This window comes from Cyanistes caeruleus, chromosome 5, assembly GCF_971803275.1.
Source record: "Cyanistes caeruleus chromosome 5, bCyaCae1.hap1.1, whole genome shotgun sequence".
In the NCBI taxonomy this organism is placed as follows: domain Eukaryota; kingdom Metazoa; phylum Chordata; class Aves; order Passeriformes; family Paridae; genus Cyanistes; species Cyanistes caeruleus.
In genome coordinates, this window is record NC_141705.1 from 21,710,571 (window position 1) to 21,832,466 (window position 121,896).

The following is a 121,896-nucleotide window of genomic DNA, read 5'->3' on the forward strand; positions in this document are numbered from 1 at the left end:
CAGGACCTTGCAGGGGGCCTTGTTGAACCTCATAGCATTGGCCTTGGCCCACCAGTCCTGTCCTGTTCAGGTCCTTCTGCAGAGACTTCATGTCCTCCAGAAGACCAGCACTCCAACTCAGTGTCATCTGTGAATTTACTGAGGGTGCACCCAATCCCCTTGTCCAGATCATTTATAAAGATATTAAACAGGACCCAGTACTGAGCCTTGGGATATTACTGAATTTATGGGTCCAATAACTGCATTACTGAATGCTTCCTATATATAAACTATATAATTAGATAGAAGAAATTTTTTAAAAGGCAATTCCAACTTTTTTTTTGTAATTCTTGTCAATAAAACAAGAAGGATTAGATTCCTTAAAATTATCTTCAATTCAAAATGAAGCCGCTTTTGTTTACCAGTTGGGTTAACAATGCACATTTCACAGAGGGAAGAGGAAAAGAAGAGATAGTTTTCAACCTTTCAAAAAGATTTAACATTAGGGAAACACTAAATATAGGGAAAAGTGACATGGCAAAATTGTAAAGTAATACATAATAATTTTTAGTCTGCACAATGAGAAATTCCAACCAGTGGTTATAAGAATAGGTAACTGGAGAATGAGGTGACAGATTTAATTTAATGTAGACAACAGCATTGCAAAACACACTTGGAAGATTTTGCCCTTCAAAACATATCTTTCTGAAGTTGTGCCATTCAGGACAAAAAATCCCTATAGAAACTGTTGACAAAAACTTTAAAAAATACACTGAAAATACATTAGTATTTTTTATATATATATATATATTATACATATATATATTTTATATATATATAATATATATATTATATAATAGCAGTCTACATAAAGACAAATAATTGAAAACTAAATATTGAAAATATTAAGCTAAACATGAAAAATATTATGTTCTTTAGTTTTTTGTTTATCTTTGTTAAATTCACATTTATCTGTGTGCTGATAGCTACCAAATGAAGAAACCAAAATAATAAACCACAGAAATACGTAATTTCGGGGGACAAGCAAGAAGATTCTTACAAGCATGGAATACTAGAAGCTCTAGAACACAGCGCAGAAACAAAAATGGCACTTGTTAAATTTGTATTATTAGGAGGCAATAAATTCGTATTAATAAATAACTAATATATTTTTTGAGGAGTTTTAACATATAATCCTGTTTACTTTTTTCCTCTAATGAATATAGGCAGAAAATTTTACAAGATACCAATTACAACTTATGAAAATAAGTAATCTTTTACACAAAGCCATGTTGTGAACACTGTTGCCACAAGGGATCAGGAAGATGAGCTGCTCATTATGATTGTCAGAAAGGAAGCTCTTCTGCACAGCTAATAGAGAGGACTGACACTTTTTACAAGGGCATATAATGACAGGACAAAGGGGAATGACTTTAATCTGGAAGAGTAGGTTTAGATTAGATGCTAGGAAAAAATTCTTTACTTTCAGGGTGAAGTGAAGGCTGCCCAGAAGTGTTGCATATGCCCCATCCCTCAAAGTGTGCAGGCCAGGTTGGATGGAGCTATGAGCAACCTGGTTTAGTTAAAAGTATCCCTGTCCAGGGGAGGGACATTGGGATTGGATAATCTTTAATGCCCCTTCCAACCCGGACCATTCTGTGGTTCTTTGACTGTGGAAAGGCTGCATTACTTCATAGTGAAAGTTAAGAAAGTGAAAAGCGAAAGTAGTAAAAGCATTAGGACACAATTATAATAATACAGTGAATCAATGATTCCATCTATGTAATCACCAAATATATGAAGCTCAAAAAGAGAAAGTGCTGGATTCTGCACCTGGGACAGAGCAACCCTGGTTATGGTACAAACTGGGGAATGAGAAGCTGGAAAGCAGCACCATGGAAAAGGACCAGGTGGTCGGTCCGAGAAGATGGCAAGTTGAACACGAGTCATTGTGCCTTGGCAGCCAGGAGGGCCAAGAGTGTCCTGGGGGGCATCAGGCCCAGCATGGCCAGCCAGGCAAGGGAGGGGATTGTCCTGCTCTGCCCTGAGCTGGGGCAGCCTCACCTCGAGTGCTGGGGACAGTTTTGGTCATGACAGTATAAGAAGGAAATCAAGATATTAGAAAGGCTCCAAAGAAGGGCAACAAAGATGGTGAAGGGCCTTGAGAGGAAGCCATGTGCTGAGTGGCTGAGGTCACTTGGCCTCTTCAGCCTGAAGGAGACTGAGGGGAGACCTCATTGCAGTCTGCAGCTTCCTTGTGAGGAGGACAGGCAGATACTGATGTCTTCTCTGTGGTGCCTAGACACAGAGCCTGAGGGTATGGCCTGAAGTTGTGTCAGGGGAGGTTTGGGTTGAATATTGAAAAAAGTTTCATCCATCTGAGGGTGGTTGGCCACTGGAACAGGCTCCCAGAGAAATGGTCACAGCACCAAGACTGACAGAGTTCAAGAAGCATTTGGGCAATGCTCTCGAGCACATGGTGATCCTTGGGGATGATACTGTGCAGACTGAAAGAGGGGTGGGGAGAAACAAAATTGATGGTGCCTTTGCTCCACTTAGCCTTGGCACTAAACGGCACATTCAGACATTAATTATCCAGTATTAAACTAATGAACAGAACTAATGTTCTCTCTGAGACAGAACTGTTTTAAACCCCTAACTGAGGAGTTCAAATAGCAAAACTGATGAAGTAATACAATATATAGCACAAATTCTGAGTAAAATGAGCTGCACTTGCAGCTTTTCTTGCCTATCTGCTGAAGGGAGACAAAAAAACCAAACTAAACAAAAACACCACTTACTTTCTAGCTGCCTGTGAAATCATATGACCATCAGATCATCTCTCATTTCTTTCTGACTGTTTCAGACTATATCTTTCCTCACCACTCCTCTCTGTCACCTGTTTTCCTTAATGAAAGATTTGGGATTCCTCACTCTGTAGTAAAAGAACATAAAACAACTTAGTTAAGGGTACCTCCCAAGATGCACCCAGAGACAAAAACAGAAGCTATTTCATCTCTCATCTCTACTAAGATACATCTAAGCCTTGTCTAATGGCTTGTTGAAAAATAATGTCTCTTTCAAAATATTCCTGTGCACAAACAAAATTCTGATGAAGAAGATATTAATTAATTTTGGATAAAAAACATACATAGGTTTTTCTTAGTACTACATGAAAAATAAACACAGATTTTTAAGTGAAACTAGGATTTCCAGTAGATTCCTTCTAGATTCTGTAAGATTTATTGCAATATTCTGCCTGTACAGATATTTTGTGTGCTTTATTCAATACTATTCCATTTAACAAGAGACAATTTCATCTGGTTATTTTTTGCAGAGCTCTGAAAAATTTGAGACATTATCCCAAGCCTTATGAACTCAGTTTAAGGTAGTAATATACACTTAAACACCTATGATAGCATGCATATTTTTAACCAACCTGTGCCAAAACAGTGGGAAGTATATATTAAAAAATATTTAAGTGCTATAGAACTATTGCATTTTATATAATTCAGCCTTTTTCTACTGTAATCCAGGTAAATCTTTCTTCGCATACTTCTATTCTAGTAATAACATTATGATATCTCATAATCCATTGGTCATACTTGCAAAATCAGAAAAGTGGTTTTAATCTTTTTTTAATGAATTATTTTGCTATTCCAATTTGGCAGTTAATTTCTCCATGCTCAAAAATCATCTATATATAGATCGAGTTTAACCAAGTCTTTTTTTTCACTCTCTTATCAAGCTCTACTTTCATTTAAATCATTATTTATTATCCAGTAGTCAAAACCATTTTCATAATTGATTCACATGACAAAACCCAGGGTTTTTTTGTGATACCTCCTCTTACCTGCCTTCCTGATAACTGGGAACAGGGAGTATCATCATATTTTACAAACTATAAACAATTAATAAATAATTTTCATACATCTGGAATAATAAAATTAAACATTTGGGAACTGACTCTAGCTGCATTTTAAGATGACCATAGGAAGTCTATTAAGTTGTGGGAAGTCCAGGACCTACAACAGAATTTCACCATGTTTTGTGCATATGTTTCAGAACTGGTAAAAAAAACCCCAAACTAACAACATTTCAGAGCTTCAAACTTGTTCAATATTTACATCAGGGGAAAAAAATTCCAACTCTTCAGTCTAATTTTTAATTTCCTTCAGACTCCATAAAATAAAGAGTATATTTTGTTACTTTAGGTAATCTAATAACTATTCGTTGATGCTTCCATTTTTATAATTTCAACTCTAATTTTGCAATAAAGAACAAAATTTTCACCTAGTTAAAAGAACATCAAAATGTCCTAATGGTACGCTAGAGAGATACTGAAGACAGACTCATTAAATGCTGGGTCTTAATATTTCCCCTTCAGCTGGTGAGCTAGTAGCTAAATGTCTCTGTCAGCTTCTCTTGTGAGGAAGAATAAAACATACAGTAAATCTGCAGAGGGAATATTATGATAGCCAGCTTATGCTATTTTGCCCTTGCTGCTTTTTTCATTGTCATCACTGCTGCATCTAGGTGTCTAAACACTCTGCACACCTTCTACATCATACTTTTGTCAAAGGCAAGGATCAAGTGTTACTCAATACAGTTTTCTGCTTTGACAGCAACCCCCAGTAACTAGACAATGACTGTTGGCATCCAATCAGCTTTACATTCTCTTAACAGTTACCATGTTTCTCTGGATTGCTAATGAGGATAGAACTGTGATTGTGACAAAGCCTTAGTTAATTCATGATATGTGCCATCTCGTTCTTTCCCTCTATCATAAAAGATTTAATAAGCCATTAAACACATGCAAAGTCAGCATCTGACATATGCCTTACACAGTTCTACTGATGCAAAGGTAGGACCCAGTGAGGGTTTAGTTAAATTCATTCTGTGAAAATATCCATGTGCTTAGATAGCCACTGTGCCAATTCTGCAAACATCAGTACTGTACATATCTGCAACCCACTGCTCTCTCTCTGAATCCTCTACATTCTTCTGACAGGTACCATTTTAGAGCTCTTTTGATCTTTCAAAAGAACTTTTCTGTGATTCACACTATTGGCAAAATACCTTTTCTTTCACCAATCACACATGCTTTACACTGTGTATGATCATTTTGCCTTTCATATCAGCATCCTGGTTAGGATACCCAGAAGGTTTGATAGAGACAGATATTGTTCACCATTTCTTCCTCACACATCTTCACTCCTTTAGAGTAAGGCTTCTAGAGACCAACCCCTATAAAGCTGGTCTGACAATCTTACCAGCAAACAACAGATAAAATCCAGGCTCCACCTCTTGCTGAATCCATTTGTGTGACTAGTAACACATGTCAGATGTGGTCATTGTCCTCAGCTGAGTTAAGGAGCAGGGGCAGGCAAGATCAAGGGCAAATGGCTTAGAAGGAAGACCTGTAGGTAATATTAACTGTGAGCAGGAAGGGCTGCTTCAGAAGCAGTAATTCTAACAAAAGGGTACTCTTGTGGTTGTATATGAAGAACTCAGAAACTAGGCAAAAAAGAAGATGAAGTCATAAGAGAAAGACAAAGAAATTAAAGTGAAGAAGTATGGTTTACCGCAAAATTGGCATGGAGTAATTGCAGTGGTGGGAGTTTTTATAGTATTTTTGTCCATTTGTCTTTACAGTCACAGAAATTAGCTCAGTAGTTTATTGTTAATTTCTTTGGCTTGAAGCTTTTGTTTTATGGTATCTGCAAATTACTGGTTCACAGACATATTAAAATTTAGTTGTTCAATAATCCTACCAAATAAAATGTTTCAGTCTCCTATTTCAGTATCTCCATACCTGTACAATAGGGTTTTCCCATTTTTTATTAGTATTTTTTCCCTAGGTATATTTTTATCTAGTTATATAAACTGGCTCACTCCCCTCAAAAAAATCCCTTTCTATAGTAGGCAATTGGTTATTATAAAATATATGTATATTATTCCCTTTTTTCTAACCAATTTTTTACTGGTCTCTCCATGAATCTCTGGTGAAGGGTGTTAATTTCACATAGCTTGATTTATCACTTATTACATGTTTTTCTTGGAGTATAAGTAAAATTATATAATCCATAAAAGCTTAAGTTCTGTTATAATTGATGCCTCATTGACCATTCCCATGTTTTAGCTTTCCATTCTCTCCAATTCTTTGATTAAAATAAAAATGTCAAATTTGTCCTAGTAAAAATTCTGGTGTTCACCTGTTTATCAAGTGATAGCATGAAACTTTGCACTATATTTTAAAGAATAAGTTTTTGTGAGTGTTTTGTCAGTGCAGCGAGATAGTGTCATCTTATCTGTACTACTGGATAAATGTTTGCAATTACTGTAAATTTGCCTTTGAAAACTTTAATCATGGCTGATGAAAGAAAGACACGCAGGAGAAAATTGAACTCAGAAGTGAAAAATATGAAATTCAGTAGAAGAAAACTTGTCAGCATAATCTCTCCAGCCCTTTGAGACTGTAACTACTATAAATTTTCATTATTAGAAATATTTATATCTATTGATACTATTTCTTCCTTGGTAATCTCTTTCAATATAAGATACTATCTGAACAAATAAAATTATGAAGATATGCTTCTTTTATTTTTCTTTCACTCATTTTTGTTGCTTCTGTCCTCAGCTGAAGTTGAGATCATCTCTATGTATCACTTTTTCCAATCCAATCCAGTACTTTTAAAAAAATCTTTGTCATGCAGAAACAGAAGCAGCCTATTCATTATGGATAGCCAGTATTTTCCAAACATTCTAACCATTCTTGTTTCTTCATCCCTCCTCTTTCCATGCAATGGCAGCTACCTGTGATCAGGTAGATTTTAAATAGGTTATGAATAGCCTTTCCCTACAGGGAACAATAATGAAGAAGAAAAATTGGATGGAAAAATCCTGGATTATGAATTCTAACTGACATGAGGTATCTGCCAAAATTACCTCAGATCTCAATAGAAATGTGAGAAAAAAATGTGTGCCTAAGAAAGCTAATGAGTCATTTTTCCTCTAATAATAATGAACACAGAATGTTTTGTTCTGGGTTTTCCCTTCTGTTTATTTCTGTGTTGGCCCTAAGCATCTACCAGGACACCAAGTTATTTCACCATTCCTAAGGGAAAAATGATTCAGGAGGTGATTGATGGAGTTAATGGAATCTCACTTCTCAGATGCCTTAAAACAAGTTATCCTCAAAATTTATTTGCTGTTTCTTGTAGCCATAGATCACACACTGAAAGTATCACTGAAACAGTATTACATAAATTCTTAAACTAGTCAAAATCTGAAACAGTAAATCCAGCCAGATGCATGCAGAGGTTGCCATCACAGTTTAAACTCAGTCTAATCTTGTAAGTGAAATGAAAGGTATTTAAGTCTGTCTAAAAACAACCTAGAAAGACAAATTATGTCTTATGGTACGCTGAAAAATTGCTGTATGCCATTTACTTAGGTCTTGGCTAGCCCAATTATCTCTGTGCCATACACTATTACCGACTAGAGGTGCATCCAGTGTGAGCAGCAGCTGCAGGAAAAATAAAATCTTGCTTGTTAGGGACAAAATTCTCAGGATGTCTGTAGAGGAAGGGAGGAAGGGAGGAAGGGAGGAAGGGAGGAAGGGAGGAAGGGAGGAAGGGAGGAAGGGAGGAAGGGAGGAAGGGAGGAAGGGAGGAAGGGAGGAAGGGAGGAAGGGAGGAAGGGAGGAAGGGAGGAAGGGAGGAAGGGAGGAAGGGAGGAAGGGAGGGAGGAAGGGAGGAAGGAAGGAAGGAAGGAAGGAAGGAAGGAAGGAAGGAAGGAAGGAAGGAAGGAAGGAAGGAAGGAAGGAAGGAAGGAAGGAAGGAAGGAAGGAAGGAAGGAAGGAAGGAAGGAAGGAAGGAAGGAAGGAAGGAAGGAAGGAAGGAAGGAAGGAAGGAAGGAAGGAAGGAAGGAAGGAAGGAAGGAAGGAAGGAAGGAAGGAAGGAAGGAAGGAAGGAAGGAAGGAAGGAAGGAAGGAAGGAAGACTAGGGTGGGAAACTGCTTGAAGAAGAAGAGCTGTAACTATTTTTGGAATATCTGATGATCCAGGGTTTTACTGAGCTCATAAAACAGCTGTAGAGCCTTCATTATTTTAAGTCAGGTGAAAACATTCTATTAATATTTCCTGTTAAACTACTCTTCTGTGTTCATACTGTTTGTTATCTTTTGGAAGCTTGTTCTATAGCTATTGCCTGGTACCTTTCCACTGCTTTAGGATTTCTGCCTCTAAACTTCCTGCAGGGAACAAAAAGCATTCTGTTGTTCCTCTTCCTCAAAGAGAAGATGACCAAAAAGAAAAAGAAGTAGCACATGGTCATAATGAAGTGATGTCTAACGTGTTTGTCTTGCTGGCATTGAAAATCTGAGTTAGAAGTTTTCACATTATAATATCTATTTAAAAATAAATAAATTTATTAAACCTATTATCCGCATTATATCTGACAGTAATATCCTGTAATTAAATATTACATTTCAAAGATTTTCTGAAGCAATATTATGAATTTACATCATGTTCTTCTTCCCTTAGTTTGTATCCTTTCTCTTTGTGAAGACGAGAGATATTCATGAAGTCTTTTAGCTTGTATCTAGCCCACCCAGTTCACAAAAGAGGGGAGGAAATTTGAGTAATCTAAAAATTTGAATAAAGAGATAATCTGAGACTGACTCATAATCATAGAATTATTATTCAGTAGGTTTCTATCACTTTCTATCTATCTCTTCTATCACTGAATAGATAATGATATCACACACGACAGTGACTTATCACATACTCTCATATTAGGTTCATGGAGTTATTAAAAGAAATCACAGTTTTTCTGACACATAAGCAAAAAAAAGAAATGGCATTACATATGCAGAATAAACTGTCTCATTAACTAACTAATGAGGAATGAATTCTGCATACCCCATGACAACTGCTCCTTTATGCTTTCCTTTTCCTACACTCTTTACTAGCCATTTTGATGAAGACTGCTTTCTGACTTTGAGTTTTCTTCCCAACAAGAGAGCTACTCACCAAGATTTCTCCCTCTAAAACAAAGTATTTTCTGTGGTTGTATGCACATTCTGCTTAGCAAACCTTTTTAAATGTGCTCCATGCCTACTCGTTCTCTAATAAATGTAGTCATTTTGCTTTGCACCAGTATCAAAGTTTTGTCTAGTAGCACAATCTTCTGCATCAAGCTGTTTCTCAGAAAATATTCAAACAAATGGAAGAACATAAAACTAAGTTGTATAAGAAAAACTGCTAAACAAGAAGAGAAAACTAAGATTTATTGGCTGATGAATCCAAGGGGGAAAAAAAAGAAAAAAATATAGTAGTTTGAGCATGGCCAAGTTTCTTTGACGTGTTTATGTCTGGGGAAAGAGATGGGGAAGAATGAGTCAGAAATCTGATATTGGGGTTTTTTTGTTTGTTGGTTTTTGTGGTTTTTTTTAATGTGATGTCTCTGTATGAATTCAGTTATTTACCACATGTGTCACACCAAGAATGTTGTTCAAACAAAATACCTCAACTGACTTAGACAAACATGTGAATTCTAAGGGATTGACTTCTTCAAAGTATTCATAAAGCAGAATTACCAAAGCAGGGATAGTTAGTCACTCATTGGAGAAAAAAAAAAAGCTTGAATAAGAGCCAGTTGGGACATAAATATCAAAGCTACTGAATCCTCTGTGGAAAACTGTGTGTGAAATCGTTATGAATGCTATATCATAGCAGCAGGCATTTATCAATGATACTGCTTTTCATTTGGGAGTATGAAACTAGATGCTAGTCTTACCTCTAAATCCCAACATGGAAAATTTATCCTTAATTAGCACAACCTACCAATTGAAAGAAATCCTGCATAAAATTCTGAGAATTCTTTTCATAACCTCCCCTATGACTTTATTGTGCATTTTTTTCTTTTCTTTTGTTTTTTGGTTTTGTGTTTTTTGTTTTTTTTTTTCCGCTAGCAGTTCCCCTTTCAGCTACCAGCAGCCACAGTAGCAGCACAGCTTGAAATGAAATCAACAGCCAGAGGACCTCAGGATCAGAACAATAGATATCACTGACATGTCAGTGCTTCCATATATAAAACAAACTGTGCCTATTCCCATTTACATTCACAGGCTAAAAATGTGCACATTTTGTTTCATTTTCAAGGAGGGGGTTGCTCAAGCAAGGACAGCAATACAGGGACAGAAACCTTTCACCAGCTTTCTTATTCTTCTTGTGTATAAAGTGGTGTCATTCTTAGTAAAAAGATTCTTGAATTTTAATTCTTTCCATTCATTAGACAGAAGTACTGTCTCCTGTACCCTACAGGGAAACCAATTCATTAGTAGAAACACAAGTTTGCCCTCTTTAACTGCACCTCCAGGCACCTTGCAAATAATTTATGAAGTAGAGAGAAGTTTGACAATCAAAAAAGAATGGAAATTCACAAGGCAGACTCCTAGGAAAAGAAATCTTAGTAAATGTATTTCCATTCTATTAGGGTGTAAAAATTATGTCCAAATTCCTCACTCAGCAATGAAGCAGCATGTTTTCAGTGATGTTTGATAATATTTTGTAATATGAAAATTTTTGGCTTCACTAAGCCAAATTAATCTTTATCTTACCACTTGATATCACAGCTAGACAAGTATGATGGTCCACAGATAACTTGGAAATATTATTTTTTCTTTTTTTGTATTCTGCATTAGAAATCCAGAAGCATTTCTTTAGACTTTGGTGAACAGAAACTTTAAATCCCTGAGAGAACCACAATACTCAATTTCCAAAATTCTGAAATACCAAAAAAGCCTGAGTGGAATACACAAAACCCTTTTAAAATTAAAATAAAATGTCCAGCATACAAACCAGAAGTCTTTCTTTTAGTACCCTAACTGTTTAGAAAATCATTTTCTGTAGTACCTGGGAAAAAGGATTTAATATACACGTATGAGTCAGTTGTTCAGGAAATACCTTTCCATCAATTCAGATTGAAGAGACAGTTCATCAGAAAAAGCTCAATTCCAGCTGAATAGTTGAAGATTTTTTTCACCCTGTGGATCTTGCTCTACATAACATCTCCAGAAAGACCATCTCTTTCACAGGCACAATTATAGTAGTATTCCCCTGTGGGAAAAGACACCTCTATGTTGCCCTACCCAGAGGGCAACAGCAAAATTGTCAAAGCGTAGCTCCAAGTGAAATAATGACAATGAGGTGACAATGGAAGGAAGGAAAATGATTCTTGTTCAGACTTTTCTACATGTTCTCACAAATTATTAGGAAATTAAACTTTAGAACAAACCTAAACATAGGTTATCAAGAAGACAGTGTTATCTCTCATGAATTTAATAAAACATCTAAAGAAGATAGAGAACCTTTACCTTCCTATAATTCTTATCAAGCCTTCAAAGAATATTAAATTCTTTTTCAAAGTGCTGTTTATATGTCATTGCACCAAGCAAAACTTATTGTTTACAATCAGGAAGCTTTTCTGATTGGACAACATCCACCTTACTTTTCCAGTTAAAAATCCCTAGCCTCTTATTTAAAAAGTACAGCTGCATGTATCAATCAAATCAAAGAACTCACAGATGTTATACATGGATATAAAAATGACAGACTTTTCATTCTGGCGAGTCTGAACCATGTTGGGAGAGAAAAATTTCACAAAAATTTCTTCAGAAAAAAAGAACTATAATCTGCTACATCTGCTACATCCCTGTCACATCTTCAACCTTAAAACAGAAAGAAGTTCTGACACAATGACTTAGTGGTTCCCTGAGTCCAGTTGACCGTCAGGATGTGCAGAGATAATTGTCACTTACAGTAAAATTTTTCAAAGTTTGTTGAAGGAAATGTAGCTGAATCAACTTTCAGGTACACTGAAAGTTAACTTTCATTCTTCCTTCCTTCCTTCCTGTATCTCCTATTCCAATGTTTTCTTTGACTTTATAAAATAAAAAAAAGTTAAATCAAAATATCAATTATAATAATTTTCCTGTTTTCAGTCAGGGGACAGAAATATATTTTACTGGCCATTGAGTACATCCATAAAGGAAATATCTAAGTGTAGCAATCTCTGCAGGTCCATTTGCCAGATTGAATAGATCAGGATGTTTCTTACCATACTTAATTTGGATGTTTCTGATTAGGAACAGGAACACCTACATTATAATATTCATTGAGACAAATGAATATCTTTCTATTTAGTGATTACTCATAAATATATGTGTGCTTTAATTAATGATAAAATTTGTAAGCATATATCTAGATAAAAAGAATCTCATATCTCTCTGCTTTGTTCTCTTTTTTTTTCTGGTTAGTTTTTCATACTCTGTTTTACTAAATATGCATCACCTTTAAAAGTAATCAAGTATTTAGAAGCTGTTCGGCTTAGATCAGCCCTGGGGTTCCTGCAGATATCAGGAGATTGGAAGCACCATATCTTTTTTCTACTTTATATTACCCACTTAAAAAAAAAATCATATTTCTTGAACATAATGGGTAGACTGCAATGATTTACAAGGAAATAATTTCACTGAGGGACTTTGGGTTGGTAGTATCATATAACACAAGAACAAAAGTCTGATTGGTTTATGATTTCACTGGGAAACTGAAAGGAAATTAATTCTATTTAACTCACTACTTGTCAACTCCTTTGTTGTTGTTGTTGTTTGTAATATATGTACCTAACACCGTGTTTTATGTCTGGAGATATTTCAAGCTGCTAAAACATTTATTAGTTTAATAATAATGTTAGAAATGATTGAAATGCTATAAATGTTTAAAATGGAATATAGAAACTTCTGGGTTTGGTGTTCAAACTAAAAGCATTTTGACTACAGTTTCTAAAAGAGACAGGTAACCTCAAGCATGTTAACTGGGATAAACTGCTATGCTAAAGCTTTGTTGATAGGTCTGGATTTTCTGAAACCAGAAGGATAGGTTAAAATACAGTATTAAACAAGGATTATAATAAGATTGATGTGCAACCCCTGCCCAGCTATTACTCTTCCTCTTCACATTTGCACAAACCAGAAATCTGATAACAAGTGGGAAATGGCTTTGGGAAACTTAGGACAAGAAAACAGTGAAAGCTCTGTGGCTCACCCAAGTAATTGCCTACTTTATCTATACATCATATAATCATGGTCAAGTATTTTTGATTAGTTTCTTAACCTAATGAATGCCCTCTTGACTTGAGAGGGAATAGATTTAATGGCTTACACAAGCATGCCTTGTTGCCTGATCAGCATCACCATTCCCAGGGGAGTAGCTACTCCTTCTCTAGCCTCGCTTACACTAAAAGCTGACCTACACTCCATGTGGCTCAGTTTAGCTAGCACTTGCACTTCCCAGGAAGACAGTTTCCTTAGATCAAAACATTAGGTTATAATCAGATTCCAAGGCCTTTGGCGTCAAAAGAAAGAAGTAGACTCCTGTGGCCCAAGTTGAAATGCAACCTTTGGATAAGGATGTGCATCCCAACAGCTTAACTGGAGCCTTTGAGAAGACATTAACCATAGTACATGCAATTATCTAGTGGCTGATAAACCCACAGGTTACAGTAAATCTATGAATGACCACAACACTCTTGTCACATCATCATTTTTTGTTTTCTGGAAAACTGACCTTCCAACAAATGCCACCATCTTCCACTGCTTTTTCACAAGACTTTTTTTTTTTTTTTTTTTGGTTGATGGTCTTGTATTTCTGACTTGTCTGTGACACACCAGCAATTTCCCTTCTGACTGTAAGCATATGAATACAGTGGACACTGTAGCAGAAATTATTTTAACCTTTGTGAGAACACATCCCTGTTTCATGATAAATATGATTGGGACTTATTGCTGCCACTGATTAAAAGCAGTAAAATTTTGGTTACTCTTTTGGCTTACAAGCAGGTCTGCTTAACCACTTCTTGACTAAATCTAGAACAATTTGGTTCTCCAGTATTAGATTCCTCTCTGGTGCCTGTGCAGGGAAGGGGGTGTTGGTGTCTGGACAGGAGGCAGAGTGGCAATTACCATGCCCAGCCAGTAACCTCCCTAAGTGCAGTACGACCTCCTCCAGCTCAGACATTCAACAAAGTCATGGTTACAAACACGGGGGAGGCAACAGATGGGGATGGGGAAAGGGAAAGGGAAAGGGAAAGAGAAAGGGAAAGGGAAAGGGAAAGGGAAAGGGAAAGGGAAAGGGAAAGGGAAAGGGAAAGGGAAAGGGAAAGGGAAAGGGAAAGGGAAAGGGAAAGGGAAAGGGAAAGGGAAAGGGAAAGGGAAAGGGAAAGGGAAAGGGAAAGGGAAAGGGGAAAGGGGAAAGGGGAAAGGGAAAGAACATCTCACTGGTTGGATTAGTAATTGTATTTTTGGTGTCACTGCCTGATTCTGGTGTATGAGAGAAGGGAAAATTCTTAGGTATTAGCTGAAGTAAACTAAAAAGAGGCATATTTTCCTTGTATTTGAACTAGGTGAAAAAAAGAGGAAAAACCAAAAAGACAATCTTAAATACTTTTAATTTAATGCTCTCCAGTTCATCCTTCTCACATTTCTTATTGTTTTTGCACATTAAACAAATATGCCACAGAACGGGAGGAAAAGTGTAAATAAAACATACTTTTGCCTCTATCAGATGAAAGTATTTTTAAAATTCTGAAGATTATGAAATTGTTATTTCATTCAATGTTTCTCACCACCTGATGTATTTTTTAAACTTCTACCCAGCTGAAACTAAAGGATATTTTTATATAATATGGAAATTTTGTGGTGATATTTTAATAACACTTGGTAGCAATAAAGAAAACAAGTACAAATAACTTCACATGTAGCAAAGTTACACAAATATTTTATGGCTCACTTTTCCTCTAGTCACTGCAGAAATGACCATCTATCCTTTTGAGATTGTTTTTTAAATGTTTTACATGAAAAAAACCCTGCGTTTTTTTTTTCTTCCCGCTTTGGGAGAATGATCACCTTCTCACAACAGTAAAAGCCTGTTTTACCCAACATACATTTAAATCTTATCCCTTTAAATATTTAAAATACCATTACTGCAAAGCCATCTAGTGGGAGCTCTGCAAGCTTTATCATCTTAAAATTGTTGCTTCAAAATAGTAGTGAAATGAAATAATATTGTAGTCTAGATTGTGTATTCCTTGAAAGATCTAAATGTTTCTTCAGTTATTCAACAGAAAATCAGATTAAAAAAAAATTTTCAGTGCTGAGTTTGTATTTTGAAGTATTCATTTGTACTATTTCAGTTTGAGCCAGATGGAGATTCTGCCAGCTCTTCACCCAGTGATAGTTATCAATAAACTAGGCAGAGATGGAAGAGAGCACTGCTCTGAACTGGGAAAAACTGCCATCCAGAGTGATTTATCATATTCATAAAAGTCATAAAAAGACTGAATGATCTTTCTAAATGGCATAATACATTATACCACTATTGAATAACAGAGAAGCTGAGATAAGAACCTTGTGATACAGCAAAACATAATGGAAGAGACTTAGATACAAAGAATGCTCACTGCAAAAGCCCACAAACTTCTATAGTGAAGTAAAAAAAAAAAAGTTAAATTATAAATTAACTTAAAAGACAGAAGTAATGGCCTCAGAAGCAGGGAAAAAAAATCATGTTTATGAAGTGAAAAGCCATTCCATGGTTAAATATGTCTGATTGTCAGTTTTGAGTGATGCAGCTATGCCCGTGTATTTCAGGGGTGAGAATGGTGAACAGAAAAATTTTCTATTGTTACTAAATTCCAGCAGTGGTATATGGCTGGTTTTGTATCTGGGATATATTTTTCTTCTTAGAAAATATTCTGTCTTTATTTTAAAATTATTTTTTAATTATTGTTGATAGGAAATTAGTAAAAATACTTCTGGAGTAATATCTTTTTTGCCTTAAAAGATGACATAGGGAGAAACATTTTCAGAGACTATATAGCTGAAATGTTTCATGCACTAGGATGGGCAATATTGGAAGGAATTTTTATTTCTGTACTGACTATATCCCTGTTCCCTCTTCTTGCATTGCCAGCGTTTTTTCTGACCATTATGACTGTCCCTAAGCAGATGATCATGAATGGAATTGCAGACTGGGTTAGTAGTGACTTTAAGAGGGGCATTCATCAAGCTCAACATACCAGATGTTGCATTGAAGATTTCCAGTCAAAGTACTCTTAGTTTCTAGATGAAGGTGGATAGAAGGAGGAGAATGCTGTGAACGTGATTCAATTATTAGCTGAATGATTAAGTTATTGCTGCATACTCCAGTCTAAGAAAGAAAAAAATGCATGATGTGTACCTATATTTAACAACTCCAGTGAAACTGCCTTGCAAATGACAATTGCATATTATTCAAAGGATAACATTCTGGTATGCAGTTGAAATAATTCCCAAAAATGTTGTTTGAAAGACATAGAAAAGCACAATTTCAAATAAATTCTAGGCAGGATTTCTTCTTCAGGTCTTGGGACCTACCTTTCCAGTGACATTGCTGAGCATCACATTTTTACCCTCCACAAGTAATCAAATTCCATCAATTCATTGTTTTACCTGGGAAAACTAATTTCAACACCAGCATCATGTTAAAGTAGCCCTGCCACTCAAAGGTAATTGAATCCTTTTGGGATGTTGTAAAAAAACTGTAATTGGACCTTTGAGATGTCAGCAGAAACTTTAATCTGGACTTAAATATGCAGATATAATATGTCTGGGACAACTTTATACTTTTTTGTCTCTCTGGTATCCTCTCTCTGAAGATTCCTATTTTCTAAGTGATTTACATTCCACAATATTGGATTTTTTTTTTCCTTAGAATCTTAGCTTTGCAGAACACTTTTTAAAATCACAGATCCCCTTTGCAAATATTTGCAGTTTGAATCCAACTCTAGCCAAGAATATCTAGATAGGCTTAGACCAATTGATATTTGTATTAATCTGTATTTATTTTTCCTTGAAATTGGAAAATAATTTTTTCATTGAAATTGAAAAATAATAGTATCAAAATATTTCTTTATATCTGTTTTGTTCTGACACTGCAAATATGTTCAAACTAAATGTAACTGAAGGTGGCTGAAGGACAGTCACTCTCATGAAAGCCACAGAACTGTCCCCACAAACTCTTATGGAATGAACTGTTCAAATTTTTCAGTGCTTTGTGCTGTAACAGCAAAATAAAATGCCCAGAAATGAGCAGTACAGGATAAGAACTGAGTAAAGTTGATATGGAAAAATGCTTGCCTAAAGATAAATAGCAGAAGGAAAGCTATTTTTTTCACTGGCTGGGCAAAACCTTAGGGAAGTCAACTGGTTGCATAGAATGAAAAAAAGCAGAGAGGGCAAAGCAGAGCTGATAAACTGCCGCTTTCAACAGAAGATAAATGACCATGATGGCCTGGCTTCCACATTTATGAGAGGAGAGTCTTTTTTATCTTAACAAGGAATGCAGACCTTACATTTCTGTTTTCAGCTTTATTTTTATGGAATCCGATTTTCCCTTTGAACAATTTAGATTTAGATGAAACGATTCTTTTCCAGAAGTCTCTTTTTTTTTTTTTTACAGTGATCCACAGCACATCATATTTAATTAGAACAGTTTTATTCAGTAAAAAGTTCCAAATTCCATAAAATAAAAGTTTTTAATGTATTTTTTATTTGTAGCCACCTATAATCTTGATTTGCAGGACAACTTTTGGAAAAGATGGTCAAAAAAATACCAAAAGTATACAATGGATCCAAAGTATACAATGGACATAAAGTATACAATGTTCCCCAGCAAGGAATAAATGACAAGAAAGAAGATTAGAATGAATGAGAAGAGTTAAGTACTAGTTCACATCTCAAGGCTGACATTGCATAACAGCCACTTCCATCTCTGTAGTAGCTGCCACTTCAACACATTATCAAGAGAGTTTCTGTTACCCCAGGCTCCATTTCACACTCATTAACACCTCCCTCCAGCCATCCTTAGGATTCATTACAGAAGGGTTTAAACCTATTCAGAAATTTTCTGTGCTGAAATGATCCATGCTGACTTTGTGGCTTCTTTCCAGAAGGGACTCACAATCTGTCTGGACAGCCCCAACATAAATCCAGAAGATATTATAAGAAAGTGAAAGGATTTATCTGAATTTGCTCTACATTGTCTTTTTTGACCATGGGCAGATTCCCTTCCCATTTTCAAACCAGATTTCTTTTACCGTCTACGCTAAAACCCCTTCTCAGCTGCTGCCAAATGCACAATATACTTTGGTTTTGATTTCTTGGGTTTTGCCCAGGTAAGCCTGGCTCCTCAGTCAAATAAGCACTTTGAGATGTGCACTTGAGTTCTGTCTTCTCAAAGTGATCAATGTTTTTCCGGCCACAAATCCTGTCTCCCAGAAGTGCTGTGTCTGAATTACAAGCTTTCCCCAGAGTATCCTTTTCTTTTCTTATTTTTTATTATTTTTTCCCCTGTGCCCTGAACTCACACATGTTGCAGTCCTTTTTCTCTTACCTGATTTACCAAAAGGTCTATGAGCTTAAAATAGATTAGACTGTAGTGCAAATTTGTCTCAACAGACCAAGACCAGGTTCATGGATGACTGTGTTCCTAGTTTGAGAAATGCATAAAAGATGATTGCTCTTGTTTAGTTTCAAATAGAAATCCAGTCCCCTATATTACTTTCATGTACTGACCATTTCTACAATTCTTAAATCAGTTAAATATATAAGGTTAAATATTTACTGAGTTAACAGAAGGGTAATATGGAATTTTCAATTTTGTAAGTAGATTAAGAAAGTAATTTTTATATTTATTACTCCTAGTTAACTGAATATACTGGGTTTGAGGGAAATAATTGTTCATATAATTCCTATAGTTTGGACCACTTTATTGTAGCAATGTCAAGGTCTCCTCAGGGCAGAGCAGCCCTTGCATCACAAAATTCTCTGTTGTCAAAATACTTCAAAAATAAAAAGATAATCCTATGTATGGATTGTGATTACTTTGCCACCTCTCTGCCTTTCAGAGATAAGTGTTTGAATATCTGTAGCCATCAAAAGAGGGGAAAAAATAATGGGAGAAATTAAGTCAAAAAGTACCTGAATGCCTGCTCCACTGGACTAACAAACTGAATCCTGAGTAGAAATAGAAACAATTGTCTTTACAAAGTCAAGGGATACTTTGCTGCTACAGTTGTACTATAGCTACAATATGTACTGCAGTTCAAGGATTAGCATACTGCAGTAAAATTTCCAGTAGATTATAGTAGATAGCTACAACGTTTGCAAGCACCATGGTTACAAAATGTTACAATACTTTCTACCCTTCATACTCTGCCATGCATTGCTTTAGGTAATACATACTGGCAGAAAAAATAGTGAAGGGAAACATTGCACATGAGGAACATGCATCTCTGATAGAAAATTTTTGCTAAGATGGAAGTAGCAGAGAAATTTTTTTCAGTTTAGTACATCTAGATTTCCTGCCTCCTTAAAAAAAAACACAAAAGAATAGATAAAAGTTTGTTTCTCCCGGAAAGAAGAATAAACTTTTGCTTAGAAAGATTATGTTTGTGTGTATAAGCAAGGTTGTTTGCAAATTAAACTTTGTTCTTCAGGCTGGATTCCAGATTTTCATGTTTCTCTCTTTAGCTGGTATGGCGTAAGAGTATCCAATACTCTTTGTGGCATCTTTAAGCTCAAAAAGTTTCATGTTCTTTATGACAGAATAGTTAATCTTCTCACTTTTAGGTCTTCTGTAATTGAATGCAGATATCACCCAATTCACTTCCATCTAGGTGGACTAGATAGTGAATTGTTCTCTGCTCTGTTCTTCTTCCATAAAAATGGCTTGAAATAAGGTTGTGATTTATCTACAGTAGATACCTATAGGCATCTTCCAAGTACTTGCCTTCACACAGAAGATGTCTTTATATCAATCATGGTGACATTACCATTATGCAGCAGCCCCCTTCAGTTAGCACACTGAAGGGGATACCCACGACCTGACATCTGCTGATGTACTGCCTTCAGGGTAAGGATGCCTGTCAAGATAGTAAGCAATACATATACTGTCTAAAAAGCAGAATGAATAGGGAAGAAGTACTTGACTTACCCACAGGCTTCTGTACATTACCTTGTTTGGGAAATCTTTCTTTGTCAGGAGCATAGTGTCCCTAAGCAACTTGTCACAGTGAAAAAAAAAAAAAAAAGGAAACAGATAGGTATGATCCATCTAGCACAGAATGCTTTTAATGAAAGTATTGTGCCTCTAAATGGGTGTTATCCATTATCTAGTCTTTAAAAAGGATGAAAGATCATGTTGCTCTCACCCAATATGTGCCAAACAAAGGCACAATAAAAATGGCATTGAAATATATGAGCTCTTTGACAATAATATTAGTCACATCTTATAACCTGACCTTTCTGCTGGCAGGGACATTCACTAGGGTGTTCTAAGAGGGCAAGCATTTTCACTAGTATGAAAATTCATTATAAGAGTCATGCAATAAAGAAACATCATTCTTTCCTTTCTGACAATTTTTCTTCTCCACACATTATCTTCAGTGTTCATGTCTGCTCCCAGATGTTAAAAAATATCCCATAAAGTTTCTGCAGTACTGAAGGAATTTCTGGGATAAACACAAACTGGTAAGTAACCCACCATGACTACTGCTGGTCTTGCAACCATGGGTCAATACTTACAGAGAGTGCTTATCAGCATCCCTAATCAAGATGAAATTCAAAAGTTCTATCACTCATGGTCATAGTTTTAAGAGACGATGGATTTAAGAAATATGCTTCAGGAAAAACACTGTCATGGAAAAGGATCTGGGGATCTGGATCAATGGAAAGTTGAATATAAGTCAACAGTGTGCCTTGACAGCCAGTCAAAGGAGGGGAGTATCCCTCTCTTCTCTGTACTGGCATGGACCCACCTTGAGGTGAATATTATGTGCAGTTTCAGATACCACTGTAAATCTGTTAGAGAGCATCCAAAGCAGGGCAACAAAGATGGTGAAGGGTCATGAGGGACAGCCATATGAGAAGCAGGTGAGATCACTTGGTTTCTTCAGCCTGGAGGAGACTGAGGGGAGACCTCTTACAGTCTACAACTTCATCATGAAGAGAAGAGGAGGGGCAGACTCTGGTAACCAGTAACAGGATGCAAGGGAAAGGCCTGAAATTGTCAGGAAAGGTTTAGGTTGGACATTAGAAAAAGACTCTTCATCTGAGGGTGGTTGCATGCTGGAATTGGCTCTCTAGAAAAGTGGTCACATCACCAAGTCTGACAGAGTTCTGGAAATGTTTGGACAATGCCCTCAGGCATATGGTGCTTCTTCAGGATGGTGCTGTGCAGGGTCAGGAGCTGGACTCCTTGCGGGTCCCTTCCAGCTTAGCATATTCTGTGATTTTGTGATTCTGTGAATATAAACTAGTGTGATACAAATTCAAAAAAAATTGAATAGGGCAGTGATTGCTGCCCCAGACTCAGCATTGGCCTTATTTACTTACTTGAGGCCTTACCTCAAGTACTGTGTCAAGTTCTGGGCCCCTCAAATCAGGAAAGACGTTGACATGATGGAATGAGTCCAGAGAAGAACAGAGGTGGGGAAGGGTCTAGAAAGTCATACGAGGAGTGGTTGTGGGAGCTGGGGTTGTTGTAGAATAAAGGAGTCTGAGGGGGGACCCTATAAGTCTCTTCAAACTTCCTGAAAGGAGATTGTAGCCAGATGGGGATTGGCCTCCTGTCTTAGGCAACCAGTGAGAGAACAAGAGGAAATGGCCTCAAGCTGTGCCAGGGGAGGTTCAGGATGGATATCAGGAAGAATTTCATCACTGAAAGAGTTGTCAAACTTTGGAATGAGCTGCTCAGAGAGGCAGTGGAGTCACCATTTCTGGAAGAGTTCAAGGAACAACTGGAACTGGCAATTAGTGCTCTGTTTTTGTTGACATGCTAGAGATCAAAGTTTGGACTTGATGACCCTGCAGATCTTTTCCAACTTTAATGATTCTATGATTTTAACAACCTTTTTCTCTTGTTGAGATAATTGCAATTTTTCTTTACCTGTATTACTTCTAGGTAACATTGCCTAAATTAGCTTAATGGATTTTGTTTCAAAAATTCCAGCCAATCAGGCCAAGCCATGGTGATCCATAAAAGATGAAAAAGAGTGGCATTTTCCACCTCTGCTTGCTTCATTAATAGGACATTAATATGTCTTCTGTAAACTCTCATGCCAGGTACTGAGGTCCACATTGCATATGCATATGTGTACATGTGAGTTTGTAAATAGAAAGGGAAAACAAGCATGGGGAGCATGTTCTGCTATATATAATATAGAAAAAGTATCATCAGTGGTCAGGGGTAGTGATTGAAAACAATGTTCCAGGCTGTGTTTTCTGTCATCAGAATCACTATGGTCAGGACAATGTTTTCCCACAGTGTACAAAAAACTCTGAATGGTTCAGGGATTAGATTCTTTTTACCTGATTCTCCAAATGTATCTTAAAATGTCTTTGACTTTATGACTCCAGATTAGTTGATAAGGGACTCTAATCAATTAATCACATTTCCCTATTTAGTTTTCTTTTGGCCTATTAACCACGTAATATAGTGGTCTCTCTTTAAGGAATAAAGTAGAAGAGAGATTTGCCCAAGAATCAAAAATCCTCTCCTTATTTCATTAAGTGTGCATAAAGAGAAGATGGTCCCACTCAGTGCTGTTATTTCAAAAAGATTTTTGGAGAATAAAGAAAATCACTAATGAATTTGTTGGAAAGTAAATATGAATGTGAATAGATGTGGTAGTCTTAATGTTTTTATTACAAAAAAAAAGAAAACTGTAAGTAAAAGCTCAGTCTGAAGAATAAATTAAATTGTAGCAACAATAACTATTTTTAACAGACAAGAAAGGACGTGGGTAGTACCAAACAAAAAATGGAAGTTCCTAAGTATGAAACTTTTGGGGAAGGAAAAGATAAATTTGGAAATAATAAAAAAAAAAAAGTCTGGCAGCATTAGAACTCCTCAAAGGAGTTTATGCATATGAAAAAAAATCTAAATATAGCTCTTAAAAAACAGATATTAAAATTATTCATACTAATAGAAGAAAAGGTTTACAAGACATGTTTTTATTTTTGTCACATTGCTGTTACCTTTTCTAAACCATACAGATAAGACATTAAGCACTGTAAAGGGAATGCTGTTTCCTATAGCAGACTTTCACAACTTAAACCTGTGTTAGAGTATGCGAATTTATTTGAATGCTAAACTCATGGGAGTCAATTTTTAGTACAATAAAGATGGCAATGAAATTATGGAATTATTGAGTGTTACAGAAATTGCAAGGAAATGTATGCAAAGAAAAGGGAGAGGACAAAGGATTAAAAGATAAGGGTATAGAAAAGTATATATTTTCAGTTCTGCTCCTGACCCTAGCAATACCTGCAAAGGCCAATTCTTTGTATCAAACAAGCCAACCCAGCTACATCATAGCAATATTAAGGGTTGAGTCACTTTTCTTCAATATTGTGCCAGTGTTCAGAAGGAATACAAACAAAGGGGAAACTATATTATCCTGACATTAGGTCTAAGTAGCATATTGCTACCAATTCAAAATACTGTTTCTCCATCAGCTGATAACGAACTACTGCAAAGAAAATAAACAATACACTTTGTCTTGTCCAGAAAAGATTAATTTTCTTTTTAGAAGATATCAAGAGGCCTTAGTTGTGCAGTGGGTAATTTCAATATCAGTCATGGTATTCTGTGACAGTATATTTTCTAGTCAGCAAATCTCTGTGTAAACTTGAACACTGTTAGGTGTAATTACCAGCTGGATGTGCAGGAGTGTAACATTATGTAAATAGAATTAAATATAAAATTTAAAGAATTCACGACATTAACAGCTTGATTAATAAAAATCAGAATGTCAGAGATCTACCAGGACACAAAAGTCACCAGTCACCTCAAGTCAGACAACATTTTGCAGTTCTCCCAGAGGTTCATTGCTAACACTACTTACATAAGTGGATAAAGAATTAATTTAACACATTTCAAACAGCACATTAAAATAAACTTCCAGTAAACTGCAAAGAAGGCTGATAAAAGTGTGCTATGTTAGACTCAAAGAACTCTAACATCTCTGTAGAACAGAAGATGGCCTCTTAAGGTAGATAGACACCAGAGTGGTTGTCAGTATGCAGATATTTCCCCTGCATACTAAAAATCCATCCAGAGGGCATATTTCTTTTCATAGCAGCTCCAGTGCAGTGGAAACCATAGGAGATCTAAGGCTGATCATAATTTCAAGTAGCAACACCAGGGAAGAAGTGCTCTTCAAATTTTCTGCTTCCATGAAAGATCCAAGTGAACCAGTTAAGCTTGAGTGTACCTCCAATGTTTTGAGGAAACTTATCACTGTTTCTAGCAGTTGGTTGTAACAATTCCATGGGAATTATCACTATATATTATTACAAATTGTAACATGATCAAGATCAGTTATTCTTATAATTTTTTTCCCTCTGCACTTGTCTAATTACTTAATTCAGATTTGACTGGCATCAGTGCATGAATGCATGTCAAGTATACTCTTAGATACACAAGTTAAAATTATGTCAAACATTAGTCAAAAATACAGGATCCACTGAGAAATACTGAGTCTTTTGAAATAGACTGGAAAATGACCAAATAAAGTGACTTGAGTACAAGCAGTGTACAATTTCCTCAAACCTAAATTAAAAATATCATCCAACACCCTTTTATGCTATTTTAAATCCTTATAGTTTTGTCTTTTACCAATCTAATGACAGAAAACACTGACATATTATGTGACATTTTTAAACTAAAGATAAGTCTCCTAGCCACCATAAAATATGAGTTTAAAATCACCATACCTGTAGCCTAGAGTCTAAGCAATTGATCTAAAAACTATTATCTTCCAGCAGCAGTGGAATTACAGCTGCTCTGAGGTAAGGATAGCATCTAATTCTCCAGCATTAATCCACACATCCTTTACACTGCACAGATTACACAGGGCTGTCAGGACTGGAGCGAAACTACAGCAGCTCAGATTTATGCCATGCTAAGCTGTAAACAGAATGTTTGAACTTTCATATATCTCTTTGAATGCCCACCTGTGCACCGGTTTTGCCTGCAAATAAGTCCCTTTGTATAGGAAATAAATGTTCCAGGTGGTATATCCATGACTTAAATCAACAGTCCTACAATGTAAGTTGGAAAAGTTACATTAACTTTTGTCAGATTGTTCAGAAATTCATCATCCTAAACTGAAAAGACTTTAACTGCTGAACATAGCATGCTTCACATCTTGAAGACCAGCAAAGGATCAGAAATTTCAGCCAGCCAGCAGTTCTCAAAAAAGCGATTTTGCTTTCACAGTATATTCTCCCTTCCTGTCTGTATTTCAGAATCTGATGGATGTGCTTTAAGTTTTTGACCAGACAGAAAATTACAAGATTATAAACAGAACAGTGTGATAATAATAATGCTTACAGTATATGCAGGTATACACATGCATGAAAAGAAAGTATATACAAATCTGCCATCAAAATAAAAGAGGAAAAAATCAGCTTTCTTAAAAAATTTGCTGTGAGTTCTGGTCTTTTTGATGAGAGATAATTAATAATCTTTCTAGCTTACCTTATCATTACTGTTATCATTAGAGCCATAACATGAAAAGAATTAACACAGAAGACACTAAACCCAAAAATATGTAATGCATGCTGTTAGCACTATTATTTACCAGTCAGCTTCTAGATTCCTTTCATGACTCAATTCCATACAGTCCACTTTAGTTACTGTGAGAACAAGAGATACATGAATACAGGAGTGTTCTTTTTTTCCTCACACACAACATTATTCCCATAATTATTAAAAACTAAATCAGCTTGGTACAGTGACACTGATCCAAGTAAAAATCTCTACAACACAATTTGTAGAATATTTCTAGAAATGGGAATAAATTTCTTAAGAAGCTCAGATGCATGCTGATGAAGAGAGACAGCATTCAAGATTCTATTGCCATGTGCAACCACACATGCAAATCACAGGTTTATAAAGAGTGCACCTGTCCAAGCCATGTGCTGCCACAGAGATGGTGTCAAAGGCTTTGCTGAAATCCAAGTAGACTCATCCACTAGGTGGGTCACCTGCTTGTGAAAAGAGATCAGGTTGTGCAGGCAGGATCTGCCTTTCCCAAACCCACTGTACGTGCCTAATCCCCTGGTTGTCCGGTGTGTCCTGTGTAAGTGCACTCAAGTTGGTTTTCTCCACAGCCTTCTCTTGGGACCACGGTCAGGCTGACAGGCCTGCAGTTCTCCAGGCCCTCCTTCCATCCTTTCTTGTGGATGGACAACACATTAGTCAACCTCAAGTTGACTCATCTGGGACCTCCCTGATCAGCCAGGGCTGATAACAAATGATGAAGAGCTGCTTAGTGAGCTCTTCTGACAGCCCCCACAGTACCCTTGGGGGAATCCCATACAGCCCACGTACATCCTTTGCACAAACCAGAGGGAGTATTCAAAAAAAAAAAATAAAATCTCAGAGAAGGGAGGGGCATTGGTGTTCAAAGTTATTTCAGTGAACATGAGAACAATGTATTATGAAATACATTTCTCAGTGGTAGTTTTTTTGTTCTTGCCTCAGTCCATATGAAGCAAGAGCTGTGTTCTTGAAGTCACATAAATGTGCTAGACATTTTAATATCTTAAAGTAAAAAAACAGGGGTGTTAATTTATTAATACATTTTTTTGAAAATACATTGCATTATAAAATTTCTATGAGTTTCTCCTTCAGCAGCCATACCAACACTCATTATCCTAATCAAGATCTGCAGTTCTTAAATTCCTGCCTTCATGTATCAACTGTCTCCACAGATACCTAAGAGAAAAAAGGAAATATTCTGAAATGTGAAACAAGTTTCCTTTGATACAACTGCAGAGATGTTGGTTTGAAGTTCTTATAATTTCAAAGTAATATAATGAACATCCAAGCTTCAAGATGCTTTTAGCATGGTGCAGACTCTGGGATCCTGCAGTCAGGATAAAGGTTCACATATGAGCAGAAACTTCCAAGGTTAAAGGTCATAGTAAGAAGGCAGAAAACCCCTAATTATTGGTAGAGAACATAATGAAAAAGTAATCAAGAGAGACAATATCAACTATTTGAGAATTTGAAAAAGTCCCATCTTTAAAGAAAGAAAATTGAATTTCCCTGTAAGTTAATATTATTGCAATTTAGAACACACAAAAAAGGAAGCCATAAAAGCCAGCTGATATTTAAAAAGCAGTGACACACAACAGGCATACATAGTCATTATGGGTAGCTGAAACAACATGACCTTAAAACCCTTCGAAAGCAGAAGTGGAAAAGAGGGAAATGAGAATTTGTTACAAATTTGTCTGAAAGTGAATAAAATGAAACTCAAGAGTGAGAGTATAGCAATATTTTTCCATTAAAGGAAAACACTTCAGGACTCTTTCATTTTCAGATAATTTGCCAAGACCAGTATGCAACAGTAACACTATTAGTGCTTGAGACTGATCTCAGTGAGTCTCACAGAGAGACTCTCACAGTCTCTGTCGCCTTACAATGACAGAAGAGATAAACACATCTTTCTCAAATGATTCATCTATGTTTCATCCTCACTGTTCTGTTGGGAAAACATTTTGACCTTTCCTTTGCACGATTCGTTCCAGAGTTTATACCAGTTACAGTCTGCACTTTTGCAGCTTTGCTGAGAGTTTTATTCTGCCGTCACATACACAATGTTTGCCTCTCACATTTTCTCAAATGAGAAATTTTTGTAAAATCTCTCTGTTACATTTAACAACCCTGTGATTGCTTTTTCTTAACATTGGCTGAAGGATGATGGCACTAGCATCAGAAACAGCAAAGGTGAGATGCAGATAGCCAGAAGGGACTCCTGAATCTACATTGGTGATTTTATATTCCCAGTCAGAATTTCAGGCTCACCAAAGACCATGTCCAAAGTAGTTCACTGTCCAAGATTCCTGGAGCTGTATAACTTAATTTGGACAATAGATAAACTTAAGGGTCACTTATTGACTTTCCTCTAATGCTAAGGATTGAACTTCATACTAACAGCTGGTTCTGAATATCCTTGGAGAAGAGGAGGGGAGAAGATTATTTTTTTCAGAAAAATCTTTGTATTAAGTAGTGACACCACTCCATCAGTTCTACCCATGTCAAAGGTACATATTTTCAGAGTTTGATGAACAATGTATGTTCTGTATAAAATGCAGGAACTGCCATAGTTTTCTATTCACATAGAAGTGATGGCAAGACAGGAGTCAGTCATATTTCAGAGCAGATACTAGCAAGTTAGTGTTGTTGGTATTATCTAAATTTGCGTCTAGTATAAAATCTAATATATGGTTTTACAAGTTTCAGTATCAACAAAACAATGAATTTTTTTCCCAGAATAACCTTTTTTCCTCTTCACAATTTTTAGATAGACTGAAACAGTGAAAAAATCCAAACCAAACCAAACCCATAGCCTTAGCCCAGTATGCTAGACTTTTGCATACTTATGTATACACTATTATTCATGATTGAGAATACTCACACCTTGACTCAAAAGAGAATAGTATATTTGCAGAATTAGCATACAGCACATAATCTGGCAGATCTGACCCTTACAGGTTAGGTCCTTGCTCTACATCCAAGAAAGGTAATATACAGCCAGCTCAGGTGTACAGGACATGTGCAGTAAAGTAATACTACATCCAATCTGATGAGTATTGCTTCCAGCAGCTGTTTGGCACAGTAATAACATTACAGCACACTTTACAGTGGAGAACATTTCTACTGCATGCTCTGTTACACAGTGTAGAAAAGCTCAAGTCTCCTCTAATGATGAACACATTTCTGTAACACATATAGAGGTCCTCAAAACCTTTACATGAAGCAAGAGGTACAGTGGGATAGAACATTGAACACGTTTGTCCTAACATTGAAAACTATACAAAAGGCAAAGTGAAATACCTACAAGCCATACATTTGAGAGATATCTGAACATGCCCAGACCTTCCTCTCCCAGAGGGAAAGACTTTGCATTTTCAAAATGCTTGCTAACTTTAAAGCAAAGCAATAGCCAAATGTAGTTGACACTGACACGTCCTAAAGGATAAGTAGGAAATTGAAAACATTTCTTCACATATTTAAGTCCTGGAGGAAGAAATAAAGTGTCTGAGAGGTTGTGCTGTTTGGTTTTGTCACTCCAGGACAGGTTTCATAGCTACAAGTAAGGGCTTATATGTAGTATCACAATTTGATTGAGAGATCTCTTGAATTAGTAATTATTTCATTCACTCCAATCTAATGAATAAACTTTATACTTACAATCTATAGACATATCAGAAAACCCCTGATGTCTGTTGTAACAAGGATATGTTGAGGATATGTTACATCATATATAAAATTTTATTTGCAAAGCTTGCAAAAGGACTTAGTAGCCTTCAAAATAAATTTGTTGCTAGACCTGCAATGCTAAGAGGAAATTAATATTCAGAAATATTATAATATTTAATACTTATAATATAATATTTTTATATATATATATATAATACTTTTATTACTTTGTCTGGATATGTTTTAATTAATTACATCTGACCAAGTTAAATAATGAAGGAGTTACTTATACTAAACTAGAGACCTACACTGTCATGGTTCTTAATATGAGTATTTGTATTTGTTTGACTCATATAGGCCTACAACAGAAAGCTTGTCTCTAGTCTAGACATCTTCCAGGTCTTGTTTAGCTCTATATCAATCTTAACTACTCTCTTGAAGAAATAATGGAGCCAACTCTAGCCTTAGTTTCTGTTAAACATGAGGATGTTAAAAACAATTAGGTTTTTGTCAGTCTACTTTAGTGTAGGAGCCTTGAGAAAACTTACCTGTGAAACCTTTTTTTCTTCAGCTTGACAATAGAATGTCTGTCAGTCTAGACAATGGGAATAGAATTTCATGACAATATGAAATTTTGACAATATGAAATTTTGACAATATGAAATCTGAGCTACTTCAATGACAATAGAAGTAGCTCAGACATCATTCAAAAGTCATGCAGAAGGCCCTTGTTTGAGGTCAGTTCAGATTCTGGCTTTGATAACACAGTTCTCACCATCTGGGTATCTGGGTCAGAAAATAGGCTACTGCAGGCCAGGGTTCTGCAAAACCTTTTACAATTTAGGTAGTAACTATGTATTGGATACTGGAAATTAATCTGCATTTTACTAGCTCGGTTGTGTGCCATTACCAAACTGTGCAGAGCATTCAGTGGGTCAAAAAAGTTGCAAAGATAAAAGCTCTCATACTTTCCAACACTCTGTCTGTGTGTTCTCCTTGGGTGTTTGAGACCAAATTCAAGTCTAAATCACAAAAACAGGGATAGAAAATTTCAAATTCTAGGGTATTGTCTACATGCTGGAGAAATGCCCCAGACCAGAATATTTGGTCTAATGAAGTCTCCTTTTCTTGAAAATACCTTCAATCTTTCTTAATTCAGAAAAACAGCAATTTTGTTGTCTCTTAATGTTTCTCAGTACTTACTGAGAAACCCCTTCTGATGCACTTCGGTTTCTGAGAAAGATTCTGTATGACCAATAAGACACCGAGTTTTCCTAGTTATTTCTTGCTACTCCTAGCAATCAGTTAGCAATCTATTGATTGGGATATTTATTTATAGTTTTTTTATTTTTATTTTTTTTTCCTGAGGAGATTTACCCCCTGGAACTCTTCCTGCCTACAATTTTCTGTTTCTGAAAGCAAAATAACAGCTGCATTTTTCATCTATACTCTCTAATTCTAAGACATATTGGAATGTTGAGGTGCTGAGCAAGAAGATTATTTTGCATCTTTTCCTATCTACAGATAGAGATCCTCGTGTCTTCTTTTCTTTATTGTAAACCTTTCCAATAGCCCACTTGAGAGATACTATTTCTATTTTCTTCAATTTGAATGTATGCAGTGCTAGATTTTTTTTTCAGTAAAATAATTCTTGATTTACACAAGTGTAAGATAAGCAACTCTGTTGCTTTGTAAACAATGTTTGTAAACAAGCATTACCACCAAAAAGAGAAATTATCTATCACTTTGTAATGTTAATTCAGAAGCATCTTGCAGCAATCCAAAGTCTGATCAATTCCCACTGTTATAATTGAACATTGCTATAAGTTATACCTTGAGTTCCATAAATTTATTGGTTATAGAAAACCAGAGAATTATTTTCTTTATAATTGGCTATTCACTTTTAGTTATTTTAAATTGATGTTCGTTTCATAACAGAAGGATGTCAAAGATTATAAGTACTTTAAAAATAGTCTAAATAAAAACAAGTATTCCCATCTAAAAATCACTAAAATGTAATTTCTGTATGGCATAAATCCCGTCATATGTTTCATGCATGGTGTACTGTTATAATTATCATCAACATTAGCTGATTTCTGTAAGTTCCAGACCTTGAATTAAATTTCCGTGCAAGGTTTTTCAACAAAAGAGTCGCTATAAGTTTTTACTTGATATTCATGACATGATTCAGAACAATCTGCTTCACATGCAGCTAAATCTTTCTGAATATAAATTTAGACAATATTATTTAAGCTTCCTTAATATTTTGTTTTAGTGCAAGACTAGACTTGCAAGCTACAAGTGAGGCATATTGAGTTTTACTGTAATGTACAGTGTTCTGGTCTAGAGAGCTAATGAGAAATTCGGGTTAATGTGTGTCAAGAAATACATGAATTCTTTGGGTTTAGTAAAAACTGATTATAGAGATGCAGAAATTACCTAAATATGGGAACATACAAGCCATGTAAAGGATCAGAACAATTGTTCATGTTCTTTTCCTCAAATACCTATTGATGGTTCTAATTACTTTATGACTTTATATTTGATCTTCAATCATTTTGTATAATTAGGATGCTTAAACATGACTACTGATTATATATTTTTGTTCATTAACACAACTATATCTTCAGTTTTATTTGCTTGGGTTTTTTTGTTTTGGTTTTTGCAGTCAAAAGAGGAAAATAGAAACAACAGACTTTGAAGTGCTATGCACATATTACATGTTGGTTCCAAATATTCTCTTTGTTTTCATCTTAGTCAACATATAAATATTTACTTAAATGCTTACCTAAAAATTTAAATATTTACATAATGTTTTTATCAGTATTAATTTTATCCCTATCAGTTGCTGTGTTCTAATGCAGAATAATCTTGAAAGCAGAATCAAGCACTTTGCAATAACATAGTCAGAGAAAAAAAATCAAAGAATCTTCAAATTTGTGAATTCTGCCCAACTTCATTAACTAGTCATCTTCATCCTGGATCAACGAGTCCTACACACAATGCACAATGGAGCATTAAGCAGAGAGCAAAAACTAGTGAAGACCACCAGCATTAAAAAGCTTCCATTAATACAGTGCTGGGCTCAAACAAGCACAAATGGTAACAGCCTGGCTGCAGACTTGGATGTGCTGCTTTCAGGACAGCAGTTAATATTGCTGCAGAGTGCTGCATTTGCAAAATCTTTGCTCAGCATTGATTCTGATAACTTAATGTAGCTCCTGTATGCAGTAATATCCCAGCGAGCTGTGGATGGAATGCCCATGACTGAATCCTTAATCAACAGTAGCATTACTGAGCTCCTCTGTAGCATTCCCACAGACATATTTAATAAGGCAGATCTTTCATGGTGAATACCTGTCACTCCTCAAGCAATAAGAGTTCACTGCACTGTCATTAAGGAAAAAGACCCACCACTTCTAACATGTGCCAAGAAGTATTAGCAAGGTGGGTCCTACCTTCTATGCATTTTAACATGAAATGAATAATTTTATTTTGTGCAAAGCTTCTTCATCTAGGTTCTGGTGTATTCTCTCTTTTAAATTTTTTTTCAAAGACCACTGAAAAAGACAGTGTCGTAGGCAGCAAATTTTATTCTTCTCAATGCCTTCAACTTGCCTTGTTTTTCCAGTTTGCCTCACCATGTATTCCAACACTCTCCTAACAGAAACTGCGCACTCCCCTTCTGCATTCTCTCCTTCAGTCACTAGTCCTTTAGAGTACCAGACTTTACATCTCTGCCACAGCTAAGAAGCCATTTCCATTTCTCTTTAGGTTGTTGATCATGTTCTGAGGGCGTATACAACCTACTGAATATGTTATTCACCATAGTAAAATGAGAGTCATTTAGATATTATTTCATCTGCTGAAGCCATTGTAAATATTGGTAATGAAAGCCATGAACAAATGTTTGCATTTCTGTATTTAACAGTCTCTGAAGGGTAATTTTATGTCACACAGGCAGTTTTCTGTTAGAAATTAAAAGGGATTGTAATGAATTATTTATGCTGCTGTAAGTCACTTTTGGGTAGTGATAATGGACTTCAGAGATCTAAATTTTTCTTTCTGTATCTGGCCAGCTATGAATGGAACCTGGTTCAAATCAAAGTTTTCAGATTGCACAAACCTGAAATAAACAGAAGAGAAAAGAAAAACAGCATCTTGCTGCTTCATTTAAGCTAGATGCACATTTAAAAAACAAACAAACAAACAAAAAATCAGGGACATCCTCATCAAATTATTTTTAAAGTGCTAATTCACTTCTAATATTTAAACAGAGTAATGTCAAATAAAGTAGTTTCAAATCTTTTCAATCTTGCCAACATCACTTTTTTTCTAGTTTTAGTTCCCTTTAGTTACTGTTATAACTATATTTACATAAAAATATCATGCATTTACAAATGCCAGTGATGGGTTTCCAAAATTTTAAGGGTAGAAATTACTCTCCCATTTGACGTTTTTGACTGTGACAACACCAAAAAGGACCTTATAATATCCAGCTATTAAATGTGTCATCAAAGTAATAGTGCAGCATGGCAGGAACTGATTGGTTATTGTGTTATGGGGCCAGTTTCAGAAGCAATCTGTGGACAATTTCTGTCGAGGACAACGTTTCAGATTTTGAACTCTGCTGGTTAAACAGAGTTACTGCTGTGAGTCTTTATTAAGGTTGAACAAGTAGAATCTGCTGATCTGCCAGTTGTTCCAAAAGATTGTGCTCCCGTTGTGAAAATACTTCACCTCTTTATGCATGACTGACCTTCTAGTGGGATCCTGCTGTGAGATGTGAATGTGGCCATTGCAAATAGACTGCCAGCAGAACTCTAAGCAATGGATATAGTAGCCAAGCTTTTGCAATTATGGGCAGCAATACTGAATTACATAGTCTGTTTTAAAATTACCACACCATTTCAAAAAACCTACAACTGGTTACTTGGTTTCCAAGCTAATTTCTATTATTGTAGACATCAAATAACTTTAATAGGAAAAATCTATTTATGGGAAGGGTTTTATGCATTTTAGACAAAAATCCATATATAGTCATTGCACAAATTATTTCCTTCTAGTTTTTTTTTGTTTGTTTCTTTTTTCTTTTTTTTTTTTTTTCCTGTGAAATATACAGCTGACAATGAGAATGCTGTATTACAAACACATTTGCTTGGAATCCATCATAGGAAATTTACACACCTGGCCAGTTCTTTCTCTATGACATGGTGACAAAAATTTCTTTTTGGTAAATTTTATTACGGATAACCCTCCAAAAATAGCCACCAATTTGAATAAGAATTTGAATAAGAATTAACACTCATGCCTCCATTGATGCTTCCTGTGGTATAGTCTCTAGAGACCGTAGTTCTATTTCTGGAAGACCTTAATGTTGATGGTTGTACAGAATGGAGCAATACTTTCCAGCTTCTTCCTTGGCAGTGTAAATGATGGTGACAGCTTACACTTGCAGAGTGTTCCTGCATGGAAAACTATATTCTCAATTATGTGCATCTGAACTCCTCATTGTTGGTGCAAAATGCTGGTAACTTGAGAATTACTAAATTTGGCAAATTATACACACTTTGCAAACCTATAACATACAATTGTATACGTGGTAAAACCAAGAATTTTTATTTGGTTTGGTTGTTTGTTTTTTTTCATTCACACATTTTTCTTTTGTTTACAGTGGAAAAATGCATCTTAGAGATATATAATTCCTCAGTTAAAATGAGAAATATAATCCTTCTCTAGAAATAAGACAGATAACTAAAAAACAAATTTGTAAAGAATAAGAAATATCAGCATAATTTTATGAAGTAATAAACACACCTCTGTTTGTGTGACTATATGCATCCCTCATGAATGCAGAGTGTTAACTGTTTTCCAGGAAAGCAGGGTGCATGATCAGCAACTTAGCTGTTTAAGGGGTCAATATGCAGATCTAAATCTGCTTTTAAAACCTCTAAATAAGAGACATTCTCACACTACCTCTGTATTTTAAATATTACAGGATGGTGTCACAGTCTGGGACAATATGTATATTTCTGATCTTAGACATATTCCTTCATTTTTTATTATATTTCACATCAGTGCTCTGTTGCCATTATTCAGCACCAGGATTTGGTGAGCAAGATTTTCACTGATTAATCTGATTTTAAACTGAATTCCCATGACATATATCTGAAACATAATTTGTGGGAGGTAATTTTGACATACAGAATGGAGATTTAAATGTAAATAATGACATGATTATTTAGCTGACTTGTCTCTTTTCATCTAATTATGGATCTTTATTTCATGACCTTTCCAGTTTTAAACCATGTGTCTGTATTCCTTTTACTTTTTTATCTTCACCTTGTTCTAAAATATGTCAAATTTCAAGTAGGTTCTTATCTGAATTATCCCATATTCTATCATTAAGTCACCAATAAAATTCAATACAAGTATCCATTTCTCTCTGTTTCATACTTCCTTTTACATATTATTTTTTTTTCTGATAACATGAGTGTGCCCATGTTTCATGCACATGACATTTACACCCCTGCATAGAATTAAGGGGCCTGGTTGCCTCTCAATTTGGCTATGAGCTGTAGAATGGAATTGAAACGGCTCTCTAGTGTTGGCAGTTTTACTGTAATTGCATGGAGCTTAAAGTCAGAATTAGAAAGGAATTGTAGAAGAGCTGGAGGAAAGATCTAACCTTCCCTAAAGTTTTTTCAGGTATAATTAAACTGCGTTCATTTAATGAATTTTAACTATTTCACATAAAAATATTCTGCAGTATTGTCCTCCTGTACTCCGTTGCTTAGATCAGTTCACATTCTGTTTACCAGAGCTGCACTTTGTAGGAGCACTCTGGTAAGTTTGGACATTTGATTTCTGAAATAAGCTTCCCCTGATTTAAATAAAATGCACCACAAGAAATATATAATTTTTTTTCAATTTTTATATTCATATTCAAACCTTATATGAATAGATTTTGTAGATGTTTTTTATGGTTTCATTTTTGTGTTATTCTTTCTGATTCAGAGTTGCATTTCATGCTCTTACCAGGTTTCAGAATTCATTATGAAAATAGCACTTGTTGGTGATAGAGAATTCTGTATGTGTGACATAATTTGATTGTTATTAGAAGAGAATTCCATATAAATAACATAATTTGATTGCTTATAGACTGTGAGATCATCAACCAGGTTACTTGCAGGATTACTGACAAAAATATGCTTTTATTTCTCTCTTCTGGCCTATTATTATTAGGAGAATGAACACAATCTTTAGAAAGGAGTATTTAAAGTATGTTTGCTATATATTGATAGTTTATTGATACATATATATTGATACCACATTCCAAAATGTTGTATATTCTGTTTATTGTTGCCTTGTGAATCCTAATTTTTTTTATTAATTCTCCTGAGTCAAGAAGATTATCAGGGTGGTATTGACACCTTTGATATTCAGTGCCCATTTATTCCTGTAAATTAATAGAACAGGTATAATCCTTCCAGCTCCCATGGTAGAGTTTTGAGCTTGGATAATGAGAACCTGTATAATGACATCCTTTAAAGAGCAAAATTACAGCTAAGTAATTTTCTCTTTCAGGTATAATACTGTAATCTCTTGAGTTTGGGCAGCACTGTCATTAAATATGCAGATACGTTACTATGGTGCTACATTTTCCTTCAAATTGAGTTTCAGAGATAACTGAAAAACTTTTAAAGCTTCAATACTGTCTCATTCAATTTCAGAAGCAAAAGTTGCAAAGGAGTTAAAAAATTACTATCAAAATCTTCTGAACCTAAACAGAAGAGTTTTATCAAGGTACATTTAATTCAAGAATTTTTATTTTTTTTTTACATTAACTCTATTTTCTTCCTTTAATTCATAGTTTATCACTGTCATTCCCTTCATATACATCTCTGTGCTGGGAGCTTCTTCTTTTAATTAATTCAATGCATCTATCATTAGTAATTTCCCTTACGAAGCCAAGGAACGTGTTAATGAGTCTTCTAGTGCAATGTGTCAGTTTTTAAAGTCCATTAACTTTCTGTGACTTTTTGCATACTAACACTCATTATGAAATTATTTCCCCTGATCTTGAAATCCAATTTAAATTCCAGCCATGAATTTTCAGTGACGGAACATGTTTTTTAATTGCTCTGTCTTTCTATGCTCAGTACAGAACTGAGATAAGAAGTTGCATGTTATATTTTTAAGGTCTCTTTCACACATTTTCAATGACAAATGATCAACATGAGAAAAAATTCATACTTACGAGTCTCAAAGCTTTCAGCAAATAAAGGTTCCTCTAGAATTTGTTATTATTTCAGATGTATTGTTACTGACATTTTCTTACAATTATTTCATTAAAACTTTCTTAGTTCCAAAGGCTGTGAGTACAAAGCCCAGCAGATCTTCCAAAATTATTCCCTTATGTCATATTTTGTCTCTGGTCCACAGAGAAGAAATATCATCTTCCTTTGCTAGCTCTCTTGATGAATACCACTTTTATCTTTGTCATGTCAGGACTGCATATGCATATCATGAGATTTATCTTGCAAAGGACAGGAAGAAATTCTAAATTAGATTTAAATCCTTATTTCCAGGTCTAGTTGATGGTTTCAATAAGCTTCAGTTTCTCTTTGAACCCCTGATCTGACCACAGACCACTCTCTTTTAGGTTTTTGACCAGAAAGAAAACCAAAAAATGTTTTTGATAAGAGTAAAAGTGTAACAGTGTGTCCTTCAGTCTGATAACCAGAATTACAGGATGCACACAACATGTACTTGCAGGTGGGTTTAAATTCAAAAGTGCATTACTGGCACATAAATTTCACAGAAGTTCTAGTATTCAATACACCCCTAAACATTCCATTGGACATTTGAATAAATCACTAAACAAAACCCTCATACCTGTAGGAAATAACTAGGCCATGTGGAATTCTTAGTTGTGGGGTTTTTAATCGTAGCAGAACCAAGTGAGTTATTCCCAGAGTGTTGAGCAACAAATTTTCTGTTTATCTTCATTTCTTCATGAAAGTCACTGCAACCTAGTACAATTTCAAAACTTAGTAGCAGTTGCTTTACTTTAGGCTGATTGTAGGACTGAAACAATTTTCATACTGAAGCTGCATTCTACTACAAAGATGTAGTTTGTCAAAATCTGCATTTTTGTTTGTTTTTAGTAAAAATAAATTTTCAGTTACTTTGAAAAAAAAGATTCATTGAGATGGATGTAAATCTAGTTCTAGGGATATACTACTGGTACGTGGGTTTCACTATGTTCAGGAGTTTAATTTTATTTTTTTTTAAAGTATGAACCTTAGACAACAGTAGATACAACTTTGACACTGATGGAAGTACCAAAGACTCACCTTGAATTATGCTGCAGTGAGCTTTCCCTTTGGGACACACAATGGTCTGCTCTGCTTTAAACCATGTGATTGTCACTGTGAACCAATGTCATATACCTTCAAGTTTCAGTAAGAAGTGCTCCATTTTTCTTGGCATGGAGGGTATAATTGGGCATAATCTTCATCATAGCACCACATCAAGGAACACCTTAGTGTCACAGAGAGTTAAAAGCATAAGATAATAGAAATGGGTAAGTTCCTATTTCTATAGTAAAACAGTTTTTGTTACATTCACTTTCAAACCATCTCTAAATCAAGTGCAGAGTTGCTGCTCAAGTTGTCTCCAGTTTCATTAAGATCTAGTTTTATTATATTGACGTGCCAGGAGTAATAGTATCTGCCAAAAGAGTGCTGATAGTGAAATCTATGCTTGAACTACACTTGCCCTGAAATTAAAACAGGAAAACAAAAACAACCCTGTAATTAATATGTCAGATCTCATTAGACCTTGAAAACTGGGTATACTTCATTTCGAGCTGAAAAATGATGAGCACTATCTGTATGCAGTTAAACACCCGTGACACTTTTGTTCCTTATATGGCCATATAACGATACATTTCACTTTTTGCCAAGAATATAAACAGGGAAACTAATCAGATTTGGCATAGTATTTAATTCGTCTTGTACACACTTTTTTTTAATAAAACCCTCCAGTCCATTTAAATCATTGCCTTCAATCATAGCTTATATTATTTATCTCTATTCAGAAGGTAAAAATTTGAATTTCCCTTTGGTTGTGCACCAAATCTACAGCTTCTATAGTAAAACTGAGAGCAGCAGTGAAGACTGCTTAGTTCTACTTGCAGTACCCTTGACTGACTCCTATTTGAATGATGAAAAATTTTTATCTGCCTTTATTTGCTCTCAGACAGGCAATTGGATTTTCTTCTGAATATCAGTTTAGTGTATTGGTACTACTTCCTCAAAAACATGCCATCACTTTTCAAAGTTTCAATATGTTCACCTCTCATGGTGCATTAGTTATAAAAACATCCTCATCAGAATCTGAAGAGGGCTTCTGCACTCATTGCTGTTCCATGCTGGGTCTCAGAGGGACACCACCAGAGCATCTCAGGGCATCCTGTCCATACCTCTGAAGAAAACTGTACATCTATCTTCACATCAGGGATCCCTTAGTTACAATCAGTTTCTGTTTTTCTTTTTAAAGTCATTCTACACTAATTCAAGTAAAGTTATTCTGTTTAACAGACTTGGAAATTCTGAAAACCATGGAGTCAGTACAGAAGAAATATATCTTCCAGTTCCTCTTAGAAGGGGAGAAGTTGTTCCCTTAGCAAGGGAAACAAAACCTTTTTTCAATAAATGGTAACAATTCTACTAAAATTTTCATAGCACTCCATTCCCATGCAAGAAATCCTTTACAAAGAGGAATAACCCACATGACAGTACATATATACTGTTCATATAGGCAGGAGGACAGGCAGACACTGATCTCTTCTCTGTAATGATGAGTGACAGAACCCAAGGCAATGACCTGAAGCTGTGTCAGGGAAAGTTTAGGTTAGATATTAGACAACAGTTCTTCACCCAGAGACTGGCTGGGCACTAGAACCCAAAAATGTTGTTTTGATGGCTCCCTAGTTTGGTCTACCTAGTCCTTAGCCAGTGACCTAGATAATACATGTGAAAATGTGGAAGATCTGGATGATGTTTGAAATTCATGAGCTAGTATCTTTCCAAAGCTTACAAATAACCAGATTTTTTTATTTTTTCTGAAAATGAAAATTTATTTTCTGGAATGAGTCACAAACAACAAACAGATGATTTCTTCTTACTTTGGTAAACTCATGGTAAGCTCTGGATGGTCAGACAAAAGCCTAGCCTAATTTTTCCTGTAATAATAAACTCATCTTAGCCATATGAAATCACTCTTCTGAAGGGAAGCTATTGTAACTTACATAATATCAGGATAACTGGACCATTATAAAATTATTTTTCATTATGAACAATTTCTATTAGGATGTTCTATATCTTGTTAAGTTCCCAGGTCTCAAATCAAAGGCTTTCTGTCAAGTCACACTTTCCCTTAACAGGAGGTTAGTTTCCAAAAACAGCTGTGCTACTTGAGACATGTAACTTGCAGATCAGTGAAGTGAAAGGCTCACCTCAGCTGGAAATGATATTTCACTCCCAAAAAGTCATTATGGGATACGATGTGACAAGGCATGCCCTTCACTTCACTGACATGCATACCATATGGCACAAAATGCCACAACCTGTTCAAGTTTAGGATGTGCAACTCACGCAGCTGCATAAGTGTATTTTTACTCTTTCCTTTTCACATAAATATTAGTGTGATACTGTGAAGCAGGAGGGAGCTAACAGGAAAGTGTTTCAGTCGAGTGAACCCTACCTATAAACATAATTCAAAAACCCAAACCAAACTACTTACACATCTCTGTTACCAAGAGCCTGTAATGGTGTGAATGGAAAGATGCACTGCACTAGAGCAGAAAATATCTCTGTATGTACCTTTCCTGGGGTAGAAATGTGGTGGGAAGGTAGAATTAGAAAGGAATTATAAATATGACTCCTTAGCCAGAAAGGCTAAGGAAGAAATACAAATGAAAGCATGGTTTGAATAATTCAAAGAACCTGGGCTGGTATGACAGAACACATTCTTTCCCCCAATAAAACGAAGCTGAGACCCCTCTCCCCAGCCTTATAAGGAAAGCTCTGAAGGACCCTGAGATAACTAAAAATATGCAAAAACAGCGATTTCTATAGGTCTCACACAAATGTTACTGTATTAGTATACTTAGAAAGATTGGTTAGTGAAGGAATAGAATATTCAAATGTATAGGTTATATAAGCAATTGTCAAGGAGAGCTCGGTCTCTTGCCTTGTCTTTTCTACACTCTTGCCTCGCTCTTTTTACACTCTTGCTTCTTCTTGCCACCCTCTTGCTGCTCTTCTCTCTTCTTCTGCCTCTTTTTCCCGGCTCTCTCACTTCTGTTCTGTTACTCTCTTTCTTAGCAATCTTAAGTCTTAAATTCATGTATTCATATTTTACCCCCTTTTGTATTGTTCCCTCTGAGCCTGCTTTGAGCTCTATCTGCTGGCTCATAGCAGGGTTCTCTCTCTCTCCCACGCCCTGAAATAAACTACTAACATCTAACTTGACTATAGAGGTCTGTGCCATGTTCCGGACCGTCCACACCCCGAAGCATCTCTTACAGAAATGAATTTGAATTAACTAAAATCTCTTTCAGGCATTTTTCTGTTTGCTTCAATTCAGAAGAGGTGCACATCATCATGTATTCCAGCTTCTCCTGGGTCACTCAGTTTCTGCTAGGTGGTCTATGCCTCACACTGCCTTTTGAGAGTAGGATATGGTAGCTGGGAGTGATACACAGTACGTATTGATTGAATTTAAACATGGCTTTATGGACCTGCATTTACTAAACCAACCTAATTTTTTTTTCAGTTAAGGGGTACTAGACACATTCAAGGATTTATATTTAGATTAATGCAGTAACTAAATGTATTCCAAATGGATATGCAATATAATTTTCAATGTTTTAAAATGTTTTCATTTAAATGCAATAAAAAAAAAAATTGACACTATCTATTCATTCCAATTTATGATTAAGTGTGGTGATTCTGATTTTATTGAGTTCTTTCCAAATTTGCATCAGTTTCCACTTAAAAGTTTCCAAGTTTATATACATATATATATACTAACACACACACACTTATATATATATACACACAGATATATATATATGTATTTACACACTAATGTTGCAGAAAAAAACCAAACAAACCCCTGAATGATTGAAGTATGCAATGCATAACTTCCATGGCTGAATTTTGAGGGAGCAAATGTGATACCTGTAAATTGAATGATGAAGATCAAGTTTACTAATTCAGTCTTTAAGTAAGGTTTCTATTTCTACTCTTCTGGCCTATGAAATTTACCAAGACTTTCAGAACAAAAAGCTTTTCTTAAAGAAGTGATCATTATTCCCACTTTCTTCATGCCAAAAGTATTATGACAGTCTTTCTGAAAATGTTTTTCTTAACTTCAATGGACACCATGCAAGTATGAGTATTAAACATAAGAATTTTTTTTTTTTTTTTCTTTTTCAACAACAGTGGAACAGGTTGCTTAGACCATCAGAGATTTTTCATCTGTGGAGATTTTTCAAAAGATGGCCACAATGTTGAACAACCATCTTCTGCAGGGGGCCTGGCCTAGAGAGTCTCCACAGGTCCCTCCAACCTCAGCTGCCCTATGAGTCCATGACATGGGATACACATCCCAGAAGGGGCTCTCTCATAGCCCTGATAACTTTGGTGGTAGTGGAAATGACAACTGCTGTAATGAAAGAGAAAAAACTTGATTCACTGAGGTTTTAAAACCTTCAACATTCAATTCACATTGAGAACAAAATTTGTGAGGTTAATTTTCTGCTTGTTTTAAACCAATTCTTTACACATGTCCCTAATAACAAGTGGTTTAGGCATTTTCTGCATGTGAGAGGAAAGCCATCAGAATTTTCCTCTATTTATAATTTTTAGGACATCTGTAAGAGCAGAATTATTTTCTCTGAGCATAGGCAAGGACATTTACCTATAATGCTATGGAAGTGGACAGCAGCCCCACTATAATGTGGAAGTTCTGCTAGGGCCAAGCAAAGTTGCAATTTCTCTGGATTTTTCAGCGAACATGCATTTGAGATCCCCCCACCCCCAGTATCAGAATGGTAGGCCTTAGAATAAACATACAAAACACTAATAACACTTCCATTTTTCACTTGGAGCAACTTTTTTGTAACAAATTTTTCAGAAGAAAGGGATTATTTTTTAAACACCTTCACATTTATTTACAGCAGTCTCATTAAAAAAAGAAAAAAAGAGAGGTGGTTTCAGTAATGGTACTTAAATCTGGGGTAAAGCTATCAATTATTGAAATTCATTAATTAAGCAAAATATTTGCTGAAAGTTGATGCACACCTCTCTCAGTTTGAAGATTTTTCTATCAAAACACAGTCTCATTAAAATTTTACATGCTAATCAGTATGTTTACAATTTCATTTTATGAGTCTACAATTTTGCACTAAGGTTTTGAATTCTTTTCATTATAATTTTATGCCAATTAACTCAGAGGGGAAAAATGTAATTTACAGGTTTGCATAATTTCCCAGATGTTAAGATGTAGCACAAGTTAAAAAGAGAAACAAAGACTTTTTAAGCTTACAATTTTAAAAAGAAAATAGCTTACTTTAGTTTGTTTTTGGCTGCTAGTTTTGCAGATCTGTTTTTGGAGTTAACATACAGTATTCTGGCTTTGATTAAAATCTAGAGGTTGTTTTAGTGTTCAAGTTTTCAGCACAGCAGCTTTGAAAGGAATACTCGATACAAGCATGGAAATCTCGATTTTTAAAAAACACACATCATGTATTTGTCTTTCTACTAAAGACAGATAAACACAATTTACATTCAGTGTGAACCTTGAATGTAAATCGTGTTTATCTGTCCTTGAATTGACAAACCTTGAATTCTCCATTCACAAACTTTTGTTTAATTCTTTATCTTATGTAATTAACTTTGTTGAAATTCTTTTTTGAGTATATTTATCATGTAATTTTTTACCCACTTTTCTACCAGGTTCTCTTTTCTTACAGAAAATTTGAGAAAAATTCTAGTTTACTATATGTACTATGCATCATATGTTCTTTCTTGCCTTTATGGATGAGACTGGCAGTGAAGATACCCCACACTGTGCACTAGGGTGAATCATATGTACCTGTGACTATTCTGCCTTAAAGAACTGGATATATACAATCTGAAGACTCACAGAACTCCAGCTCTTCAGCACAGGAGCTGAACCATCCTGGTAAAGGCATCTGTTGAGATGACACATAATTAAAAAATACTCCAAACTTCCATCAGTTTTTTGCACTACTCCCTTCTGTTTCATTAAAAAGAAAATATTAAAATAGCATTACATAGATTGTTTTCTCTCAGCTAGCTGGACAGTATAAGTTATTACCACTGTGTTATGCAGGTATTCTTTGCTGTAGGGTATTTATGTAATCAGTACAAAAATGAATTACAGCCTGGTTAAAAATCTCACACTTCAGGCTTCAAAAACATTTTTTTCAGGAATCTATGAGGAACTATGACCTTTTCTGGAGCATGCTTTGGAGAAGAGGCAGCAGAACTTAAAAGTTTCTTTGTTATTAAATATCCACTGTTCACCATTTTTGAAGGTAACATTTTGGAATACATTGACCACCATCATGGAGACTCTCTGATAAGCGTCAGAAGACTGAGAAAAATTGCTTTAGAACACAGATAAGAGTAGAGGAAAGAGAATGACAAAAAATTAAAAATATTTTCCAAAAGGAAGATAACAGCACCTTACATGCAAATTATATAAAAAAAAAAAAAGTTGTGATTTATACAAGAGGAATCTTAGTTGTAAGGGGAAAAACGTATATTAAAATCAATTCCCAAATAAGTGAGTATCTTCTGAAAAATACATTTTCCTCTTATCTGGCCTCATATAGGATACAAAAACTTTTGTAAGAGAGAGTAAATATGTTTCATTTAAATTTCCTCACTACGTTCACACACACAAAAAAAGAAGAAAAAAAAAAAGCCCTATAATGGGTTTATCTATTTTCCCTTACTTCAGCTTTTATATAAAAGCTAAAATACATGTCTGGATTCTTGAGATTTTTCCTCTGGATTATCAGATCTGCTATTACCTCCTGCTGATGCACTCCCAGCTTCGGAAATGGACAGCCTACAATCATAATTAAATGCATCACTACTGTTTCTGTGCCACTAAAGCGTTACTCATAGAACTTTTAAAGATTCTTGTGCATTCAGTGAACATTTATTTATAAATCAAAGAGGTTAAGCTCTTTTCCTCATGAAGCTAATAAAATACAGTAGAAACATGAATACAAACTAAATTTGACAATGTGTTTGAATAGTCTAAGGGATAAAATTAATGAAAATATGGAGATGTGCATTTTAATTGTCATGATTTATAATTAATTTGTCAACTATCCTCTCTTGTGTATTAATAGGAATTATGTGGGTTCTAGCTTTTAATTATTGATACACATATGTGAAAAACATGTTTGTGAAAGGGTTTTCTTATATGAAAATATATATTTTCAGGTCCCCTCTGAGCAAATCATTTTGAAAACAAAAGCTGGAATGTCATAATCCTTGAAAAATTTTATCAGCTTCTCTAGTACACTCTATTGTGTTATCCTATTAAAGCCATTATATATGGGCTTCTCTTAAAGGACAAGATGAGCACAGACACTAGAGGATAGTGAGTACTGCACTACAGCAGCTAAAAGTCTATCAAAGTACTTCAGAGAGACAAGCAGAAGAGTTTAGTTTGTATCTGGGGTGTTTTTTCTGTCTTCAGGTTTCAGAATGAACAAAAATATGGGATTTTTAAGCACCAGTTGTTCATAGGAGTTTAAATATGTGGTAAAAATAAGGGCATGTATTTCAATAATAACACTCAATTTAAATAAAAAATAGTAAGAAAAGCATTAATGAGAAGCATGGACTCCTAGTCTTCAGTGCACCATTCATTTTGTTATAAAAGCAAGTCTACCCACAGTTGAAGTCATACAGTTGACACAAAAGAATTAAAATCATCTGCTTTCAAATCATATTTTTTTCCATTTGTTACCTAACATTCTCAGGTACAAAAGCACAGATTACTACAAATAAGGAAAAAAAAAATACTATGTTTTTCAGCTTTCTTTTGCCATTCATCAGGCAGCACCCTGCTGGAGTTTGTTTCTCTGGTTTCTGTCATGCAATCCAATTTCCTCTCCCCCACTGTTTATGTAGTTCTTTCACAGACAAAAAGGCAAAATTGAAGCAGGAATGTTTTAAGCTAAGTCAGTAGTCCCCACTTTTCATAATTTCTGAGGAAACCATTCAATTTGCTTGATTCACTAGGATAAGTATGATTATACATGTACTAATAGGGTACTGTAATCCTTGGATCTCCATGTTTGCAGTAAAAGACAGCTGAGGGAGTGATACATTTGCAGTGGTAGGATGAAGTGAAATGATGTCTCAGAGTCCCTGGAGAAGTAATGAAACTATACAAAGGTCCAGCAAGAATAGGAAGAGATCACCAGGAACACAATGATGTAGCAGTGAGGCAAAAGAAGTAATGACCTGGGACAAGAGAAGAAAGATCCACTGGGCAAGTAATGAAATGTGTCAGACATGGCAGGAAAAGGAGCTCAGCTGATCTGAGATGAGTTGAAATTGTAAATTCAGCCAGCAAGGCAGTGAGAAAAAGGAGGAGTTGTGAAAAACGATGATGAATGCAAAGTATTCATGAATACCATAAATGTAGGAACTAAATAAACCTAGTAGAATAATGATGGGTGGAGTGTCTCTGACAATTACTTGATGTGAAAAAGAAATAGCTCTGCACATACTGACATCTACATTCACAGCAGCCCTTAAAGTATTTCTCTGAAGGGGGCTCAGAACTCCTGTAAACACTGATTATATAGAGATTCCAAACGGGTAGTGTATGCCCAAACTAATTCTTCACAAGTAAATGAGTTGACATTATTTTTTCAAAGCAGAAAGGGAGAAATCCCTCCTTTATGAGAGATAAGTAAGGTGGGGAAAATTTTGTGAGGAGAGTTGAGAGGGGGGAAACTGTAAGTGAATTAGACTGGCATCATTTTTGCAAATAAAAGAAGTTTAAAAAAATAGCCACAAATGTCTTTCTTCTGGGATGTTCCATCCCTGACCTTTTTCAGCCCTGACCATCATTGCATAGGCATTTTTCCCATGATAACAATGTATAGAATCTGCAAAGCAGGAAGATTCTTTATGAAATGGTAGACTATGAAAACTTTTTCTTTCCCTGAAGAAGTTTTTAAGGTGATTGTCACTGTGTTTTTTATTCTTGGTAGTTCATAAGACAAAACAATCTCTACAACTATACCTAGGGCTGGATATATCATAAACATACGAGGATCCTGTTTCTCATTTTTACTGTTATTTCACAGATAAAGCTCACTGAGGAATTATTTGGATTTTTGATATTGATATGAAAGAAGAAAATGGGGTAGAAAACATTAATAAAACAATAGCTCTGGAAGTCTGATCCAATGAACTGTGAACACCTACATCTCCCACTCTTGAAGTCTATATGACTGTTTTGATATAATGAAACATTGTAAAGAGGTAAAGAAACAAAATGAGGTAATTTAATCTAAAAATATGACTTGAAATTGGTTCTCCTGATCTGTCATCCAAATATAAACAACATAGGGTTTTTATTGTCCTACAGAGTAGCAATGCAGATATTAAATTCAACTCAATGAGTTTCCCTATCTTTCAGAAAATGTGTCTTCCCCATCTTTCCAAGCCATTAACTGCCTTTTCCTCCACCCAAATTAGTATTTTTTAAAGAACACATTAGTGGAAAGATACATTTGGGACATTATCACAGGCTCTGGGAAAATTGAGACTATTTTGGATCAAAAACTTATTCAGATAAAAGTAATCGGCCACAGAGGTGGAGTTAGGGTTGGGAACAGGGAAGTTCAAAATATAGTCTCCAGACTCATAATTCTGTTTCTTCTACCTGATCCATATGTTACTCTCCTCCCACTGTAGCATAGAAGTACATTCTGAGAATCTTCTTGCAGAAATGTTAATGGGAATAAGATTTTGCTTAATTTCTGACTTTTTCTCACAATCTTTTTAATATTAAAAAATAGACTAAAACCCTATTCTAAAAGATTTTTTAGTTCCACCCAAAATAGTTGCAGTTTGTTGAAAACACTCCCTAAATACTTTGCTTCTTAATATTGGTTAAATTTCTAAAAATCATGCCCTAAAGCAAAATTTGAAAAAGTACTTTTATAACAATATCAGCAATTAGCTATGTAGAAGCAACACATCTCTCTTCTCCCTCCCAAAGAGAAAATATGGGAATATATCATATACAATAGTGATTGCACAAATTAGGCCACTTATGGAAAGACAGTTTTGGACACTGCTTTTGTAGCTACTTTCTGATACTTAGATTTTGTTTAGATTTCACTCCCTTGACTTCAGTGACCGATGAAGATGTTTTTCTGCAATGAAATTAACATCTTCATAAAATAATTGTTTCAGAATGTAACCAAGTGGAGTGACACAAAACAAGTCAGCATCTGAATTGATATCAGCTGCAATGTATAAAAAAATTGATTGAATCTCTGACATTTTAGATTCCAAATTCTGTTGAAAAAGATTAAATAAAACTATTATCAAGATAAATCTTCTGTTTGCCCCCAACCTTAAAACTCGATCATTGAATAATTCTGCAGTGAAAGAAAATTCTGGAGTTCTACTAACAAAATTTGTATTTGAAGATAACTTTTAATTCAGGTTTATTCCAAATAAAAGACAAAAATCTGTTTCTGTGTAACACTCCAGTCTGTTGAAAGATATTTTTTTGTTGGTTTTTTTTTTTTTCCCTAACAGGACACAAACTGAAAGTCACCATGTCTGATTGCATCAATTATTTTAAGTGCACCAAAATATGTATGGAATATTTATTCTTATATTGCTGCATGATGTTTCAAATTTATTAGCCATTGCAGATATATAATCATCACAGAACTAAATAGATAAAGAGAGTTCTATCCAATTTCTTTCTACAACAAAATTTTCCTTAATGAAGATTTTGATAAACCTTTTTACAAAAGTATTGAACTGTATGACCAGTTCTAAATTTGTGAGTTGTGTAACTACTGTATAACTAAAACAACATAAGTTCTTTCTTCTGAAGTATAAATGTTTTGTTAGATTTATCAAAATATCTGAAAATATTTATATTTAAATATGTGTTAAATATCTTTAACACAAAAGCAGATGTTTCTGGTGACAGATGGATCAGACAAACTCATTTGAATTACAATCTGGATCCATTTTAACAGAACACAACAACTGGAGGATATTGTTTAGTGTCTTGTTTTAAAAAAGTTGGAAATTTCAGCCTAATTTTAGTAAATTATAGACTACATTATATGACTACTAACAAGAACTCTCAGTTAAATCTATGAAGCAATAGGATTAGAAATAGTTGTCTGTTTCAGCCCCGGAAATGACCCTGCAAATAGACACAGAGTAGTTGTACTCTAACCTAGTTTGCCATCAAGAATGCATTTTATCCTAAGTTTTATTGACCCTTAGACACCATATAACATTAACTTTTTTTTTTTTTTTTTAATTTGTCTCCCTGAATACTTTTACTCCTTTTTAATCTTGGTTTACCTCTGTACTTTCATGTCTCTTCCTGTTAACAGAAGCTACAATTTCTTGGTCTGAAATAGATAATGAAGACAACTTTATAGGTTCTTTTATGTAGAAAATGTGCCCTAGTTTATCCTACCTCAATATCCGACTAAGAGCAGGGTACAGAACACACACCAAACTCTATCCTCTTTGGAAAGAAAACATGAGTGCAAAACCTAAACAGAAACAAGGTCATGCCCTATCAAAGCCCTTAATTTATTGATTGCAAATATATGATATATTCTTTAAGGCTTGGACCTGTTTCTGCACAGGTCTCAACTGTAATTATCTAACTGTGAAGAAGTATAATAAAAATATTTATCTTGATAATAATGTTCTATTTATAACGTTTTTAAAATCATATAAATATTGTGCTATGTGCTGGACTGGATATTTTTCCTCAAAAAATTATTAAATATTTATGTATTATAAATGAGTATTTTTCCCATAAATTTAGTCACTTTAAATACAGACGTATTTGCTGTATTTCAATCAGTTATTGAAAATACGATGATCTCTCAATAAAGAAGGTGATCTATATATTTGATAGTAAGGATGGTTTAATTTCAGGTACTTATCAATTAGCCCACTTCTCTCATCTGCTTGAATGTGCAGCTATAATAAAATACTTGACATCTCACAAGTAACAAAAGTTTACCTTTGGCAAGTAATAACTGAATCTTGGATAGATGTTTTCCAGCTCCAGTCTTATAGATTTTATTTTAAAGAAACTTAGAAGTAATATCACTAAAAAAAAATGTTTTAAAGTTTGTAAGAACATGAGTTTATTTTAAATAATTCTAAAAAAGTATGTAAGATAGACAACATAATAAACATACAAAATTAATGAAAGACTTCAATAAACTGTGTGATATTCCACTGAAAAGCATTGGAAAATAACAAAATTAAAATTTCTTGCAAGCCCCCAAAGCTTTGTATTAAGGCCAAGATCCCTGAAATTACAACCTTAACTACATTCATTTTTAGCTGAAAAATAGAAAAATAAATTTATACGCACATGTATGATAAAAATCTGGACAGTTATCATTGTCCTTGGAATCACTGAAGTGTCAAACTAACCTCATGTATAACAGCATATTTAGGATTAGAAGAAGCAGCCAAAAGGTAGATCTTGACTATGAGACAATAAAATGGGCTTCTTTTGAGTTTACCATGTGATGCACAAAAACATGATCATGATCTTGCAAGATAATATAAGACTAATTGATCAGTCACATGCAAAGAACCCTTATCATTTAATACATTTCCATTTGCACCAAATGATGTTTGGAATATTCTCATTAATACATTCATCAATTAAATACTTAAAGAAAAATTAATGGAAACTAAATTATTCCTATGTCCAAACAGAGCGAACCGATCGGGAAGGGCACTCTTTGCTAAATAACATGAAAACAGAATTGCAACTGTTAAGATGATTAATCATGAGACTAAATTGGAAGAGAAAGTAGTACATGAAGCATCAAAGAAATAATTGCCAGTACAGGTAAAGGTGTATTTCCCTGTATTAGTTAAAGAAAATAGACTAGGTGACCTGCTGAGAATCCTTTTAGTCCATCATTCCAGTAGAGAATTTCAGACCAAATCTTGGAGAATAATTAATAATCTTTGTGCTTTTATGTATAATGTTAGTGCTGCTAGTTCTACTTTTCTTGTTCTCTTCTGCCACCAGTTATTCGTATTCTTGTTTTCACAGCAACTAAAATTAGTGCTCATGAGGGTACATCCCCAGCCATCCCTTTAGTTCCCATCTCTGAACCTGTTGTCCCAGAATGTGTCTAATCTCTTTCTGAGCCTGCTAGTATTTTCTGTCTCCACAGCCTGCTGTGGCAGCACATTTCAGAAGATCAATACCTGCTGAGTACATCATTGAGGCTGTTTTGAGCTATTCTCCTGTAAGCTTCATTGCATGCCCCTGGTTTTGATACTAGTATTTAGTGAACCTTTAGTGAAGGATCTGTCTTCAGGTAATCCTCTGACTGCATGGTTTTACAAAAGCAGGCACATCCTGTCAGCCTTTTTCTTACCAAACGGACACATCAGGTCAGTGATTTCAGAGAGCTGGGAATGAGGATTTCTAGATCTGCTTCATATCTGCCATTTCCAAGTTCAGCATGGTAGAAGTCACATTGTTTTTCCTTAATGATTCCTTATGTTCACTTTCATGAAGGTGATCTGCCACCTTTCTACCTTCTGTCTCAGTTTTGTGAGGTTCATTTGCAGTTCTTTGATACTTCTGACAACCTAAAAAAGCCTAAAGGGGCATCTGTGACTGTTCTCCAGGTTACTGGTGAAGTCATTGACCAAAGCTCATACTGACAGTTCTCCTGAAGGAGCCACCCTAGAGAGAGATAATTATGTCTTAACGCTTTGCATCCCATCCTTTAATCAACTTGAATCCACTGAAGGATCTTTCTCCAATCCCATGATATTTTTCCCTTTTGTAACTTTTGATCTAGGATTCTGAAATGCTTCTAAAAGTTGTTAATGCCCACTGAATCACCTTCATAAACTTTGGCTCCACAACTCTACAGAAGCCATACTGATTTTAAAGGTTTAGTTTATTACAGATTCTTCTGTCAAACCAGTGACAAAAGTCATTTGCTGATCTCTACTTTACAGAATCTCATCCTTGGCAGATTTTGTAGACTTAATGTCAGTGTCAAAGTCCTCTGCTGGTGGTTGTTTGCAATGCTAGGTCACACACTTTGTCCAGCCTACCAGCTGCTTCATATTTGAAATATTTCAGAGCTCTTGACTGAATGTCATCTGTTTTTGTTGATTTCTTGACATCTGTCTCATCTAGGTGAGAGAGTAGTTCCTGTATATTTACCTTGATCTGATCCAGCTTCTCTGACCTCTCTGCTTCAGAGAAATAAAAGGTCAGTTGTTGGTCCTGATCCACACCTTCAGCCAAGATTAAGTCTAAAATAAGGAGATTGTTGATAGTTTTAGTTATGGCCTTATCAACTGGCATAGAGTCTTTGCATCAAGCATCTTCACCAATTCCCTATGTGGTTTCCTCCATTTGATGTGTTTAAAGTACTGTTTCGCTGTCAATTTGACGATGCTTTGCAAAGTTTTAGTTCTGGCCTTTATGGTTTAAGCCTTTAAATTTTCTCTTTACATTTGACCTGTTGTTTTTATATGTATTTCTCTTTTTCCTATTTGACCAAGCTCTCCAACTTTTTTAGAGGTCAAACTATTAGCTGCAACAGCCTCCTTAACCTTCCCAGGAAGATGTGTGAGGAAGTTTTGGACCACTTTGATTTCTTTTTTGAATTACGGCACACAGTCTAAGTGGTCTTCTAACAGAGTATTAATAGCAGCCTTCATGTTGCATGCAGACTTTTTGAGCTTTATTCTGAACTTTATTCTGTCTTTGAAAAATTCTCAATCTTTACAGTTCCATTTCTTGAAATCAAGTATCAATTTGTGTGATTTATCTCTCTCCCGCTGCAATTTTAAAAATAATTGCACTGTGGTTTTATTAGAGACCAGGTCTCCCACTGATTCTTCTTGCCTCAGGTCCTTCGTGTCTCTCAGGTAAAAAATTCCAAATAGCCTCTTTTTTTATGAGCTCTAAGACTAGTTGTTGCGGTAATCATTTATTGAGTCTGATTTTTAATCTCTGCATCACACCCTTATAATGCATTGATTGAGTCAACTGAAATGGCTGCAGTCATCAGGACAAGGCACATCCATTAAAACCTCCACCAGTGGTTATTACTTGAGCAGGGTTATGGGAAATAAAGCTCCAGTTGTAGAGAAGAGTACGCCATGTCAACCACACATGCATTTGCAAACAAAACAAAATCAAACGTAAGTATAAAGAATTTTGTAAAACTGTAAAGTAAAAAATAACAGTATACATTATGTGGATGGAAGGAACATGCAGTAATTTGTGAACAACACTGCACATCCAAGACTCTGCTGGAAGAATAAACTCTCAAATCAGAAAATCACTTGGTTAAATTTTCTCAGAAAACATCAATAATTTCTTTAAAGGACTATCTTTAACATTAACCTGATATTGCAATGAAGCAAAATACTTTCAAAAGTGCTAAAATATTTACCAGTAGCTATAAATTAGGTAATTTTTTCAGTGTAATGAGATGTATATTTAAGAAAATGTACATTCAGACCAACACAGAACTGGATTACATCCATACCTTTAGGATAATGTTTTAAGCTTTAAAAACAGATAGATGGGATAAGAATAGTGTTCACAGTTATATGCTACTTGACCATTTTTGAATTTTTCTCTTCTGAGATGTGAAGACATGCTTAATTATTAAAAGTAATGGTTTTTAAGAAAATAAAAACTAAGAAGATCGTTTTTCAAGGTGTCTGAAAAAGTTTTGTCTTTTTCAAAGTCTGGATCAATACTGCCCTTCTCTTGATGCCAACTTTATTACTCTTTTTCACTTTATAACTTCTATTTATACTGAGTCCTTTGGGCCCTAAACTTCTTTTTCTGCATGTCTAGCTGCTTGTTATAAAACCTTTCTCTTTCAGTACTTTGACAGCACATCAACCAACAAATCTCACTTGTGACAAACTCTAATGATTGAAGCACATATCTTGATTCCTCTCAGTACCTCAACACATTTCTGATTCAATACAGACTTTACTGTTATTAGCTCATCTTGCCTTTTACTGTCTCTTTTCATCCATCAAACATAAAATACGTGTCACTTCTACAATCATCAGATTGGAAAAACTGGAGGGGAGGGTGCGTGGGGCAAAAAGAGCAATGTTATCTTTAGTTTCCATCCTACCTTTTCAATATGCTGGCTTAGAAAATACTTTTCTCTTTTTTCTTTTTTTTTTTTTTTTTAATTGGTCAGTCTTTCACCAGAAAATCTTTATGCTAATTTTATTATTACTTGTGAGAAATATGAAATGAAAATTCTCCTATTAAATGACTACCATTAGACCTGTGTCTTATGGAAATACTGGAACAGCTAGCATAGCAATTCTGTACTTATGAATACACCTTATACACCTTTTTCAGTAGATTTTACAGCTCATCAGGGTCAACATTTCTTTCACAGTACAGTTGTATCAAACATGACATTTGCAACAACCCCAACTTTAAAGAAGGTCATAAGCAGAATGTTTTCAGTGCAAGTAATTACACTGGAATTTAGCCATTTTATTATTGGTTGGGTTTTTTTTCTTTCCTGTTTTATTATCATATTGACACTGAACTATATGCAGCCATGTCAGTTCTTTATGTACTTTCATATAAGCACTGAACTAACATGGAACAGGATTTGAAGGGGCAGAGTATTTACAAATGAATGTTTCAAGGAAGGAAGAGATGCTGAAGGATGTTTGACAGTTTAAGCTTTTAATAGCCATTTTTAATATCTATTTGGTAGGAAGAGTTAAGCTGGACAAATGTCAATGAGTCTACCAGGACAAACCCATCAAACTATAAATATTTCTGTAAGAAACTGAACCTAAGAGAAAGAACAAAAGGCGAGGGACACGTCATTCAGAATTTTTGGCTTAAAGACCACGTGAGAATTAGACAGTTGGAAACCATGATCCACATCACAAAATTAATGAAGTTTGTACTCTCATTCTCTGTAGATCACTTATTCACAGAAAATCCAAACTGAAAAACAGGGATGCAATGTTTAGAGATTAATTTAATTGAACTAGTTAAAAAGTAACTTTATCTTCTATTTTTTTTCAAACAGTTAAAAAAATAGAGTCTTCGTTCACAGTTATAGATTTTGTTAATTATAGTGACTTCTTTTAGCAATATGGCCTCATGGCACAGCAGACCAACAGCCTTCCAGATTACATTAGGAAAAATAATGCCAGCAGGTGTTCCTGCCAGAGAGGTGTTCCTTCCTTCCACTCAGTACTGGTGAGAGATACAAGAATAAGCTGAGAGAGCTGGAATTGCTTCATCTAGACAAGAGAAGGTTCAGGAGGATCTTCTCCATGTGTATAAATAACTGAGCAAGCTGTCCTACCTGATGTGACTTCAAAGAGGGAAGTTGGGAAAAGTGATATTAAGAGGGGACCCCAAACACAAACATTGCACAGATGCCAACTTCCAAACAGAGTTGTGAGTTAAAAATGTATTTGCAATTGCTTTGTAGTGTGGACTTGAAGGAAGTTTTTCTGTATATAGTGAGATGATAGTGGACATCACAGAATTCTTTGAATATAAATATTTCCCAAGAGATACAAAATATATTAATCGTATGTATGTACATATATATGTGTGTGTGTATGTGTATGTAATTATAGATATGCAATTGGATGTGTAGAAAACAAAAGATTTGAAGTGGTATTTGTCACCAGACCTCCTGTGTACAAAACAAATAGGCAGTCAGATAATGTTAATACCATTAAGCTTCACATTCAAAAGAAAAGCAAATTAAATAACATATTTTTAAGGCAGGGCAGGTCACTAAGACACCACAGAAGAATTTTATTTTTTCCTTGCAAAGTTCAAGATCAACATCTTAAACATAATTTGCTTGTCTGACATCCCAATAGAGTTTTTGCTGGGGGAATTCTTCAAGATAATGCATTGTGTGAACTCTGAATGTTCTGCAATACAGTTTTCTGCAATAGACCTTTGTATTCTGCAAAATAGTAGTAATCCATTAACATCAGTGGTATGCTGCACACATGCAGAGTTCTACATGCAAGAATGAAATACCAGACTAGTGCCATGAGATATGGCATCATTTTTTCTTATTTTACATCATTTAGAGAAGACCCTGTGTACTTTAAATGTGGCTTATATTTAATCTACTCTTCTGGAAAAGAAAACAACAACATTTAGGATTTTTGGAGAAAAGTCCTTATCCAAATCTTATTCTAAAACAGAATGGTGTAGGGGAGCTTGCTGTAAAGAAATGCCGTTCAACTTCTCAGATTGCGGAATAATATAAACAACCCCAAATGCAGAAGTTCAGACTTCCTAAACATGGAAACTCTTGTTAAAAGTGGACTAAAATTCTTTGTTTAGGCTTTCTCTCCATTTATAAGCTAATAGCAGATCAATCCTGTCTTTTGCACATATATGCTTTCTTCTATTTTATTGTTTATTGTCATTGTGCCCCACACTGGCCCATTGAAATCTGCAAGATGGGACTGGACCAGGGTGGTGGTATGAAGTCATTTACAGATTCTACTTGAGCTTTGGATGCCCACTTTGAAGACCAAGTAGCTTGTAAGACTTTTTTTATTAAAAAAATGTATAATTTATTTATCATCAGTGTATGGTTTTTATACACTGTCATAGCCACTAATAAATTGCTAACAAATTAATGAAACTTAGATTTACATGGACAAAAAAAAAAATAATTGAATACTCAGGAACATTATTGAATGAATTTCAAAAGCAATATTCACACAATTTTTACTTAGTAAAAGATCATCAGTCAAATTTCTAATACAGTTGGTTCTTCCTAGAAGTTTATCCTATTGTCTCCATTTTGTGTGTTTACATGGGTGTCTAGCAGCAAAAAGCTGCATTTCAAACTGGCTTACACATTGGCATAGATAATTGTAAAAAAACATTTTTGGTCCCTTCAGGGTGAAAGCTGCAACTTGATAAGTTTTTGGTTTTATTGGTTTTCGGGTTTTTTAATGTGGATGACAACAGGTCTTTGGCATTTGTAATTTAATATTCATTTAATAAAGTGTGTTGATACATATTTCCCAAAGAGATTTGAATAACACTAAAAAAGTTGTTCCAACATCTCAGGTATATTGCATACATCTTGAAGCATTCCACTGAAGATTTAAAATTTCCTGTGAAAGGAGATTTGGAAGAATTGTATTTAAGTAACATAAAAATTCTATCTCACACTCGAAAAATTAAAGATTGAGCTATTCTGCATGTATAACTTATGTTGTAGAATAGATCTTTTGTTATTTTTTTTTAATTATTCAAACCATGGATTAAGTATATGGCTTATATTTTAAATGGCTTTTACTGATTCATACCCAAACCCTTAAAGCTCTTCATACATTTATAATACATATGAAGAAGATTAGAGTTTAGAGTTTAGGTCCATGGGCTTTGTTGTATTAAAAAGAGGAACATTTTATCTGTAGCAATATGGCAGTGTACAGCAGTATTAATTATTCTATTCTGCTTCAGTGAACAAAAACGTATTGATCTATCTGGAAACAAACCAATGCTTCTCCTGCAGTTTCCCTCTGACAGAACTGTCCAGCATTCACATCTGATTTTTTTGTGGTGTTTTTTATTTATTTTTATTTTATTTTTTTTTTATTTGTTTGTTTGGGCTGTTTTGTTTTTTTTTTAATTATCCATTTATCAAGAATCAGCCTGAAAACACATATAAAAAGCATACATACTTTGTTTTTTATCTACACCACTGAATGAATACTTTAGGATTAATGTTTCCTTAACATGGGAGCTTCACTGTCAAGAGCAAACTTACAGTATAGTACATTGTAGAAGAGGATTGAAGTATGCCTGCAGTGAAGTTGTTCAAAATCTCCATTAAAATCAAAAAAAGTTTAGGGTTTGTGACAAGGAAGCAGTGTTTCCCTAGGGAAAGTAATGGACAAATGCAGAAAGCAGATTAAGTTTACTCAGGAAGAAGCACATTGAGAAAGCCATTTCCAGCAAGTCACTGTGCATCCAAAAGCCACATGCCAGAACACAGAGCCAAACATCAGCTATGCAGAAAAGGGCCAGGAAAAATAATCTATAATTAGTTCCCAAACACAGAGCATATCATAGTTAACCACTTCTGAAATCAACTGACTCTTCCACACTATTGCAAAAGGATTTTTGGTGAAGATCTGAAACCAAAAAGACACAGACAGGTATAAAGAAAGATTCTGATTTGCGGTAGCAGCCTGGATCATGAAGGTTATCTCAAACTGTAACAGAAAGTGGGACTTTGTCCTTTTTATTTGTTGCCCTGGATGCATCCATCCCTGAGGGAAGCAGGAAGACATTCATGCCAAATCTGGAAGCAAAGCATGCTTGTGCATAAAACATGAGCCAAACAATTCAACAAGACGACAACCTTTTTGCCAGCTTTTTCAAGTCATGTTGGCAGGGTCAAGATCTGCAGAATGTAAGTTATTGTTTTTATTTCACTTTGATTTATTAATCTGTGAGTAGATTTAAAATATATTGTGTATTTTCTATGTTTCATGGCAACAATTTTACATTTAAAAAATACAAGAGAGACTATTTTATTTGTGATAACAACATCATCATCTTTTTCTTATTTCTTCCCAATACAAGCTATAAAAATGTAGGTTTATTTTTTACATATCTACTGCTTCTGTTCTAATGCACCTATCTAAGCCTTTTGTGCACAAGCTCTGAAATCATCACAGAACACAGATGGATGTATCAGTTAAAGAAATTTGCTCAAGAGGTAATTTTAGTGAGGTGTTGGGGAGCAGTAGAGGAGATTAATAATTTATTTTTATGCTATGAGATAATTAATTTTTCTCATATGGAGATGTTGGTTTTCTTCTGCTTCCTGTAAATACTAATAATTTTAGCAACATCTATACAGCTAAAACCACCTTTCTTTATAAATAGAAAATATGTGTTTATTTATATACAGATACATGGGAGAAAGACATCTGATACTTCTATTAAGCTATATGGAAATCAGTATCATCACCATGTCTCTTATTCACCCAGGAAGCTTAATGATCTTGAAGTGTGCACCTTTACCAGGTAAGAGGGGAAAGAATGATCATATTGCTGCTGTTGTTTTATGTGGCTGTTTCAATGCATGGCCTAGAGCTCATTTGTTAATGGCCATGCAAATAAGCAGCACATTTGTAAAGAATTACATTATTTTTCCTCATGCATATTTATGTATGCTTGTGTATTTTGGAACTCATTAAAGCAGTTTACCAAAGATTCTGTAACAAGCATCCCACTTTCAGTGTTGTCCTGGAAATACATTTGGTAACAGCAAAATTCAGGAATATACTCATACATCCCTGGCTTTAAACATCTAAACAATCACTTTTATTTCCCATCACATACCTGGAATAACATCCTCAAAATCAGATTTGGAGTTAGGTGCACATCTGGATTCTTGTGCAGAGAGAACCAAGTTCCACCACTTCACAAAACTGAAGCTTCTTATTACAAAAATGTAGATGAAGCATTGTGAGTTAATCCTTAGCTAAGCACCCACACTGCTGCTCACTCAGCCACTGCAACCCCAGTGGGATGGGGAACAAAACAGGAGGAGTAATCACGAGAAAGGTTAAGACAAAAACAGATTAATAAGTGAAGGAAAGAGAAACAAGTTTCAAGAGAAACAAAAGCAAGCATTCACCACTTCATGGAGATTGGTACCCTGCCAATCTCTGAAAAAGGACCACCTTGGAAGCCAAAACTCCTCTCTCCTTATTCCTCTGTCCATTCTTATTGCTGAGCATGACATTACAGGGTGTGGTATATTCCTTCATCCAGCTGGAGTCAGCTGTCCCAGCTGTGTGAGCTCCAAACTTCTTTCCTATGTCCCGTCGACTCTCAGTGCGGAAAGTAGGGTGCAGAAAATGACACATTAGTGTCATCAACACTGTTTAGCCATAAACACAAAGCACAGCACCATATGGGGCTGCTGTGAAGACAATGAACTCCACTCCAGCCACAACTAGTACATTAGAGTAACTGTCTGCATTTCACTTTTTAAAAAAATGTTTTGTAAAATTTGTAAAAATTTGTAAATTTTGTAAAATTTAAAAAAATTACTGTAAAAAAACATTATCTGCATGCATTACTGTGTAAGAATTACTCATAAGTGCAATGATAAACAGCTTCTGTAATCTTTACAAAAAAAGTATTTTTACTTTCTCTGGTAAACTACTTCCTTTGAAAACAAGATTTTCTGAGCCTTCTGAACTTTTTTACAGTAAAACCACCATTTTCTTGACTTATTTTTCTCAGAAATAGAGGATAGAATAGGATAGTGGGTGGAACTTTTTGGGGTTTTTATATCAAAATTACTCTGTAGTGAGTCTAAGCAGGCGCTGAAAAAACTGCCATCATATTGAGAACAAGAATGTAGGAGAAATTCTATTAAGAAATATTATATTCATGATCCATAAACTAAATATGTAGTCGTTCCATGTCAGTTGTTTGAGGAGAGTAATATATTCTTATATATTAATATATTATGTACATATAGATATATGTATATTTATATCACATATATATATATATATATTAAGACATCACTGTCACTTTCAGTGGCATCAGGCCATGCTTCTGCAGAGTCTTCAGGTTAAGCCTGCAGTTCATATGTGCATATCTATTTGGGAACCTTGTGTGATGTACAAAAGATGGTTTCCAAGGAACAAAAACTCTGCTGTTTTCCCACAGCATGCTCTAACAAGTAAGTATAAACCCACACAGAAAGGAATTTCTTAAGTATTCCATTTTAAAGAAAATAAATAAAAGTAAGCACAAAAGGAACTGAACCTATCCTATACTGCAGGAATGACTAAGCCATTAGGACATAAATACCAGTTGTTTCTTTTCACAGAAATTTTACAAAGTCAAGCATCTCATACAAAAGTTACAAGGAATTCAACAAGGGCAGGACAGTAACGAGGTGTGTGAAGAAGAAAGGATATTGTTGACACAGGAAAAATGGATGAATGATGGAGAAGAACGTTACAAAGATACCATCTGTTACTTTTTTTGCATAGGAAGAACTATTCTCAATAGTTATAGCTCCTTCTCTGGGAACATATAGAAGGGTTGCTTTTTGTTTTGGCTTTTTGGTTCTCCCCCCCTGCCCCATTCTTCTTCTAAAGCCTTTTTAAAATAGGTTAAAAAATTAAAGGGAGATCACTACTATGAATCCATCTCTATGCTTCACATCAATACTTTTTTTTTTTTTTTTAAAGTTCCATGTTAACTTTTTAAATCAATCTGGATAAAGAACTTTTTCCATTATTACAATTTTTCAAATATATATTTAAGGTCTATTTCTGGTACATATAGAATTTCTGAATAGCAGCCTGTGTCTATAACAATACAATATAAAATGAGGGAGCAACTGTAACTTATCTTCAGATTTAGAAAAGAAATAATACAATTAATTCTGCTTTTATTCATATTTGCAATTTAATCTTTCTTAGTTATTAAATGCAGTATTAGTCAGTGTAGATAGAACACATAAAGGAAATTATGAAATGCAAGAAGTATCGAAGATGAAAAGTATTTTGATATTTAGGCCTATATTCATGTATGTGAATACAGAAGAATATTCTGGTCATAGATAAAAATACCTATTTTGGTATCACAAAGGAAAGAAAAAGTGAAAAAAAATGAGAGTCTTCAGAAAAGCTGAAGAGAAAAGAAAGGGAAAAGAAATTATATAAAGTAATAGATGAGAAGTCTAAGATACATGTAAAAATTCTCTCCTTAAGAAACAAGCAGCTTAAAAGCAGAGGATGCTAATGCAAACTGAGGCATGAAATGAGATACTAAATTTACATTGGATAATGTCTCAAATACTGAATAGTCCTACTGAAGATCACATGACTAGCTCAAAAATAAAGTGCTATGCAGCATGATCCACAGGGTAGTGATAAATTGCACATAAAAGGCAGCACAGAAAAATTTAGTGCATTTCAAAGGTCAGCTTTCAGCACCATTCTCTACAAAGCCCTTGCATAAATACAGAAACATCTGCAGATCAAGCTGTGTGATTTCCAACAGCCTTAGGAAGAAATTCACACAGACCTTACATTTTATTCACAAAATATTTAGGAACTAGGAATATCTACTAAAGCTGGTTATCTGACAGAGCGTCACATAAAATCCAGAGTTATACCACACTGCAATTGAAACTCTAATCCTTTTTCAAAATGCTTTGTGAAAATTATAAACTCTTAAGCCAAATTACCTTTTGAGTCCTCAAATATGTAGTCTTTCATAGTAATTTTTGCAAAGATATTAACTGAAATTGTCTTTTAAAAATTATGAACTAGAATGCCATTAGTGATGAGTTATAATGGTGTCTCAGCCACGTGCTGATCAAAATATTTTCTTTCCAAATCATCACCTGATTCAGAGCAGACATTTATATTATTTTTGTTATAATGTAATATTTTATTTCTTATACTAATAATATTTGCTTTCACTTATTTCTATATATTATTCTTGCATGATTGTAGGATGCAGCACATTTTTGCATCAACTGATTCATCATCACATTTCTGCTTTTAATGCGAATGTCACAATAATGGAAAGATTAATTCTCCATAGACACAAAAATTTTGTGATGAATCTTGCACCATACTTATTACTGCTTTTTGTTTCTCATTTGAAATTAATTTTGGAATTTTTTGATCAAAAACATACAGAATCTTCCAAAAAATCATAATTCACTGAAGTTCACCTAGTTATGCCATGTTTAGTTAAATGATGCTTACTACTGTTTTAAATAACTTCAAAAAAAGTATTTCTTCTACATTGCTTTGGGGACTGTCTTGTCACACTTCCAAACTCATTTTGAAGGTTAAAGTAATATTTTGAATTATTATTAAAGTTGGATGAGTGGCTAAATGTTTCACATTAGTCTTTAAATATTTTGAAAGTTTATTTTCTAATGAAGTGATGTTAAAATATAAAAATGAAGAAAAAGAAACAAAAATACTTCTAATTAATATTCAACTACTATTTAAGAAAAAAGCCAAATTATGGTACAGCTAGTCTCTAAGGAGCAGCCTAGTTTATTTGCATTATTGCAGATATTTCACAAAAAGAAATGAACTCAGCCTTTGTTGTTAACTTAGACAACTTCTTCCCTCAATCTATTTAAATAACAGTAATATGCACAAAGAGAAAGATAATTAAGATAAACCACCCTAAAGTTAACAACACCATCTAGATGCTGAAAACTTTCGATTGCCTTTGAAACAAACAATTTAATTTATCAGATCCTTTAGAACCTCTCTAATTAAAAAACTCTCATCAAATCTTACATATTCCCATTAATACTCATAGTAGCAAAGGGACCTGATAAATATCACAGAACCACAGAAGGAGTCAGGTTGGAAGAGACCACAGTGGGTCATCTAGCCCAGGCTCCCTGCTCAAGCAGGGTCATCCCAGAGCACACGGCACAGGATTGTGTCCAGATGGTTCCTGAACACCTCCAGTGAGGGAGACTCCTCAGCCTCTCTGGGCAGCCTGTTCCAGTGCTTGGTCACCTGCACATTTGGGTAGCACTTCAGTTTCTGCCCGTTGCCTCTTACCCTGCTGCTTTGGCTCCACTGAGCAGAGTCTGGCTCTATCCTCTTGACACCTTCCCTTCAGATACTGACAGACATTGATGAAGTTCTCTCTCTGTCATACCTTCCTGAGACTGAGCAGGCCCAGTTTTAATCTTTAAGGTTGTATTTTTCTTTTGAAATGCCTTGTTATATTTTTTCCTTCTTAACTCGGTTGGAAAAGTGGTTCTAAAACTACTGCAAAACTGAAGTACTGAATTGCTCTTTATAATAACATATATGATAAAAGTGCCAAAATCAGAAATGCACAACATTTTTCGATAGTCTAACATTCAGTGTCAGGGTGATTGTGTTTTGTCTGACAGAAAGGCAGCTCAGATCTCATGCAAGTTTCACTCTCCCAAATATCCCATGCTGAGCATCACTTCATTCAGCTCAAGCACTGTTTCCTTAGATCAGTATTACTCCTCTTGTTGACTTCTTGCTTCAGTTTAGACCTGTTGTGTTTCACCCTGACAACATTTACCACTGTGAAGTGCCTTGCCTGAACTTGCTGTAGTTCATAAGAATTTTTCATCTGTCAGAGGACCCAAAATAGATCCATGTCACTAGATGAAGTTTTACTGAAGGCAAGGAACATTCATTTCTCTGGACCTCCTACATGTGCTCCTGTTATTACTCATCAGGAGGTTCTTGGCCTGCTTTGCTGCCAGGGCAAGATGCTGTGTTATGCCCAGCTTGCCATCTACCGGCAACCCTAGCTTCTTCTCAGCAGAGATGCTCCCCTGCCAGTCAGGGGTCAGTCTGTGTCAATATTAGAGATGTTTCAGTGCTGTGACCACATGCAGACCTCTAGTTCTTCCTGTTTGTTTCCCAGGTGTGAGTGGCTGCAGAAAATGATTCCTAGCCCAAAACAATAGAAGTGAGAGTGAGGGGTGATGAGGGAAGGCAGTGCAAGTTCTGTGAAAAGTGGGATGTGGCCTACACCCCAAACCCTGGAGCCTCCAGTACAGCCCAGAATGGCTGTCAGTCACCAGCACACCTGAAGCCTCACCTGGAGGAGACGGGGACACCACAGCAGAGAAAAGCAGTTGCACAAAGACACACATGGTCATAGCCCACTCTTTTGGATTTTATAGAGCTGAGAACATGCTGGATTTCAAACAGTAAATAATAATTTTTGTCTGTACCTGCTGTGGTCAGGGCCAGGAGCCCTGCCCTGTGCCATACCACTGCCATGGTTGAGCACACTGCCTTCCTCAGGGTTTCCAACCCTCTCCAGGCACCTGTTCTCCAGCCCTGCACCCATCTAACTTGCTCCCTACCACCAGCTCCCTAACACTATCAGGCATCAGCTGGAAGCAAAAGTTTGAAGCACCCTTTTTTTCAGGAGTAGCTGAAAGTTGTCATTCAAAACTAGAATTTTTGAGAAGTAAAAGCCTGTGATATCTTCCCTTCTACAGCAGCAGCAGGCAGCCCCCCTTACCCCCAAGATTCCTAGAAGGGCTATTCCCCATCTGCCTTGCCCTTGTACAGGTTGCCTTGCTATGTGATTCTTTTTTCTAGGTGAATTTTTTTCTTTTGCCCAGGTTTTAGGGTCTAAATACAGATTCTCTGATCTTTGCTTCTTTTTACTTGAAAGGAAACCTACTGGGTGACAAAAACATTCACTGTAAAACAGAGTACTGTCCATTTGACGTTCACATAGCCTCAGCAGGATTTTCACCACCAGAAATCTCACTGCACATTATTTTTATGTCGCTTTCTCTGCAAACTGATATTTCCTATGAAAATAAATGCCATTTTTCTAATTGAAATAAGAAGTATACATAAAAAAATAAAATTACGCCAATTCTGTAGAAAACACTTAACTTAAATGAACACTTAAAAGACAGTGAAAAATGAAACTTAAGTTACATAGCAGTTTTACCAAGGGAAAAACAAAGTTTTTCCAGAGGAAAAACAGAGGTTCATATGAAAACATTGCAACAGCACAATGCTTGGAGACTCTCACCAAAGAATCCTTAAACCTGTCCAGTTCCATCTGTTTCATCATTTTGTAGCAAAATCTGAAACAGACTGAAGGGATGTGTGGGAATCAGGAAGAAGGCTTCAATGAAGCATAAATTGCAAATTCCTTTTTAAGTAGGAAGATCTGATTCCATTAAGGAATGGCACAGTTTTACGTACCATCAGTGACCAGAAATGTGAGGTAGTACTTCATTCTGGGAAATGCACTTCACAGAAATGTCTGCAATTACAGGCAAGCAAAAAGCATCATCAACAACCATTAAAACTGGGCAAAACAAAGGGTCTCAATGGAAAAATAGAACACCAGAATGGACTTAAAACAGTAAGAAACCACTGAAGGACACATATGCCTAATCAGTCTGAAAAATAAATGAAAGTTAATGAAGATACAAATTTTCCTTATCTCACTAGGAAAAAAAATGAAAATGTTAACTATTGTCATAAGAAGTACTCCTTGAAGTATTAGAGCAGAGACAAAAAATACTAATTAAGCCGAGAGAAAAGTGATTGTAGAGAGATTTAAACCAAAATTAAATACCTAAGCCAAGAATCTGTCAGCCAATGCACCTTCAGAGGTATTCAGAAATACTTTGATAAAATCATACATATTCTTTAAGACGGATGAATTTGAGACTTTGGTCTGGAAACTGTGTTAATCACACTAGGAAACTTTGACTTCTGAAGAATTCAACACAGATACTGAGAAAACAAGATGCAAAAGAAATAATTTATATTGTTGGGATGAGACTGTGATGTGAAAGTGGTACAGAGATCTCAGAAAATTCAGAAAAATAAAGAAAAAAAAATGTGTGTTCACATTTCTTTTCAGTAATGATTTATAGACCTGATTTGAATAGAGATGCATTAAATATATCAGGTAATATATCCCATATCTGTAGACAGCTGTAAGTTTTGGAGCCTAAAAAAATTATTAGGATGAAAGTTAAATTAAAGTCAAGGAAGTTTCCTTTCAACTAGTTTAAGGTCATGCCCTGAAGTGATCTGCAGGGGATAAAAATATGTAAAGCTTCATTAAACAGAATTCAGGACCTTGTTAATAAAATACTATTACATAGTATAATGGACAAAAATACACATTCTGATAAAAAAAAGGAACTTAAAAGTAAAATAATATGTTGTAGTAAACTATTTTCTTTCTAGAGTATTCCTCAGGAAACCTCTATTCCTCAGTTTTAGGTCATGTTGCTACACCACATTTCAGAACAAATATTTACTTAAAATCTAGTGGAAAAAGTACCTTTTACTGTCAGAAAGTATTGAAGTTGTTGTGTGCATATATGAAACATTTGAGAAATAATAATCTTGGTAAACACTTTTCTTACAAAATCTCAGTGGAACTAATTTTCAGTAGTAAATTTACTACAATTAACTTTTCTATAACTATTAAACCAAACACTTATTTTCAGCCATTCTATGATGTTTTAGTGACAAAGTCAGAAGAGCTTAGTCATGAATACCCACCATGAATTTTATACCTTATTCTCTTTTTAATTTATGTTTTTTTAATAATGACTCATGTAGAAAAGCTCATGGTCCATTTATTATATGGAACACTTCATTAAAGATCAAGAATAAATGTCATAAAAGGAAATTTAAAAATACAATAAGAGAAGCAAATAGAGAGGCTGGAATTACAGTTTTACTTTTCAGTGTTGTCGATTTAAGTAAACAGGTTTTCAAAGCAGTTTATTTCCAATGTCTTGAAGCAAGATTTTATGAGAAACCAAGCTTTCTAAAGAACACGTAACACTGAGAATACATTTATTTCAGAAGACTCTGGAATCATAATACTAGTTACCTTCTAAGAAGACTTTAATTTAATGTTCTTGATTCAAATTACTGTTAAGTAATAAAAGTGTTTTCAACATTGTACTGAAATGTGTGTGCAGCTCAGTTGAACTCAAAAGCTTCACAGTGGTTCCTAAGTTTGTACATCAAAATGTTGAGAAACAGATATTTAAGTGGATTTGATTTTAATTTAAACTCAAAGGAAAACTTTCAGTTTAGGTCAGCACAAAATCAAAGATAGAAGCTATAAAGGTCTGGGATAATTTTTATTCATGATATTTCATATAGTTAAATCAGTGAAACAAAATAATAATATGCATAGCTTCAAAAACAACAGCTATTTTCTTGTGAGAGACTCTTACAAGATAATGGTTAAGTTACCCTTTCATGAAGTTACACCTACCCATTCAAACAGAAATGGAATCTAGGCCTATTGAGATTAAATCTAGATTCAAGTTATTTCTCTCTTCTTTTTCAAAATACATATTTTCTGATGTCTATAAACAAGAAGAAAAAAAATTCTTATCATGCAAATGAGGGAAAAGGTTCATATATTTAATCATCTAAATTCAGTGCTTATCTAAATTTGGTATCTTTCCCTGTGTTTTGTTAAAATACCCTTTGGATAGAAAAGAAAAAATGACAATACACTTTAAATCTGTTTTCTCCACAGTTGGACTATCAGATACTTAATGCAGCTGTTTTTAATAGGTTTTAATCTTACTATAGGAGGAAAAGTCTCTAAAAAGAGATACTAGCAAACTACATTCCTGTAACAGCTCATTCTGCTACATGTCAGAGAATTAAAGTATGCAAATTAAAAAGTAATCAAGATTGTATTGCAAGTAGAAATCAGGTTCCCAAACAAGAAGAAATGTACCAAAAACAAAAGCTGAAAATTAGAGAAAAATAAGACAAAGCAAATAAAATGTTTTGTCATCACTGTACTTTTATCAGCATGTCAGAACTGAGTGTTTAAAATAGCAATTAAAAAAAAAGTAAAAAGCCATTATTTATATAATTGCTGCATGATCACATATCAGCTGCAGGATTTACTCTAAAGCATAAAATGGCAGTTGATATCTAGAAATAAAGACTATATATATAAGGCTGCACAGTGTATTTCCTAATAATTGGGTAGGAACACTGGGCTCTTTCAATCCTATCTGGATTCTATCATTGTTTCTCAGTACTTCATAGTCATGGGGTTATTTTGAATAAAGTTACCAAAGTGGTTCAGTGCTAATACATGTGGGATATCTGACCTTCAAAATCTGGCCTGTTTTTAAATACGTAAGACATCTATAAACAGAGAAAATATATTATAAATTATATAAAGTTCATAATCTTGTAATGTTTTCATTATAGTGGTATGAAAATGCTCAGTATATTCTAATAGGACCAAGAATTTACTTTTATGTGAAAACATTAATTCTTCTTGCAGATTTTGGCACATAATAGCTTTACTCAGCATATCTAGGAACTACTGAAAGAATTTCATTCTGCAAAGAATGTATTCATATCCTTAATATTCACCTGATGTTCAAGCACCTACTATATTCAGATAGGTTAACTGCAAAGATAGCTAAGTGCTGGAATTGCAATATGTCATCAAATAATTTTATAAAAGCACTAAATATGTGATTCTTATTTTTCATGTCTTTCACCATTTGTGTTTCTAGAAAACAGGAAATTGTTTTATGCTCTGATATGTACAGTTGATTGTTTCCCTGTTTAATTTTGCATATATCCGGCTGTTTGTGTCCATTCATTCAGCAAGTACTGTACTAGAGGCACCTGATCAAGGAATAAACTTTTGTTGTCAATGTGACAGACAAGGAACCACCATCTACACATTATGTACTGCCAGATATCCAGCTCATATATATTTACAGCACCATATTAACAGTGTGCACATATTAACAGCCGGAAAAATAGTTCAAATAATTGCAATGTATGGACTATTTTGCAAAGTATTTGCATCATAATTATCTTGTTGTCTTCTTTTTTAAAAATCTAATATTATAACTCATTAAGCTGAAAAATTCTTACCTTCTCATTATATTTAGATATTTAAAAATGTCTAAAACAGGCATTTTTCATTATCCCTTCTTATACTTGTATACAATAAAAATAGGAATTTTCATGCTAATTCCACCCTTGAAGTGATAACTGCCATTTGAGTTCAAATATATATTTCACAAAAACATCAAAAGGGACTTCTTACATTCTCATTCTCCAAAAGTAAGAGAAGCTCTGGAAGGTGCCTCTAAGGAAAAAAAATACTCTTTCTTCTTTTTTGTACAGTTTAACCCTCTTAAATAAATCCTCTGATGGTGACTTACTTTTATTCATGTTAAAATAAATCTAGTGTCACTTCAATTAAGTTGAACTGAATTAAACTAAATTTTTTAAGGGATAAAAAATAGGTTTTCACTTCTAGCATATCTAAAATAACAGTAGGTCTTTTCTATCTATTGAAGGTTTTCAATGAAATTATGTTTAAAACAGGTAGTCTCCATCAGCTTTACTGTAGTTCTTAACCTAACTGAATTCAATGTGGGATTAAACATCAAGTGAAAATCAAGGATGTGAATACATGCTTTGTAGGATGAAATTGAAATGGGGAGTGATTAAGTTCCCATGTGATTAAGCACTTTTTTCTTAAAAACAAGCAGGAAGTGTCAATAAGCCCATCCGTGCAGAATTATCCAATTATGCCAAACCTGAAACTTCTAATTCTCACCTCGCAGTAAGGTCACTTCATTTGACAAAACTACAGATTTCAGAGGACCAAAGCCTTTTCTTTTTCATGTTTAACATATATGACCTTTCCACAAGACTCTACAGAGACATCACTATAACTCCCCAGAAGTTTTTATGACTCCTAAGGGCACAAGGCTGACTGGTAGATCCTAAAATCTGAAGTATTATAATTATAAATATATTTAAAACACCTTAATTAAAAATATAAATTTATTTTTGTGGAAGAAATAGATTATTTGAGCAATGTCATCATTTTTTGTACAGCAGATACTTAAGAAATAATTTGGAGTGATAGACAGCAGTTATATTGTATATTGCTCCTTCTTTGCAGTAAGACAGAAGAACCTCAGAAATAAAATTCCTGAAATATAGCACAGTACTTTGTCATTGTATCCATCAGAAGAAAATTAATTCCCTAGAGGAGTCTGCCAAGCTTCTTAACAAAAATATCCATACAATTTATGCTTCAATCACGGCCAAATGCTTTCAAATACATGAAGACTAACTGGAACATCAGCAGCCTCTCCAGTGGGCTATTCCAATTTCATTACTTTTATGCCAGTAGATGACAGGTGGTTGTTGAAATTGATCTCTTTTATAAGGTTCATAACATACTCTTCAAATTACTGTGCATCTTCAGATTTTCTTTTTTTCTCAAAGGTCTTAAGAAAGGTTAATAACATCACAATACAGTCTTGGTTAAAGTAGCACTACTTAAAAGGATAGCTTTCACTAAGTTATGGTTTTGGTCTTAATATTATCAACTAGAAGGTCAGATTCTGTCATCTTTACTTTTCTGCTTATTTGCCTACATGAGCAGTGATTCCAATTATTTTTAGAAACAACTTAAGAAACAAGATAAACCTTAGCTGAAAATAAGCCTGGCAAAACTCTGAACAGCTGCATATCTAAATGTTCAGAACTTCTCAAGAACTGCCTGGTGCTATCCTTGGACTGCTGCTGGTCCTTCAATTTCAGCTAATGATTCAGTCCTTCATCTAATAGACTTTAATAGGGATTTTTCTACGCCGTAGCTGCAGTCACTATAGATGTATTTCAAGCATTTTAAAGTTCTTTGAAAATACACATGCATATAATTTCAAGTGAAACCTGTTGGTTTATAAAACCTTGCTTAATATCTTCATAGGTAGAGAAAATGGAATCTTTTAAACTGCAATAAAGTTTCTGAAGAGCAGAATTCCCATCAATACTACCTGGAAGCAAGCTAGTAGTCAAATCTATTTCGAAGTCTTTTAAAGCAGCTTCAAACATTGCTAACTTTTAGCATTTGTGCTGGATTTTTTCCTGACTTGTGCTGGCCTAGCAATGTGTGCTTTGGGCAAGCTTCAGCAGAAATTGTTCAACTGTCTTTTTTTGACGTGTGAGTTGAGGAAAAACGCATCATTTGGCCAATGTAATAAAGTGGGAAAACTTTTTCTTGTGAAACGTCAATGCCTCCAGTCTTTGGGGCAGAAGCTGACATTTGGAATGGTAACTTCTGTATTATCTATCTTTCTTCTTTTGTTTTCATGAACATGACCAAATTATGGCCAAATTATAAGAACCCAAACCACTAAAGACTGCACAGTCATGAGCTATTTCATTGGATATTTCTACTGTGGTACCCACATAATCATTTACCATGTCCAAGCTTCTCACAGGTCACGGCACTTATTAAGATGTTATTTACTAAACTGTGCCTCTACTTTTTTCAAAAAGATATAGGACATGCTCCGGCTCAAAACTGAAAGTACTAAAAATCTGAATTTGTTTATGAGAACTTTAAATGCCCTTGCTTGGAAAAGGGCACAAGGTCTGAGCCTGACACCTAATTAACTTCTGTTCTTAATGATGCAAAAGAAATTTTATAGTGATACAGAGGAGTCAGACAGACATGAAGACAAAATTTTGCAGTGCATCAGTTAAGAGAGAATGTGAGAATGAGAAACAAGGTCTGTTAAACCAAGAAGATAGGACTAGGGAAACAAAGGGGGACAAGAAAAATCAATTATGGTCTTCTGAGACAAAGAACACAAGCTAAGAAAAGCATCAAGTCCATACATAGATCAGCACAAGACATATTCTAAGAATGGCTGGAAAAAGGGAGAGGAACTATGAATACACTAAAAAAATATTTATGATAACATCTGAATTTTCAACTAAGAGGTAGAAAGTAGTGTTATGTTAGTTCATATAATATTAAGGGATCTGGACACTTGTTTTTTAAGCCAAAAATTTATATTTATAATTCTATTATTTTATTTTATTTTATTTTATTTTATTTTATTTTATTTTATTTTATTTTATTTTATTTTATATTATTTTATTTTATTTTATTTTATTTTATTTTATTTTATTTTATTTTATTTTATTTTATTTTATTTTATTGGGAAATTAAAGTGTCCCTTTACCAAGAGGCTATCAGATATGCAAATGATTTCCAATCACACCAGCTCGGAAGAAGTTAATACAGACTTGCTGCCTTCATGGTTGCATCCTCTACTTCTGAGATCATGAAGTTATCCTTTGGCTAACTGCAGAATATCTTTGATGTTTTGCAGTTTCCTGTATTTGTTACCCAACAGATGTCCAGTTCATTGTAGTCACCCTTGAGCAAATTATCTTGTTATCCTGAGTTTTAATACTTGCCCAGTAGTGTTTTTGTTTGTTTTCCTGTTGGTCTCTTCAGTCCTCAGGGTCTGCAGCAGATGCTTATTATAGTTTCTCTTTTGTCTTCACTATTATTCTGTCTGTATGTGAAATATTTTGCTGACACTTCACACTTTTGAAACTTTTGTAGAATTGTGGATTAATAACATTAGGAAAAGAGATCTGGGAAAAAGTGGTCATTAACATCTGCACAGCTAGTGGAGCTTAGAAAAGACACACAAAGTGCCCTGAAGAGAAAGAATGTACTATTTCCTTCAGCTCAGAAGGCATCACTGGCACACTTTCCTCACCAGCCACTTTCTCTTTATTGTGGGAAAAATAGACTATTATTTGAAGTTTATTTTATACATGATTCTTTTGTGTTTATTCTTATCAACTACTAAACTATAGTAGCATGCCCATAACTGACTATTTATCTATGGGAATGGGTATCTGTGAAACCACACCTGCTGCTCAGTAAATGGAAATGTCTCATTAATAATACTCTTGAGTTTACCAAAACTCACCTGCAGTTTGAATAACTATAATGATAGGATGGCAGGGATAAGATTTTCCTTGCTGGGTCATCTTCGGTCCTTGGAAATGAATTTTCCCTAATCTAGTTCCTGAAAAAGTACAGCAGTATCCTCTCTTCCTCCCTGTTTTTTATGGGCATCCACAACCCAAAACTAATACAGAGTTACTGCAGTCTCCTAGGTTTTATCTGGGGAAGCACAGATCGACCTTTAGGTATCAATAATAGAGAGTATGAATACAATATTCTTGTGTAGGTCTTCTGGCACTCTTAAACCCAAATCTAAGCAGGGATTTGCAGAGGAATGTAATGATGCTGAGCACAAATATTAAACTAAATACTTTTGTTCATTTCTCAGTCCACACATCCCTTGATCAAAGATATGAAGACAATATTCTAAATCTTACAATTAAGTGAGAATACAGGTTGATAAGTTTTTAATTTCTTCCTAAATCAAGTAACCTTAGTCATCACACAAAGATTTACTTGTACTACAAACATAAAATGTGCTTTCAGTCTTTCAGTGAAGATATGTAGTATAAAATGCACAAATTCAAAGTGCGATCCTCATTTCAGTATTGTACATCTAGACTTCAGAATACCTTAGACATTTCATAATATTGCAGAAGAGTGTAATATATTATTTACACATCCAAGTAGTCATGCTGGTCAGAAGAGATGTGGTCATTATCTTGAGTATCTTTAATTTTTCTTAACTTCTCAAAACTGCTTCTCTTCAAAGAAGGAAGAAAGGCATGCCTGATAAAACTATTTAGTATTCTGCCTTATGTTTAGAGGGGACATAGGTAAAGTATTGAGAACAATCCTTTGTCCATGATGTTGATGTACTATTGAGAAACTAAAAGCTATTTACACCACCAGCCTCTTCTCAGTATTTTGTCTTATTTTTAATTTTTTTAAGAGGAAACTGCACCTTCAGGAATGATGCAAGAATTTTGGTCAAAGCAAATTTAACACAGCACAACAGAACAAGGTCCAGAGGTTGCCAAAAAAGCGTCCAACTGAACTGGCAAAATCACCCAGCAGTGTATGATATTACCTTGACCAGATAGCCAAGTTTTTTCAACATTAGTGATTTTATGCACAAAAATTCTGGTTGCTCCTGCACCCACAGCTTATATATGTTTATACAAACCACAGAGCATTCAATAACATCCAGGCTTTTCAGTACAGAACTCTGCTATGAGAAGATGGCTTTGATTTCTGAATCACTAATGGGGGATTTACATCATATAACTTTAGCTATTTAAAATTAAGACCTTTCATTCAGAGATGCACAACATCAGCAGGAGGGAGATAGGCATGTCACAATGTAAATTAATTCCATTTATCAATCTTTTTCAGTAAGGGTGATTACATATCTGCCTGTTTCTCTTGACTTGTCACTAGATGACAATTTACTGTAGTCATCTACCTTCTAAATGGCTGGTTAGGATAAATGCATCATCCCACCATCGTAAGATTTCATAAACCCTATTGAAAAACTAAAGTGTAACACACAGACTGTATATACTGGGAAATAGTTATGCACTGTGCTATCTACACTTATTTTTTTTCTTAAACTAGGCTTTTTAAATGGTATCTCTTTTTACTCTCCTAGGAAAAACTATGCAAAGAAACTACGGTAAATACTGGTTTTGATGAACAAGCTTTTCCACTACAAAGACAAAAAATGTAGGACCATATTTCACTCCTTGAAAAGGTTAGCAAACTATTTCGTAAAGTGGTTTCCTTGGGGCTCTCCAAAACAACTGGGCCACTTCTATGCAGAAACAATGCACAGAAGATATAAGGAGACTGGAATCTTTTGAACCGGCAGCTGTGCTACCTGCGGCTCTCCATAACAAGCAGACCAATTCCATGTGGAAACAGAATGAGCACAAGATATAAAAAGATCAAAATTGTTTGAACCAGCAGCTGTGCTACCTGCAGCAGTTAATCTTTTCTGGCAATCTGTTAGAGACACACATTCCTCAGGCTAAGAGGACTAAGAGGCTTTTGCTGACTGCTGTTCCTCTGAGAGAAGCTAAGTCCAATTCTCCCTTCGTATTACTGGAACTGTTAAATAGTGAACTCATATATGTATTAGGGGGAAAAAAGTCACTTTCATTTCCCTTCTTGGAAAGGACATTTTTGATCAGTTGCTTTGAATAAGCAACTTTGAACTGGCAGCTCATTTCTTAAATCAGTTTTACTTAAACTAAATGGTAAAATCTTTTACTATAAAGAAGCTAAAATCATGTAAGTTGAAATTTATTTAATAATAGTCAGGCATGGGAAAAAGAGTATGTATGGACCCAATATCTGCAGTGAAGACAAAATATATTTTTGTACTGTTGCGTATAAATTAAACCCAAAGTTTATCTGCCCTTTAAAATACTGTGATGTTCTTGGGCTTTTTAGATTTTTCTTTTTTTTCTTTCTTTTTTATTCTGTTAAGCACTGTCTCTCTTTTACTCTCATTGGATAAATAATTTAAATAAAACAGCTTTATGGCACTACAATACTTGACTTCTTTTTTTCTAACCCTTATTTCTCCATATATTCCCTTTCACAGTTTAAGAGGCATCTTTTGCATTATGGATAGTGATCTAATTCCTCAGAATAGTTTCCATTTCTAGCTTTGCTTTTTCACAGTTACTCAATTTTATCAAATATTTTGTTGGTTAGAAGAGGAATATTTTATATTTGATTTACATTTCAGACATCATTTTTTCAGTCACAGAACAAAGAAGCTGTCTGGCCACATTTCTTTCAAAAACTTTTGACAAATAGTACATAGACCACTTCCCCATAATGTTAAAATTAATAAATAAATAAACAAACAAATAAATAAATAAATAAATTTTGCATTTGTATTATCCAAACACAGACAAAAAACTCCAGCTCTAGGGCTTTGGGAGCAAGCATAGAGTTACTTAACCTTGTACATTTCTAGGCTTTCAATCTTCAGTCAGCTCTCAACAGCACTGGGAAGCTCTGCTGCTGCTTTCCTCTTATGTTCCTCCCAAAAGAAGGGGAGTAAATGAGTCACAAAATAGTATAGCAGTAAGTAATGTGCTTTTGTGTGTGCCAATTTAACATCCTGCCCATATTTTCTACCTACCTTTATGCCTGATTCGGAGTGACAGCAAGAATGTAGAGATGTCTTTGGCATCAGGGAGCCCGTGTATCCTGTAAGATGTATCTTCAACTGCCTTAGCAGGTTTCCTGTAGTATGGGCAGGCAGGAAGGCAAAAACAAAAATAATTTTTTTGTTTTTCATCCATGATATTTCAAAATACGTGAAAGCTGTTCTGCGAAGGTAATGCTCAGGAAGAGTGAAAAGGAACAGCATATCCTATTCTAATCATTCTATGATTATGGCATATTAATTTACTTTCAAGTTCAAAATCAGTTTTTTTAAGAACCATCTAGTTCATCCTAAAAAGAAGAAACCATGAGTTTGTTACATAAGGGTGTCATCAACTAGTCTTTGATGACATAAAACCTCGTTATTTCTGATTACCTCTGATCCCATTTTCACTTTCTTCATGTACCAGTGCTAAAGGCTTTCCCAGTGTTACAAAACCATATCACTTTCCTGACTTAGAACCAAAAAAAAACCAACAAAACCCATACCTTGTCCTAGGTTTTCTTTACATAACTTTGTAAACACACATCTTTTGTCATATTTCAGTTTTCAGAGTACAGTTGTAGTAGCTACTATATGTGATCTGGTAGGAATAATTTGAGATGCATTTTTATAACAGTCCTTATTATACACAAATATATATATACACATATATATATAATTTTCTAAATACTTGACTGAGGAAAACACTGAAGTTATAAGATGAAAGCCTTTCTAAGCTTAGTTCAAGGAAGGTACATCATTAATGAAGACAAAGATTCCAGCCTTCTCAATCCAAAAAATCTGTGTTCATTTTGGTCTTGACAGTGCCCTAAATTATTCTAGCCTAAATTAAACTATTACACAGCCTGTTTTTCCTGGAGCATGAAGTTCAGACATGCTCTATATACTGAAAAAAGCCAGAAGAAATACTAGGGCTTTGTGCCATATGGAAGTATACCAAAGGCTGTTTCAGGTAATTTTTCTCTCTTGTGCTGAAAATAGAGATCTATATTTGGTATTTAGAAGTTAAGTTCTAGATGGATAATAACTTTCTCATTGAAGGACTTTTGGGATATTTTCAGTGAGGTAGATTAAGGATAAAAATGGAAGAAAGTTATTGATGGGATTTGAAGAAATAACGTACATTTTCAAATACCATCCGGTTCTCAAGAATTCAGTTGAATCCTAACATGTTGTGAGAACTATTATGAAACCTATACAGAGTACAAATATCTCAGAATCTGTATCTTTTTCCAGAAGATCGTGTCCCCCATTTCTCAGTGTACATTAAAATTTTCCGCAAATACATAAAATCCTCACTAATTACTGCATAGGAAAACCCAATCCTCCTCAAGACTAACAAACCAACATCTACCAAAGTAATATGATATAATATGGTACAATATGGTATAATTAATATGGTATAATATGGTATAATTCAAATCAGTTTCAAAAAGATATGATAATGAACATAGCTATTCTTCACTGAGAAAAAACTGACATTTTTATGTCCAAGAACTTCTTAAAAACTGTTTTTGAATTTAAAGCTCAAAAATAACACTGTCTATTGAAGAAACAAGCCATGAATGAAGATTTCCTAAATTCATTATTTATGTATTCTGGATATGAATAATGCTCTGAGCAATCTGATCAAGTTGGAAATGCCCCTTCAGGACAGAGGGGTTGGAATAGGTGATCTTTAAACAGTTCTTTCTAACTCATACTATTATGTCTTTATATTGCATACTGTGTTTTATATTCCATACAGGGAAAGGCTGAGTAATAATGCAGGATGCTTAAGTCTAAAGTGGCAGTGAGAAACAACTGTAAAATATAACCAGCTAAAACTTGACTCATTTGCTGTCTCATCAGTTTAAAAAGATACCTTGAATGAAATACAGCAGAATCAAAACAAAAACAACCAAAAAGAAAAGTGACTTATACAGCTTCTAGCTATGCTTATGCTATCCACTCATGGCATACTGTGGATGATAAAACTTCAAATGTATTCAAGGGAAGACTAGTGGATGGGAAATTCTTTGGAAGTTACTAAACCTACAGGAAAACTAGAACACCAAGACTTCCTGCTAACACATGGATACAGCCTTGAACAATGTATTTCTCAAAAATCCCCATCTCTACCACCAGTAATTTGTTAGTTTAACATAGAAGTGACTTTTTGGAAAGTCCTAGTTCAAGTTTTAGGTAAGAGTTCAGAATTCTTGTAAAAATATCTGAACACAGAGTTGTAGAAGACTTCAGATGTGACAACAATATTCAGTCAAACTGCTGTTCAGTAAGTTTTCCCAACACGAGTAGAACAGAAAGGCCCTGGGTATTCCAGTGGACCACAGGCTGGACACAAGCCAGCTGTGTGGTGTGGCAGAGGACAAAAAGCATTTTGGATGCATTAGGCAGAGCGTTGTCAGCTGTTTAAAGGTGACCCTTCACCTCTACTGAGCCCTGGTGAGACACATTTGGGTCCAGACCTGGGCTCCCCGAGAAAGGGAGACAGGGATTGACTGGAGTCAGCTCATCAAAGGGCCATGATTAAGGAAATACAGAATTGTCATATGAGGAGAGGTTGTGAGTGCTGGGAATGTTTAGCCTAGAGAAGAGAAAACACAGGAAGATCTTACTAATGGGAGAGGCAAAGAAGATGGACCCAGAGTTTTCTCAGTTGGTTCACTAGAGAACAGGAAGAAATCGTGAAATTTTGAAATACAGTAAATGGCTTCTGAATAATAGAAAAGCACTGGTTTTACTGTGAGCATGGTCAAATTTTGGAAGTGGTTGTTTGGAGAGGTTGTAAAATTTTGATCACCATACATATTCAAAACCCAAACAGACATAGACCAGAGCAAACCTTATTCTAAGGATTTGGACTAAACAAAGGAGATCCCTTCCAAACTCAACCATTCTGTGAATCTAGGACTACAATCTGCTAGTAACAGCAAACCAGTTCTTAAGAAATTTCTTTAAAACACACACACAAAATCCAAGTATCTAGAATGAAAATATTAACAAACCCTTGATTAGTTTTTTTCTTTCTAATGATTTTACTGGTGGGATATGTACCACAAGTTAGATGATATTTTAGCTCCTGTGGAACAGAAATAACAAATTAGGCCATCTGACACCAGATAATCAATTTGGAAAGAAAGTCAACAACATTTGGGATGAACTATTATGATATTGCTGAGCTACATTTTTTTTCTTTAGGGAAAAAAGGTTACACAAGACTTACCTATGCAAACCGATTAATAGTGAGAGAAATTATAAAAAATATACAGATTTATTTTTCAGACAAAAATTTATATACATCTTATGAGTATGTGTAAGACTGTTTTATCTTGTATTTAAGAAAAATGTGCAGCATTAGGATAAAAAATATCCAAACATTTGCAATTTTTCAGATAAGTCTGATTGAGATGATAATTAAAAATTCATAGATATAATCAGGTTCCCCATTTCAGATGAAAGATCAAACCTGTTTTGTCCACAGAACACAAAAGGATGGTACTCACTCTGACAGATTTTTCCAGTCATACAATTTTCTGTTTCCCAAATGCAAAGAATGCTCAATATCCTCAGAACACAATATTTTGCAAATTTACAATGCTCTGATCTTTGTGTTTGGAATCAGGCATCAAACCAGCATTTAGATGAAACATTAGGCATTTTCTTAAGAAATCATAATCATTTATTTATTATTTATTCATTGGGTTATTAATTCACTGGACTATTTATTTAATCCTGGAAATGAAGACTGGTCTATTTTGGAGTCAATTTATGCTGTACATCTTCAATTAATAATTTTTTATCAATGTAGCTTTGCAAGCTTAGCATGCTAAAAGAACGTGCTATTATTTCTTTACAACAAAGTAAGCACCAATACTCCAGAGGAAGCCCAAAGTGAGAGTGTTTACTGATCTCAGTGTTCTGCTTTATTTAATTAGAGAGTAACAGAACCACAGAATTGCTAAGGTAGGCACCTATGTAGGTCACCTTGCCCAACTGGCCTGCACAAGCAGGACCATATAGAGTTGGTCACTCAACACCAAATCCAGAGGGCTTTTGAACACTTTCAGAGATAGAGACTCCATAACCTTCCTGAACAATCTGTTTCAGTGCTTTACTGCCCTAGCAGTCGTTTTTATTTCTTATTTCTTATTGGAATTTTATGCAATTTACTGGAATTTCTTTATTACCACCCATCAGGTATTCAAATACATTGAGAAGATTCCCCTCAGCCTTCTCTTTTCCAATATAAACAAGTCCAGTTCTCTCAGCCTATTCCCATATGCTTCACATCCTTAATCATCTTCATATCTGGAAGCATGAGAGATTTGCTCTACATTTATACCTACTAAGCTGAAGATGAAACAATTTTGCTCACGTTTCCACATACTCAAATTATTAAAGTAGGAATCAAAGATAGTGTGCTCTCACTGCCACCACTCTCACTGAACACACTACAAAGGCTGAGAAAACTTTCTCTTCTGTTTGAAATTAGACACATCTCTGACAAGATAATTTCAGGACATTTATCTCAGGCTGGCTGGATAATTTCATCTAGATGAGAATTATGTATCTAAAGTAAATGGGGCTTAAAATTTCAGGCAGACTTCTTTTATAAGGTTCCTGCTGTTTAGTTCTTCATAGTTTTCTGCTCTGCACACTAGAAGAGCTAAATACTCACTCTACTCACACACTACAAGGAATACAATTTCTGCCATAAGAATCTGAATTCTGCTTTAGGGTTAAGACATCCAGAAATTAAATGCTGCATTAACCAGTAAACAAATAATTAAGTCCTTTTGGCTGAGACTTCTAACACCCTTAGATTTTAAAATATCTGAAGAAAAAAAGTGAAGTGACCATTTTACTGAAAAGAAGAACAATTCACCAATAGGTGAATTTGCAGGAAAGAAGCAAATACATTTACAATATTGCATGTTTAAAAGAAAACAAGCACATCCCTCACACCATGAAAGAGTTAAATGATGTTACTACCTATAAATATTGACTGAGACAATCAATTTCATTTTTATTTGGGATAAATAAGGTTGAATGTTCTTTACAGCCCATCTTCAATATTTTCAGTGAAAAAATGCATTTCTTACACAAATTCTTTATCCATCTATATTCCTATATACTAGGGAGGTATTTTATTAATCTGTTTGCAAAAGTCAGTCATTTCAGTAGGAAGAATATATTAAGTTCAGAAGGATAAGCTTTCTTTAGTAGAGAACAAAGCCTTCTTCCTCACAGACTTAGAGATACTCACTAGAGATACATGCATTTGCTTCAGCATTTTGTTTGAGAAAAGGATGCTTCATCATTTGCATTAGATTCACTTCAAACTTTCAACATACTTCTCCTTTATCTTTCAGCTACTTTCATGCTTCCATTAGCTTTGTATGTTCTTACTTGGGATGGAGAATGGGAAGCAAAACAGTTATGACACCGAACAATCAGCTAAGCTGGGTTTTATATTTTTTCAGATAATCTCTTTATCTCTCACATACAGCAGCTACACTAGACTCTGCTGCAGCTTTTACCTTGTGCTGAACAAGATGCTTAAATTTTTGAGACTCAGTGGAACTTGCTGTGAAGGAGGAGCACCAGGTTTTTACAGGAAGTGTTCAAGGTATAAAATGGAAAATTACTTTGTGGAAAAACTGAACCACCAGTACTTAGGAAAAACTATTAAAAATATTTTAAAAAATTATCTTTATTTCCCTTTATTTCTTACTTTTATCTCTGATTAAAGGTGAAAAAGCAGAATTACATACAGCAGCCAAAATTATTTTGACAATTTGTATAAAATAACAATGTACTAAAATAACTATTTTTAGATTAAATTTTCCTTTATAAATATTTCTGGTGGTTTAGCACCAAGTATTAATTAGACTCCAGGTAAACTAAGCTCTCTCCCTTCCTGCAACCAGGACATTAGCCACCCCTTATATTTTACTATTTATGTCATGCCCAGATCCTAAACCTTCCAACCACTCACATATTCATAGACATATGAATAGACATATGGACACAGACATGTACATGTGAGGCACAGGGAAAAACTGCAGTCATCCAGTGGTTGTTCCCTCCATCATAAGCAAATAGCACTTGCCTTTGTGGGTCTTCAGGCTGGCAGCAGCATGATGCAATCAATCTGCCTCCCCATATTTACTCTGGGTAAACAGATATTCCTCTAGATAGTCCAAATCCACCAAAGCAAGTCATATTCTATGTTTCCATGTGAATGATTGAACCTCTTCAGCACCTTGGTTTATTGTGATCTTGCTCTCTCTTTCCTAACAATAGATTCTCTATTGTACATGAGGCAGTACTGTAACTGTTGGAAAAATGTTGACAATTTAGTAGAAGAGAGGAATCAAACTGAAATTCAGTGAAACTCAGACTCCATGAAGAAGAAAAAGTCAGAGTGCAATGGATTATAAAAACTTGAGCTATTACTTTTAGTAATTTAATTTCTGAAAGGCTCTGCAGTGTTTTAAGAATCATTTAAAATCCTTTTAAAAAGGATTTAAAAATTCCTCTATCATTTACTTTGATTAACACATTACTTCCTTAGATTCTATCACTGAATTGCTACCATTACTATTGAACTAAAACCTGGATTAGCATTTTTTACTTTATTATAGTAAAATTATAACAACTATTTCAAGAATGAAGCATTTTAATTTAGTCTCATTAAAAATACTCATGTGGTTATGCTCATGCAGATTAAAAAAATTACTATGTTTAATTTATATGTAATTGCTTACACACAAAAAAACCCCAGAAAAGACAGTTACTTCTGTTTTACTAAAAACCTTTTCTAGTCCACAGTTCTACACGATGAAGCTGGAAAATATTCTGGGTACTTTCAAATTTTTAGAGGTATAGGTATCTTATTTAAATCAGTGAAATTGGTCATTGAAGTAACCTTTAGTTTTGGAATCCATAATGCCACATAAAACATTTTTCAGTTTTTACATAATTTTATCATAGGCAAATCTCCCACAGAAATGGGGAGTTTTCATTATGTTTTCATAATGGAAGTTTTCATTATGGAAGCTCTCAAGCTAGGTCTACACTAGAAATCCTGCAGTTGTTGAGTTAGACAAAGCAGAAGTATTTATTCTGGGAGGCAGCTATTTTACATCATAATTTAGAGTCACATGAATGAAATTATGCCCTACCATAATCTTGTCAGTAAAACCATGTCAACCTTCCAGATATTCTCACTTTATAACTTATTTTTAACTTTGCAGAGTTTTGAAATCATATCTGCGCCTGATATTATGTGTTACAAAAAAATGTAACACAAATACAAAAAATAATTTCATAACAATAATTTAAGTGATAATTTAAATAGATTTTCAGTGTTTCTGCTATACTAATTGACTTCCAAATAAGGAATTAGCCATGCTTTGTTTGGCATTAACCAAGTTTTGAGTGAAACAGTGAAAATTAATGCAATAGAAATTCTAGCCAGTAGTTTAAAATACACATGTACAAAACTAAGGAAATAATAAAAAATGTGTAAATAAAACATAACTTGATCCTTAGACATAGAGCAGTATTCCTCAGCTTTGAGATATAGTTATACATACAGAGATTTTAAGAAAAAAACATTTGGTCGATAATTTCAGTAGCCTCTCTTCTAGCTGAAAAGGATGCGTTCCTTCATTATCTCCTGTTTCACCTTCATTTATCTGACAGCATGTACCAATGGGACACATCTGCAGTGATAAAAGCCCACTAGCCATAAGAAGAGAGAGATGGAATAGATACAATTATTATAAATTATATAAATGCCACCTAGAATTTCTAAGCATTATTCACTTTCTAAATGAACAATTTAAATTAATCTCCAGTTTATAAAAATATTGATTTTCACTCTGAGCTGTCAATTCATCTCTGATTTTTCAATTAATCATGCTAACATGTAGTCTTCTCTAGATTTCTATAGAAAAAGGGGGGTAGGGGGAAAGATATCTGAGGCTTCCAAATCCAGTTCAGAGTTGTGTGGCTGATGCTAATTTTTTTTTTTTGCTTTTGGATTATTTTGTCTGTGCTACTGAATGTCAACACAAGGCTTCTTAGGGTAGAATAAAATTATTCTCACACTCATGTGAACAAATACACAAGTACTGTACTAAGACACCTGCGTATTTTTCTTTCTTTCTTACATGGTGAATCACAAAACAGTTGAGAGCATTAACCTCAGCAATGAGGCAAAGAATAAACTAAAGGACAACTGAGTGTAAAAATGTCCCAGGAAACAACAAAGTAAATGGAGGCATCTGTGCAGAGAAAAGAACACATACAATATGAATGAAAAGTTACCTTTTTGAAGGTAATTATCTAACATAAGGTATGTGGCAGGAGTTTAAAGTTGAGCAAGAGCAAAAAAAATGTGTTATGAGATTGTCACTACCCATTATGTAAACAACACATACAACATTCAATATTAAAGAAATGTTTGTATGGTAAAACAATTTAAGTGTGAGCTGCTGCCTTTGTCATAAAAGGATACATAAAAGGATCAGTATTTTTTTTTTCGTTTTGATTACCAGTAATTTTCCTTATGATTGAGGATAATGTGTATGATATGTTGTTTATTACAATTGTTAGCCTAGAATAATCTAAGCATAAGTAAAATAATGACCTTGATGTCACTGCTATTGACATAGTAACTGTTTAAAACTGAACTGCAGCAGAAGCAGAGAACAATGGCCAAAATTCAGAAAAACAGATGGTTTGTAAGAATTTTGCCATGCTTATAAGAATTTTCAGAGATACAGCAACAGGAATCTGTCTTATGGCCAAATAAAGTGCCATTCATAATATCCCTGGAACAGCAACATTGGTGATTCCTTTTCTCTTTTCAGAAATTCCCACAATTATTTCAATCACTAGCAATCAATTTGCTGCAAGCGCATTACTTTACTATCATCTAATCTCTTTCTTAGCCCAATGATTTAGGTATGTTAATTTTCTTTATTTTGCAAGCCATTATTTTCACAAACCACTTTTCACAGCTGTCAGTGACTGATTTGTAAGGTATTATTTAAACTGGAATAATATACTTTTGTCATATTCTGAAATATTTATTAGTGAACATATAAAACATGTCATAGCTCATCAGTAGCTTTCTGTTTTTCTCTATGCTATATAAACCTAGAGGGGAGGATTTGATAGCAGGATTTGTTCATAAATAGTGCACTCCCATGTCCTAATCCTAAATGAACATATCGTCTTCAAATATCTACAAAACCTAGACAGGCTCCAGATCTGATCCAACTTCTACAGAACAGCTTCTTAAAAATTCAGTGTGTAAACAGACATTCTACCTGAATCTTTTTATACATCTAGGGCTATGTACAAAAGTGGCAGAAGGTGACTGCAGCGGTGAGCAGATGATTTCAGCTGATCTATCCTTATGAGAAAAACAAGTTAAAATGGATGATAGCTATCTTACTGTTAAGCTCAGTTTTCAGGCTAGCAGTCATCCTGTCCTGTTAAGATAAATTTTATTGCCTTTTTTCAAGATTATACCTAACAAATATGATGACTGTTTTTGTTTCACTGAATTATTTTAGGCTCTGAAATCTTTTAGGTTATTTTATGTCACATACCTTGTTATTTACCTACTCCTTTTTTATTGCTGAAATACTTGAATAATCTAAACATTGTAAGGCCCATCATTGCAGGTGCTGCACATAGTAAAAATCTGCCTTCCAAATATCTGACACAGGAAAAAAACATTAGAAGTCCTCAACATGCAGGTTAGGAGAAAGTAAAAAAAAGATATGACAGCAGACATAATGAGATGAAACAGAGGCAGAAATATACTAATAAATTTTTTATCAGAACAAGATAAATTTAGACTAATACAGAAACTCAATAATTTTTATTTGGAAAGAACTGAATTAAAATTATAGTAATTAAATATTTCCATAATATTTTGATGTACAATACATATTTTAAAAATGACAATATTTTTCCACCTAGCATTGCTCAGTACCAATGACCACAGTGCATTTTGTGCATTTAAGTTATTTGGCTGAATTTTCTGCATTTTGTAATTGAAAAGGTAACTGAAGCAGAAAAAGGTTGTCACAAGGGTAAGATATTAAAGGTAAAGAAACCCAGGATAAGATTAAGGTCAGCTTCATTTGCCAGAGTGGTTCACAGAAATGTCCTTTCTGTATGATCAGATGGAAAGGGTACAGGTCAAATGTGTATGCCTCTGAAAGTAAAAAGAAATAGTCAAGGAATGGATGTACTTAGTGTCAATTGTCTATTTTTCACTGTGTAAATAGGCAGGCAGCACAGTTCAATATGGAAGGTGATTCTGGAACTTCTTTTTTAACACAATACTTTTATACAATGTAGGCAGTTTTAGACAAAAGGAAAAGACATATTGTCTATTACTATTGCCACTGTATTTCAAAGTCATGGTCATAGTCTGAAAATTGAAAATTAGAGACCAGCTCAGTCAAATATTTACTTCCATCATTTTTTACTTTTAAAAATTTCATTAAGAGGTCACATGTCCAAAAGTTATGTGATACTTTGAAAGCTTTCTTGGGTTTTTATAACTTTCATAGTCATGTAATTTAAATAATCAGATATAACCAGTTCTATCTTGGAGGATCATACAAATTTCCAATTCAAAATATCTAACAGGAAAAGGAGATAAAAGACAAGAGAAAATTTTTAGCATATGAGGAACAGCTGAGGGATCTGGGGTTGTTAAGCCTGGGGAGAAAGAGGCTCAGGGAAGACCTGATCACTCCCTACATTTCTGGGAAAGGAGGCTGTAGCCAGGTGGGACTCATCCTCTTCTCCCAGGCAACAAGTGAGAGGACAAAATGTAGCCTCAAGCTGCAGTCAGAGAGGTTCAGTTGAGGAATTTCCTCATGGGAAGTTTTGTTAAACACTGGAATGGACTGCCCAGGGAGGTGATGGAGTTGCCATCCATAGAGATGCTCAATAAACAACTGGATGTGGCACTTAGTGCCAAGGTCTAGTTGCCAAGGTGGTGATCAGTCAAAAGTTGGATTTGATGTCAGAGATCTTTTACAGAAAAACCTTCAAAGAGAGGGTATCAGGAATAGTAAAAAAAAGGCACTAAAAAAATAAAACCAAGACAATCCTAAAAAATTCAATAAAGGAAAATTATTCCTTATTTAAAAGTAGACTGAATATCACCATCTGACTCCTTATTAGCTGCAATATAGGAACAAGACCTATGAAGTAATAAAACTATACCATCTGAAGAAGCAGAGAACAAGAGAGAAATTGTCTTAATTTATTTCCATTTGCAATGGACAAACTGCTAGATCTTCTAACTGCTAGATTCTCTGAGCTTGGAAAATAGTATCAGTTGAAATGATAGAATAGTGAAAGTTCCAAAGGATCAAGAAAGACATTTTGGTGCATAGTTAGGAAAGCAAAAACCTTAGGAAATATATCACTAATTTCCTACATAATAAATTAGATCAAGGTTCATATTAAACCTTATCAAAGGTGATATCAAGGTAGATAATGATTTAAAACTTTTCAAGAAATTGGTAAAAATTAAGTTAGTGGAGTTGGATACTGGCAAAAGAGAGCCTGACAGAGAGCTGTCACACCATCTGTCGTCCAGTACAATGTCTTTCAACAATTCAGCACAGAATCTGTCTTGTTCTTGTCTCCAGCACTATTATCCAAAGAAACTGAGTGTTACGAAAAGTTCTGGTACAATGTCAGTGTCCCAAAAAAATGAACCCATTACTAGCTCTTTCAAAGAATTTCCAAAAATCATCCTAGTCCAGAAACAATAAGGTTTTTCAGAGTACTATACAGGGGATACAGCTATTCTTAGATCTTCATAAGATGAAGAAAACAGTCTATTTGGACGCCTGAAAATTTCCTTCTAAATCAGTGGTGATGATGTTTTAAAACAAACACTGGCCTGGCTAGACAGTCATATGAAATCAGTATGAACTTTTAACATCTTCAACGTTTAAAACTGAAAGAACATGGAGCCAAACAATGCAACATTTTGCCAGCAAAAATAGTAACATAATAGAATTTTTTTCATACTAAAACAATTAAGAATCTTTCTTCCTACATTATCACTGTGGCAGTGTCTAACCTCTCTGATTAAGGATAAAATACTTTATCTGAATTATAAGAAAAATTATTTTAATACTCAATTTTAGTATTCAAAACCCCCTTATATCCATTTCTTCATGTACCAGCATTGCCCTTTGAGTCGTTCATATTGATGAAAACTGGAACGATATTGATACATGAATATTCTCTTTTTACTTAACTTTACTGATTTTTTTTCTTTATTACTTCTAGGCATTTTGTAGTAGATTTGATCTGTGCTTATTCTGAATGCTAAAAAACCTCCCAAAACCTTGAATCCTGTGATCTCTCATACTACCAAACTAACCTTTCTGTACGAAGACATTTTATTTTCCTGACTGAATGATCAAAAAGCCTTGAGGTGTGCCTTGCATGCCATCTTCCTTTTATAGACTTTCTTTTAAATAAAACGTAGAGTTCTTAGTTTCATTAATGATGTAATTTTTTCACAAATCTTGTAGCATAAATTTATTCTGGGTTTCTTTTCACAATCACTCAACCAATGTTATCAATTATGAGGACAGCTGTAGCTAATTCTATTTAGCAAAGTCTCTTTGAAGTTCAGATAAATTTTCTTATTGTATAAAGGTAAATAATTAGTAAGGTAAAGGAAAGAAATCTATATTATTGATTTTTTTTTTTCTCAATTCCCTTTTATACCCATATTTATCCATCTGTGTTTTCATATGCTGACAAATGGACTTCTGAGGGAAATATAGCATATGTGAAAGATGAATGAAACATTTTAAAAGCCCTCTCTCCTCACTCAGATTTAAAATATTGGCAAGTTTGAACACAAAGGCTACAAAAATAGATGAGCAACATTTTTTAACTTCAGAATAGAAAACATAATGCAACATCTAGTTTGAACTATTGAGTAAGAACTTCTCAAACACAGCAGAGTACTTGGAAACACACAAAATGGAATACTTGCGAATACATTTAAAGTGGAAATACATGAGTTGGAAAGTTCAGCTAAAAGTGTATTAAAGCAAATCTTCCATTAATGGCAGCATCTTTGCCTCAGTCCAATAAATTCCATGAACAGATAAGAATTTTTTAAGTTACTGACTTGTGACATAAATTGCAGAGTTCTTAAGGAAGAAAGAAATAACTCAGAAATCATCCTTGCTTTAGGGTTGTTTCTTTTATGTAAACTATATTCCTTAATAGACTCATGAATATAATTTAATTTAAAACATAAAATTCAATCCTACCTGCTTTATAAGTAGTAACAATAATATACATAGTACCATTTACATTATGAAATGTGTATATTTAAAATAAAATGAAATATCATTCATTACAAAGTGAAAAGGGAACATAACTATTACAAGTTCATATTGTCCAATGTTTAATTTGCAAATCTCACTGTTACTAATTGAATTGTTAGTCCTGTTTTTAGCATCAAATTTAAAATTAATACTTATCCATCATATCAAAAGACTTTAAAAATACTTTAAAATCAAGTTTATAGTAATTATTAGTAATTATCACTTTTTGTGATTACTCTGATAAAAATACAGATAATAGATATTGTGTATCCTTTTGATTGTATTCTATAGCACTACTCTATTAGGAATTAAATTCAATACAATAGTTGACTATAAAATTTCTCAGGTAAACCTCTCTATCTGACTGTGTCTCAACTTTTTTTTCCTCTATGCACTTGCTGTCTTATTTTGCATCACTTCTTTTGATGTTTAAAGCTTAAATGATGAAAGTTAAAGAACATAGAAACTAGAGGAACAGGTTTGAAATCTAAACCGTTGTTTCATGCTTTCAAAGATCCCAATAACTACAACTCTAGGAACACAATGGAAAAACCCACCCATGCCTAAAATTTTTCTACCAACAGAAATTATCTGAAATGTTATTATTGTCCTCTTAGGGTTATAAAATCAAACTATTTCAAAGGAAATAAAAACAGAAAGAAGATCTACACACAGCATTGTTACAAGAAAATAAATTAGAAATTAATAGTTGTCATTTATCTATTGAGGTGTTATAAAAGAAAGATATTTTTACAGGCATGAGTGTTGAGAATTCTGTCTTTTTATATGTTTTCTGTCTTTAATAAGATAAAAAACTAATTTCTAAAAAGCTGTGAAAATAAAATTCCTTCTCAAACATTTAGGGAAAATTTCATCCTAATTAATAACTTTTTTTTAAGTGCAAATAGATGAATATTGAGCTGAAACATTGAGTGAGCCTGTGATGGTTGGAGAGCTGATGTGTAATTTTGTCTGTGAGATGTTTGTTGCACAAATTATTGAGCTAGTCTGAATAAAAATACTAAGGAAAAATACTTATGGAGAAGAGAGTCACGTGAGAGAACTACTTCTCAGAAAATTTTTTATGTCTGTTAAATGACAAATGGTCTTCTTGTAACAAATTTGGTGAAGGTTCTGGACAGGTCTTATGAGGTGTGGCTGAGGAACCTAAGGTTGTTTAATCTGGAGAAAAGGAGACTGAGGTCTGAACCTTATCCCTCTCTACAACTACCTGAAAGGAGTTTGTAGACGCATGGGAGTCAATCTCTTCTCGTAAGTAACACGAAACACAATCTGAGGGAACGGCCTCAGGTGGCAGCAGGAGATGCTGAGATTGGATATTAGGAAAAATTTCTTCATTGAAAGGACAGCCAAATATTGGAACAACCTGCCCAGGAAGAGTGGGCAGTCTAAAAAGTTTAAAAGATGTGCAGATGCGGTGCTTAGGGAAATGGTTTAGTGGTGGACTTGGCAGTGATGGGTTAGCAGATTGACTTGAAGATCTTAAAGGTCTTTTCCAGCCTAAATGACCCCATGATTCTATGAACTTAATACCTCTATATGGACTAGATACACCATGGATAAGACACGTGTGCTGCTGTATACACACAAAACCAAAACTCACAGTCTTGGTGATGTTATGAACAAGTTGTAAGCAACGTGCAGCAGTGATGTGTAACAGAGAAACAAATTGTTACATTGGTCAGAACTACAATAGTATCGTAGTTGTATTGCAAAATTGTCAATTGACAACTTTAATTCAGGATAAAGGACTAGACTAGATGGTAAGTTGAATTCCTTTCATTGTTGTTGAAAGACTGATCCAAGCCAGGAGATGCCTTCTGATGCTCAATAGTTAGAGGGCCAATAAGGTCCTTAACAGCATATGCATGGGAGAAGAGGGTGGATATTTTGTACATAGCACTATATAGGAACTGATGGAGTGGAAAAAATTTATGTGATAATTGCAAAAGTAAAATTAATTTTTATCCTAAGGCATCTGGGCTTTACTTTATACTAGCAGCTAAGGAATCCTGGTAAGAGAAATCCTAAATATTTGAACTCAGATACGGAAAGCGAGGGTGGAAGAACTACAATTAAGCAAATGCCCAAAGCCTAGCAGCTAGGTGAGAAAAGAAAAAAGATTATAAAAAATACAGTAGTACTGGGATGCAACTGAAAAAAATGAATATTAGATTTCATAATCTAGTTGGAATTATGTTCCAAATGGTATAGAAAAGGAGTTCCATGGCTGAGACAGCTACATAAGGGAAGCCAGTGGTGGGAACATCTGGAAATAAGAAAGACAACAAAGGAAAAAGAGAAGAAAATAGAGCTTAGGTTTGATTATCAAGAAAAGTAATGATACATAAGATTGAAAAATAAATTAGAAAATGGAAAAAATACTAAAGGTACCTATGATTATTTTAGAGGTTAGCTTTTATATTGGTTGGAGGATAGATTAGGAATGCTCCCAGACAGCTGTGAAGAGCTTACACTTAGAGCAGCACAAAAGCAGTGCAGGTTCACCAAGGCAGAAAAATGCATCTTCTGAAATTCTTTAAAGGAATAATTAGCACAGTCTTCCAGCAGTGAAGATGTAAAACAAATACAGACTCAGAGATAAAGAGAACTTGGAAAAAGAAGAATATAAGAAAGACAGCACCTACACACAATAACTGGGATTGTAATAAGAATAATAATTGCATAATTATAAATAAGAATAAGAATTGCATACAGGCTTATCTTTGAATTATAATATCCCATTTATTTGCTTTCTCTCAGGTTCAGTGACTGTAGTGGCACATTTTTTACTTATATGCAAAAGAGTAGAAATTTCCGAGGTGATTTCAAATTCCTCTTATTACAATGGTGACATAGAATCAAAATTTGTACCTCAAAATACCACAGCTACCAGGGTATGGTTTTAAGTCATATTTTTCCTCTACAGGAAAACAGTGAGACCCATGTGTCACTTAAATTAAGAATTTATTACCTGATCTTCTCAAACTGTCCACAGAGGGGGCCTGTACATATTTTCAATTATGTTGAATTATGACACTAAACAAAGATCATTTCTTCACTGTTTGGACCCTTCAGATCCAAGGCTGGACCACTCTAGGATGATCAAAAGTTTGTATGCAACAGCACCCATGCAAAGACCTGTGATTTTTTTTATGTTTTTTATCTTTTTCATTTTAGAACTGATCTTTTGAACCAAACGTTTATTATTGCATGTGTAGAAGAATAAATAGATTGTGGAGGCAGCAGAAACACTGAGCCTCTGCAAAGATTTTTGGTCTAAATTTTTATTATCTGATCTTCTTAAATTGTCCAATAGTGAAATTTCTAAACAAAAAAGTTCTTCATGATTCTCAGTTCCGAAGGGCTTCTTTCTATTTAGTAATAACTTTATCTCATTTACAAGCTTCACCCTTGTAAAGGATTTTTAAAGACAATATACTAAATTCCCCTGTTTTAAACTTTGTCTTATATACAGAACTAGGTATGCTCAGTCACTAACAAACTATGAAGACATAGTGACAAAAATTAGTTACAGCAGACTGCATTCAGGATTCTACACCATCTACAGCAATGATAAATACAAATTCTTGAGTTAAAGGATTTTTGCATGAAATAACATGCAATAACAAACTATGTTGACTGAAACTCTGTGAAAAACATTTCTCCCCAACATATGCCAGGTTTCAAGCTGAAGCAGTATTTCAGACTGGTTATGAATTTCTATAAAAGAGGTTTTTAACATGGACATCCTGGCATACTTAAGGCTAGCAGAGCTGGTTGGACCTGTTATATTACGTTTTTAAATTAAAATTATGTTATTTGATGTTACTAGAGATGAATCAACTAGATACACACAATAAGATGGGCACATATGGTGTACCAGTCAGAAATGCAGAAATTGTAGACAGATGCTGTGTCTTTATACACCTATTGCAACTTATATTGCAATTATTAAGCAATTAATGTCACTTAATATAAAGTTCTACTGCAGGGATTCAGCACAATCACTTTTTTTATTTCATATTTTTAGTTGTGTACTTTAAAAGTAACTCCTGTGAGAAATTCTGGCTGCTAAATTAAGTAAATCAATTAAGAGATTATTTAATATGAGCTCTTAAAACTTTTGGAAAAGAATTATTCAGTTAGAAGCCACTAATATATGAAACTACTTAAAATTACTGCTTTCTGATTTGTTTTAATATTTTGACTTCACAATAGGTTAGACATTAGCAATTAACTAGAACAGCTTTCTTCATTCATTGAAATGGATACAGTGAGGTGGATTTTAAAGGATTCACAGATCCAATTTGTAATCCTATCAAAATATGCTTCAGCTTTGCCACAGTTACACAGTTTACTGTTCATTTACAAACCTTAGACCTTCTTAAGCCCCCAAACAAATTGCACAAGCCAGGCTTAAGGGTACAATTCTCTAACCATTCATTATGATGATCCAGTAAAACCAACTGCCTTTGGAGATATTTGGTCAGTCTGTGACCAGATGAAACAATCCTCTTAAAGTGATTTTAACAGTGAGAACAGCATAGTTGCTACAGGTTTTAAAACTATAAAGCAATCTGTATATCTCTATCTTACCTTAAGGCTTAATCTCTGCTGACACTGATGTTGAAACAGCAGGCACCTCATTCTGTTTCTCTTCAGCAATACACTCCTTTCACTTTTGATACTATTATTCTGAGTGGTTTTTTAACCTCCTATGTTCAAGCACCTTCTCCTATCCTTACTTACTCTTAAATCACAAATGTCTTCTGAAGGGTTATTTATAGGTTTAGGACATTTATTTCTGATAGCTTCCTATTAAACTTGTGCAATTTATTCACATGGTACGACATCTCAGTCATCAGACAAATTAATGTTGCAAATCTACCACAGACTACTTGATAAGACAGTTTTTAAACATTGCAATTAAACTAAATAAAAAGTTCAATTTGTCAATGATGTATTATGAGTAAATGAGTTAGTTTCGTGCAGTAAATCCTACCACTCAAACAATAAATGTTCAATTTTTAAAAAAGAAATACCAAGGACACTTAAACAGAGACGCTCTGAGTTTCTGGATGTGTAGTCTTCTTTCTCCTGTTGTTTGTCTTCTTATTTGGAAACAATCCTGCCTAAATTTTTGTGGCTAAAATAGCATTTTTCATTGATAAATTTTTAACTAATCACATTAGCTCTTTTACCTTGCCAATGTTTCTGGAATTATATTGCATAAGGGGAAAAGTTGCAATAGATGACACTGAATATAAACCCCCAAACCAGTCCTCTCTAAATCTCAGTTTAATGCTGAGAACATTTTTCTATCCTCCCTACTCACTCACAAGTTCAGAGCCACAGGTTTGAGTTCATGGTGGGAGAGCAGGGAACTAAAATTCGATATAGGAAAAGTTTATATATTGTGGGCTATTATAGCAGAGATGTTGAAAGACAATTTTGAAATTTTTAGAAAGAAATGGATTTTACTGAATTTTTGCTAGATAGAAATCAGGTGCTTTTTGACCAAGATAGTTTCCAAACTACAGAAAGAAGAAAGGAACAGTGGCTGCAGTTCAGAATGTTGACTAAAGCACCTGGGTAGCTAAGAAATAAACAAAAATAAATAAGACACCATTCATTCTTGATTTAGTTACTGGTTTAACAAAATGAATACTGGTGGCACTGGCACATGATCAGCATCAAAACCATAGAAGTTTCACATTTATTCCAAAATTCACTATTTCCTTAGCTACTGGCACAACAAATGTTACTGAAACAGATAGGAATATTTTTATCAAATATCTATGCTGTTCCATGTCTGGAAACCAGCTGATCAACATCTTTGTTGCACACAAAATTTGTTACAGGCCTCCAGAAGTGATCTGACAGGTAGAGTGCAGAGGATAACTCTTTCCCAGATCTCCTGGTACTGACCTGGATTTTCTTGGTCTTTGCTGCCAGGGCACTGCAGGCTGATGCCAAACTTTCCATCCACCAGCATCTCCTCAAGTTCTTCTCAGCAGTGCTGCTCAAAAGCTCCCAGCCTGTAACATTGTAGGAGTCCCTTCCTTCTCAAATGCAAGATTTGGTATTTATCCTTGCTGAATTTCAGGAGGTTCCTGCTGGCCCATTCCTTTCCCAGCCTCCTAGACCCTTCTGAACAGCTGCAATCAAGTGCTCCTTCCACTGTGGTGTCATCTGCAAACTTGATGAGGGTACACTCCACAGGCTGGTTCAGCTCAGCTTCCTGTAGTTGAAAGGTGCCTTATTCCCTTTCCTGCCAAGTCATAGACACTTACATAATAAAGTTAAATATTTACAGTGAATAAACATTTGTTTACTTGTTGCTTACAGCACCTTTTGGGAGATGTTGTTTTGTTTTTTGTCCTCTTTAAAAATAGTGAAGAAAAAGAACCAAAAGTAAAATCTGAGACTGACATTTCAATTAAATACAAAAGCTCATAAATAAATAAATAAATAAATAAATAAAAGTTTCTTTTATTTTTTTTTCAGTTTCTACTGTCAGCAGCAATACTCCCACTGTCATTTTAAAAACCAGAGAAACCATCTGCTCTCCAAATACACACAAACAAAGTAAACCCCAAGTTTTTTAAAAGTATAAATGAAACAACAGAGATAATATTTTTTCTGCAGGTTTATAATGGTAATGAGTATAATCCATAAGATTTTATAACACCTCTCTTCTACAAAGCAGAAAAAATAATACTATGAAGGGACTGTCCTTGTGTTACATTCCAAGGAGACTACTCATTAAATTCAAATTTTTCCAAGTTTAAAATTATCCTGAAAACTCTTTGCACCATATTCCTGTTTAATCAACACTTTTAAACTATACCAATATACTCATATTTTAAAAAATATATTAAGGGGAGGGGGCAATAATTTGAGGGTCCTTTTAATAAAGTGTTTGTCAGGTTTTTGTCATGGTTCTGATTATGGCTAACTGATCTACTGAGGGCATGATAAACTCATATATCCACTCACAATTTAACATTATTCAAACTACAATAATTCCAAATCAGTTCAAACAGCAGTAGCTACATTTTGCATGATACATAATCAACCACATGACCTTTAAGCTTTAATCCATATTTGACCAACCACCTTAATTGCAATAACACTGCTTTGCCAACCATACACCATAATTTACATAAACTAGGAGTTGCTGCATGAAGCATAAGCAATATCTGTCATTGACTTGATTTTTCTGTTCTTGAGAGCCATGGCAAAACAATTAATGCAAATGAGAGTGTAGGAGGTCTCAGGCCTTGATTATGAGTCTGAATACAATTCCAGTTTCATGCATTCCTTGAGATGTAAATCTTAATCTACCCTAGTTGCTTTACTGCCTCAGACTAGCTATGAAAATAACTAAACAGGGAATGTATTATCCAGAAGCACAAGCAGAGTGTATCCCTGCATCACTAATGTAGAACATCGCTGTGGTCAGATAGTTTTGAAATGTTAGTCACCTAAAATGAAGTGTGATAAGTCACAGTCTGCCTAATAAGTTCCCACTCAGCAGTCTTGGCTTATGATTCTTTGTTAGAATTCCTGAACTAGTCCTACCAGAATGAAAGAAAAGGAAAACAAGCATGAAAAAATAACCCAACAAACCAACCAACCAACCAACCAACCAAAACTTCTTGGAAAATTAGCAGATATTTACAAGACATTCATTTTCACAGAGGGCATAACATATTTTAGAAAAAATGCATTCAATGGAATTTTTATAATTTTCCAAAGAGGTTTTAGAATCCTTAGCCTCTAGACTTCCCTGAACTCAGCTGTGTCCTTGATCTACTTTTAACGTGGTTATGATTTTTTCTGGAGTAGAGCTTGCTATGTCAATTTACTGGAACAAATGGTCCTTCTGTTTCCCTGTGAGATTTCTATACCTCAAAGCAATTTGTCCCCCAACTTATTTTGAACTCTCTCATTTTTCTCTACATTGTCATTGATTTGAGTTTCACATTTCATGAAGAACCATTTGCTTTTTCTTGTAGGAACTTATTTCTTTAGAGTTCTTTTGTAGCTTTACTCTCCTGCCACAGTTTAAAGAGTTTTCTTCTTCTCAAAGAAAGAGTAAAAAAAATTTAGGTCTTCAGCTGATAATCTTTGGACTATTATCACACAGCTATTTTTTTTACCTTCTCTACTGATGGCATTCTGCTAAATCAGTATTTTACCTTATGTCTTACATCATCCTGAAATGCATTTATTTCAAAATTTGAAACCATGCTGTCTCTTTTACTTTACTTTAAAGTGATTATTAAATTGTTATTAGAACATATTTTCAAAATTGTTTTCATATTTTACACACCAGAAATTGAGAAGGTAAATACCTTAATCAGGAGGGCACAAAGATGAATGACCATGTCCCTAACAAAATCAAATATATTTGATTTCCATAGTCTTAATTTTGCAAAAGCAGGGATTGAGTGAACCTTGACCTTTCTTTAGCCAAGATCAGGAAGCCATTGCAATTATGGTTTATGACATTGAAGGCCAATTGTGATCAATGAATAGGCAACCAATTGGCCTTTGGATTCTAGTCAGGATGCTGGAAACTGAGGGAAGCAGACAAGCACTTGTGAGAGTGGGAACAGACAAGGAGGAGCTCCTGGGCTGCCTCACTCAACAACCAACAGAAAATTGAGTTTAGATCCTCACCCCAGATGCAACTTCCCCAGCTTGAAAACAGCATCCACCACCCTTTCCACACAATTTCTGTAAACATAGTTTAGACAGAGAAAGATTGAAGGTGGACACTTCTCTGGTCCCATCATCATGATAGTTTAAATTGTATAGAAGGAAAGAGTTCTGAGAGCCAAAGCCCAGAGTCACAAAGAAGCCAATAGTATTTCAGGCTTGGAGGAGAACAATGAATGGCTTTCTAAAATTTGCATTTTGCAAACGCAATGTGGCACTTGGGTAAAGTCAGTGGCAATTCCATCACAGCAAAGAGGAATTTTTAATGGAAAAACATTGCAAAAGATGATAGAAGATCTGTTAGCCTAAATGCAAACGGCACACAGCTTAATTTTCAGTGATGTCTGCGCACAAAGTAGAGTAATGCTGTTGTAGCAATATTACTAGTGAATAGTACTAAATAATACAAGGACAGGGTTTGGAAGGTAAACAATTAAAACACAGACCTCACTACAGTCAGTGAATCTGTGTTCAAAGACAGAGAATGCCTGCATATGTCTAAGCTAGTGTTAGACCCTCTAATGAGGCACTTAAGATAGATAGAAAGCTGTCCAAGTATTCTCTGTGGCTGCTGAGGAGATGTAAATGTCTTTAGACTGCACTTAGAAACTCCTGAGATTTAACTTTCCTTTCAGAACACCCATTTCTTTGCAATGGAAATAGAAACAGCCTTGGGCAAGTGAGCTCCTAATTTCATCATCATGATTGTCTGCTTAAAATAGGGAGATCCATAATCAGACAAGGACTGTATTTATTAAAAAATTGTTGATGTAACTTGGGAAAAAAAAGCAATTTATACTACATTGTGCTATGCAGAGTTTCCTATTCCTGAATGGTGTCTTGAGGAGAAAATAATCAAAATAATTGCAGAAAGAAACAGAAAATGCTTTCTATGTGATGGAGTAATTCATACCAATATGGTAAGAACATCTTCTGTGGTGAAAGTGTAAATAAACTTAAACATATAAACATATAAACATATAAACATATAAACATATAAACATATAAACATATAAACATATAAACATAAAGTTGATGAAAAAACAGGATGCTTACAGTAGCTGGTATAAAATAGAAAAGACTGATTTTCAACTTTTAGAGAAAGTACCCAAATTATGTCAACAAAAGAAACTTTTTCTAAGTTAAAAAAAAGGGAACATCTTTAGGTGATTGATAGGAAAATTTCTGTGTTCAATATATTTATAAAAATCAAAATTCTTAGAAAAATGGAGTAGATGTTTGCACATCTGTAGCATCAGTCTGTTTATTTTGCTGTGCTCAGTAATTCCAATAAAAATGGAAAAATATAAATTTGTGTTGATCTTGTGGAGAAAAAAAATCAAAACTTCCCAAAGGCTATATAGCAGGTCCTCACATTTCTTTTGCCATAAGACTTATGGAATTGAAGGGGTGGTAAATTTTACTCCCTGTAATTTTTCCCCTCAAAAGAGTTTACAAACAACTGACAAAGATAGTGCTAAGATCTACAGAGAAGTGATTTTTCTCTACTGCGAAACAGCGACACGAACAAAACTTCACAGAACAACTGCAGGTGGAAGGCATCCCTGGAGGTCATCAGGGCCAACCCTCGCTTGCTCAGGGTCATGTAGATTTAGTTGCCCAGGGTCATAGGTCATGTCCAGACAGATTTTGAATACCTCTAAGGATGGAGACCGAAAATTCCTTGGGCAACTTCATCAGTGCCTGGTCACCCTCAGAGTTAAAACTCTTTTCCTGATGATCAGACAGAACCTTCACAGTTTAGTTTGTACCTATTTCTTGTTACAGATACAAACTCTCAAACATTAAAAAAAAAATATATTTTTTTTTAATATAAATTACTATTTCTAAAAGTCTAACTAGACAGGAAATATAGGCTATTATTAACCTATATTAAGTATTTTCAGGTAAAGGCAAATTAGATTTAGTATTGTATTAGTAAGATAGTGAAAAGTAAAACTAGGCAAGGCTGTTAGTGCACTAGTAGAACAATTCCCATGCAGTATTTCCAACTTAATACAAATGTCATCAAACTAAGTTTTCTTTAAATAAATTAGATGGTGATAAAGACTTACAAAAATTTGTTTTAAAAGTAATATTTAATTTATGGAATAAAAATAGAAGGAACAACCCAGAGATTTTAAATCCTTATCCAAAGGGAACAGTATCACTCTGAAATCTGCAACACAGTTTATCACACATGTCAGAAATGCAGACCAAATGAAGCACAAAAAACACACACGGAAGAGGGAACATTGTACCTTAGAGAACGGACCTCAGACACAGAAAATTGTTCCTCTTGGCTGGGAAAAAAACAATTGATAAAGCCTAGATTAGAATTTTCACTTCCTTAAACTAGTTTTTCTATAAAATACTAAGATTTGTGGGTAATCTGTGCTGTCAAATCCATTTTCACCAGATATGGCATAACCATCAAGATAACATTTGACAGTAGAATACAATTTCCTGCACATTAATTGTGAGAGCTGTGTTTTAAACACAACATAGATAGTGACAGAACACCAATCTCCTTAACCAGTGTGTGGATAAAAACATCAAAGGGAAGGGCAGATTTGAAAAGGAGCAAAGCATAACTCTGATGCATATTTAAGATTACAACACCGTGAAAGAGCTCTGATAAAAATGAGTTGCTACCTTCTGAAAATGTGTTTGTTGTAAAGTAAACAATACTATCCTTTTAGAAATGATGGACAGAGGTGTAGAGCCCTGCTCCACTGATTAGGGTATGTGGAAATTGCCATGAACTCCTGAAATTATATAAATGTTTGCAGTGGAAAGTTACAGATCCAGATAGGATATTAGAATCATAGAATGGTGTGGGTTGGAAGAGATTTTTAAATGTCCAATCTCCCTGCCATGGGCACAGAATCTTTCACAAAACAAGGTTGCTCAAAGCTCTGTCCGTTTTGACCTTGAACAGTTCCAGCAATGTGGCATCTGCAAATTCTCTGGGCAATTTATTCCAGTGTCTCACCATACACATTATTGCAAATATGTTCCTATATCCAACATAAATCTACCCTCTTTTAATTTAAAACCAGTACCTCCTGTCCTCTCACTACAGGCCATGGAAAAATTCTTCCTTTCCTTTAAGTTCCCTTTATTTATTGAAAGACTGATTAAGATCTGCTGTCCATAACAAACTCACTATTTTTCATTTTTCATTTTCAACATATATTTCAGAGCATGCATGTAAGACTGACTTGGAGTTTCAAATATTATGCCATTTATAGAAGATCACTTTGTTTTCATGTGTGGCAGAAGCTAATGTAAACAATTTAAAAAGACCATGCAAGCTACTTACACAGAAAAAAAACCACAACACAGCAGAAAGCTCTGTAAAATGTGGAGGGATTCCATTGACATTTTTGCTTTCCACTGATTTATTCTTTGTCTGTTTCTTTGTAATATTAATTTGTAGCTTCACCTGGATGCTATATTCTGTGACAGCATAGTCGTTCTCCATTTTAAGATGACTAAAATCCTTCAGTATCTAGGTGCAGAAGAAATTTGTAGAACAAAAAGTTGCTACAGTAAAGTATAATTGTGGGTTGGATGATCTTTTTTGGTAGCTTCAGTAGTGCTCAGAAAGTTTATTTATTCCATATGATTAGGAGTCTTGAGTGATGGCTTCTGTTTTGTGCTTTGTCAATGCTTGGCTGAACTTAAAAGTTTCAGAATGTTCAGTGCAACATTCAAAAGTAGCTTTGATGCAGTTTTGGATCAAAAGCTTTGATGCTTGACTGTCAGCAGAAGATTCTCTCAAAGTCATTATCATAAAACTTCACCAGAAAACCTTTAACAAAAAAAATCTTAATATTTTATATAAATATATACACTTTATTATATTTTACAATATGTGGATGTGCACATTCTAATGAATGAATTGTGTTTCTTGATACCAAGAAACTACATATAACAAATAAATATGGATATGAAGAGGAACATACACACACATATATATGCATGTGTGATTCAGAATTTAGGTCTATATGGATAATCTTCCACACAGTCACTGCTACGTAATGTGAAAATACTCATCAATGTACAACAATGATCTGAAAATTACCCAAAAAATAAAAATCTTTGGTCTCAATCTTACTTTCCATTGAGAAAATAGTACATTCAACATTCATTGTGCATAGTAGAGGTTTTTAAGTAACACAATGATAACAAAAAAACTATTCATCATTCAGTTTTAATATTTTTGATGATTTTATTTATGAAAATATAATTTCAAATAATGCACTGTCTCTGTCATTGAGATTGTTCTGGAATTTTCTTCAATATAGTGGTGCTTGAATGACAGGACCAAGTAGCATTCTTGCCAAAATAAATGGCCAATTTGGAGAATATACAAAGAGTTGAAAATTGTAGTCATACCCAAAAGTATAAATGAAGAACCTGAGGATGGATTTCCTGAACTTCTACAGTTAATGGCTATTATTGTACCTAGGTAGTTTTCATTTCGTAGCCAACATCCTCTTAGCAATCCTAGGCCCATCAAATTCAATTATAGCCCATTGAGCTCCACTTAGTCTATATCTAGACATTTTTTAAGTGGATCTGGGGTGGGCAGGTGGAAGCACACGTGCAGCAGATGGTTTGGGGTAGAATCCATTAAATGTATACATGTTTCAGACAGCTCTAATTACTGTAACATCATGGAGCATAAAATATAAAGTATTGCAAAGGGAAATTACTCCTGGCAAAAAACAAGGCACCAACTCTTATTTAATTGTGGTCAAGGTTTTAAAAAAGGTTACTCTGATTAAAGGAACAAGAGAAAAAGAGGCAATGAAGAAATCATATTTGGAATTAGTATGATATTTAGGCTTCAATTATCAGGTATAACAAATGTGGTTTTTACTCTACTAAAAACTAAAAGCACAAATGAACATTTAGTACAGATAGTGGCTGCAAATGCAATAAAAGTAATCAAATCCCAACTATTGCAATTATTAAAAACACCCCAAAACAACAAAAATTAATATAAAATGTTTTTATTTGAAGACTCACTAATGTCCATAAATGCACACTTGCAATACTCCTTGTACCATCAGGTACAAAAAAAAACCACAACCAAAAAACTGAAAAAAACTCTATCAGCATAAAAGAAAGAATGACAGAGATTTGTAATGAATCTGGAACCAATATTACTTCATAGGAAAACAGAAATGAGATTTTTTTCAAGAAAAATGGAAGTGTTGATGTGGTCAAATACAACTTATGTCTCCAGAAGGATTAGTTTCTAACTAGATAGGGTAGAAGTCTAAAAGTTTGTTGTTATTCCTGAGAATGGTATTGTCTGCTTTGGCCAGATGTATTTTTCTTATTCCAAATCTTAAGTGTTTATAAAGTATATGTGAAATGTGAGTTTCTCAAATTAAAGGAATTAATTAGAATACAGAAAAAGTTGATGCTGCTCTCTGCAGACACACAGGCTTAGAAGATTTACAGAAATTTCCATTTCCTGAGAAAAGTTTTAGTCTTTTTCCTTTTTTGGTTTTGGTTTTGGTTTTGGTTTTAGTTTTGGTTTTGGTTTTGGTTTTGGTTTTGGTTTTGGTTTTGGTTTTGGTTTTGGTTTGTTTGTGGATGGCTAATTTGGGACTGTTAAGATGTCTGAAATAACAAAGCATGAAAACAAGTTGATACTTGTTTAAAATGGAGCTGTTAACATAAAAAGAAACAGGAATATATTGCTGTGAATGCACTGAACTGAAAAGAACTGCTGAGACCCAATGTCATGGGAGTATACAAAAACAAACTGATATTCAGATAACAAATACAAACAAAATGTATTTTGCTGTGAAGACCAGAGGCTGAAAATAAGAGTGGGGTAAGTACAGTGATGCTCCAATGAGAGCTAACCCATACCAGGTGTATTGTCACTCCACGGACAAGGACAGCGACCCAAAGCGCACACACACTCTCACTCTGAATGAGGCCTCTCACTCAAAGGTACAAAGAGTTTCTGTCCATGCAAAAGGCTGACAGAACAGTAACAGATGTCCAATAGTAAACAGGTGCTCAGCCAGGGAGGGAGAGGGGCACTTAGTCTTGGGAAGTCACTGTGGCTGCCATCCCAGACCCACTGCTCTGAAGACCACACTAAGAGGAGAGGGGACAGGGTGGTGTGCTCCTGCCACACCCAATGCCATGTCTATTCTGAAACACTTAACTATATCCTCAATTTATAACTTACATCCTTAAACATATCAAAGACTCATTGTGTACAACTGGAATTCTTTTGGAGTTAAGGATATGCTCAATTTTGCTGAATTGAGGCCTAAAGAAGAAGAAAATTTTATTTTCCATGTAAATCCATATAACTAAAGGGAGAAAACACCTGTTGGGTGGAATTAATAACACTAAATCCAACCCTATTTTTAGCTTTGATGTTCTTGTGTCCACCGTTTATTGTTCTGGGCACAAGCAAGAAGTCCTTTCAGAAAGATCATTGCATGTTTTAACAAGCTCCTCTTGCAGTATTACATTCCCATCTATTCCACTTTCCGCCCCCAACCACTCCTTCCAGACACTCATTCTTTCATGTTGCCAATAGTTCTGATTTTCTAAAGTCTACTACTGTCCCAGTAAATCAATGCCTTAGCCAATTTTTCAGGATTATATAGCAATGAGAAGTAGCTTTTAATTTTCATTTAATAACTGTTCTTGCTAGAGTCATCCTTCGAAACTTCCACTAAATTGAGAGACTCTGGAGCCAGTCTGTGTCAAGACTTAGCAAGGCTGTGCCAAAAAGCATGATGCTGGAAATCACAGGATAGATCTTACTTCAGCAGTCACATTAGAAAGAGTATAATGAAAGCAACATCCTGGAATCGATAAAGAACTGTAGTTACAGAGATGTATGGTGAGAAGAGTTGCTGGGTGAGTCAAGAAGCAGCCTGGGATTAGTAGAAAAGAGAAATCTTCAAGGAGAACATTAAAAGGACTTTCCCAGCCACCTGAGGTTGAAGGACAGAGCAAATGGAAAAAGCAGTCATGGTTAAAAGAGAGAGTTTGAGAGGAAAAGCGAGTAAAGACAGGAAGGAAAATGCTTTTCCAAAAGGTGTTAGGTTTGGGTTTGTGGATTTGGGTTTTTTGTTGTGCTTTGTTTGTTGCTTAGCTTTGAAGAATCATTAAAATAATTTTTATTCATATAGATGAATTAGTGTTTTGCCTTAATACTTCTCTGAATTATAATATATATATGTATATATATGGCCAAAAATCCAGGCTTTGTAACAAGAAGCAGTGGAAAAGGTAACCTCCTTTGAACAGACAGAGGCATAAAAGCCTTGTTAAAGCATTTGAACTCATATCTCAGCCAGAACCTCAGGGAGCCTCTTCTCATGGATGACAAGGTTCCCTATTCTTTTGGGAAATTTAAAATCTCTCCAAGAAAAGATTACCATTTCCCAGGTCCAGTCATTTGCTAGTATGCAGAATGTTTTAACTTCCATGGTGAGTGCAGCTGTTGATCTGAAACATCTTTTCAAAGTAAGGAAGGCAGCATGCTGGAATTGAAGAGGTTATTTTCTTGTAGAAGATAGATGGAAAGAGACAGAAAAAGATTCCTAATATGAACTTATAAAGCCTAATTCCTTCCTTTTGCCACTTGTACAAGTAAACAATTTGGAAATAAATTTTGATATAAATTCAAGGTAATTGTGAGACTATATTGTCAGTGTGCATCATTACTATTTGTTGCTCGTGCAACTAAAATCAAGCAGAGTACATATTTCTGCAGAGTTTCTGCAAATCATGATAATACACTGGCTTATTTTTTTAAATTAAAAAATCATGTGGTTTGAAGGGTTTCAAAGACAGTTCAGCCTTGAAAGTTACATACTTCACTTTAAACCAAATATTTTAAACTTTTAAATACCAAGCTATTAAGCAGAACTTGAGTCAAATAATAAATAGCATTAGTCAGATTTAGTGTGGATTGAAATTCAGAGTGTCTACGCAGTGTGTTATATAGTATATAAATTCTCTGCCCTATACACCACATAGAGACTTAATTTATCATGTTCCAAAGTAAAACAAACAAACAAACAAACAAACAAACAAAGAATAAAACCCAGAAAGAAACATATAAACCTAGAATAACTTACACAGCATTTGTCTGAAATATTGTATACATTTTGTCCTTTCATTTAAACACATTAATTGCACGCAATTTTGATTTTAAATTCCTGTAATAATGTTGCAGAAGAAGCACAAATATTTAACAGAAATCTCAGATTTTTCTGTGGCTCTATTTGATAAACTTAAGCACTGAAATAATGTCTACAAGTAATTCACAGGTACTATCTGCTGTATCCTACCCATGCTTTTGAGGACTGTCAATGAAGAAATGTGGAGGAGCCCAGCTACCAGAAAAGTTAGCAACTTCTTAGCTTCAGATGCTGTATGTTGATGCTGTCATATGATCATCAGAAAGAACATTGCCAAGAAATTGTAAATATTGTTTTTCAGTACCACAGTTGCTAACTGCCCTGAACTTACAATGATACAGAGAACTATAATTAAAGACCTTTAATTACTAGTCATAGTGTCACACCTTCCATGAGAGAAAGTTATGGAAAATTCTCAAGGTTTTATGTTCAGTTGTTGTATATGGAAGATAGAATGAGAGGGGTCCTTAATTACTGCATTCCTTGTTGAAAGCCTTAAAAATGGGATCCAAAATAGTTGTAAAACTTATCCATGTTCTCTTAATATCTGATAAAATTGTAAAGGATTTTTTAAAAGTACAAAACATCTTCTAGCATTTTTTTCTGCTACCATGTAATAAGAATACTATAAACATTACAAATATTCAATTTTCAAGTTTAGCTTAATTCACCTGAAGGTAAACAATTACACTCAGTTAAAATTCACATTCTTTTAAGAATTCAGACTACATTAACATGGAATAAGGTATTTCAGACTAAATGACAATTTTAATCAATCTTGATGGCAGATTACTCTTGGTAGCTTCCTGCTTGGAATCTGATCTACTGCTTTTTAATTCACAGACCTCTGTGAAGAAGGCAGCATATTTACATAGAAAATCTATTGCAGTCTTGGACCTGCCAATATTTCAAGTATCAGAGATTAATTAAGGTATGGTAGTGATTAGAAACCTGTGCTGGAGATGAACACACTTTGCTAGAGATACAATTATAAAAGAGGGAGCTCACATTCCCCTACAGATTTTTAATCTTCTAGTATGAGAGATCCAGATCAACATGTAGGAAAATATGAAGTGGCTTCATATGGGAAACAGCAGAAATGTATAACTTACTGAAAATATCTCCAAATGGAAAATCTGGTAGGTTTGTTTGTTCATCTCCACTCCCCACCCACACACCTCCATCCACTTCATTTTTTATTTTTTTTTAAGGGATTTGGCACACTTCTCAGAATGTTTCTATTACAGAGGAAGAGAGAAATGAAATGGTAGTACTTGTTACATAGAAGAATAAATGACTTTTAAAGTTTTATGTTAATGAAGGGTCTTCAGAACTTTAAACAGACATAGAAAAGGGAGATATTTTAGCTTCAGAAAGTAATGCCGCATTTTTTAGCCACTTTTAGCCAATACCTTTCTGATCTCAGCATCAGAGCTGGCCCCTGGTGATTTCTACCAATGAGGTACCCTCCCTCTTACTTAACCTTTGGTTTGTCTAAAAAACAGTGTTAAAAATACTGCTCTGCCACCAAAAGGAACTCTAATCTAACTTGTATTTCCTGAAGTAACTCCAAGAAACAGCTTGATTGTGATAATACACTTCATCACTTTTTTATTCTTATGGAGTCTGTGAGGCATTTTGATCCCCTTTGCTTTAGCAATAGCTTCTGAAGACTGTTAATTAATCAAGTTATATTAATTATCCAACCATGATATTTTTGACATACAACTTTATGCCTATCAGAGTCTTCCAAAACTGCCCAACAAAAAAAAAATAAAATCTGAAATACTTTCTTTATGGTGTGCAATATCCTTTAACTGGAGCCCACAACTCTAAACACCAAATCCAGAGGACCGACATCAGCCTTTGGACAATATTTACAGCAGGGTCAATTGCAACAAGGAAGAATTCATGAAAGCCAACATTTTTCTGGGTTCAACACCTCATTAGTATTAGATAAGTATTAAAGAAAAAAATAATAAAAAATTACTTTAGCTGTGTTTACCTGAACAAGCATTAAGGTTGTCAAAAGGGGCAAACTCCCCAAAATGTAGATATTCTGAAAGAAATAAAATTGTGAATGAAAAGGTACTGGGTAATATTTTTCTCTGCTAGTCAGAAAAATAATAGCGATTGTGACCCTGACAAAAGATTTCAGAATTATGGCCCATTTCTCATTTACTGATATCTAACTGAGCTGCAGCTTAACAGCATGAACTGCTCAACATTTTTCTTGAAGCTGATCTGATACTTGAAACTGTATTGGTACATATATATATAGAAATATTTCATTATTGGTAGAGCAAAAACACTGGCATCCTGAAATTAGACAATCTTCCAGCTGAATCCTGAGGAAAGTAATCTAGGAAAAGTTCTCAAAGTATGCCTGCCAGCTTCTCATACTTTAAAAAGAAACTCCTGAGAAGTGGTAAGAAAGTGTTACTGTCTCCAGAAGCAGCCTGACAGTATGGTTTATGGGCCTTCTTCCACAGTCCTGTTTTGTAGAATCATGTGTGCTGTGGGGGACACAGATTTACCTACTTTCACAAAGAAGATCAAATCCCAAACCCCAAACCCCACTTCTGACTTAACAAGAAAGAAATATGCTGCTTCTGGAAAGGAAGGAAAACATAGTTTCCATCTCTTCTGCTACATACAAGAATTCTGAATTAAATGACAGAGATGAGATTGAGAAGAAGCATAACCAAGTGTCCAGAGCAGTTTCTTGGAAGATGAAGTCAACCAAACTATAAAGGACTTGTATTGAATTGCACAAATACACAAGAAAGCCAGTCCTGTTTCTTGCAAAGTTAGCCAAGTATTAACAATAAACTCAAAAGAGTGGTTTCCCGACTGGGTTTTGGAATTTTGTTCATTTACTAGGTGAGGAAAAGCCATGGAGTCAGTCCTGACTCTGCAAAATGTCTGATCATTGGAGAAGGCAGACCCAGCTGTTATCTCAGTACGTTCTATTGGCCACCATTAGACAACCTACTTAGCTTTTTTCTTCTACCTCATGAAAACTCTCTGGTTTGATCCCAGTCTTAGGCAGTTACCTCTCTATTCACACATTCTGCAGGAGACTCAAAGCATTGTATTTTTGAGATTTCATATGAACTAGTATCACTGCAATTTGATCATTTTATGAATACATATGTTCTTACAATTTTGCTTTTATCTTCCTCTTGTTTTAAACAAATTTCGAAGCAATGACATAAAGGTAATTTGGATACACAATGAGATATCACTAGGCTACATAGAAAGTTGGTGTAAAATGGCTTTACTGTGATTTCATTGATTATATTTAGGCTTGTATAAATATATATATATTTTTACACACATATAGGCTTATACACTTGCAGCCTATAAGTGAAAAAACACATAACCCACTTATTCTGTCCTTCCCAAGCAGATTTAGCAGTTTTACCCTGCTCAATAGCCTGTGTAGCCCTGCAGCATTCAGACTGACCCAGTTCAGACCATCCCTAGTTATAGCGAGGAGCAATTCCTCTGCTGTGCTCCAGCTGTAGACAGCAACCAAACACTAAATGTATTGTATTAATGCCTTGAATATGTCACAGCTGACAGAACAGGAAACCAAACGGTGGCCAAATTCCTTCTCTGCCTTAAGGAGAAAATAATAATGAAAGGTCACTTAGTAATCTCATAATCAGCAGTTTTACAACATGATCATGTCAACAGAGCCATGACAAAAGTCATGACATCTGCCTTCCCTTTTTACTCGTTTAATATATCCTGAAGAGATAAAAGGTACTTATCAGAATTCTTCTACAGTGTCAGAGAGTGCTGATACCTCTGCAGAGCAAGAGCAATATTCTTAGTACAGTACACTTTTACAAATCCAATATAACAGTGATTTTAAAAATAAACAATACTTAATAAGTTTGTACTCTGCCTAAGTTTATTTTTGGTGTTATGCTGTTTCTATTAACATCTAAACTTAAAATGCACACAAGGATCGAAGAACTCTTGCCCAGTGTTTTCACACTGGGGACATGGCCACTGCTGCCTGTAAGTTGTTTAGTCTCTCAATAAATACTCTCTAGATGTATCATCCAGCTATCACAGGTGTTTGCAGGCAGCCTGCAAGTGTCTGTCACACTACCCCTCTACCCTTCATGCACTTCTAGGGCTCAGGAAATGTCTTTCCTTGTCATAGAAAGAAAATTCAATGCCATTGCATAACCTTGCCATATCCTTGACTGTCTTCATGTTAAAAACAAATGTGTAAGACTAGATCTCCACATAGAGAATCTCTCTTCCTAGATACTTGGGCACCTGCTTGTATGCAGGCTGAATAACTTCCCGAGATCACTGCTAGAAAAAGTGCATTGTAAAGATGCCATACAAAACAAGCACCTTCTTTTGGTCATGTCACTAGTTGTTTGGAAGTAGAAAGGAAATCATTTTGAGGATACGTATTTCCTATAGCAAACTATCAAATTTTAAAAGAAAATCAGAAAACATACAGATATCATGCTTTTCTTTTCAAACTATAAAATCAAGTTTGTTAATTTAACATCAAAATTCTTTCAACCTGGTGAAGCCATCCTTCATTTTGACTGTTCATACAGGACATAAATAGCCAAATTGCACAATTTTTTTATATTTTAATCATCTTTATCCCAGCGAAACAGTATTTCTTGTAGTACTTTCACCAGTAATACCAGCAGTAGTTTCTAGCTAATATTTTCTAATAGAGTTGCAATTTCCAGGAGTCTTAGTCACAAATTCCTCAAGTCTTAAAAAAATCCCTGTTTGATTACATAGTTTCATCTGATTTTGTAGTGAAAAGCTCACTCTGGGACTGCTTTTACCAGTGATGTTTCATCACCAGGACAACACCAACAGCCTCACTGCAGTCCACTACCATAACTACATCCCAGCACCCAAGCAGGCACCCAGAACCCCGACTGAGGCCATTCTTGGCAGACAGTGAAGATCTCTGCAACTGGACAATGAGCTTCACTGACAAATATAAGCTAACAAAACTGCATGTAGCCAACCATCTAGGTCAGTGGCTGTGCTCAGTTCTGTCAAGTTACTGTCCAAGACCAGTAAAACAAATATAAATTAAGTTATTAGTGACTCCAGTGGAACTTCACTGTTATTTCCTGGAGGGAAAATATGCTTAATGCATTGAAAGTGCAACCTTCATTTCTACCTGGGATTTTAGTGTAATGTTTTATTAAATAAATTACATCATTTTTTACTTTTGGTCTTGCTGCTATGAAAAGTTTTTTGATGGCTTCCAAATGAGTCAGTCTCTTTGAACCTTCCCTCTACACATATATTCCCCATTTCTCTATATATTACTCACATATTGTATTGTTCTGCACCCTATGTACAGTTTATTACCATATATGACTCAAGTGCATCAACTACTCTCTGTTTTTTTAAAGTACTGAGATCTTACATTCAGTCTCTCTATATATAAATTCTCACTTTTTACTGAAGTTACTGTTTTTATTTAAATGGAAGGGCAATTTTTTGGGGGTTTTTTTGGCATCAAATTTAAATGGTAAAGTCACAGTACTGAAGAGGTGAAAAATGTAGTAAATGTTCAATAACCTTCATAGCGCGATCTTCATGTAAATGAGGCATTTGAAGAAATTGAAGTCAAATTCAAGGGAGTGCCATTTGTTGTAACTTCCATGTTTAGGAACTGGCAAAGAATATATGAGGTTACTGCTTTTAAGCCAGACCATTAAAGACTGCCTAAGAGCTTCTTTCATCATTTCAGCATTTGACCTCTGTCTGATGCTTCATAAGATCACTGCCAAAATGTGAGCAATATGAGAAGAAATATTTGTTCACAGCAGGAAAATGTGTTTAGGCTTCTCTAGTTAAACAAAATATTATGAAAGAGCAAGCATTGAAAATTCATTGCTTTGGGACACATTCACTATCCACCAGTAATATTTGTTTACAAATATTTATATTTGGGAGAAAAAAAAAGATAAATATTTTAAAAAACCTTGAAATAAACAAATTTTGACAAAAAAAAATTAAATAGTACTGCCTCTGGGGATACAATAAGAGGTGATAAGGACATTAGCCTTTCTTATTGTGAGTTTCCTGAACACAGTTCTGTTTATTTCTTTTACTATTCTGAAAGCCTTTGAAGCACATAACAGTGAGTTCCAATGAGTTTGAACCTACTGTTTTACCATTTTGTACTTTTTTTCTTGTCTTCTACCACAGGGCCAGTATTTTTTGGCTTTGACAAAATGTACAGTGTTCACTCATTTTCTGTGACAAAGGCAACATTTCCATTACTTTGCTAATGCCAAAAAGCCACTGGTGAAAAAGAAAATAGTGTATGCACAGGTGCAGCATTAGAGAGAAAAAAAAATAAGTCAAGCAGTGTGCAGACATGTTCTGAATATTAATAAATGGATTTGTTTGTGTATGTCAAGACATCCATACAACCGCTTCTGTTATGCAAATTGACAACTACAGGACAGAGAAAAGCCACTCCTGGTTTTGATTATGCACATCTTCATATGGGTACACATGGAAGAAAAGAGGTTGTTTTGCTTCAACATTAGGATTTTAATAGTCTAACAGAAGTCTCCATTAAAAAAAAATAAAAAGTTAAAAACAATTATATATTCCAGATGTGTTCTATGCAGTTCTCAACAGCCTGTAGCTTTCTTCTGCAAGTTATAATTGGAGACAGAACAGAATATAAGACATGTGATACAACTATGGTGGTATTTGAGGTTTAAACAAGTTTTTATGAGGTACTTTGAGATTTAAGCAAGACTAATTTGGACTTGATAACTACTTACTGCATGATAGAGCTCATATTATTTTCCTACCTTATCTCCTTTTTCCCATCTGTATGGTATGTATGGCAGGAAATGATGTGTTACCCCTTCCTACAAGGATGCTTTGGTATGAGAAGGAAAATATTCCTCATGAAGTACGACTGACACAGGATTGCAACAAAGAAAGAAGTTCTAGGCACACCGTGCACCATTACAATGGAGCAGCCTCAGGACCTACTGAGAGTTTGGCTTTCTAGAAATTATTATCATCATTTAAATATAATATTTATTAACACGATGTGGGAGGATCTAATCTTTAAGTGTAAAAGCAGTAACATTAAGAGACTTAAAAAAAATATTTCCCAAGCCAAGACTAATTCTATGTCTAAATATTTATCTCATCTAATGCTAGGTGTCTGTATTCTAAGATTATTTTATTAGCCTTCCTTTAGGCAATGATGAGAGTAGGCACATTTAGGGCATAAAGTCTCTAGCCCGTGTTAGTCAAATGAACTGTGCCTTGAAGTGTCTGAAGAAGTCTCCAGGATAAAAAAATACAGACAATTTACATTTCATCAGACAAAAACTTCAAATGAGATTAAGCTAAATATAGTACCAGAATAAGCAGAAGCAAAAAAAATTCTCTGGAAGGGATCCTATGCAGCCTGAGATTCCATGGTTTCTGGACTGTGGCTGTAGTATTCCAGCCTTATTCCTGTTATGACCCACATGGAATGTCATTACAACTATCTCCACTCACACCTATGGGAAGGAGAACTAGAAGGCAAGTTCCATGAGGACTCTGAAAGTTAGTGTCCTGAATTTCAGGGTCAGTTCTCTGCTACTTGTTTCTTCATTAACCTCTGGATATTTAACTCCACAACTATTACTATAGCCAATATTTGTACTATTTATTCTTTCTCTTATCCCTTCTTCCCTATCTGTGAATAGCAGATCAATCTGTGCATTGCCCCTTAGACTATGCAGTACCTGTGTTGAGAACCTGACATTCACCAGAAATCTTCTGGGTTCTTTATATCCTGCTCTGTTGCCCTTCCATAAGACATCAGGATGAGCAGGAATCCCCTGAGTCCTCCATTCCTCCACCTCCCATTCCCCAAGAGCAAACAATTTCTGAGTTGTTTAAAGGCTTTATTTGATTTTTCATCTTGATCAAGTGGCCTGAAACAAACTTTCAGCACAATGTCAACATTCATATCTTGACCCAAAAGAGAAGTATGTTCTATTAGGGAAAAGGTACAGCAATAATAATTCCAAACTAATGAGGTCAGGTTTGTGAAAAGATTTACTGTGATTTATTAGGTGATATACAAAGCTGCACAGCAAAAAATCTGGACTCCGTGCCCCCTTAGCAATTCACTTGCTGTTTGACCTTGAAAAGCTGTTTTGTGTACTTGTCTTTAACTTCATGATAGGAAGAAGATTTTACCTTTGCTTTCAATTTAAAATAGCACTCAGAAAATCTGACTAATTGTGTTCTGTTTGAATATTATATGGAAGCAGCAGTTCTTCTGAAAATTTGAAGGAGCTGTGTTCAATGAACATTTTAAAAGCTATATTTTTTAGAGTACATTTTGTTCTTTCTTAGCTTAAGTGATTACAAAATGTTTGCAAATTTGTGCTCCTGGAGTCTCTTTAGTAAATATGCTTACATCTTTTCAGACCATAGAACTCCTTCTGGCTGCTAAATTAGCAGAATCCTAGAAGAGTACAGAAAAATATTTTCTTTCAAAGACTTACCTGGAGTTAATCAAATATACATTTTATTCCTCTGTAGGTGGAAAATTTAACAAATGCCAGTTTATTAAGGGGTGGAATAATACGTATGGGAAATAGATATTTCTTTGTGCTGTTTTCTCATTAAATTCTGCATTAGGAAAAGAATACACATATTTTCTATATATCATCTTGTATATACACACAGACATTTGCATCTTCATCATGAGCCAAGGTAAACAACAAAGGCTATGTGATGCATTAATGAAAAAAGTTAAAATCTCAGCTCAACAATGCAGCAGCAGGCAGCAGCAAAATTCCACTTAGTACATTAAAAAGTTGAAAAATAAAGATTAGCCAGTTTATGGCAGATACAAGAAATTACAATGATTAAATTAAAATGATAAAACTTTGTAATATACTATAAAATAATAAACAATATTTGATAACCAAATGCCAGTATATCAAGAAATTGTTACTTCATTCCCCATTATTGTTCCTGTACCCCTTGTACCTTTGTATATTCTCTAGGGGTTTTTTGTTTCTAATGGGTTTAAAGTAAATACCTGATCAGAAAGCAAATATTACAATCTCTGATTACCTTCCTCCCTCCATCCAAAATTCTGTCTGGGTGACTGAGCTTAGTTCATCAACTCTAGAACCTGACATCACATTTACTTCATGTGTAGAACACACGGGAGAGATCTTTAAAAGTTAGATCTTTAAGTAGTGTGTTATTTGCAGAAGACTGTGAACATATTTTGAAGAATTCCTCTTTCACTTATCCAGTAGCTGCAATCACTTTCATAGAAACATTATTAGTTTAGTCTTAAAGTCTCTTCTGAAATGCTGTCATTTTTATAGCCTTTTATTTCTCCAGAAAGTACATTAGGACAAAACTAAGCTTAAATGCATAAATATGTTCATAGGATCTGAGTGCTGAGGGAGCTATCTGATTACACTGTGGAGTCACTCTTGATTCTTTCTGAACAGTTATGACTGGGGAGGATCTTGAAGAGAGATAATGCCATTCCCATCTTCAAGAATGGCAAGGAGGAAGAACTGGAGAAGTACAGACTGGTCAGCCTCCCCTCTCTAGCTGAGAAGATGATGGACATAACCCTTCTGAGCAGCATTTCCAAACACATGAAGGACAAAGTGATTGGGAGTAGTCTTCATAGAACTGTGGAGGCAAATCATGTTTGACCAAGACCTTCTACAATGAGGTGACAAACTTTGTCAATGAGATGAGAGTAGTGGATATCATTAACTTTACTAGGGCTTTTAACATGTCTTACATAACATTCTCTTGGACAAGGTGACGAAGCACAGGTTATGGGAGTGCACACTGGAGTGACTGACATTGAGGTGGGCTGGATGGCTAAGCCCACTGGATTTTAACCAGAGGCACAAAATCCAGTTGGAAGAAAACTAGTAGCAGTGTACCCCATGGGTTGATACTGGGGCCAATAATGTTCAACTTCTTCATTAATGACCTGGATGACAGGACACTGTACACCCTCAACAAGTTTGCAGGTGGTATAAAAATAGGAAGAATCAGATGGTTGTGGTGGATTAGCCTTGGCTAGTGCCCAAACACACCCCTCATCCTTCATTGTCCACTTCCCCTAACTCCACCCCCAGCAGCACAGAGAAAGAAAACAGACAGGAGAGGAACAAGTCAGTTCACAATTTGAGATAAAAACAGTGATTATTTCTTACCTGGAATATTGCATCCAGGTTTGGAGTCCTCAGCACAAGATGGATCTGTTGGAGCAAGTCCAGAGGAGGGTCACAAAGATGGTCAGAGGGACAGAGCACCTCTCCAATGAAGACAAGCTGAGAAATCTGAGGTGGTACAACCTGGAAAAGAGAAGGTTCCAAGGAGATAATATTGAGGCCTTCCAGTACTTAAAAGGGACTTATAAAAAGGAGGGAGGGCCTTTTTACACAGACATAGTGATAGACAAGAGAGAATGGTTTTAAACTAAAATAAAAAAAATAAATTAGATTAGATGTTAGGAGGAAGATATATACACACAGGATGGTGAGGAACTGGAACAGATGGCCCCATCCCTGGAAGTGTTCAAGACCGAGTTGGATGGGGCTCTGAGCAACTTGATCTAGTAGGTAGTGTCCCTGTCAATGGCCAGGGTGGGTTGCAACAAGATAATATTTAAGGTGCCTTCCAACCCAAGCCTTTCTATGATTCTATGATTTGTTGTGTGAAGATGCCAAATATGTGTATCAGACCTTTCTGTGCTACTGCATAAGGGTGCCTTTTTGCTCTTTTGTGTGCCTCCCATAAACTCTTTGAAGTTGTACTTCAATGCCAAAACTCTTGTTAAATGGATCAAAATAACTGCTATTTACTGATGTGTATTTTGAAGATTAAGTTTCCAGAATAAGGATCCAAAAGGACAAACTCATTCTGGAGCTTATCTTTACAAAAAATTTTTTTTTAAAAAAACATCAGTTTTAAGAGGTCAGTTTGTTCTATTTAGCATAAATAAGACCACTATGTATATCCTTCTATTACACTATTCACATATTGTGAGTCCTGAGCATAATAAGGTTGTCATTCCCTAAAACATAAAATTGTGACAGAACTAATATTCTCCTCCTTTTATAGATATGCTGGTATGCTATACACCTATTGGGCTACACTTATAAAAGCAATGTTTCAGAGGTAGCATGTTTAGCCTTCATCTCATTCATGTAATGGCCACTATCAAGCAATTTTCAAACTAGCTACCTCATTGGTCTTTCCTGTTAGGTCTGCTTTCATGGTCTTATATATCAAAAAAAAGAAAAATGGTAATAATATTGCAGCACTGGTAAACTCTTCCCTATGTCTATGGTGATTTATTTCCAGAGAGAATGTTATATTCATCCAGATAGATTACATAAAAATGCAATTTCAGCTTCCTAGAATATTGAGAAGTTGTATTTTCAGATTCTTTAGCAGCATTGTGTTTTAGTTCCTTGATGACCTGAATTTCATTAATCATTTTCTTAAACTCTGTATGTGTTGTTGACTCTTGGTTTCTACTCAGTGATATCCCTTAGTTAATTTTGTTTGTTCATATTACAAGGTCTTTGCAGGGTTCTGAAGCAGTAATAGGTAAAATCAGGAGACTCATTCAGCTGGTAAGCTGTCAATCTGTCATAACTTGAATATTGATTTTGGGGGGTTGGTGACATTCCCTAGATGTATGTGTCAAGTTTGTTGACAGAGAGCTCTATACTTAATTGAATGTGATGTCTGTATGGGAAGTGATGAAGTATGTCAGTGATGTATATTCTCTTCCTCCCCTCTGCTTCAGCCCCTTACAATACACTCAGTGGAGTGTTATGAAACTCCACACTGCTCTTACAAAGCTTTATTTAACTCCATAAATTGAAAAGCTGGGTCTGCTCTAACATGATTTCCTCACAGGTCTGCCTTCATTGGTTTGGGAGATAACAAACATGTCCTGCCCTTTTAAAGTCTCATTCAGTTCTCCTGAATGTTAATGTGAAAGATAAAGGTGACTCTCAGGTGGCATAAAACCTATAGGAAATATATATTTTCCTCAGTTTTCCTAAATCACAGATAATCATCTTACAAACCATTCCATACCTTGCCTATTTAAAGTATGAGAAAGGAATGAGAAGCCAGGGGACTTTCTCTCTTCAGATATCATCATATTTGACCCTGCAGAGCAATTTAGGTGTCTTTCAACTACTTTTTCCTGGCGATTATTTTGACTCTTACTCATCTAAGTGGACTGTTGTTCTTAACCATGCAAAGCGGAAAGAGAACAGTATCTCATAAGCTGGTGGAATATTCCTGGCTTGTGTCTAGTCTTCCTTGTCTCAAATAATGAATAAATGCATACCTTTTTAAAACTAGGTTGTCAGGTTTCACTTCATCTTCCTGTTTATCAGAGTTGCCTCTCACAGATTTCAGAGACTAGATTTTTTGCAAAAAGAATACTTGATGTTGCATTTTAAAAAACATAAATGTACATTTGCAGATATATGCAAAGGGAAATTGTGATGCTGCAATATCCCATTAAATAAGAGAATATATGTGTCAGAATAATGTATTTCTATCTGGAAATGCAGAGTAGGCTCAGCAGGCAGGTGCAACTCATTGCTTTGGACAGAAATTAACATCCTTTCACCAGCCAGGAAAATGTAATCATGTTCCAACAGAGAGGTGGTAGAAACAGGGACAAAGGGAACCAACTGACTTACAGAGAGCAGTGAATGTAAGGAAAGGAATTATATCCCCATCATGCAAAAGAAGGAAGTGGCTGCACCCTGCTTCAGCAGAACCAGTATCAGCACAAGTCGAAGCCAGGGATCAACAGCTCAGTGAGTGGGGTTAGGCAAAGGAAGAGAATACAAGAATTCTCTAAATCAATAATGAAATGGTACAAGGTAGTGGAACCACCTGTCTAGCAACATGAATTTCTGTTTTCCAAGTTCATATAGGTGTAATAGCCCATCAATATAGCCATCAGAGAATTTTTTATTTTATTGACAAATTTAAAATAAATTTAAAATAAAAAATGGGAAAGGAATCTTCCTGAAAACAGGAAGAAGTGACAATGTGACTGGACCTAGCCAAAATATAGTACAAAAAGAAAAACAATAGCTCTTTAATTCTTTAATACTTATCTGGTGTCTAAAAATACTTGTTTAATCCTTTTCAAATGCTAATACCATTTTCTTTCTCAAAATCTGCATTCAAATCTAGGTTTTTTCAGCAAAGGAAGTTTGAGTCAGAGCCATTTTATATTAATGTGGGTTTTTATCTCTACATGAAGATATTGGTATCTACACTAACATGAGAATTTTTTATTGAGTTCTTAATAAACATGTGAATTTAACTTTCTGTGGGAAAAAAAAACCCAAATATTTAACACATTGAGTATAAGAATAAACTTTAAGAATTCTTTATCTGATGTGAGTTTGAAAAGACAAAACTTACCTTATTATACCCTTGCTGGCTGAAATTCTGAGGGATTAGAACTGACAGGCAATAACACTGGCTGAAATTTCTGTGCTGGAGGCTGCTCCAACTCTCTGAAGAAAATATACTGTTTAAAAAAAAAAGATAGTGATTGTACTAGGAATCCAAATAGGCTTTCTAAAATCTCTCTGCTGTAAAGAGAGTTTGACATTTAAAAATTGAACTCCTTTACAAAGTCACATATTTTCTGATGCGTTTAAGTACTTTATGTGTTCAGTAAATGTCATAATGCCATTAATTCTCTTTGCAGAGACATACAATATTTTTTCTGTTATCAAGAAAGACCACACTGTTGTGCAACCAGTGGTGTGTTTTGCTGAGCACTGGAAATCTGGAGTAGATTGGCCTGTAAAAATTCAAAACTAATTGCTTGGAATTTAGGACTGAGTGAATGTCTACACCTCAAGTAACAGGGTAAAAACAATCTTTCAGGTTATACAAATATTTTTCTTTTTACCTAGTTAGTAATTTTGAAAAGCATATCAACCTTTTAAAAATAATTTTAATGTGGAATTTTTTGGTATCTTGGCATTTTTATCACATGACTAAACCAAGCAGGTTGCTAAGCAACCTTCTGCAGCCACAGAAAAGCACAGGCAATCTGAACAGAAGATTTATGTTGGTGACTGTAATACTGAGAAAAAAATAACAGAATATCTAAAATACTCCATT

At 34.8% G+C, this 121,896-nt stretch overlaps 1 long non-coding RNA gene across 1 annotated transcript; it reads right to left on the reverse strand.

Moving 5' to 3' along the window:
* Positions 1 to 44,530: 44,530 nt before the first annotated feature.
* Positions 44,531 to 121,404, reverse strand: LOC147652970 (uncharacterized). The gene is made up of 4 exons (XR_015286841.1): positions 121,183 to 121,404; positions 117,924 to 118,064; positions 77,271 to 77,374; positions 44,531 to 44,630 (listed from the first exon to the last, which is right to left on the reverse strand). It is a non-coding gene; the product is annotated as an uncharacterized LOC147652970 (long non-coding RNA).
* Positions 121,405 to 121,896: the final 492 nt, after the last annotated feature.